General features: G+C 40.8%; 5 protein-coding genes across 5 annotated transcripts; 3 read left to right on the top strand and 2 right to left on the bottom strand.

Annotated features, from left to right (window-relative positions):
* Positions 1-8,100: 8,100 nt before the first annotated feature.
* LOC124264416 (BRCA2-interacting transcriptional repressor EMSY-like) lies at positions 8,101-36,175 on the bottom strand. The gene is made up of 25 exons (XM_046699157.1): positions 36,100-36,175; positions 35,185-35,366; positions 34,985-35,059; positions 30,861-31,036; positions 28,238-28,366; positions 27,838-28,061; positions 26,853-27,075; positions 26,210-26,431; positions 24,696-24,866; positions 22,932-23,075; positions 22,069-22,193; positions 21,452-21,610; positions 20,763-20,877; positions 19,323-19,479; positions 18,030-18,094; positions 17,557-17,714; positions 16,806-17,262; positions 15,852-15,865; positions 14,480-14,668; positions 13,425-13,665; positions 13,001-13,169; positions 11,490-11,572; positions 10,746-10,825; positions 8,787-8,951; positions 8,101-8,497 (listed from the first exon to the last, which is right to left on the bottom strand). Exons 2-25 carry the CDS (start codon positions 35,343-35,345, stop codon positions 8,435-8,437), a joined length of 3,765 nt encoding a protein of 1,254 aa, XP_046555113.1. The 5' UTR covers positions 35,346-35,366; positions 36,100-36,175; the 3' UTR covers positions 8,101-8,434.
* Positions 36,176-36,401: 226 nt separating this feature from the next.
* On the top strand, positions 36,402-39,413 carry LOC124264412 (centrosomal protein of 19 kDa-like). The gene is made up of 2 exons (XM_046699154.1): positions 36,402-36,513; positions 38,119-39,413. The coding sequence occupies exon 2, from the start codon at positions 38,129-38,131 to the stop codon at positions 38,624-38,626; it is 498 nt and encodes a 165-aa protein (XP_046555110.1). The 5' UTR covers positions 36,402-36,513; positions 38,119-38,128; the 3' UTR covers positions 38,627-39,413.
* A 4,420-nt stretch (positions 39,414-43,833) lies between these two features.
* LOC124264414 (U-scoloptoxin(16)-Er13a-like) lies at positions 43,834-50,510 on the bottom strand. Its single transcript, XM_046699155.1, has 4 exons — positions 50,392-50,510; positions 45,966-46,039; positions 44,498-44,621; positions 43,834-44,039 (listed from the first exon to the last, which is right to left on the bottom strand). Exons 2-4 carry the CDS (start codon positions 46,030-46,032, stop codon positions 43,904-43,906), a joined length of 327 nt encoding a protein of 108 aa, XP_046555111.1. The 5' UTR covers positions 46,033-46,039; positions 50,392-50,510; the 3' UTR covers positions 43,834-43,903.
* A 4,934-nt stretch (positions 50,511-55,444) lies between these two features.
* On the top strand, positions 55,445-106,656 carry LOC124264417. The gene is made up of 31 exons (XM_046699159.1): positions 55,445-55,655; positions 57,242-57,405; positions 58,120-58,198; positions 61,186-61,282; positions 62,625-62,942; positions 65,469-65,473; positions 74,800-74,950; positions 76,279-76,467; positions 77,116-77,215; positions 77,737-77,835; positions 80,030-80,133; positions 81,218-81,364; positions 81,751-81,910; positions 83,059-83,167; positions 84,042-84,181; positions 85,263-85,419; positions 86,426-86,514; positions 87,943-88,076; positions 89,644-89,677; positions 90,028-90,185; positions 91,627-91,726; positions 92,251-92,323; positions 92,884-92,957; positions 97,513-97,635; positions 98,221-98,311; positions 99,087-99,211; positions 100,420-100,546; positions 100,838-100,944; positions 101,597-101,682; positions 103,907-104,121; positions 104,936-106,656. Exons 2-30 carry the CDS (start codon positions 57,247-57,249, stop codon positions 104,070-104,072), a joined length of 3,501 nt encoding a protein of 1,166 aa, XP_046555115.1. The 5' UTR covers positions 55,445-55,655; positions 57,242-57,246; the 3' UTR covers positions 104,073-104,121; positions 104,936-106,656.
* Positions 106,657-109,606: 2,950 nt separating this feature from the next.
* On the top strand, positions 109,607-111,557 carry LOC124264411. The gene has a single exon (XM_046699153.1). The coding sequence runs from the start codon at positions 109,862-109,864 to the stop codon at positions 110,756-110,758; it is 897 nt and encodes a 298-aa protein (XP_046555109.1). The 5' UTR covers positions 109,607-109,861; the 3' UTR covers positions 110,759-111,557.
* The last annotated feature ends 2,292 nt before the right edge of the window (positions 111,558-113,849 follow it).

The raw sequence follows: 113,849 nt of genomic DNA on the forward strand, positions 1-113,849 counted from the left end.
CAAGTGCGGGAAGGACAAGGCAGCCATTTTGTTGACACTGAAAGGACGAGCAACAGCACAGAAACTGTACACAGTGCTGAGGGACATTGTGCAATCTGGCAGTGCATAGCCTCACTGTTATACTCTGTGTTCACAGTAATCATTAAAAGACGTGTAAGACAGGAGAGGGAGTATTTAAGTTGCCTTACAGAACGTATGCTTCATTGAGTGGAAAGCCCAAATTGATGCAGAACTCAGATATCAACTTCTTTTGGGAAACCCAAGATGGTGCTGGCAAACCTTGACCTAATGGAGGCGAACCAAGATTTGAACTCACAAGCATGGGTTTCTGCCAAAGGAACACAACTCTCAACGGGGAGAATTATGACTCCCTCGATGACAGGGCCACCCGTGCTCATCACAAAAGACGAAGGGTTAATCAAATTTATACAGTAGTTTGGGATTCCAGGCCCAAACAAACTTAAGTTTTTACTCAGATTTCAAACTGAGTTTGACAATTTGAAATGGCTGAATTTTTAAGTCAATTGCAATTTTAAAATAAAAAAGCCCAAACAACTTAAGTAATCTATCCACCAAACTCAAATTGTCTACAATGTTTGAGTTTAATATCGATTTCAGTTCATTCTGGGAAATGCTTTTTCCTGCGTTTTCTCAAATTTGAGTAAAAACTCAAACTTAAGTTTGTTTCGAGAAATCAGGGCCAGTGCTACAGGGGCAAATCTCACGGACACCAACACCTGGCTATTTTTTAGCACTGACTATATCACTTAGTAAACATATCTGTAAGTTGTAAGGTTGCAAGGGGATTCTTTGTTGATCAGTCTATAGCTCAGTGGCCATATATTGATCTGAGCCTAGATTTTCGAAGCTCTCTTAGCGCGCTAAGATAATCGTAAGTGCCATACGTTAACATTAACTTAGACTATCTTAGGGCTAAGGGAGCTTCGAAAATCTAGGCCCTGGTTTGTAGTAATATTTGTCAATTCCATGTAATTGTAATGCAATAATAAATGCCTGCAATTGACAGTCATTTCTTCTAGTTACCATAGTGACCAACCTTTCGTCTTAATAGATCTCACTGGAGCACATAGAAAAAACATATACTTTGTTACAGACACGTCTTATGTGAGTGAGTATGGTTTTGTGCTACTGTTAGCAATATTCCAACAATATCACAGCAGGGGGCACCAACAATGGTCTTCACACTATACCCATATTGGGAACTGAACCCAAGGCTTTGGCATGTCGAGCAACCACTGTCCCACCAAAACATTTGCCCAACAGTAGATGGTGTAGCAGTGTATAGTATGTGATGGATGAGGATGCATCTCCCTAACAACTGATAAGATTAAACGTTGGATGCCTGTACAGGCTGGTCAACATTACTGACTGCATCCTGCAGTGACAGCACATGGTTTCTCTGAATTTTCTGACATTATATTCATAAGTCTAGTTTCTAATAAAAAGGGGAAAAAACACTGGCTAATTTGTTCATATTTTATTACATAAAATTATAAACATTATGTACATTACTACAATGAAATATATACATATTAACAATGAAATAATATTAGTCATGTAGAAAGTGGTATCTTATGAGTCTCCATTAAATACTGAACATGTGACTGTGTTTCTCCACCTGTTAGGCGACATATTACAAACATTACAAAAATATTCTATTGAGTAAATTTTTGCATATCATAGATATAATTGTCATGTTTTGGAAACTACATTAAGTATTTGGCATATCAACAGGAACACATGAAGCCACTTTAAGAAATATACTGAGTGTTTATCGAAACTGCTGATAACTTTCAACAAGGTGTGAAATATACATGGTTTTGAACAATGATCGTGAGTGTGAAGTGATAAAATAACACTGAAAGTAGTGTTCATTCTCAAAGAGCCCTTTTAAACATAACCTATCAAAGAGACCATGAGACAGAAGAAGTGGTTTAGATACCAAATGTTACGTAAACATCTGCATTGAGTTGATACAGGGAAACTCTCAACAATGCTGTTTCGTTTGTTAATTTTGAACTGAACACACAAACTTTGGTGACTGGCAGATGATTGTTGCTGGAGAGGAAGTGCATTTACTCGAGAACGGTTTTACGCCACTTTTAGCAATATCATGGCCGGAACACAAGAAATGGGCTTCGCACTTCGCACTTATGTAGGGAATCAAACCCAGGTCCTACTGAGCACCATAACCACTAGGCTACCCTACCACCCTGTTTAGAGGCTTGTCAGATATATGTTTTGAAACGGGATACAATAAACAGATAAACAGGGCTCCAGATAATTTTTCAACATCAGGAGTACATACTCCTTATTTTTTTCAAAATAGGAGTACTGGAAAAACTTAAGAGTAGATTTTGAGTACTGAATGGAATTTGGCTTATCAGTAATCTTGTGTTTCATTTCATATATGCACTACAACATTGCTACTCTTGTGTAAACAGGTCAATAAACAATAAAACAATACTTAATATGTCTGTAAATGATTCTAAGACTACACAATTGCTGTGGTGCGTATCTGTCACGTTTTCTAAATTATTTCCTACTGTATCGTGCATATTTTATATCTGTACATACGCCGATACAGCCCTTATCTGGAACCCTGGATAAAGTTCATTATGACTGGTTGCTGGGATTGTAATGACTCCCACAGAATTGGTGAAATAAGTTACGACAGAAAATGAGTATGGTGGGGGCAGTATCGCTTCATAACAAAACACCCTCTAAAGAGTTCAACTATACATCTAAAACTCCTATCCTTGAACAACTTTTGTACACAGATGTCATGAGCAATATAAAACTTAATTCACCGGTGAACAAAAAGTCTCCCACCACAATTTCTTTTAACTTAATAAATAAGCATGTTAAAATATAGTCACTTCAGCAGTATTTCAGCCACATTCCAATTAAAATATTGATGAAACTGGTATTAAACTTCCTGTGATTTGTGTGCGTTGAATTACATATATTTTACCATGTAAAGAATTCAAATTGAAGGTATATCTTAGCATGACTTGAGTACTGTGAACATGATTGTCCCTAACTGATAATATTTGAACTAACAATGATTAGCTGTTCAATCCAGTCATAAGACACTAGTGGTGGTCAGATTAATTGAAATAATCGAAGATTGGTCGTAGTGACTAAACGACCAAGCAATCGATCATAATTTCTCATAATCGAACACAACCAATTTTGGAACACTTGTTTTCATTAACAATATTTGTCACATGGTTGGTTTTGTCTGTTACATTTTGTAAGCACTACAAGCTCATTTCAAGTCATGATTGAATTTATCTTAAAGGCTCTAAGAAATTTATGTTCCTAACATAGTCATCCTTTAAAGAAGTGAAATTCTGCCAAAAAGCCCCCAAAGAACTACATGTTTTTTTCCTTATTTTTTTGTGCATTAACAAATTTCATAAATGACGCTAACCAATTATTTTCGATGATTGATCGGTTGTAATGAACCAATCATCAATTATGAGATTTTAACCAATTCCCAACACTATAAGACACAGACCATGAATGAGATTCACAAAACCCTTGCCAACTATACAGCATAGGGGGTATCAGCCTCAGGAGCTGTCCAAACACAAACCAAGAACAGCTGATTCAGCCCCATTTCACACAGTGATGAGACAACTGTGACTCAACTTACTGTAACACTACCCGCTGTAATTAGGAGTTACTTTACCCCTTGTGGGACAAGGCCCTCATACACAGTACTACTATCAAGTATTCGGTAAATCAACTGTCTTAACGATAACAATACACTAATAGAAACACCAGTATCCTCCCTCCAGTGATATACTGAGGGGAAAAAATAAGGGATCACATGAAAGCACAAGTGTTCCTTTATTTTTTTCCAGGTTTCTTCATGAGCTATCCGATACCAAGCTTGTGAAGAAACCTGGAAAAAAATAAAGGAACACTTGTGCTTTCATGTGATCCCTTATTTTTTCCCCTCAGTATACTACAATCTCATAGTGAGATTCTGTAATGGGAAAATGTATTATGACATCGCAACTTAATATTTCTCCCAGGACCTATCAAATATATATTGTGGTATTCATGGTCATACAAAGTCCATGCAAAAGAATGTGTGCATTTGAAAACTGACTAAACAACCACAAACATTAACCGAACAACTGAAAACAATTTCCAAAACACTGCATGAAATTCTGAAACAGTTCTCTCGATCAAGGCACTACAGAAATGCAAGTTACTTCTATTTTTATAAGCGTGAGCAGCTGCAATATCCCTGGTTTGAAAGCAATAGTAGAAGGATATAAACAGTTCCATGGAATTATATCAAGAAAAACATCCTTCAACACCCCTTACACATCGACACACAATTGTCCATTAAAAGAGTGAGTGAGTTTAGTTTTACTCCGTTTATAGCAATATTCCAGCAATATCACGACAGGAGACACCAGAAATGGGCTTCACACATTGTACCGATCTGGGGAATCCATTAACAGAACTTACTTCACTAATAATTTAAAAGTAACGTATTACAGTTTTTGCTGCATGAAAGCTGCTGAAAAACATTTCAGGTGTGACTCTGTGCCATTCTGATTTTGTCAATGGATCCTAACATTAGGCTATATTGTACACACAGAAACGGTTTCCATGGAAATGAACACAAAACAGTTAATTACTTCACCTTGCTGATGGAGCCTCTGGACCAACTGATCTGTTTTGACTGAATTCTATTCTTGTCAGTCAGTCAAAAGGGTATCACTAAAGGGGGTGTGGCCATTTAAGTGAGTCAGAGAGTTTAGTTTTATGCCGCTTTAAGCTATACTCCAGCAATATCACAGTGGGGTGTCACCAGAAATGAGCTTCACATATTGTACCCATGTGGGGAACTGAACCTGGGTTTTTGCATGACGAGCAAACGCTTTAACCACAAAGCTACTCGACCAACCCCCATAAATTCAAGTGAGTGAGTGAGTATGGTTTTACGCCGCTTTTAGCAATATTCCAGCAATATCATGGCAGGGGACATCAGAAATGCATAAATTTAGCTAAACCTGTAGAGGTTTCCAATTCTTTGAAGAGAATTGTCCTTGGGGTACATATATGCATTTAATGCGGCTGAAAATGTCATGTGACAGTTGTATCAATGTTTTAATAAAAAAAATTGTACAATAAATAAAAATCGTTTTTATCTATTATACGGCCCCCACCACGTGTAGTTACCTCCCTGCTACGCATGCGCAGCCAACCAGGTAAGCACCTAGGCTCGTATCATCATTCCTTCTGCTGTCATTCAAGCGTTCATAGCAGGGAGGTAACTTCACGTGGTGGGGGACGTATAATAGATACAAAAGATTTTTATTGATTGTACAATATTTTTATTAAAACATTGATACAACTGTCACAGGACATTTTCAGCCGCAGAAAGTGCATATATGTACCCCAAGGACGATCTCTATGAAAAAGAATTAAGACAGCAACGTGACAGACATAAACATTCAAAGTGTAATACTCTTTTTAGAGTAAGTGAGTGAGTAAGGTTTTATGCTGCTTTTAGCAATATGCAAGCAATATCACAGCGATTGACACTAGAAACATGTGCCCATGTTGAAAATTGAACCCGGAGGCGTGTTCAGAACCACAAGCGCCCGAGCTATTGCCTCCCGTGAGCGCTCGCATCGGCCCTTAACGGACGCGAGCGCTTGGTCACATTAAACCATTCATGACAAACTCGTGTTATTCCGGGACAAACCGAATAGCTTCTTTTATTGTACTCTTAAGGGTGAAATACTGTAAATATTGGTGAAAATAAAAATGGTATTTTCACTGAGTAGAATATCACTTTTGCCTGGAACTACGAAATGCGAACTACGAAATCGATGTCTCGATCATTTATGAACAATGATCAAAATATAATAAATAGAATATTTTGTTAATGTTAGCGCCACTCGTGAACATATCAACTTTGTCAGACCACTCGATGAGATATACATGTTATTTGATAACATTAACAAAATATCCTCTATGTCTTCTTGTTGGAGGTTACGGAAAGAGGCGAGTGGAGACGAATGACATTAAACATGGTCGCAATCTTGGCTCGCTTGGCGAGGCAACTGTAAGGATGGTTCGCGTGCATGCGCGGGCGCTCGAACGGGCACAGGCGTTCAGGATCGAGCGTTCGCTAGCATTCGCAGGCACTCGCGGTTCTGAACATGCCTCAGGTCTTTGACACGCACGAATGATGTCACCACTAGGCTACCCACCAACCCTTCTTTCAGAGACTACAGGGGTGGAAATAACCCATTGCCCGACGTCCGAGTCCACTGTTTTTTTCTGTCGGGCAAGCAAATTTGTATATCACACTGTACCGGTGTCCAGTTGACTTTCCAGTGTTAATTATGTTGTTTATTTTAAAAAATCATCAAGAAAATCGGCCAGTATAGTGGAAAAATGATCGGGGCAAGTGATTTTACTTGTGCCACTGTACCGGAGTACACTAGCAATTTTAAAGTTATTTCCAGCCCTGGACTATAGAAAACTTGAAATACAACACTTTTCTAACACTGACTGTGACACGACATACATTGTAGCACAATAGATTCATACCGACTTTGTCTTCCTCGTGTTTGCCTGAAAAAAAGAGCTGCCTGCTGGCAACATGTATCAAGTATGCCACTAAAAAGTGGCATCTGCATGCATGTTCTCAAGTACCTCATTTCAGAACACTTAGGACAACATGACCGATTTTCAGGCAGTGAATTCATGTAGAAATCTGTAGGCTTTGTCTTCAACTAAAGAAATCAGATATGTGAGTTTGAGTGAGTATGGTTTTATGCTGCTTTTAGCAATATTCCAGCAATATTCCAGCAATATCATGGTGGGGGGACACCAGAAATGGGCTTCACACATTGTACCCATGTGGGGAATCGAACCTGGATCTTCGGTGTGACAAGCGAACACTTTAACCACTAGACTACCCCACCGCCCCCAATTCAGAAATGTGCTAACAGAATAAGAATTCTTGAGAATTGCCTCATCTGTTTCTGTTTTCTCTACACTCGAGTGTTTTGGCTACACTCAACTTTGATTTTGAACACGTCATTGGTTTGGTGCTTTCTGGCAGGTTCGCATTTAAAAACAAAAGTAATTGAAATGTTGAAACCTCATCATTTTCATTTTAACTCAAAACAGCAAAATAATTTATACCTGATTAGTGATTCAAGATTCAGCAACCCACTGACAAAGCTGGACTCGACCCAAGTTGTATCGACGCCATCTACCAGAATCAATTCCAGGAACAGGAATGGAGATTCCGAGTTCTCCTGTGGAATACTTTCGTATTTATCTTTAAACTCAGATGTCTTTTTCATATTAGCCATCCACTCAATATCTCCTGGGCTCTCATTTCAGTGAACATACACTTAGCCATTGATCTATTTATTACCTTGGTTTCCCTATCTGAAATTACCAACCCCTGATTTGAAGACATTCTTGCCATCAAAATTATTGTAGAGGGCTTTCAAATGGTATAGTTTTACAATTGGTAATTTCAAAATAATCATGTTGTTGATATTGCCACCCAAATATTGAGGCTGATTTGTAACCCGCAATCCCATTGGTCCATCAGAATGAGTAACCTAGCAAATCAAAAAGGCTGATGAAAATCAAGGGCAGATGATTTGAGAACCATGGGAAAATAATCCAGGAAAGGCTAGCCCTGGAGAAACTGAGGATGAACATGAGCTACCTACAGTGAGTGAGAGAATTTAGTTTTACGCCGCTTTTAGCAATAATCCAGCAATATCACGGCTGGGGACACTAGAAATGGGCTTCAAATCTTCAGTGTGACGAGCGAATGCCAGGTTACCCCCCACCCCAGATACATACAGACCAAATTTAGAAATTCCCTACCTCTTCACTGAAACTGATATTATTCTACTAAATTTCTGAATCTCCTTGCACTTTTTCGATTCATAGCCAGGGCCTACATTTTCAAAGCTCTCTTAGCACTAAGATAGTCGTAAGTGCCATACATTAACATTAAGTTACGACTATCTTAGCACTAAGAGAGCTTCGGGAAATCTAGGCCCAGGTCGTCCAGTTTACTTGCAGGCAAGTAAATCCACAGTAGCTTCATATGACAAACATTGCCACTGGGTACTCTGGGTAAAACATTATGATTTCTAGCTGTCCATTCAGGCACTGTGGCCTCATTTTAGCCAGGGCATTACAATCCTAACTGCCATTGGCACTCTTCTGTAAGTACTTTTGAGCCCTGAACTCCATAAAACATGCTCAACACAATCTTCCTTCCAGTGTCCTGGAGCTTCAACAAGGGCTCCCAGTTCAACAATCGAAATAAAAAAGTAACCATGGTAACAGAGTAAATAGATAACAACCAAACTTAACAATTAACGTGTAGTTTCTGTTATGACTTCCCAGGGCTTTTGTCTATTCTAATCTTCTTCAATGGCGGAGAGCTAACCTGTCCCTGGAACCAAAAATTCTCTCATTAAACAAGAAATTAATTTTAAAATATATATGCATTTGACACAATGTACATGTGATGAAAAATATGCTATTTTATCAAACAAAATTGTATGTTAAATAATAAAGACTCTTATTATACAAAATATTGTAAAAATTCAGAAAAAAATAGCAAATAATGAAAAATGATTATTAAACAAAATATTTTGCAATCAAGCAATAAATTCTGAAATAGGTCTATGAAGTCTGTTGTTTAACAATAAACTCTCTTGCTATTGTGATGAAGGACTTACTTTATGCCACTTGTCAGCCAGTTTCTCACTCTCCTGTGTGTAGAAGGTGAAGACCTCGGTGCAGTCCCGGAACACACGACTAGTGGGGGGGTTGTACACGGCACAGTTCTCCTTGACCAGGGTCATGTCCTGGTGGAACTCCTCATGGTCCTTGTACCCTCCAGACTGTCAGCAGCAAAACATGGGGGGAGTGAGAGTGAGTGATGGAGTGGAGAGGGTGAGTTATGGGGTAAAGAGGGTGAGTCATGGGGTGGATAGGGTGAGTGTTGCACCATGATGAGAGTGAGAGATGGTGAAAATGAATGATAGTGAAAATGAGTGATAGAGTGAGTGAGGGTTGGCCTGACTGTTGGCATGAGTGAGTGTCGTAGTCTGTTGAGTGAGTAATCTAGGGCGTGATTGAGCGAGTGAGTGAGTGTTGGAAGGAGAGTGAAATGTGTTAGGGAGACAATATGAAATGACCAAGAAAGTGAGAGTAGCAAAGGAGGTATGGAAGGAATGAGAGAATTAATCAATCAGCGAGAGATGGAATAAGTGAGGGAGCGTCTGAGTCTGGGATGGGGTTGTGTAAAGAGGCAGAGAAAGAGTGAATGAATATGTATTGTCAAATAGATGTGTGAGGGAGGATGGGACAGTGTGAATAGTGAATGACTGAGGGAATGAACATGGGACAGACTAACAAAAAGTGGGAATGCATACATAAATAAATGCCATATTCATTTACCTGTGTTCCCATTAACCTGTTGGGTAAATTCACAAGACACACCAAGTGAGTGAGTGAATGAATAGCTGAGGGGGGAGTGATTGAGTGACTGATTTGGGTTTTACACCACTTTTAGCAATATTCCAACAATATCATGGCAGGGAACATCAGAATGGGCTTCACATATTGAACCCATATGGGGGAACTGAACCCAGGTCTTCAGCGTGACTAGCGAACACTTTAACCACTGGGCTACGCCACCTCCCTCACCAAGGGGGGAAACAAGGAATGGGGACCAGTTCTGCTATTTTCACAGGGAAATACAAGCTAGGGGGAATTGGGGAACTATTGTACCCTGACTTCACTGGGCCAGAATACAAGCCAGGGGACTTGGGGACCGGTTGTACCCTGACTTCACAGGGCCAGAATACAAGCCAGGGGAATTGGGGAACTATTGTACCCTGACTTCACTGGGCCAGAATACAAGCCAGGGGACTTGGGAACCTATTGTACCCTGACTTCACAGGGCCAGAATACAAGTCAGGAGGAATTGGGGACCTATTGTACCCTGACTTCACAGGGCCAGAATACAAGCCAGGGGAATTGGGGAACTATTGTACCCTGACTTCACAGGGCCAGAATACAAGCCAGGGGGAATTGGAGACCTATTGTACCCTGACTTCACAGGGCCAGAATACAAGCCAGGGGAATTGGGGACCTATTGTACCCTGACTTCACAGGGCCAGAATACAAGCCAGGGGACTTGGGGACCTATTGTACCCTGACTTCACAGGGCCAGAATACAAGCCAGGGGAATTGGGGAACTATTGTACCCTGACTTCACAGAGCCAGAATACAAGCCTGGGGGACTTGGGGACCTATTGTACCCTGACTTCACAGGGCCAGAATACAAGTCAGGAGGAATTGGGGACCTATTGTACCCTGACTTCACAGGGCCAGAATACAAGCCAGGGGACTTGGGGTCCTATTGTACCCTGACTTCACAGGGCCAGAATACAACTTAATACAAGCCAGGGGGAATTGGAGACCTATTGTACCCTGACTTCACAGGGCCAGAATACAAGCCAGGGGACTTGGAGACCTATTGTACCCTGACTTCACAGGGACAGAATACAAGCCAGGGGACTTGGAGACCTATTGTACCCTGACTTCACTGGGCCAGAATACAAGCTGTGTAATTGGGGGCCAATTCTGTTCAGGTCACCTTCAGGGACTTAACAGATAAGTGTACTCACCTCAAGCTTTTTTCGTATCGTTCCAAAATCCATCGGTTTCTTTACAATAGAATAATAATCAGGAGCATCTGCAGGGTCGACTGTAAAGAAGGACAGACATTAGAGGGATCTTTCTAGCCTCGTAACTTGGCAATGAAGAGACGACCGAAAAAGGAATGAACAGTTATGATGCAAAAGAGGTGAGCATTCAAAAGGATTATTGATAGTCTGAACTTTGTATTTCAAAGAAGAATAACATTGTTAGGGGAACATATGTATCATGCTACAGGTGAACGAATCTTATTAACTGAAACGTCTGCATCCCCAACTCACGCGACCATACATATCTCCTATCTAAATTTCTGTGTTTTAGGATACAAGTTTTTGCAATATTATGAATCCAGTTAAAACTGAAAATGTCCTGATGCTGTAAACTCTTATATTTTTAGTTCATAATGTTTGCTGTCTTTCAGCAAAAGAATCACAACCCTGAATCACAAGATTTACATTTCAGGGATCAAAGATTGGAGATTGTAGGTCTGAAACATGATGTCAACAAGGAACTGTGCACATTATGCTATTAATCGCTGGGAAGTCGCAGAGAATTACCAAAAAACAATTGTTCGAATAGTTTGGTTCAGTATATGACATATGACTAGACATACCGGTGTCTTACAACATGACCAACATTCCACACTACAGGTTGTGGGGAATGATACAATCAGTCAAGTCACAGAGCTTGTATCAACACATGTCACCACCTACCTGGCTGTGTAAACCACGCTGACGCATTCAGTTCTCCCTTCTCTCTGTTGACACCACGATAACGAGACACTCTTTGCAGCAGTCTGTAAACAACCAACACTGTTGTTTCCAAGCATGCCATTTTTGTCAGATGATTTTTTGTCTTTTAAAATAGAGTCAAAGCTTCATTCCAATCATATCAGGATGGATATGTAAATTATCAGGTCTATTCCAGGCAAACAGATTGACAATGTGAGTTATGCTGTCAATACAATACACCTTTAGAACAATCACCTGTCCGTACACAGTATCCCTACCCAAAGACCTGCCTGGGCATACTGAACATTTTACCAAGAACCATCTGTCTATACAATACACCTACCAAACCACTACTTGTCTACATAGCAAACCTACCCAATGCAGACCCTGTCTATACAATACACCTACCAAACTGTCACCTGTCTACATACCAAACCTACCCAATGCAGACCTGTCTATACAGTACACATACCAAACTGCCACCTGTCTACATAGCAAACCTACCCAATGCAGACAATGTCTATTCAATACACCTACCAAACTGTCACCTGTCTACATAGCAAACTTACCCAATGCAGACACTGTCTATACAATACACCTACCAAACTGTCACCTGTCTACATACCAAACCTACCCAATGCAGACCTGTCTATACAGTACACATACCAAACTGCCACCTGTCTACATAGCAAACCTACCCGATGCAGACAATGTCTATTCAATACACCTACCAAACTGTCACCTGTCTACATAGCAAACTTACCCAATGCAGACACTGTCTATACAATACACCTACCAAACTGTCACCTGTCTACATACCAAACCTACCCAATGCAGACCTGTCTATACAGTACACATACCAAACTGCCACCTGTCTACATAGCAAACCTACCCAATGCAGACAATGTCTATTCAATACACCTACCAAACTGTCACCTGTCTACATAGCAAACTTACCCAATGCAGACACTGTCTATACAATACACCTACCAAACTGTCACCTGTCTACATAGCAAACCTACCCAATGCAGACCCTGTCTATTCAATACACCTACCAAACTGTCACCTGTCTACATAGCAAACTTACCCAATGCAGACCCTGTCTATTCAATACACCAACCAGTCACCTGTCTACATAGCAAACCTACCCAATGCAGACACTGTCTATACAATACACCTACAAAACTGCCACCTGTCTACATAGCAAACCTACCCAATGCAGACAATGTCTATACAATACACCTACAAAACTGTCACCTGTCTACAAAGTACATCTACCCAATGCAGATCCTGTCTATACAATACACCTCTCTATACAGTCCACCTACTAAACACCCATCCAGTCTATACAGTCCACCTGCAAAAGAGCCAACCTCTCTATACAGTCCACCTGCAAAAGAGCCAACCTCTCTATACAGTCCACCTGCAAAAGAGCCAACCTCTCTATACAGTCCACCTGCAAAAGAGCCAACCTCTCTATACAGTCCACCTACCCAAGAGCCATCCTGATCCAGCTGTTGCTAGGGGACGAAGGGGTGCTCTCATCAGCTGCGGCAGGGGGTTTCCGCTTCCTCTTGCTCCGGAACAGACTGTTAGGGTCGGAGCTGGCAGTTCCTGTATCTGGGTACACAGCGTACTCCCCCTGGCTGTCAGACCCGCTCCCTGTAACAAGAAGGATACTTAGTAGTCCCAGTCTATGACACTAGCCACTAGCCCAAGTCCAGCAAAATTCTTTTGGTAGAGTAACAGAGCATATAACAATAGATGCTGGCATGACTGTGATGCTTGAAGAGCAAACTGCAAAATGAAGAGGAATCATACATTCAACTTGTGAACAGGAACCCGTGCTGAAACAACTTAAGGATACAGCTATATTGTGATACTTGACCAGAGAAGTGAAGCTGACAACTGTCCTACCTGTCGGGGGGCTGGCTAACGTGGGTATCTCTTCTTCGATGACTCCCACGCTGTCAAACAGAAGCTCCACCCTCTCCTCCGACCCCTGGGATGATGACGCCAGTTCCTTCTCCTCCAGACGCTGTGACGTCAGCTCATCCAGTGTGCTTGGCGACGGCTCCACTGCGACGCTGACATTTGAACTGCTGGCAATAACCTCCTCAGCTCCGACCTTGTCAAGGAGACTCAACCCAGTTGATGACTGAAACAGTGAATTTAGTTCAACGATCCTGTGAAACATCAGTCTTAAAAAATCATCCTAATCCCACTGGCACAGATGGTAGGGCTCATCCATATTCTAAACCACACTCTCAGAATGAGGCACCTTTTCGCCACCACATGAAGCCAGCGATCCAATCCCCTCAGCTGCAGTTGCTTCAACAAAAATGGAAGTCGGACAAATGGTAGTCTTGATCACATATACAGGACAAAATAAGTTAGGGACATTGGTATTTTGATGATTGATATTTTATCAGGGTGTCAATGAATAAATAGATCAGTATTCAAAATTTCAAAACTTACATATATCCTTAACTATTTTTGTCCAGTATACTTTGTGTACCCCTTTGAGAAGTGAACACTGCCATGGCCTAACCAGTAGAGGGTGTAACGTGTACGCGAGACGGTCCCCCTAAAACGCGTACCAGTGACTACCTGGGAGGGGGTCATTCATTCGCGTGACTGCCTCATCACAGACAGGGAAGTTCTGCATGTCACACAAAAATGTGTCTAAAAGTGTTATTTATGAAAATAATGAAACAAAATCTGCTACAGTCATTGACAGGTGTTCAAGTTATTGATTGACATGAATGAAAACTTATAGAGACAACATTAGATAGTCAAATTCTGTCCAAAATGTGCAAAATTTAATCAAAATTTGATGATATTGAACAGCGAATTTCACCTATGTGCATATTTTTCAGAAACTAACAGAAGTACAACAGTTACAAACCTTTAACCCAGTATTTCTCATTACTAGATTCATTCTACATCACATCAATTTAATAATACCATACCTGTGCATGCTGTGTGACAATGTTCATAGTTGATGTGGCCTTCCCAACATCTTGTAATGGTATAGATGATGATCCAACCTTGACCTTGGCTGAGCTTGAAGACAGAGTGTTTGGGACCGTCACCTGTGAGATGTCATCTCCCGGCAGTGGATGCAGGGATTGTGAGTATCGTTGTGCCTTCTTCTCCTCCTGAACACACAATAACACAGAATCACTGCTTGTTTCACAAGACCAAATGAATATAATATGTGTGAGTGAGTGAGTGTAGCAGAATTACATATCTATTACAAAGACTGGTATGTTTTATTTGGGACAAGGCACATTTATTGGTTTTGTTTATTGTCTAATGCTGAAATCAGCAATATTCCAGCTATGTGGCGATCTGTAAATAATCGGTCTGGACCAGACAATCCAGCATGACCATCGATCTACTCAACTGGGATATGATAACATGTGTCAAACCAAGTCAGCGAGCCTGATCAGCCGATACTGGTAATTGCCTCTTACGACAAGCATGGGTTGCTGAAGATCAATTCTAACCCGGATCTTCACCAGTAGAGATGCTTAGGTGAGGTGAGGTGAGGTGAGGTGAGGTGAGGTGAAATTGGGTTTAACATCGTGCTTGAGAATATTTCACTCATATGACGACGTGCATGCGTGTGTATGTGTATGTGTATGTGCGGCTACTTGTACTAGCCCAGACTGAAGCTGGTTTTATAGTGCTAGCCCACTGAGATACCATACCGCAGTGAAGCATGAATACCACACTCAGACACAGTATACGGACTCCGAGCCGACCAGTCCTTGTTGTACCCATTAATGCCGAGCGCCAGGCAGTGACCAACAAGTACCATATTTTAACGTCTTTTGGTATGACGTGGTCCGGGGATCGAACCCGCGACCTTCTGCTCTCCGGGCGGACGCTCTAACCACTACACCACGGAGGTGGTCAGATGCTTAGGTACACGCTGAAAAATATTACAATATATCATAACATTGTGAGTTATGACTCACTGTTGCCTGTTGAATTTGCTGACTTGTACATTAAATGACAGAGGCAAAAAACTCTAACAGACCACTCATTCCAGTTCATTATAACTGTAGTTCCTTATAAGCATTCTTTTTGGGACAAGTTCAAATATTTCCATGGAAATCATGAAAAATATAAATGCCAAAAATCTGTATAAAGCAAAAGGCACCACTTCAAGATCTGTTTGATATGTCTGCCAAGTCTTGTAAGTTGTGCTCCACAAATGAAGCCCACCCCTCCCTCTTAAGACTAAGTCCCAAAACGTTCCATTGAAACTAAGAAAAATTTAAAATGCCAAAAATCTGCATAGAGCAAAAGGCATCAATATGGGATATGTCTCACATATCTGCTAACTTCTGTTGGAAGATATTGAATGACTTTCAAGTTGTGCTCTGGAAACGAAACCCACCCCTCCCTATTGAGACCAAGTCCAGCACGTTTCCATGGAAATCATGTTGAAAAATAAAAATGACAAAAATTTGTCAACAGCAAAAGGCACCACTTAAGGTTCTGTTTGATTTATCTACCAACGAACAGTTTTCTGGTTGTGCTCCGGAAACGAAAGCCACCTCTCCCTTTTGAGACTAAGTCCAAAGCGTTTCCATGGAAACCGAGGAAAATATAAATGACAAAAAGCTGTAAATAGCAATAGGCACCACCTTTGGTTCTGTTTGATATATATCTTGTTGAAAAATACTGAACGGTTTTTGTGTTATGCTCCGGAAACGAAACCCACCCCTTCCTTTTGAGACTAAGTCCAAAGCGTTTCCATGGAAACCAACAAAAATAAAAAAGACAAGAATTTGTAAATAGCAAAAGGCACCACTTTAGGTTTTGTTTAATATATCTATCAATTTTTGTAGAGTAATGCTCTGGAAACAAAATGATTACGGACAGACGAGGTGCCGACTATATCCCCCCGCAGTACATGCCAGGGGGATAAAAAGCGATTCATTATGACCATTAGTTTGTTGTACATGTGTTTGTTAAATACATTGACATCTTGACAGAGGCGAAATTATCACACATGATATTTATATGTCATTTACTGCTATCTAGATGTGGGTGTGCATGAGTGTGTCTTCGTGTGACACAAACTGTCACGAGTTTATGTGACATGTAACAGAGCATTGATATACTATGACATGTGTCAAACAAGTCAGCAAGTCTGACTACCCGATCCCGCTAGTTGTCTCAGGTGGTATGATTTACTGTGACTTAATCTTATTGAATTCCCTACAAGGTTTTCAATTATCCTTTAAATATTTGTAAGACAATATTTAAAGTACAACATACCTGCTCCTTCTATATGCACTACAGACTCTCCAGCAGCCAGTTCAGAGTTGTCTCCCTCTATGACCTTGCCAACCGGTTGTACAGTGACAGCACCATCATTAATGAACTGTATATCACCTAAGTCAATGTGAGCTTGAGATAGAGTACTGCTCAGTAAGTCATAGTTTTGTGACACTTCCGTGTCTTGTGGCACACTCCCAACACTCTCTGGCACACTCCCAACACTCTCCACAGTCACAGGTTTCGAGGGTTGGGTCACAACAGTCACAACCTTGTTCCTGTCCTTGTAGAACAGACCCGTCTCGGGGTCCAGTTCACCCTGGAGCACCTCAGTATTGCCACTTGTCCCGGAGGAGGAAGAGAGAGTATGTCGAACTATCATCGGGGGGATTTGATCACTTGTAATTTTGGTTATTTTGGCGGTCGAAGACCCACTGGAAGGCTTCACTATGTGAATCTGGAAAATAAAAGTGTGTCACTTGTTTGTTGTTTAATGCGGCACTTACAAATAGTCCAGCTGTAAGATGGTGGCCTGTAAGTTATCAAATCTGGACCAGACGATCCAGTGACTGACATAAAGGGAGGAATGACTGATAAAATGCAGCACAAGTCTCCATGGCAATATAGAAGTGTTTCTGTGTTAACCCCTCACTCAAGAGCTCACTAATGGACCAATTCAAAATTTCAATGTAGGATAAAAAACTAAATTCCTAAAGTTTAAGACATCCCCAATATCTGTCCATTGTACCACTACCTGAGGTTGTCCTGTAGGCTGGCGAGACACCTCGGAGGGGGGCGACACAGGCACGGACACATACGTTGTGTTGCCATCCTCTGATGTCGTCGTCGTTGTTGTAGTTGTTGTATTGCCGTCTTTGTCAACTTGGTTTAGTAACGACATTGCTTGCTCTGTAACATCATACATGGATATTTTGCCACTGTTTAGGAACACTGTGCATCATGAAGATTAATGTTTTTATCTAATGCCACTCTCAGCAATGTAATAATAATAATATAAATAATGGGCCTATAATGAGGTGAGTAGATGAGAAGGAAATCACTTATTATTAGAATACTAAACCTAAAGTCAGCCCTAAGCAGTTTATGCATCAGCTAACTTGAGTAGGGGAGATAACTCTAGTCAGTTAACAGGGATTCAGATATCCAGACACTCATTTATCCAGACATTGGGATATGAAAGTCGTTGATGAAGTCCAAGCATACCTATGGTGTAGTACTGTGTCCCTGACATCTGTTCTGTGATTTGTTCTAAGTTTGATGCTGCCGCTCTGGAAAAAAAACTTCACCATATGAGATGTTATACCCACATGACAATATTCTGCACCAAGTCTACAGTACAACCTTGAAACAGAAAGTCCCAAGCTCTAGCTACCTTAATAACACAGTTTTGTTTGTTTGTTGTTTAACACTGCACTTTGCCATATTCCAGCAATATGGCAGCAGTCTGTAAATAGTTGAATCTGGGCCAGACAATCAATGATTAACATAATGAACATCGTAATATAAAAAAATCAATTCCAAAATTCAGTAATTATAAAAAGGTATTAAAAGAGATATTTTCTGTAGAAAAATTTATTTCAAAGAGAAACAATGAAATCGAAAAAATTCAATCTTAAATGGAATTCGCTCATCCCAATATTCAACAACTAATTATTATTACATCTCTACAGCAATGTATCTTCACCTTTTCTGTGCTTGGTGCTACCATATACCTTTGTTATTGACTTTGTAACCATGGGAACAAATAAAAAACAAACAAACAAAAAAACAACAAAAAAACCCAACAAAACAATGAACATCGATCTGCACAATTGTGACATGTTTCAACCAAGTCAGCGAGCCTGACCACCCAATCCTGTTAGTCATTCCTTATGACAAACATGGATTGCTGAAGACTAATTCTGGCCAGATATTAATAACTGAGTAATGATCACTTCCAATTCAATATCTTCCCTTCTGGTTTAGGAAAAAAAATCACAGTACAAGTGAGTGAGTGAGTATGGTTTTACGCCGCTTTTAGCAATATTCCAGCAATATCACGGCGGGGGACACCAGAAATGGGCTTCACACATTGTATCCATGTGGGGAATCGAACCCGGGTCTTCGGCGTGACGAGCGAACGCTTTAACCACTGAGCTACCCCACCGCCCCTCACAGTACAATTTGAAACAGAAATATAGAACAAACTTTATGGATAACAACTTCTTTTTATTCGTGAGTGCGACGTTTCGATACAGATTCTTGTACCGTTGTCAAGCGGCTTGACAACGGTACAAGAATCTGTATCGAAGCGGCTTAACAACGGTACAAGAATCTGTATCGAAACGTCGCACTCACAAATAAAAGAAGTTGTTATCCATAAAGTTTGTTCTATATTGTACTTCCCAACTTCTAAAATGCCACTCAAAGAAGTTGAAACAGAAAGTTGGCACACTATAATTCAAAAGAACACATACAACAGGGCACAAAAACACACTTCTGTCCCGGACCCTGTACCTTTCCTCGTCATCCTTGTGTTTTCCCTCAGTGTTTCCCTGCATCTGCATCAGAGCACTAATGGCCTGGGAGTCTGGCGTCGTTTCGGTCTGCACCTGGTCATCCGCAATATCGTACTCGAACCACTCGTTCCCACCCACAGCTGCCTGGGTTGCCACTGGGAACAATATACCACCGGTATCCAATTACATCACAGTTGAATAAAGTATTGTCTCACTCCATATCAGCAGACATATCTGGAGTTGCCAGTTTAAAGAGGGGCGGAATACCCAAAGTGATGAAGGGGTTCAACCTTAGGGGTGACTATTGAGGGTTAACGACAACTGCGATAGCATTTTTTTCTCCTCAAATTGTCTCATTTGAAGTCATTTCCCAAATGAATGTATAGTTTATATGAAATAAAACAAGTTGAAGTAAATTCAGTCTCTTTTAGTAACTGACCTCTGTTTAAGAGGCAAAAGGGGCAGATAACTCTAAATCAAAGTGAATGAATCGGGAACTTCCTGTATTTTGCACAGCGCATTCATCAAAGAAAGTCAATTACTAAACTATCGATAAGTCACACATACTATCGATGCATCGATAGTATTTTTTTTCCTAACATCGATTAATTGCTATCAGAGACTCAACAATTGCAATCAATTGATAGTTCAATGCATCGTTACAGCTCTATTCAACTTTATGAAACCAGGCAGATAAGGGAGATAACATGAAGAGAGTTGGAGACCACAGGGTGCAAAGCCACCTCTGATCTTATCCACTTTTAGCAATATCCCAGCAATAACAGAAGAAATGGGCTTCACACATTGTACGCATGAGGGGCGTGACAAGCGAACGCTTTAACCACTAGACTACCCCACCGCCCCCTACACAATTGTGACATGTTTCAACCAAGTCAGCGAGCCTGACCACCCAATCCTGTTAGTCATTCCTTATGACAAACATGGGTTGCTGAAGACCAATTCTAGCCAGATATTAATAACTGAGTAATGATCACTTCCAATTCAATATCTTCACTTCTGGTTTAGGAAAACACATCACAGTACAAGTGAGTGAGTGAGTGAGTCCCTCTATATCTATTTATCTTGAAACTCAGATTTCTCTTTCATATTAGCCATCCTGGGCTCACACTTCTGTAAATCTACACTTATTCACTTTTAGCAATATTCCAGCAATATTCCAGCAATGACAAGGCAGGGAACAGAAGAAATGGGCTTCACACATTGTACGCATGTGGGGAATCGAACCTGAGTCTGTGGTGATAACCACCAGACTACCCGAACACACCCATCACTATTTTTGCTGTACGCTCTGAATACTGAGGCTAAACCTTACATCTCACTAAATTTACACAGTTTATGGTCAATTACACATTCAGTTAGTCTTGAATGCCAGATAAATCACTGATTTCCTAAGGATGTAGAAGTAAGGAAGACGTACCCCCCTCCCCACCTCCGCCATCAGGAACAATCCCAGCAGCCTGGATGAGCTCCGCCAACAGCGACGAAGTTCTCCCCTCCTGGTCTGACTTAGATCTGTGTAGTATTGGAGCGGCCTGTCAGATGAAAACGTCATCGTTAATAGTCACTGTGACAAATCTTCAGTATTTTACAGTTGCAATCATCCATGTATGAGTGAGTGAGTGAGTGAGTGAGCTGCTTTTAGCAATATTCCAGCACCATTACAACAGGAGACACCAGAGTGAGTGAGTGAGTGTGAGTGAGTGAGGTTTTACGCTGCTTTAACCATTAGGCTACTCAACTAGCTCCATGCAGAAAAGAAATGAACTACATGAAATGACTGACGTATGTAGACAGGTGACAGTTTGTTATGTGTATTGTATAGACAGGTTCTGCATTGGGTAGGTTTGCTATGTAGACAGGTGGCAGTTTGGTAGATGTATTGTATAGGCAGTGTCTGCATTGGGTAGCTTCGCTATGTCTGACTGACTGACTGAGTTTTGGTTTTACGCCGCTTTTAGCAATATTCCAGCAACATCACGGCAGGGGACACCAGAAATGGGCTTCACACATTGTACCCATGTAGGCTACATGAAATGAACTATATGAAATGAACTACAAACACTTTTTATCATGCTAAGAAATGAACTCTCATCCGGCACCACTTACCTGCCTGCCTCCCTCTCCTGTTGTTGCCGTGGTGATGATGACCTTCCTCTCCGGCAGTCGACCGAGGACGGGACCGATGCTGTGTAACGCTGATGCTGACGTCACTGACACAGACACCTGCTTCCCCAATTCCTGTTTCTGTATGAAGTTCACAAGTTCCTGGGGGTTAAAATAACTTATGTTACATATGAATTAAACACTGATGCGACACTTTTCATATTGACTGACTGACTGACTGAGTTTAGTTTTACGCCGCTTTTAGCAATATTCCAGCAATATCACGGCGGGGGACACCAGAAATGGGCTTAACACATTGTGCCCATGTGGGGAATCGAACCCGGGTCTTCGGCATGACGAGCCAACGCTTTAACCACTAGGCTACCCCACCGCCCCCTTTTCATATTGATCAATATGCAATAGATTTTCATTTTAGCCACCCTGTGCAGTGTATCTTTTCACAATCGACACTGGAAAGTTAACAAAGACATCACATCACACATACTACCGGGTACCCATTCACTGCTATATGGAACAGAGGCATATTTCAAAGACAGCCACTTGTATGCTTCATTATTGACTCACCAACTTCTAGAATGCCAATCAAACAAAGTAGTCACCTTTTCAAACATTGCTGGACTAGAGATGACTGTAGCTTGGGGGCGGCCTGCACCTCCCTGTGGCGTGGGGGTCTGGGATCTCCGAGGCTGGGTCTTCTGGACTACTATGACGTTGGGCTTGGAGACTGAAAAACACAAACAACAACACTGTGGCACATGCTGTCACTCTAACAGAGTTCATTCCCGGCCTCGGATTTCTGCTTTAAATTCTAAATGAAATTTACTTGGCATTCTTCATGAAATCTTGAAAACAACCACAGAACATCACATATCCGTCTACTTTGAAAGTGAAATAACATTCACCTGATCATGTAATACAATCCATGGTCTGACCTCATAATTCAAGAACACAGTACTCATATCTCCATTTACCATAAGCAATTACAGAACCTGTTGTCAAACAGAGCTAATTATTTTCATTTTTCTTTATTAACAATCTCTTATCTGTGACAGTTTGATCAATTCTCAACTGTACTATAAATCACATTCAAAACACAATCAAAACTATGGTATCTATGGTTGGTTGTTTAACGCCGGACTCAGCAATATTCCAGCTATATGACGGCAGTCTGTGAATAATCGAGTCTGGGCCAGACAATCCAGTGATCAACATCATGAGCACTGATCTTCATAACTGGGATACGATGACATGTGTCAACCTAGTCAGCGAGCCTGACTACCCAATCTCATTGGCCGCCTCTTACAACAAACATGGGTTACAGAAGTTCAATTCTATTTTTTTCTAACATACATACAAACCAGCAGAATTTTTATCCCAGTCACACCCACCCCTTCTTGGTGTTATAAATATAACGAGAATGAATATCTTGAAGACCTTGGAACTTCAAACATTTTTTAAATACCTGTTGTGCCAGTGGCAGTTTTGACAGCTGTGAGATGTAGAGTTTTAGGGTTGACTGTGACAACGTTCGATGCTTTTGTTGTGGTAGCGATGACACGCCCACCTGGAGTAGTGATGTTCAGCACCTTGCCTCCCGTGTGACTAGCTGCAGACAAAACATGGCATACAGCTTCATCTCAACATTATTTCACCTGATGTACTGTCTGTGCATCAATGTAGGCAGGGTTTCACCTCATCGACTACCTATGTCCCAATGTAGGCAGGGTTTCACCTCATCTACTACCTATGTCCCAATGTAGGCAGGGTTTCATCTCCTCTACTACCTATGTCTCAATGTAGGCAGGGTTTCACCTCATCGACTACCTATGTCCCAATGTAGGCAGGGTTTCACCTCATCGACTACCTATGTCCCAATGTAGGCAGGGTTTCACCTCATCTACTACCTATGTTTCAATGTAGGCAGGGTTTCATCTCCTCTACTACCTATGTCTCAATGTAGGCAGGGTTTCACCTCATCTACCTGTGTCTCAATGTAGGCAGGGTTTCATCTCCTCTACTACCTATGTCTCAATGTAGGCAGGGTTTCACCTCATCTACCTGTGTCTCAATGTAGGCAGGGTTTCATCTCCTCTACTACCTATGTCTCAATGTAGGCAGGGTTTCACCTCATCTACCTGTGTCTCAATGTAGGCAGGTTTCATCTCCTCTACTACCTATGACTCAAAGTAGGCAGGGTTTCACCTCATCTACCTATGTCTCAATGTAGGCAGGGTTTCATCTCATCTACCTATGTCTCAATGTAGGCTGGGTTTCATCTCATCTACTACCTATATCTCAATGTAGGCAGGGTTTCATCTCCTCTACTACCTGTGTCTCAATGTAAGCAGGGTTTCACCTCATCTACCTATGCCTCAATGTAAGCAGGGTTTCACCTCATCTACCTACGTCTCAATGTAGGCAGGGTTTCACCTGATCTACTACCTATGTCTCAATGTAGGCAGGATTTCACATGACATACTACCTATGTCTCAATGTTGGCAGGATTTCACATGCCATACTACCTATGTCTCAATGTAGGCAGGGTTTCACCTAATCAAGCACCTAAATTTAAATGAAGACAGGGTTTCACCAGACATACTACCTATGTCTCAATGTAGGCAGGGTTTCACCTGATCTACTACCTATGTCTCAATGTAGGCAGGATTTCACATGACATACTACCTATGTCTCAATGTTGGCAGGATTTCACATGCCATACTACCTATGTCTCAATGTAGGCAGGGTTTCACCTAATCAAGCACCTAAATTTAAATGAAGACAGGGTTTCACCAGACATACTACCTATGTTTAAATGTAGGCAGGGTTTCACCTCACATATTGCCTATGTCTCAATGTAGGCAGATTTCACCTGACATACTCCTTATGTTAAAATATAGGCAGGGTTTCACATGACATACTACCTATGTCTCTATGTAGGCAGGGTTTCACCTAATCAACTACCTATGTTTAAATGTAGGCAGGGTTTCACCTTACCTACCTATGTCTAAACGCAGACATGGTTTCACCTCATATTTTATCAATATATCAATAAAAGCAGTGCAAGCTAAAAGAATTGTATACAAGGCTATTACATGACCTGTGTAACGCAAACCTCTCCAGGCATGTTCATCCAATTCATTTTGTTTGCACTGTCCCAATATGGCGGAAATATTGCCCATGTGACATTTTAGGCTTACTCGCTGCTTTCTAGGCAAATGATAATTACCTGACAGAGTTGTCACTGGTTTTGTTACCATGGTAACAGTGGTAGTTGCAGTTCCAGAAGGCCCAGCGTTGACAACCACGACAGGTGTACCGGAGCTCCCCGACAACTGTGCCGGCTTAGGAAGGATCTTGCTGGTCCCCGGGGGAAGACTCTGGGTGATGATTTTCATACCTGCGGACAACAGGAGAAATTGACGAGACTACTGGACATTTGTCGGTTATCAGTAAACAGATCTGTACATTCCTCTTTAGTTAACCACACAACAGCAATATTTCAGCTATATTGTGACAGTCTACCATGAATCGAGTCTGGTTCAGACAATCCAGTGATTAGTATAGTGAGCAACAATCCACATCGTCAGGATGCAAGGTTTGTATTTGTTTAACGCTGCACTCAGCAATATTCCAGCCATATTGTGACAGTCCACCATGAATCGAGTCTGGTTCAGACAATCCAGTGATTAGTATAGCGAGCAACAATCCACATCGTCAGGGTGCAATGTTGGTTTCTTGTTTAACGCTGCAATATTCCAGCCATATGGTAGTGGTCTGAAAATCATTGAGTCTGGACCTGACAATCCAGTGATCAACAACATGAGCATCTATCTACTCATTTATGATACAAAGACGTTTGTTAACAAAGTCAGTGAGCCTGACCACCTGATCGGTCTTCAAATAATCAAGTCTGGAACAAACAAAGCATTGATCAACAGGATGACCACTGATCTATACAATTGGGATACGATGACATATGTCGACCAAGACGGCGAGCCTGACCACCCGACTCTGTTAATCACCTCTTACGACAAGCATGGGTTGCTGAAGACCAACTCTAACCCAGATCTTCACGGGTCTCGGGGTGCAAAGACTCGAACCATGTCACTGAGTATTCCACTCAAACCATTTGCATTCATCTTACAACCAGCAAAGATTGTTTAGAACCAACTCTATTTATGACTGACTGAGTGAGTTTGGTTTTATGCCGCTTTTAGCAATATTCCAGCAACATCACGGCGGGGGACACCAGAAATGGGCTTCACACATTGTACCCATGTGGGGATTCAAACCCGGGTCTTCAGCGTGACGAGCCAACGCTTTAACAATTAGGCTACCCCACCGTCCCCTATTTATGAACATCTACAGTGAAATGATTGTGTTATATGATTACATGAATACAGCAGCTCTTGAAACTGTTTGGCTATACTTCCCAGCAGCCCATACAGGGAATGGAAATAACTTTAAAATTGCTAGTGTACTCCGGAACAGTGGCACATGTAAAATCACTTGCCCTGATAATTTTTCCACTATACCGGCCGCTTTCTTGTTGATTTTTTAAAATAAACAACATAATTAACATTGGAAAGTCAACTGGACACCTGTACAGTGTGATATACAAATTTGCTTGCCCGACAGAAAAAATCCACTGGACTCCGACGACGGGCAATGGGCAATTTCCACCCCTGCCACACCTGTTTCTTTAGGGAACGACAATGTAAGTTCAACAACTCAACACACCTCCTTCTTGTTTAATCTGTATGGTAGGCTTAGTGACTGTCTTCACTTGGTAGTTCTGGGGTGAGGGTTGGACTGGTTGGGGACCCATGGGGATGACCACACCCGGTTTGTGCTGTGGGTTGGGGAATCGTGGCCGTGGGATGATCTTGGGTCGAGGTTTGGCAAGGGCTGGATTGGGAACAGTCACTGTTGGGTTGCCCATCACAGACGTCGGAGTTGTAGCTGAAATATATATGGTGTTAATTAATTCCTCAAATATAAACACCATTATAGAATGGTCTCACTGATAATAGGACAAATGTTTCAACTTTTAAGAGTGCAGCTTAGCTGCATCTGGAACCTATGGATTGGATTGTTGTTTAATGCTGCATCCAGCAATATTCCTGAATACGACGGCAGTCTGTAAATAATCGAGACTGGACCAGACAATCCAGTGATCAGCATCATGAGCATCGATCTACGTAAATGGGATACAATGACATGTGTCAACCAAGTCAGCCAGCCTGACCACCCAATCCCGTTAGTCGCCACTTACAGCAAGCATGGGTTGCTGCTGACTGATTCTAACTCGGATCTTCAAGGGTCCAGGCTAAAGGACAACACAGTCGGTATTTCAATACACAGCAATATGAACACCGCCTACATGTGTGAGACGAAGCTGTTGTGATGGAAGTAGTTGACACGGTGACGATGTTGCTGCCGTAGCCAGAGCTCATGGTGATGGGTGGGCTACCAGGGACAATGATGGAGGCTCGACATGCAGAAACAGTTGATGATGATGTTGATGCTCTGATGATGGGGACAGACATGGACTTCTGTAGGACACTCGATGCCACAGACTGACCGGAGCTGGTCACCAAGATCACCTGAAACACAAGTCATTGGAACTTGAGTGAAATTCGTGTAACAGTCGGACTAACACTGCACAGTATTCATCAACCAAAACTGGCCTCTACAAGATGCATCCCATGTTTGAAATCACAATATCTAGGAGATGTCGCATCATTGAAATTGAATCACTATGCCTTGCAGATTATTGTGACAAACAGTTGCCATGACAATCAAATGACATCACTTATCTTGCCGCTACCGCTTGGTTTGGTTTGGTTTGATTGTTGTTTAATGCCACACTCAGCAATATTCCAGCTATATGGCGACAGTCTGTAAATATTCAAATCTAGACCAAACAATCCTGTGATCAACAGCATGAGCATCGATCTACACAATCTCGCTGCTACTGTTAGCAGAACTGTTAACACTCAAGACGATGCTGAGCAAACTGCACACCTATGTTACGTTCTTACCTCCACAAGTATAAAACATATTAAGAGTGAGTGAGTGAGTATGGTTTTACGCTGCTTTTAGCAATAGTCAAGCAATATCACGGCCGGGGACACCAGAAATGGGCTTCACACATTGCACCCATGTGGGAAAACATATTAAGAGCTGGCAGTGGTGAAGCCTAGTGGTTAAAGCATTGGCACATCATGCCAAAGCCCTAATTTTCGATTCCATATATATGTTAAACATGTGAGACCAGAGGCCATTCTGGTGTCCTCCGTAGTGATATTACTGAAATATTGCCAAAAGCAACCTCAAACCCAACTCACTCACTCACAGACACGCACCTTCGGCGGTTGTGATCCTGGTGTGGACACCATTGTTCTTCCCTGTGGACTCTTGCTAATGGTGATCTTCACAGGAGACATGCTTGGCAGAGAGTTGGACGCTGTGGTGGTGTACGTGAGTCGAGGCGTCTGTGTAGCCACAGATGAACTCATGCCTTCACTCGACTGACTGCGCCGTCTCTTCCTGGTCTGTAGTTCATCTTCTTCTTCAGAGTTGACAACACCTACAGTAACAACAACAGCATATACTGCACTGTGACATATCTGGCCGGACAGCGCAGCTAACAACTGAATTGAAAACATGGCAAGAACCAAATAAAACAGATCTGATATCAAAAGGATGTGAAATGTCTAATAAATATCAACTTCATTCAGTAGAGAGGTGATGACTTGTACCAACCTTTGATGTGGATAGACGTCCCACTCGGCAAGACAACAACATTGGATGTTGGGCTCGACGGTCGAGACAGCTTGGTGGAGACAGGGGTATTAGTTGATGCAGTGGCACTATTGTTCAAGTTGCCATTAGCTGAAACACAGAGCACTACAGTTTGGAATCCTTGGAGGGATCAGGATACATACAGATACTTGGACCAAAAGTCAAGAAGTCAAGCATTTTATAAGGAACTTAAAGGTCACATGCAACCAAAAAATCAAACATAATTAAAACACAATTATCACTTCTTCATGACATATAATATGCATTGCTGATTATGAAAAAACAAATAAACAAAATTATAAGCGTATAATCGCAAATCAAAAGTGCAATATTTTGTACTTGGGTTTACCTCCCTCGAAACGAAGCAGCCGGGATACCAAACCCAGTCAGAGCGGGTGGGTGTGCACTCAAGTGTAACGGCTGGTTCATTAGCAGATGCCGCCTTCACGGCTCATTGTGTGTGTATATATAGAGATGTTGGGTTTTGTAAATACATGCTCATTTTTTGTGTATAACATTTTGCAATCAACAGACATCATAACATGTCATGTGTTCAACTATCACACCTGCCTGTCTGTGTAATTACATAATGTGACAGAGACGGAACTCGGGCCATAAATCAATGCATTTTGTTTATGGTGTATAGCCTGATTGGTGTTAAGTTCAAATTGCATGTGGTCAGTGATCGCAGTTGTGTATTGAATATTGTCATTAGCAGACAGGCAGGCAGACACACAGGTGTCAATAAAACAAGACATTGAGTTTTGTCTGTAACAGCAACATATCTATATCACAGTTAGAAATTGTGTCAACGCTAAATAATGACATTGCTTTTAAGTATCGAACTGAGTAAGTGACTCGGTAAGAAGAACGTGTGGTGAAATAGACAAATGAAATTATATAAACAGTTTATTTACTGTCATAACATATAAAAAGCCCGAGCCTGTGAGATATCAACAAAACATAATGAAAATAGCTCACACCAAAGCCTTCACTGAGTATTCACCAGACAGCCCGCTTCCAAGTTGCGCGAACCTATTTCACTGCGCACGTGCTATGAGCGCAGCCCAGCTGTTGAAACCCGTATTCCCCAGAAAAGTCTGGGGAAAATTAGTGAAACGTTTGAACTCTGATTTCTCGCGTTTTTTTTTCAACTTTATAAGTTGAATTTGCATTTTTGATGCTTTGTTTCGGTAAGTCCATACCGAAAGGTATCAGAATCTGCAAAGTTGTGTTTTACGTTGCATGTGACCTTTAAGGAAGGACATTTGATTTCAAGGACCACTTTTAATCTTCCTCAAGTACATCCTGTATGTGCAATAGCTCACAAGTAGGTTATGTTTCAGTACTATAAGCTGAGTTCAAGCACTACAATCTTAACACCAACACAAAATAATGAGGCTCACTATCTGCCCTGCTTCTATCATGGGTCAGTTGAAATAATATACATGACTTGCTCAAGTGTTGCTCATGATCAAGTGATAATGAAACTACATTATGTAAGACAATGCGCAAAGAGTGAGTGACTGTGGTTTTACACCGCTTTTAGCAATTTTCCAGCAATATCACGGCGTGGGACACCAGCTCAGGGCTTCACACATGGTACCAATGTGGGGAATCGAACCTGGGTCTTCGTCTGACGAGTGAACGCTTTAACCACTAAGCTACCCCACCGCCCCCAATGCACAAAGAAATCAGTGTACATAACCCATAATAGATAGAAGGCAACCCTTCTTCTAATGCTGTAAGCAATGGGTATGTAACAATGCATTGACATTTGATAACAATTTCAGCAGCTATCTTGTCACATCTATAGTCTGTTTGCAACGAAAATGTACTGATGAATTTCAATTAAAACCAAAAAGTAAAACAAATAAAGTGAAATTAAGATTGCGAATCCTCATAATTTTACCTTGCCAACTGAACATTTAAATCTCAGAATTATATTCAACTTAGGATAAAAGTTGTTTAACAAATGATCATAGTTTCACATCACTATTATTGGCTTGTATTACAAGGGGGTATGCACATCAAATGAAACACCGAAAATCACAAGGGTTGTTCTAAGTTAACGCTCTTCACGTACCGCACGTGCATTTGTTTCACTGTTCCAACTACTGCGCTTACCCCATTGTAATACAAACCAGTAATAGCGATTTCAAACTATGATCGTTTGTTAAACAACTTTTATCCTAAGTTGAATATAATTCTGAGATTTAAATGTTCAATTGGCAAGGTAAAATTATGAGGATTTGCAATCTTAATTTCACGTTATTTGATTTACTTTTTTGTTTAAAGTGAAATTCATCAGTACGTTTTCACTGAAACAGACTATAGATCATGTATATTTCCATTGAAACACATTTCAAAATTTCCTCGCTTTCATGTTACAATGGCAGAATCAAGTACTTTTCACCAGACATGGTTTAATTCAAGCACTTTTCAAACTTCTGCGAGTCGTGGAGATATAGCAGCAATGATTGCAGACATAAAACAATGTTGATTACAGTTGTTAAAACCACATTTAAAGCTGGGAGCTATCAATCAAGCATACATGTTAAACTGTGCTTTGATAATAACTTACAATCTTTACTTCCAGTTTGAGATGGGTATGGAAGAGAAGCATTCTTCTCTGATTGGGCATTCGCGACCTGATTGGCTGTGACGGTGAAGGCGGTTTGTGGGACAAGTCTTGGCATGAGTGGGATGAGACGACGCCCTTCTATCACCCACTCAGTGGTTGTGTTGGATCCAGCAATGCTGCGGATACCAAATAATATCAAGATTACGTTCACGACACAACAGAGTGCTAATGATGGAAATATTGACATAAAATGAGTACTGTGCCCAAGAAACAATTAATTATTAAAACAGAGAAGGTGAAATCCATGATTCATGTTGCACTTGCAAGTGAGAAATATTGCTGATTGTGTAATAACCTGAACACTCATTCATCTGAGATTTTGCTGGAGTGGAACCAGACTTCGGACGTTAAAGAGCACTGCAAAGAAGACTTATGTGTCCATGGTGGAATAAAGTGAATACAAACCCATGAAGTATTAATGTTGTAGAAGCAGCAGTGCATTTTGATACTTTATGCCATTTGAAGAGTTTATGCATTCATACAAAACCATATGTTCTGAACAGTATAATAGATGAGACTAATGAAGTTGTTGGTTTATTTCACTTATGTTTCTTAAAAATGTAAATTTTCAAGTAAAATTGATATTTTTATACTTACCTGACTCATGATCTTTTGCTTATCTCCCTTTCCTTTTGGAATGGTAGTGGAAAAATACACTCACCCATGAGTTACCTCCCTTTTGCCCTTTTCCCGCGCAAACAGTCATGTGACCAGCCTTGCTTGTCACTCTCTCCTGATTTTCTGCACATGCACTTGGATCTGCTGTGAAATCCAAAGTGTCTTCAGCGGGGAGGTTGGGAGGGCTTCTCGTCATGAGTCAGGATAAGTATAAAAATATCAATTTTACTTGATAAATTACATATTTTTTCTTATCTTGACTCCGTGGATTCATCAGCTGTCCTTAGATACGTCCTGTATCCCCCCCATGGGAACTGAGAAACGGCATTTCCGCGATACAGGTAAGATCTTTTCCCGTTTTACAGGATCTTTAATCACTCATACTAGCCTGTCCTAGACTGTGCGCATGGACTTTCAAACTAATACTTTTTCCTTAGTAAAAGTTATCAACAAGTCAACGTGATAAAGGGTCAGATTTTCCTACTCAGCACCTTTGAGGAACCGTTGTTGCTGTGCTACAACGAGAGGCCCAAATTGGTGAATGCCTGAGACGTCTTCAGTGGCTATGTCTCGGAGGTAGTGGTTGGCAAACACTGTGTCTGATTTCCAAAAGCAGCCTTCCATAATTGCTGATATAGAGCATTTTCCATGCAGAGCCAGTGTTGATGCCAGTGCTCTGACTTTGTGTGGGTTGGAAGCTCTAGGAGGTTCTAGTCCTGCTGCTTTATAGGCTCTCAATATAACGGCTCTCATCCAGAACGATATCGTCGTTCTTGAGACTTCTGCTGATGTCTCTGTTGATAATGGGATGAACAGGCGTTTGAATTTTCGTCTCCTTGCCTCAGTCTTTTGAAGATATATCTTCAAGGCTCTGACCGGACCGGACAAAAGTTTGGTCTTTTATATCCTCTGGGCCAAGGATTGTAGATAGAGCTGGTACGTGGAACTGTCTATCTGGCTGACCAGGTAGTTGGTTCCTGGCAATGAAGTCCCATCTAAGTCCTAGATGAACTGCAGCATGTTGCCCCGTGTCGAATCTGGTTCGACCAAAGTCCACCGCATGTATCTCTGATATTCGAGTTGCCGTGGCTAGCGCAAGCAGGAACAGAGTCTTCTGTGTCAGCAGTTCGAGTGTAGTCTGGTCTAGAGGTTCGTAGGCATCACTGGTAAGATGACGTAGAATTACATTCAGATCCCAGGCCGGAGCTCTGAACTTCTTTTGCTGGTCATCCAGTTTAAAAGATCTCAGCAGAGCAAGTAATTCTGGTACTTTCGTCAACTTGATGTCTGTTTTCATGGTAATCACATGAGGTATGTAGATAACGTCGAACCTTTCAGATGTCTGGTCTGTCTAAGATGACACAGGTATTCCGCCACTTGAGGATGAGTAGCTTTCATTGCAGTGAAGCCTTTCCGCCTTGCATAAGTCTCAAACTTCAGTCACTTGTCATCATACATGTTACGAGTAGATCTGCGTAACGCTAACGTTACTGCCTTGGCTGCCCTGGCGGAGTATCCTCTTTTCTTCAAACATGTTTTAATACAGTCCACACGTGTAGCTGGAACACTGTCGGGTTCCCGTGGACTTGCTTGGTGTGCGGATGTATGAGTAGGTTCGGCCAATCTGGTAACTTGATTGTTGGACTTCCGAGATCTCCTTTAGGTCTAGGAACCATACTCTCGCTGGCCAGTATGGCGTGACCAAAGCTAGTTATAGCGCCTGTGTCTGTTTGATCTTCAACAGTACTTCCGGTAGTAATATCGGGGGTGGAAAGACGTAAGCCTTTAGTCCTTCCCAAGATATGCTCAGTGCATCTGTTGCCCAGCCTTGAGGATCTGGAACCGGTGAGACAAACGTCTGTAGTTGTTTGTTGAACCTCGTGGCAAACAGGTCTATGCAAGGGTATCCTATTTCCCTTATGATGAGCCGGAAAGCTTCTGGATGGAGCATCCATTCCGTAGGTGACGGGTGCAGTGGTCGGGAGAGAGCGTCTGCAAGTACGTTCTTCGCTCCGGGTATGTGACAAGCCTTTATCCAGATGTTTGCTTCCTCAGTGATGTGGAACAACTGGAATGTGAGCTGTAGCAGGCTTGGAGACCTTGTGGATCCTTGCCGATTTATGGAGAATGACACTGTAGAGTTGTCCGTGTGGACCATCAGCATTTTGTTGTTCAGCGAGCTCAACCATAGTTGTAAGGCGTTGATCACAGCTTTCATCTCCAGCAGATTGATGTGAAGATGCTGCTCTATTTTGGACCACCTTCCTGATGCAACTTGATTGTTGAGATGCACACCCCAGCCTTGTATTGAAGCGTCTACGTAGAGATGTGAGTCGAAGGCCGACTCTTGTAAATAGGACCCTCCGCAAACGTTCGACCTGTGCGTCCACCATAGTAGATACCTCTTGAGGTTGTCTGGCAGCAAGATTACAGGGGAAACTCAGGGAGAGGCCGCACTCCCAGAGGATCCAGAGGAACTAGACGTTTTACAGGAACGGCTGGGGGTGGAAGACTACAGTCGTTCCGAACCTTGATATCAATGTCTAATTCCTCTGGAATCTCTGGGGATCCTCTGTAATGTCGGATGGGCTTAAGCGTGAAAAGATGTGGCTCTCTGGAGTACTTCTTCTCCTTTGCCCTGTATGCGGAATATTTGGACTTGCTGTTATACTTTTGCTAAGTATCCCGGATGGCGCGAGGAGAAAGATGGAAGACTTTGCGCCTCTGAAGCTGGAGTTCTTCTCCTTTGCCTTCTGTATGCCGGAATATTTGGACTTGCTGTTATACTTTTGCGAAGTATGACGGATTGGCCAGAGTATCTATGGATTTTAGCATCATAACTTCTCTAGACTCGAGTGTAGCTTCCTTAGCTGCATCGTCTATTTGTCATCCAAAGATAGTAGGCGCCTCCCATGGAGCTCTCAGTAGCGGTTGGGTGAATCTGTCACTCCATGAATAGGATGCAAGTAGCCCTTGTCTGCGTAGTAAAGTGAGACCTACAGATATAGATGCCAGATGGTCCGATAAAAAGTTTTGGTCCTTCTTCTGTGTTATGAGGGCCGAATATATCATTCTATCCTCTTCTGAACTTGCGTTCTGGAATTTATTGATCAATGCTTCGTTGATGGCTCTGGACCTGGCCAACCCAAAGAAGGATCTCCTAAATAAAAAGGATATAATGCCGTGTATGGGACTCAAGTGCTCGCCCAACCATCCACTTGGGCGAAAATGGAGAGAGTGACAATAAGGCTGGTCACATGACTGTTTGCCCGGGAAAAGGGCAAAGGGAGGTAAATCGTGGGTGAGTGTATTTTTACGTCCGCTTCGGGAACTTCAAGGTGTTCCACTACCATTCCAAAAGAAAAGGGAGATAAGCAAAAGATCATGAGTCAGGATAAGAAAAAAATATATAAGCATTTGGGAAAGAGTTACAATGAATTCCTTACTTATCTGCAATAGTTGCCAGTTTCTCATCGTTAACTGCCCGCCGAACTTCAGCTCTGTGCCTCTCAGTTGAAATGCTGAAAATGAGGTGAAATTTGTCTGATTCAAATACAGGACATACCCTATTATAATTTAAGCATGTTTAATGCTGAAAAGGTGGTAATGATAGATATTTGATATTGTCAAAACACAAGCACCTTACCTCAGGATATGCTGAAGTTCTTGTAACATAGATTTTTTTTCTTTATTCAGATCACCCTGTGCTCGGAAGGCTGAGATTAGAGAGGAATATGCCTCCAACTCCAGTCTACGAAGAATCCGCTTGGATTCATCCCTAGACAGATCTAACAACATGGGCCACATTGTAACTAGATTTACTCCCACCTGAAACCGAGAAAATAGCTGTGAAACTTCCAGGTATCTTGAATCACCATGCATATACAATTAGCCAAATATTTCGTGTGAATGAACATGGTTTGCTGTGACTAATGTCACTGACAATGCTAAACAGAAAGACAACAAATCATGATATGAAAGGATCTTATTTTGCTACAATGGCATCACTATTGATGAAGTTCCTGTTCATTCTTAAAATTTACATTATGTACGAAAACAACACATGCAAGCAAACCTCTCTGCATATTTCTATGAAAGAATGACGAATATTAAAGAATAATGCCACTTATCAGAGGTATCCTTTCCCAATGTATGCTCGTGTGTTTTGTTTAGGGGGTATTTTCCGACGACATTGATCGACCTGACCTAAATTATGATGGACATCCTGTGATGTACAGGGTACATCGTTCGACTAAAAAGGCACCGTTATCAGTTGCGCATATGCCACTCTGACCACAGAGTATGTTAGCCTGGTAATCGGAAAACATATTCCATGCACAGATGTGTAAAAACATTTAACATGGCTTTGGAGCTTGCGTTTATATGCGGCAACAAGAAACTTTCTTACAGTTTCTTGCAATATTTCTCACCGGTCTCAAAATATATTGCTCAAAATTCAGAAAATGCGGAGATAGATAGCTCCGATATAACTGCAATAGATCTCATTCCGTATATGTTACTCGACAGTATAGCTGTGTCTTCTATTGCATCTATATCACACCTGCTAAAGACGGAAATCCTAAAAGTAAAATGTTACGATGACAAGCACCGCTCTTTGTCCGCCATACTGTAATGGCGGGTATGCAATGCGCATGCGTGTTCATAATGAAAAACATGTTTGTTTTCCCATCTTCAGAGCAATTAGTATGTTGTAATATTAGAATTTACATGTCATATTACATTCCTGTGTATTTTAAAGCATGTTTGGAGTGAAATAATGCATTGAAAAATATATTTCAACTCCAATGATTACATTTTCGTTTTTATTCGGTTCCATGTTTTCACATAATCTCGGTCAATCATGAAAGGTCAAGGTCAGGTCAGAAATTCCGGAATGCAAGATTTGACAAGTGAAGTTTTACTTTCTTCATCGGTGTATTGGTGACATATTTCTCTGATGCTGTTTGTAGCTACGGTAATTATACGAACCAGTTATCCCAAGTTATGCTTTCTCTTAGTTTGTTATCAGACATGTTTTTCTCGGCGTTATTTGTGTACACTTTGCAAAAGTGATATTCATCGTTTCGAATATTTAACCGGCAATGTCAGTGAACTTGTATATAGGCCAATATGTACAGGACGAGTTTCAATGCTGTACTCCACTTTCAACACTAATAATAATAATTTTGGTGGCAAGATGCTTAGTTTCATTTTTTTACCCCAAGATAGAGAAAAAGTAGACACATTACCTACATATTCATGCCATCACATTGCACTGCCTACAGAAAAGTTCTTTTGAAAATGCGAATCAGTACAGGTGCGTTTATTTTGCTAAAGATTATTTTTTTCTGTCAATCTATTGTTGTCTATGTTTTGTTATTATGCATGCGACTTATTTTATCTGCACACATTTTAATTAGAAACAAGATTAATTCATTCCTGTTATAGGTTCGTCTCTATTCTCCCATATGTTTCCTATTCTCGCGGTAAACACGTTTTCTGCTGAAATCGCTGATGCGCAACACATACCGGTTGTTTACATCACCGACTGGTAACTAGGAAGTGGACCAAGTCTGTGAGTGATCAAAATCTTGCAGTGTCACGAATATTGGGGAGTTTATACCAACTTGGACATATCCTTACTTTTCCCGCCCTTTCCAGCAGGATTGCTCTTACATACACTAAATAACGTTCATTCCCGGTAATACCACGAGAATGAGAGAAACCTCGTTTCGTCAAGGGCAGATGGCATTGTTTATCACCGGGCTCCCGAGTGGTAATTCACCTGATGGATCTAGCAGCTGATAGATGTAGATGTTAGAGGAGAAGGCCCTTCATTTAAAAACAACAAGCATTCATACGATAAGAATTGTTTGTGTTATTTTTTCAGCCGATATCCGTAAGTACCGCGAGAATAGGAAACGCCATGATCTTGCAAATGTTCTGTGTTAAAAAATTCCTGTATTCCACTTTTCAAACTCACCTCCATAACGATTTTGTATAAGATGTTACAGTCCCCTGGCTGTATCACGTTATTGGTAACAGGGAGTCCGGAAATACAAAAGTTCAGTTATAACAACAACAAAAATTTATCCCAAATGATAAAACATTCTATGTCCAAATATTTCAGAAACAAAGTTCTGTATAAAATAAAGTAACGACTAAAGCTGTCGTCAGCAGTCTGGAAGCCCCCCTTTTATTAACATGCTATGAGTCACTGGCCTGCCTGAATTTATATTACTGCCAGATAGTCAGTGCACACCATATATGAAACCTCATATGTTTTTAGAGGTCACAAGTGGCCCAGATGTGTAAGGCTCTGTGATGCACTATGCTGAGTTGCATCCCTTGGGTGGCTTAGAAAAAACGATGGTTGTAGACTCGAATCCTGGTTTTGCCCAATTATGTTTCAAGGTTGTCAGTAAAGTACCCATCAAAGTGGTTTACGTCTAAGTCCTGCATAACTTTGGACTCTCCACCTACCTTAGGCAGACCTCCTGTGATGAAACAGGAATACTTGGTAAAAGTGACATTAAACTTCACACCCTCACTCTCTCACTCATGTACTTTTGCATTTCAGAAAACTAAAGATGTCTGACTGGATAGACATAAAGAAATGTGGTATTAAGATAGATCCGCCTGCCTTGGTGCTTATATATTATGACAGGAAGACAAAAAAGCAACGACGAAGAACGATGCCGCTCAGAAACTTTACCAAATTGTCATATGTGGACAGATTTGCTGCTGATTTACGGTCATGTCCAAGAAACTCAAAATATGTGAAAAACCTGCCTCAAGCCCAGCTCCTGCGAATGTTGACAATTGTCAAAGACAGGCTTAAAGGAATGAGCCTGGAGGCCAGTCTAGCCCGGAATCTTGACATGGACAGTATTGATCCCGAAGAAGATCTCAACAAAGTGGATGAAGAGACATTGAAGAGAAAAAAGTTACAAATGGACAACGAGTTTGAGAAAAATCGCAAAAAGCCTGGTGACCCTGATTTTCAGTATGAAGTCGAGGTTGACTTTGACACTGGGGCTGCAGAAACCTCAGGCTGGGACTCAGAAGGCAGTGATCCTGAGTTCTGATGATGATGATGATGATGATGGGTCCTTGACAAAAGTCAGTTGTTAAGGTGTACATTTGAGTAGATGATGTCGATATAAGGGTAATGTTGGAAATTAGATGGTGTTCTTGAGGTATCAGGTGTGTGTTACTTTGTATCTTAACCTAAGGGTCCCGGAGTGGATGTGCCTGGGCTTTCAAAGCAGCTGATACTCACCGCCATGTCTTTAGGATGGAAAAATATCCCAATACTGGACATCCCAGATTGTCTCAATATTAAGTGTCCATAATTGATATGATTGACGTTGTAGAAAAATGCTATTTGATATCAAATTTCCATTCAAGATGTTCAAATTTCATTCGATTTGTAAATGATTACACCTAGATATCTTCTCCTTCAATGTGCTTCCAAATTACAATGCAATTTATTTCTGAAACACAGGCAAAAACGTGACATATATTTCTGTAGTCATGGCAATGATCTTTTGAGCAATTAATTTGGATGAGGGCTTCTTGAATGCCTATATGTTTTTTCATGAAGACTGTTCTATAACACACTTTTAAATTCTGTTCACAACTTTTAGAAATTTGAGTGCGTTCATGATTATAAAGCCTGTGTATACTGGTATATGCAATATTGGAAATGATATTATTCGCGTAAGTAAAGTCTTGATATTTCTCATGTAATGCTCAGTTTTCATCAAAATTTAGATCACTGTCCTCATTCATTCAACTGATGATTATATATCTACATCGACTGCAAAACTAGGTCATTATGGTATATGAGTTACGTATGTTCTGTGACATCTTTTGATTAGTATACTTTCTCACAAGTAAAATGTACAAACACGTGGACACTTGTTATACACGATATGATTTGTAGGTAAACTTGGGAAGTATTGATAAGAGTATTGAACTGAACTTGGCAACTTGCAGTCTTTCTTATCGTTTCTCATATGTCTGATCAAATATTAATAACAAACACGTAAACCAACATATAAACTTTATTATATTTTTACATTTAATGGAAAATGGCAAAATAGCTGATTGAGTTGAGGTGGGTACAATTTATTTGGTTACTCAAAGGAAAATTAGAATACCCAATTGAGATGAACACAAGCGAGTATATAACTCAATGACCCAAAAAGTTATCTGTAGCTCTGGAGTATCTGATGGCATTGAGAACATGCTGTCATTGCAAAGTCATGCCATTAAATCACACTGACAACATACGAAAGCATTGTTATAGTCACATTTGTATTGAAAAGTCGGGCCATTAAATCACACCGATATATGAAGGCATTATTATGGTCACTCTTTCATTGCAAAATCATATCATTACAGTCCTAGTTCTTCCAGGTAGTCGTCACGCCGAAGACCCGGGTTCGAATCCCCACATGGGTACAATGAGTGAAGCCCATTTCTGGTGTCCCCCGCCGTGATATTGCTGGAATATTGCTAAAAGCGGCGAAAACCAAACTCAGTCAGTCAGTCTTCCAGGTAGTTCTGATGTTGTGAAGGTTTTGTGTTATATGATCCTGAAACGAATATGTTCTTAAGTCTTAACTTGTTTTGTGTGTGCATGCCTGAGAAGTGTCTGTTCAATATGAATTCCTTCTGAGAGTAGGTTTCTTTCTAATGTTAGCACTGTCTGTACTGAAGGGCTGATTTCACTGATCATCGGGGAGGGGAAGCTATTGTTGTCAAGGGTTGTATCTCTTAGTAATTGATGGGCATGAGTTTAGTTTCATATTGGTCAGCATCATCAGCCTTGCATTTTGTTTTCCTGAAGTAGTTAATGACTGTGGCATTGGTTATTTCCGGGTTTTCTTTCTAAATCATTTCTTTCAGAAATTTCTTTCATTCACTCACTACTCGTCCCCTTCATGTAAAGCTAATTCAGAGTGGTCCTCCCATTGTTGGGGATGTGTCAGAGTATTCCTCCCTTAGGGACCATTCATAATTTATGGGGTATGTGTGTGGGTGTGTGTGATGATTTTAAGGAGGGGGTCACCCATTTTGTTCTGGGGAGGTAGGGGGTCATCAATTTTGTACACACATACTGGGTGGGGGGAGTCATCAATTTGTACATAGAAGTATGTTTAAAATTATGCTTTATAATAGAAATCATGGGGAGGGGGGAGGTAATTGATTTTGTACATACCATGCAGGGGGTCACTTATATTGTACATAAATTTTTTGGGGGGGTCATTCACATTGTACATGCTTCTCCATAAAAATTATCATCAGCCCCCCTAGCCATAAATTATGAACGGTCCCTTACGTGAGACTGTGTTAGAGTTGTCCCACTTTAAGTGGAGCTGAGTTATCTCCCCTTATATGAAACAGATTCAAAGTAATCTCCCTCATATACCTTTGTATCATGAAACAGTCTGCATTTGACAATATGCAGACCAAGGATTAAATGATTTCAAACATCCGTCCGACAGATACCGTACCTGCTTTTTGAGCTGTGGTAAGATGAAATGCCCCAGATGCAAGAGGGTGGTTGATGGTAGTGCCATATTGCGAGTTCCTCTAGGTTCTATTTGTATGTTTACATCTTCCTTGTTACAATATTCATTGTTAATATTTATCACTAAGTTATGAGCAATATAAATTGCTGCCTTTTTACCAACTCCATATTATGATGTGGTGTCCTGTTAAATGTTTATTGTACAGTTGAAGAACTGGACTCATTTACACTTACTCTACTGTTGTTTACTTAGTTGCCATGGTTACTGAGGAAGGATAATCGAATCTGTGATCCCCATTTTATTTGTAGTCAAATGTTTGATGTTGAAAGTCACAGAATGTTGGATGTTTGTTTTGTTTTTTGTCGAGTGAAGAGAGGGGCCGAAGACCTGGCCCCGATTTCTCGAAACAAACTTAAGTCTGAGTTTTGACTTAAGTTCGAGTTTTTACTCAAATAGAGAAAATGCATTTAGCAGAATGAACTGAAATTGATATTAACTCAAACATACTAGACAATTTGAGTTTGGTGGATGGATTACTTAAGTTGTTTGGGCTTTTTCATTTTAAAAATGCAGTTGAGTGAAAAATTCAGCTGTTATAAATTGTCAAACTCAGTTTGAAATTTGAGTAAAAACTTAAATTTGTTTCGAGAAATCGGGGCCTGGGTTTGATTCCCCACGTGGGTATAATATGTTAAACCCATTTCTAGTGTACCCCGCGGTGATATTGCTGGAATATTGCTAAAAACTAAATTCATTCATTCATTGAGTGAGGAGGTGGTTGCAGTATGTTTGTTTTTGAAAGAATTTATTTCTGATGAAGTTAGATGTCATCAAGAACATGTTTTTAAGTTCTGTTTGTAACAGGTGTGTACGAAGGCAAAACTTAAACCCTTCTCACTGACTGACTGATATGTCTTGACTTTCCATTTACACTTTAGTATAACTTATTGTGGAGGTTACCTGACCTGTCTCTGAAACAGGAGATGTTATGATGTTACATTGTTCTTGTAGTATTAGATGTACTGAATTGTCCGTGTAGAAAAATCTGATTCTACTGTATATGTTAATTTATTGAAGATGCGCTCTGGAAGATGCGCTCTGTGCCATGGGTTGTTATTCCATATCACATGAAAAATATAAACTTTACAAACTAATAAACAGAATACATACATGATGTGTATCTTGTTTCTATTTGATTGTGATACAGTAATTTGGGACCTGTGCAGACCCGGATTAGAATGTGTCTTCAGTAACGGATGCTTGTCATAAGAGGCTAGTCTCTCCTACAGACCCTGAAGGAAATATATCCAAGAAAGGACCCGCCTCCGTGGTGTAGTGGTTAGAGCGTCCGCCCGGGGAGCGGAAGGTCGCGGGTTTGATCCCCGACCGTGTCATACCAAAAGACGTTAAAATATGGTACTTGTTGGTCCCTGCCTGGCGCACCAAGGACTGGTCGGCTCGGAGTCAGTATAATGTGTCTGAGTAGGGTATTCATGCTTCACTGCGGCATGGTATCTCAGTGGGCTAGCACTATAAAACCAGCTTAAGTCTGGGCTAGTACAAGCAGCCGCACATACACATACACACGCATGCACGTCGTCATATGAGCGAAATATTCTCAAGCACAACGTAAAACCCAGTTTCACCTCACCTCCAAGAAAGCCCACGCAAGTCTAGAAAATGTGGCAAGTCTAGATTTCAGGAAATGAAGAAAGTCTCAGGTCTATTTTTCATTATATATATATTTTTTTACTATGAACTTTTTTTTTCAGTAAAATATGTTCATTACAGAGACTAGTTGTTAGTCTAATAAGAGGCAATCAGATTCAGGTGGCCATGCTCGCTGACACGTCATCATATCCCTAGATCGATGTTCATACTGTTGATCACTGGATTGCCTGGTCCAGACTAGATTAGTTACAGACCCAGCCATATATTTGGACTATTGCTGTGTGCGGCGTTAAACTAACTCACTCACTCGGATTGCCTGGTCCAGACTAGATTAGTTACAGACCGCAGCCATATATTTGGAATATTGCTGTGTGCGGCGTAAAACTAACTCACTCACTCAAATCCCTGCTCACCCGAACCATAAAGTTTGCCAGTACAGGTGAGCTTGCATGTGTGCCAACGTGCTTGCCTACATACGTGCGTGCATTAACAGCACAAACACTACCCACCAAACAGACACTCCATCACCACACACACAACACAAACCACCACACATTACACTCACGTCACTATAACCTTGAACGCCACATCAAACCTATTTTCACCTCAACTACCGGCACAAGTCCCGAACACTACAATCATTAGGGCTGCGCAATATAACCGGTTTACCGGTATTTACCGGTTCAGACATGAAAACGATACGTATTGCGATAAGCGGATCGAAACCGGTATTTTGACTTGCATTCGGAAAACGTCGTAACACTCGGAAATCTTCGGGTATTTCCTTGTTTCATTTGTGCCAAATATTATTCACATTTTTATTTTATCCTGATTACAATTTGTTATTAAAGCTTAATCAAGCATAGTGATTTTGTTGTGTTTTTGCTCTATAAATCAATCTGTAATTCGATTGTAGTAGTGTTTTTGTTTAGAAATACTTCATGCAATATATTGCAATACATATCGCAATACATGCTTTCACATCGCAATATATCGCAATATGAATATTCTCTGCAATACCCACCCCTAACAATCAGCGACACAAGCATGCATGCGCGCACGCACGCACAAGGAAAGACCAGTTTTGTCTGTCCAGGATCTCTTCATTTTATTACTGAAGCGATGGTCAGATGTACAGAGATGACGACTACGCTACTTGCCGTGACCGTGGGCGTTCCACACGTAGCTTCCGACGGGGTTGCACTGCATGAAGGGGCAACAGTCCGGGTACTGTTTGTAGGGGTACGACATCAGGCCACAAGGGGACGTCACGTTAATCTTGGGGCACCTGCAAACACAAACAGCATCCACGTCTGGGCTGTATTTTGTTTTGTTTTTAAAGGGGTGGGGTAGGGGCAGCTCGGAGGAGGTTCAAACCCTGTTCTTTGGTTGGAAATGGACATGGTACAAAGTAGTACTCTTACATCAGTTCGAAGTATGGAATTAAGAATATTACAACCAAACCTGTTCATGATTTTCAGTGAGTGAGTTAGGTTTAATCCGCTTTAAGCATTATTCCAGCAACATCACGTTAGGGGACACCTGAAATGGGCTTCACACATTGTACCCATGTGGGGAATCAAAACCTGCGTCTTTGGCTCGCTCGCTCACTCACTCACTCATAAAATCACTCACTCAAAATCACTCATAAAATCACCACGTGTAACCATCCGATCTGTTTTGTCGTCTCCCAGGAAAGCATAGGATGCTGGGACATGTAATGCCGGACCCCAATGGAATACTTACTTTGTGACCTCCACGAACTCTTGTGTAAGTGGGTCAACGTGACACATATATCTGGCACAAGGGTCACTGGTCGTCCAAATATCACCGTCGTTGTACTTGGTACCATTGGGTCCAACACAGGCCTCTGAAAGACCACACAGAGCTAGTCAACGGTAAATCTTCCATGAAAGTGACTATGGTCTTATGCTGCTTTTAGCAATGTTCCAGCAGTATTGTCATAGAGTAAACCATTTCAATAAGTTTCTGTAAAACTTCATATATTCAAACAACATAATTGTTTCCATATATATCCAAAGTGCACCGAAATTCTATCCCCTTTGCATGTTTAATGTATTCAGCAATCATTCGGTATAGCCCTTTTATCATAAACCCCCCTCAGGGCAGGACCCTTAATTCTCAATGCCATCAGTAAATGTCAATTAACACCTCCCCACGTCGGCGGATCTTACGTATGTACATGTGCACAGGTCAGTGACCTTGCACAACGTGGCGTAATGCCCCTATATGCATAAAAGCGGACTCACATGGTCAAGCAGAGAGACCAAGCAGGGAGACCAAGCAGGGAGACCAGTCAGAGACGAGGCGAGGAAACGGGCCCAGATCATCCACCGAAGCGGACGGACTGTGCGGCTTATCGACGATGAAGAATCTCTGTCCGACTTCTGAATGTGTGTAAGTGACAGAGCGGGTCTCCACATCGGGAACATTGGTCACTCGGTCCCGATGTGCGTTCTGTCACGTGATTTCCATCTTATGTACCATTTCTACCATTATTCCCCAACCATAATAAACGTGGCTGCTGCTGTCTTCAACCTTACTGCTGACTTTTGTCTTCCGCCTCTTGAACTACCATCTGAGAGTACCACAACGAACGCTCTTGGACAGTATCATGGTTGGGGACACCATCTGGGGAATCGAGGCCGGGTCTTCCGCTTGATGAACGAACGCATTAACCTCTAAACCACCCCGCCACACCCTTACATGAAAGATCCGTAGCTAAAAACGATTGAATAAATGAGTGAGTATGATTTTACGCCGCTGCTTGCAGTATAACAATACAATACGGCAGGGGGCACCATTTGCCATCCGGGATACATACTGGCACAAGTGACTGGTGTCAAATTGTGACAGTTTTTCTTCGCATGTAGGTATGTTTCTTTCTTTGATGTTTGAAGGTTACTCGGCAATATCCAGCTATGTGACGTTGATCTGTAAATATTCGACCACAAAAACCAATGATTGATATTAAGAGCAAAGTCTCTCACATCGTTCGTGTAGGGAGTTGGGGTTTACACCCTTTTATCTATATTCCAGCAACATCACGGTGGGGGACACCAGAAATCGGCTTCGCACATAGTGGCCATATGGGGAATCAATCCCGGTCTTTGGCGTAAAGAGCAAACGCGTCTACCCCGCAGCCACCTTCCAGAGTAGACGAGAACATGTGTCTAACGTCGGATGAACTCACCGTACACGATGTCGGCAACACAGACTCCAATTAGTGCGGCGGCAATTACGGCGTACAACTTCATCATGGATAGACTGTATGAAAGAAAACGTGAATGGGTGAATCTTCTTAAACGCCCATTTGAACAGTATTCAAGTTATGTATGACCAATCAGTTTAATGTATATAGGAGGAATGCCAGAATTACAATCAAATATCTAAGCATCACGAATCGGCACCTCGATCAATGAGCGAGTGAGTGAGTTTAGCAGTATTCCAGCTATATGGCGGCGGTCTGCAAATAATCTAGTCTGCACCAGACAATCCAGTGATCAGCAGCATGAGTATCGATCTGCGCAATTGGGAACCGATGACATATGTCAACCAAGCCAGCGAGCCTGACCACCCGATCCCGTTAGTCGCCTCTTACGACAAGCATGGGTTACTGAAGGTACATTCTAACCCGGACCTTCACGGGTTCCTCGATCAATGAAATTGGTATACGTGATATAAAAATAATATTATGGTACACATAAGGCGAGTGCGTTAACTGGGAAAGAAAATTTCCAAAATTATACACAAGTATATCAAGTATTAAATTTGACTCTAAAACCTGAAGATGTCCATTTCTCTTTTATATTGGCCGTGTTACAAAGCTCCATACAAATCCGTACAAAGGGACATAATTCTATCGTGTACTGCTTGGTCCAGCAAATGTACCACCAAATACATGTGTCTAAGAGTAACCGTAATCCTTGAAATGGTCAAGGAATGGTATTCTTTATACTTTTACCTATGGCATTAAGAAAAACAGAATTAATGCTATGTAGATTTTAAAAGTCTCAATGGAATTTGCATGACGTTTTACAATAGGAGAAACGATCCACGTTCAGTTCTGTCAAAATAATGGGATTTTCAACGGTTTACACCACTTCCCCACACGAAAAACTTATGTCTTGATCCACGATCCATTGTTACTAAACCTGGTGACCACGGGGCATTGTTACTAAACCTGGTGACCACGGGGCATTGTTACTAAACCTGGTGACCACGGGGCATTGTGACTAAACCTGGTGACCACGGGGCATTGTTACTAAACCTGGTGACCACGGGGCATTGTTACTAAACCTGGTGACCACGGAGGATTGTTACTAAACCTGGTGACCACGGGGCATTGTTACTAAACCTGGTGACCACGGGGCATTGTTACTAAACCTGGTGACCACGGGGCATTGTACTGAACCTGGTGACCACGGGGCATTGTTACTAAACCTGGTGACCACGGGGCATTGTTACTAAACCTGGTGACCACGGGGCATTGTTACTAAACCTGGTGACCACGGGGCATTGTTACTAAACCTGGTGAGCACGGAGCATTGTTACTAAACCTGGTGACCACGGGGCATTGTTACTAAACCTGGTGACCACGGGGCATTGTGACTAAACTTGGTGACCACGGAGGATTGTTACTAAACCTGGTGACGACGGGCATTGTACTAAACCTGGTGACCACGGGACATTGTTACTAAAACAGCTCCACACCTTAGTCCTACATTATACAACTCATAAGACCGTATGGCAAGTTGGGTGACCACGACGTTATGACAAGTAATATCCGAACAGCTCCACACCTTAGTCCTACATTTTACAACTATAGAGGTACAATCGAGAATGTCTCCTCAACGAAGATTTCAAAGAGCGTCATACAACACTTTAAAAAGGTATTTGATCAGAGTAATGAGTCAGTAAAGCTCTTAAAAGTGGGGAAATTTTTCAAGTCGGCCTCTAGTAGGACACTAGATATCATCGGTATTTGATGGGGACTCATAGTTATATGATTTTGACAGTCAAATTCGTCTAGCTGCTTTTCGTAGAGATAGTGAGTGAGTGAGTTCAGTTTTACGCCGCTTTTAACCCTGACGAGCGAACGCTTTAACCACTAGGCTACCCCACCGCCCCTTTCGTAGAGATACGTCAAGGATATGAAATTCGGTTATTCAAGCTTTGATTTTTCTGCACGGCGTAAAAGTATGGTACTTCGTTGAAGATTTCGACACCCGAGCATCTGAACAATTAAAGCATTTGGCGAACTTTAAAAGCTTTGACCTGAAAAGTGACATCCCAGCTATGTCATCCTGTCTTTGTCGAGTCAGAATCAGACGAACCTGCAGTTTACATATATTTAAACCGAACAAGAACAAATATTTGAAGAATGGCGAAAAAATAGAAAAAGAGAGTGATGGGGAACTTGGGTCGGTACCAATGGAAGTCCTGCAGGAAGGTGCATGAATGTCACTCAGAACTCTTACTTATATTGTGTATACAATTAATTTTACAATGGACGAGGATCTAAGGGTATTCAGAAAAGTAACTGTAGGGATATCGGGTACGAATAAAACCATATGGCGTAAAACCATACTCACTCACTCTCTCATTTAAATAGCTTGAACATCACTACGTTAAACAACAAACGCATGTTCTTGATCAGTCTAACAATTAATGAGAATACAAAATTCCTTCTGACAGCTGATTGTCTGGCCCGGCTATGAAGCTATGAATACACAATGCTTCTTTTAGTGGGATAGATGGCTGACTTTGCGAAGTGGCGATTACGTGCCATATTCTTAGAGTCTAGGTTCGAGTTCGAATCCCGGCAGGACACACTCAAACAGTTAGACCCAACACCAGGAATGATGACCAAGGAAAATTTAGACTGCAAAGAGATTCGAACCCGCTTCCAGTTGATCTTGAGAGTACAGAGAGTAACACAGCCAACAGGACCATGAGGATGACAAAGGCAGTATATGAGCTGTACTGTACCAAGAATGTCAAAGAGGAAAGTGTCCATACAGATAACGGTTGTTATGATGTAACATCCATTACGGGTGAGTCCCATTTTTCCGAGGTGATAGTTTTACGCCGTTTTACTGTTTTGCTATTGCAAAAAGACAAGTGAACGCGTGGAGTGAGTGAGTGTGGGTTAACGCCGCTTTCAACAACATTTCAGTCATGTCACAGTGACGTGGGTCTAAAGCCAGGTTTCCATGTGCCGCAGTGCGTGATGCGTAATGCGTATACAACACTTTATACTATAATAGTAATAGTGGTTTCCATGCACGCGTAAAACGTGATGCGTGATACGTAGTGCGGAGTGCGTGAATTTGCTTACGCTAAAAAAGAGTCACGCATCACGCCGCTATACGGAGGCCGGAGGTAGGGATTCCCATGGTTTTTTCCCAATGTCACGTGGTTTTCATTGTGCACACAAGTTGCAAAATGCCAAGGAATTCGGTACCCAGGATACTGAACAATTATTTGAACCCTCCTTCTTTGTATCAGGAGTTCACGCACCCACCACCGGGCCTTCGTGTTTTCACATAACAGTACAATAAACCTGCACTCATCACATACTCTGTTATTTCTGTAAGTTCTCTAACGTTCTTTGAGAAACAAGCTGGCATTGTAGACATCAGTTGTGATCAATACAATCTCCAGGAAAGGAAGGACTTGATTAAACGCATCACATAGCCTTTATAAACGTACACATGGCATACCAAAAGCGTTAAAATATGGTACTTGTTGGTCCCTGCCTGGCGCTCGGCATTAATGGGTACAACAAGGACTGGTCGGCTCGGAGTCAGTATAATGTGTCTGAGTGGGGTATTCATGCTTCACTGCGGCATGGTATCTCAGTGGGCTAGTACTTAAAACCAGCTTAAGTCTGGGCTAGTACAAGCAGCCGCACATACACATACACACGCATGCACGTCGTCATATGAGCGAAATATTCTCAAGCACGACGTTAAACCCGATTTCACCTCACCTCACGTACACATGGAATTGGACACTACGCACACGTAATAAGCACTGCGCACCGCGCATTACGCAGACAATACGTACATATGGAAACCTAGCTTTAGACCTTCACCTTGGGTATGGATGTACCGTACCAAGAACCATAGTCAAGAGATTCGAACCACACTCAGTGGGTGGTATAACAAGCATAATAATGTGTAGTATACACTAGTGGTGGTCCGATTAATTGAAATAATCGAAGATTGGTCGCAGTGACTAAACAACCAAGCAATCGATCATGTTTTCTCATAATCGAACACAAACAATTCTGGAACACTTGTTTTCATTAACAATATTTTTCACATGGTTGGTTTTGTCTGTTACATTTCATAAGCACTACAAGCTCGTTCCAGTCATGATTGAATTTATCTTAAAGACTCTAAGAAATTTATGTTCCTCCATACTAGTCATCCTTTAAAGATGTGAAATATTGCCAAAAAAAACCCCCAAGAACTACATGTTTTTTTCCTTATTTTTTTGTGCATAAACACATTTCATAAATGACGCTAACCATTATTTTCGATGATTGATCGGTTGTAATGAACCAATCATCAATTATGAGATTTTAACCAATTCCCAACACTACTATTTACCTTAATACGCCACTGGGACAACGAGACGTTCTACCGAGTTCCGTATTCAGTTATATACTGGCGCTAGGCGACCTGTAGAGACCCAGCTGTCAGGTCTCACTGCAGGGTCTCGAGATCTGTAGATAAGTGGGTGTTAGATAAACTCGATGGCGCAATGTGGACCCTTGCTGATGAAATCAGATTAACCGTCCTTCAGCCAGAACTTGCAATCCTTTTCCCGGGATTGTTTCCATGTTTCGCTAAATCGTGGAGAACAGACTCTCCTTTAAAAGTAGGGTAGCCCAGTGGTTAAAGCGTTCGCTCGTCACGCCGAAAGCCCGAGTTCGATCCCCTACAATTGTACAATGTGTGAAGACTATTTCTGGTGTCCCTGTCGGAATATTGCTAACAGCGGCATAAAATGCTGTTGCGAACGCCCTCGGATGCCACCTTATCACGGTTATATAAGACTTATACAGCGCTACAGACAGACTGGGGTCACCCTAGACAGACCAAGAAGTGGACGTCAAAGATAGGTACCTCCGTAATTAAGGAAGGAGGGTAACGTTTCTTTCGGCGTTTAGTGTATGCTTCCCTGTAAAAGACCTACGATACTTTAGACAAACTTTGAACTACTGGTGGCCAAACGTATGTTTAAAGTATGTCTTACTGACGTTTAACGCGAAAGAACACGTAGATTATATATTATTAAATTAAGTCATCTGAACAAACACGTCACGACTAATGCCAAGGACAGGCGTCAACAGAAACTCATTGTGATTGTGCAGTTGAACCATTTATTTCAGAAACCATTACAACCTTCAAACGTCTTCACAAAACCCCCAGGAGTTATTCCCCGGGTACTCCGACGGCATGCTCATCTTGCATACCACTAAAGAAAATGGAGTTATCTCCCCTAGATCAATGTTCAACTAAACATATTTTGTACCTTATTTACCATATTTCACATCATAAAGAAAACCTGACTTTGGCATGGACCGGAGACCTACATTCTTAATGAACAAAGATCTACATTGTGAGTTTCAAATGAAACATTCGTGGGAGAGAGAGTGAGTATGGTTTTACGCCGCTTTTAGCAATATGCCAGCAATATCACGGCGGGTGACACCAGAAATGGGCTTCCCCTGTGGGGAAACGAACCCGGGTCTTCGGCGTACCGAGCGGACGCTTTAACCATTTGGGTACCCCACCGCCCCTCGTGAGAGAGAAGGGGACCTATGTACATGTGGTTTCTACAATGACATGTGGTATCTGATCCCAGTAGATCGATGCTCATGCTGTTGACCATTGGATTTTCTTATCCAGACTCGATTAATTACAGACCGACGCCATATAGCTGAAATATTGCTTAGTGCGGCGTAAAACTAAACTCACTCACTCACTTTTATGAACTGATAACCTTACATAAAAGACACAAGATCACTTCCAGTGCGCACGTATAATCATTGTTTTCAAGTCATCAGCCAAAGCAGTAACAGTCAAACAACATCACGTCAAAACCACACAAACTACACACCAGTTAATATACTGACCATGCAACTCTGAAGAAAAAGTTATCATAATATAACATACAATTAACAGAAAAAAAGCTGTACCGGCGCTTAGTCAGCAATCAAATAGTACTTCTATATGCTTTTGTCTTTTTGAATATACATGTAACTTGATTTATGAGGTGACCCGTGAAGGTCCGGGTTAGAATTGATCTTCAGTAACCCACGCTTGTCACGGTAAGAGGCGACTAACGGGATTGGGTGGTCGGGTTCGCTGACTGGGTTGACACATGTCATCCGTTCCCAATTGCGTAGATCGATGTTCATGATGTTGATCCCTGGATTGTCTGGTCCAGATCCGATTATTTACAGACCGCCGCCAAATAGCTGGAATATTGCTGAGTGCGGCGTAAAACTAAACTCACTCACTCATTTATGAGGTGGTTTTTTTAAGTTATAAGAACTCGTTATACAAGTGTTGAAGGGTATATCAGTTATCTTATCTTTGAAAGTTTATAAATATTTTCTCTTTTTTGGGCGCACCCAAATATTTCAAATATTGCGGGATTATATGGCTGCACATTCATTTCTTACTTAAACGCACCAGTGTATTTTAACATAAACTGTGGCAAGAATGAGTAATGGTTAAATCGATGTGAAATATAACAGAACTTTCCTTTATTTTTAAATTACATATATAACATACTTCTTTTTTATCAAATTATTAAATTGACATGTACAGGAAAGCATTTCTAGTTACATTTTTACAATGTTGCTATTTGATCGAGGAACAAGATTGTATGACTCTTTTAACGAGATATTAATTGCTCAAATTTAAATACTCCAAACACAAGTAACACTTACTGTGTTATTATGTGGCTACATTGTACAATATAACATGTTACATTATGCATTGTTAAACATATTACTTATCCAGCATCTGTTATCATGATTTTAGATTTACCTACTGGCGGAGCTGCATAATGATGAGATCATACGTGGGGCGGTCTGACAGCCTAGTTGTTAAGGCGTTCAGTGGTCAAGCCAAAAGTCTGTTTGCATTGAACACGTACCGATGAATGTCAATTTAAACAAAAAAGTAAATCGAATAAGATGAAATTAAGATTGCGAATTCTCATAATTTTACCTTGCCAACTGACCATTTAAATCTCAGAATTTTATTCAACTTAGGATAGAAGTTGTTTAACAAACGATCATAGATTGAAATCGCTATTATTGGTTTGTATTACAAGGGTGTATGCACGTTAAATGAAACACCGAGAACAAGTGGAGTTGGTCTAAGTTAACGCTCATCACGAACCGCACGTGCATTTGTTTCACTGTTCCATCTACTGCGCGCACTTCCTTGTAATACAAACCAATAATAGCGATTTGAATCTATGATCGTTTGTTAAACAACATTTGTCCTACAATGAATAAAATTCTGAGATTTAAATGTTCAGCTGGCAAGGCAAATTTATGAGGATTCGCAGTCTTAATTTCACTTTATTTGATTTACTTTTTGTTTAAAGTGAAATTCATCGGTACCTTTTCACTGCAAACAGACTATAAGACCCGGGTAGATTCCCAAATAGCGTCAGTATATGCAGTCCGCTTCTAGTGTTCCAGGCGTGATAGAACTAGAATATTGCTAAAGGTGGTGTTCATATGCACTCCGGGTTAGAGGGAAAGCTTGACGTGTTTGTGCGAGGCAACCAAATGGATCTGGTAGATAGCGCCACATTACCAAACTGACGCGGAATGTTACTCATGACATCAGTCATTAGTTTGTTCAGACATGACGATTTAGGGACCGATCATAATTTATGGCTGGGGGTGGGGGTTATGATGATTATTTATGGTGCAGCATGTACAATGTGAATGACCCCCTACTACATGTGTACAAAATTGTTGCTTCGCCCCCCGACACACACACATACACACCTCCCCCTACCTCCCCAGAACAAACCCACACCCACACCCCAACCCCCAAAGTACCCACGCGTCCCAACCCCCAACCTTACCCCACCCCTAAATTATGAACCGTCCCTTACAACTGACAATCATGACAACCACATGACAATATGGACATGATTATCCTCCTATCAAACACTGCAGGAAGCTATGCTAGTGATCAAATTGATTACTCAAGTGAGATTTTACGTGGAAATCTATTTCTGCCTCAGCTGTGTGAAGAGGAGAACCTCTGGGAAAACTTAAACGCCAACAATTTCAAGTAATGATTTTCCAGTATATTACATGACCATGTACTTCTACAGAGCATACATAAAAACATATTTATGCGAGAAATATCCCGCAATATCAGAAATGGGCTTCACCTACTGAACCGACGTGGAGAATCGACACTGGGTGACGAGCGAACGCTCTAGGCTACCCCACCGGACCTGAACCTAGAAAACTTTATAAAATAAGCAATTGACCACACTACGTTTATAGTCAATCTTCTCTTTTCTGACAGCAGCAATCAGAAGAAACGGCGATTGCTTTAAACACGTGAGACTTAATGGTACATCTGCAGTTTCATATAATATTGTGAATGTCCATATGATAATTATTTAGGCGTAAATTTCTTCACCATTATGTGTCAAACGCTTGTAACACAAACAGTACTTAGATTCTGAAAACATAATTCATACGTTTTTAAAAAAATGCACTGTCTCAAGATCAAAGTGGATGACAAAAAGTGAAATTTTCATGTTTGCATATAGAGATTATTACGTGAGCAAGTGTGAAATTTTCTAATACATAATTTTGTACGAGTTTCGTATAAGTCATATGACACACTTGGTCGAGTGTAATATACTATTCACACTTTGCTAAGGATCAAACCATTGATTCAACAGAAAACTGTGATGTGGAGTCTAATTTGGTTTAAAGATCTAAGCTTATCATAGTGTAAGCATGGATCCTAGGTTTCAGTATGTCACTGCATCTTGTGGATCCCATACCTGCTATTCACAGGTGTTGTGTACTTGTCAATGACTCGTTCCCTGATTTGCAAAATGGTTGATTGGTGCCATAAAAGCCATTTTTATGGTTACTCATGTATCAAGTGCATAAGGTTAGATTAAAGTGGCTGTTTGTCCAAAGACGGGTTACCATATCATTATTTATCTAGTTTTAAACGGATAAAATTTCAAATTATAAATCTATGTTTAAGTAAAGTTGTGAATGTTTGTGATCCTTAGCAAACTGTGAGTGATATAGTTTCTTCTTTATCCATTTTATGCATGTAGATATACATTAAAATTTTGTGCAGTAAATTACTGTAAGCAAGTGTGATGGCAATCTTCATTGACGTCACGTTCAATTGCTTAATGACGTCACAGATGACGAAATACAAAAACGATGGTTGCCAAGCAAAAGTGAGATGTGCACGTGTGCACTTATGGTATATATGACACCGGTTATGTTGCACCTTATGGGTAATAAATATTCATATTACGTGCGCATTGATCAATATGTGTGTTTTCCTCAGAGTTACTTGCCCCTTGATGATCCACCAATGATAATGCGTGATTGGAAATCTCGCTCTTGACAGCGAAAGTTGTTTGAAAATGGCGTCTTCAATAGAGTGACGGCAACCACTTCATATGATGGATTAGCTAATACACAAACCATGTAGTTGGATATCTTATCAACGTGCATTTATCAGCGGTGAATGGTTGGGACGTACCTCTTAATCACAATGGGGAAGAATTAATCGAGAAGAAAGACCCAAACCAGCTGTACAGTTTCAACTTCAACCAACAGGTGCGTGTTTAGACAACATAAATTGATCCAAAGTACTGAGATTAGACCAGTGAGGAAGTGCTGTGTTTGGCAGTCATATCTGCGCCTTTCCCAGATGTTTAGACCTTTGTTTCATGACATTTTGAATCATTTTCATTTTAGGGAATGTGTTAAGTAGCTTCGCTGCAATGTCAGAATGTGTGAAGCGCAGTTGTGATTTTATCAATTTATGAGTCATCTGGCACCGATTTCAAACAAACTTAACACACAAGACCAAAGATGTCAAACAATTTATTAAACAGCCACTGCTGCATCTGATGAAGTACATAATACTAATAAATTAAACTAATTCTTTTTTAAAACTTATAATCCAGCAAGTGTAATTCCTATTATTGATAAGCTTGTGAAAATGTCCTTATAATTTATCCTTGTGTTACAGGTTATTGGACACTTAAGAACATTAAAGTGTGTCTCGATTAGTGCACTAACAATTATAAAACATGTTGCTAAGTGATTAAAGATATTAACTTTATCCCAAACACAAGCACAGTCATTCAAGACTTTACATTGTAAGAGTGATGCTACATCCGTTGTTGAGCACTGCCATCTGAACCTGTGAAGTTCCGGGTTAGAACTGATCTTCAGTAAGCCATGCTTGTCATAAGAGGTGACACATGTCATTGTATCCCAATTGTGCAGATCGATGCTCATGCTGTTTTGACCACTGGATTGTCTGATCCAAACTCGATTATTTATCACGTTTATAGAATGCTGCCATATAGCTGGAATATTGCTTAGTGTGGCGTAAAACTAGATTCATTCACTCACTTCCATCTGAAAACTTATGACGTCCAAATCCTTATGATGATAGCGCAACTGGATGGTATTTACATTCCTGTGATATAGGATCTCCTGTTATTTATAGGATAGGCCAGATTAATTTTTTTCTTGTTTTACGAATCCGCCGGTCGTATTTTATCAAGAATAAGAAAAGAAAAAATATTAATTTTCTCCGCTCAAAAAATAAAATTCTAATGTTTTTATTGGCCAAAAATGTAAACTTACAAAAAAAATGTTTTTTTTAATTGTTTTTTGCCCCATATACATTTTATAAATTGCCAAAAGTAAAATACTTTTAGTATTTGAAAGGGATATTACTTTTATTTTTAATTTTTTCCCTTCTGCGTTTCGGTTTTCTGAGGACAAAAATCCGTAAAACAAAAAATAAAATTGTTCTGGCCATATGGACAAATATGTTAGATAAAGCAATTAGCACTGTGAAAGTTTCTGTGCAATACTGATAACCAAAAGCTAATGTTTATCTATGCAACAAGCTTGTTTATGAGAAGTATTGCTGAATGTGTAAATGAGATTGTGTGACCAAGGTTTTTTCTTTCAACCTAAATGCCTTTGCCTGACAAATTGGGAAAAAGATTGTGATTGTGAAAAAAATTGGATAATTTAAAAAGTGCATATATTCTAGAAAATAGAATTCCTTCAATTTAAGTTTGAAATGTTTACAACTTTCTGCTGAAGACTTAAGGCAGAATATCAGCCTCTGAGCAGGCCTGGATAAATCTCCATTAACCATGGTAACTGTGTTTCAGCAATCATGGATCCGGTGGACAAGGTGTTCATCCAGCAGAATAAGATCAACAAGATCCAGAGTCAGATCGAGAAAGTGGAACAGCAGATGATGGAGCAGTCGTCGATCCTGGGTCACATCGAACACCTACATGATGTGGAGGAGGAGAGGACACAGCGTATCATGGTGGGGAAAATATTTGCTGATTTTTTAATATACCCCCAATCCTTGACTGACCTGCTTCCTGGAGTAGATGTAAGAAAAATATTCTTCCCTTGAATATGAAATAATTTAACATGCTTAAACTATATTGAAGAACTGTCGCAAGCTTTCCATTAATAAAATACTAAATGCCAGCATCAAATTAAAGACAGGGTTTATGATGTGACCAAATACATTGATGAAAGAAGTGAGCAACAGTGCATCCCTCCAGTGAGTGAGTGAGTTGGGTTTTATGTATAGGAGAAAATGCCCCCGAGTTTTGGTAAAGAATGTAAAACTGAGGGAGGAGTGAAATTACAAAAAGTAAAACCTGAGAGCAAATTAAAAGCTCAAATGCGGTTATTCCGGGAAACCAAGAGATGCTTAATATATAGTGAGAAGCACACTTCAGGTTTATATGCTGTTTTAGCAATATTCCAGCGATAGCAGAGCAGGGAACACAGGAATGGGCTTCTCCCACTGTACCCGAGGGGGAATTGAACTCAACTCTTCGGCGTGACGAGCCACCAAGTTACCCCTCCACCCTCATCCCTCCAGACTTTCCTCCCACATCTAGCTGACTGGTTGTGACTTTACTGGAACACTTTACAAAGTGGTTGCAACCCTACTCTCATTCATACATCAGAAACAGTCTTTTTGCCTTTCATTCCATCATTACGAGTGTGTCTCTCTTCACAGCATCGTCTGGGCAAGAGGAACTATATCCTGAACAATGAGGTGGAGAGACTGTATGGGAAACAGAACACCAGGAGATTCAGTAAGTCCCTCCAGTGGCTTCTTGGTTGTACAGGATTCAGTGTTTACATTTCCTGTGAATGTGATACAGGATCTCCTGTTATTCATAGGATATGGACAAATAAGTGAGATCAAGCAATTAACACTGTGAAAGTTTTTCTGTGAGACCACCTCCGTGGTGTAGTGGTTAGAGCGTCCGTCAGGAGAGCGGAAGGTCGCGGGTTCGATCCCCAGTCGCGTCATACCAAAAGACGTTAAAATATGGTACTTGTTGGTCCCTGCCTGGCGTTCGGCATTAATGGGTACAACAAGGACTGGTCGGCTCGGAGTCAGTATACTGTGTCTGAGTGGGGTATTCATGCTTCACTGCGGCATGGTATCTGAGTGGGCTAGCACTATAAAACCAGCTTAAGTCTGGGCTAGTACAAGCAGCCGCACATACACATAAACATGCATGCACGTTGTCATATGAGCGAAATATTTTCAAGTACGACATTAAACCCCATTTCACCTCACCTTTTCTGTGCAATATTGATAACCATAGGCTAATATTTATCTATACAACAAGCTTGTTCATGAGAAGGTATTACTGAATGTGCAAATGAGATTTTGTGAGTATGAGAGTATGAGAAACAGTTTGTCAGGTACAGTTTCAGGAGGTTGTTGGGAAATTATCGTTCAGTGATCTTAGTGGCTTGTTCGGTATTTTTCTGAAAAAACAACAACCATAATTTAGCTTTTGTCATACCGTTATGTCTGGATGGTTACTGGAGTGGTAATTCATCCCCCATTTTTGTAAATTTGTGTCTCAATTTGTTAAAGCCCCCAAACCATACATGTTTGTGTTGTGTGGTTCCTGGCATTGTGTTATGACTCATCAACCATACATGTTTGTGTTGTGTGAGTCCTGGCATTGTGTTATGACTCATAAACCTTACATGTTTGTGTTGTGTGAGTCCTGGCATTGTGTTATGACTCATAAACCATACATGTTTGTGTTGTGTGAGTCCTGGCATTGTGTTATGACTCATAAACCATACATGTTTGTGTTGTGTGGTTCCTGGCATTGTGTTATGACTCATAAACCATACATGTTTGTGTTGTGTGGTTCCTGGCATTGTGTTATGACTCATCAACCATACATGTTTGTGTTGTGTGAGTCCTGGCATTGTGTTATGACTCATAAACCATACATGTTTGTGTTGTGTGGTTCCTGGCATTGTGTTATGACTCATAAACCATACATGTTGGTGTTGTGTGGTTCCTGGCATTGTGTTATGACTCATAAACCATACATGTTTGTGTTGTGTGGTTCCTGGCATTGTGTTATGACTCATCAACCATACATGTTTGTGTTGTGTGAGTCCTGGCATTGTGTTATGACTCATAAACCATACATGTTTGTGTTGTGTGAGTCCTGGCATTGTGTTATGACTCATCAACCATACATGTTTGTGTGGTTCCTGGCATTGTGTTATGACTCATAAACCATACATGTTTGTGTTGTGTGGTTCCTGGCATTGTGTTATGACTCATCAACCATACATGTTTGTGTGGTGTGGTTCCTAGCGTTGTGTTATGACTCATCAACCATACATGTTGGTGTTGTGTGGTTCCTAGCGTTGTGTTATGACTCATCAACCATACATGTTTGTGTTGTGTGAGTCCTGGCATTGTGTTATGACTCATAAACCATACATGTTTGTGTTGTGTGGTTCCTGGCATTGTGTTATGACTCATAAACCATACATGTTTGTGTTGTGTGGTTCCTGGCATTGTGTTATGACTCATCAACCATACATGTTTGTGTTGTGTGGTTCCTGGCATTGTGTTATGACTCATAAACCGTACATGTTTGTGTTGTGTGGTTCCTGGCATTGTGTTATGACTCATCAACCATACATGTTTGTGTTGTGTGAGTCCTGGCATTGTGTTATGACTCATAAACCGTACATGTTTGTGTTGTGTGGTTCCTGGCATTGTGTTATGACTCATAAACCATACATGTTGGTGTTGTGTGGTTCCTGGCATTGTGTTATGACTCATAAACCATACATGTTTGTGTTGTGTGGTTCCTGGCATTGTGTTATGACTCATCAACCATACATGTTTGTGTTGTGTGAGTCCTGGCATTGTGTTATGACTCATCAACCATACATGTTGGTGTTGTGTGGTTCCTAGCGTTGTGTTATGACTCATCAACCATACATGTTTGTGTTGTGTGAGTCCTGGCATTGTGTTATGACTCATAAACCGTACATGTTTGTGTTGTGTGGTTCCTAGCGTTGTGTTATGACTCATAAACCATACATGTTTGTGTTGTGTGGTTCCTGGCATTGTGTTATGACTCATCAACCATACATGTTTGTGTTGTGTGAGTCCTGGCATTGTGTTATGACTCATCAACCATACATGTTTGTGTTGTGTGGTTCCTGGCATTGTGTTATGACTCATAAACCATACATGTTTGTGTTGTGTGGTTCCTGGCATTGTGTTATGACTCATAAACCATACATGTTTGTGTTGTGTGGTTCCTGGCATTGTGTTATGACTCATAAACCATACATGTTTGTGTTGTGTGGTTCCTGGCATTGTGTTATGACTCATAAACTGTACATGTTTGTGTTGTGTGGTTCCTGGCATTGTGTTATGACTCATAAACCATACATGTTTGTGTTGTGTGGTTCCTGGCATTGTGTTATGACTCATAAACCATACATGTTGGTGTTGTGTGGTTCCTGGCATTGTGTTATGACTCATAAACCATACATGTTGGTGTTGTGTGGTTCCTGGCATTGTGTTATGACTCATAAACCATACATGTTTGTGTTGTCTTGTCTTTAGCATTGTAATGAAAACCTGTAAACGAGATATGTTTGTTTTGTCTCTCCTGAAATCACCTACGGTTATTTTTGACTGATGGAAAACTTTCCCATCTGTAACTTAAAGGTGAAAGCATTTTTGAAGACATCACTTGATCAGTGCCCTAATGTTGTGTTTGTTCTTTAGATGACACTCCTCTGGGATCAGGGACGATGAATGACATCATGTATCATCGCACGAAGGAGCACTCCCTCGCACAACAAGAAGCGTCGCTGAAAATACAGTAAGCTGAATTTACAACTTATGAAGTACATTAGAAAAAATGTTCAGACCCTTTCTGAAAGCATTTTTTTGAGCTCCTGTGAATTTGCATGTGTTACAGATATACTCTGAGGATGGCTATTAAGCCCTTGTGAATGTACGCTCTCAGAATGTCTGATTTGCTCCCTGTGAATGTCTGTATGTTATAGATGGCCTCATAGATTATCTGCTTAAAGGCACTATATCACAGGTACACTCTCAGAATGTCTGATTTGCTCCCTGTGAATGTCTGTATGTTATAGATGGCCTCATAGAATATCTGCTTAAAGGCACTATATCACGCTACACTTCTCTAAAAATAAAAATTGCATTTCTCTCAATGATACAAACTATCAGCCTTCAGGGAAGCTACCATATAATTTATTCCCCCCAAAATTATGCATTTAATTTTTAACTAATCCTGCACTACTTACTTCCTGCACTTATTGCTTACGACTCGAAACGTGGCTGTGCCAGATGATTGATGTTGAAAAGGGTAGACTGAGATCACTTCCTGGTCTCGGGTAAACATCCGTCTGCGCACGCATCACCGGAAGGTGACGTCAGCCACCTCAGATTATTGCTTTTCGCACGCCTCGCAAGACGTGTGGTTTGCCAGCTCGACTGATTTGTATCCTATGAATTTTGTTTATTGATAATAAACTGACTTTTGGTTGTTTTCCTTTGTTCTTCAGAGAGTGTAGGTATTACGCTTCTGTTTCGTCTTTGTTTGTAGTACTGTTGTAGTGATGGTGTTTGTGATGAACATGATAGTTTTCATCACTATTAACTTTGAACATCAATCGTCTGGCACAGCCACGTTTTGAGTCGTAAGCAATAAGCGCAGGAAGTAAGTAGTGCAGGAGAAGTAAACAAATATAAAAAAAATATTTAGATTTTACTAAGATTACAGCATTAGATAAAAAAGTTCGATTGAATTAATACAATGTTGCATTAAATCTACTCTCACAACCTCTACCAGCCAAACATTATTTTAAGCTAACTCCATAGAGTTATGTCCCTTGGAGCGCTCTTTACGCACAACTTGCGATTGAAACCAGTTTGGCAAACACCCAGATTGTGACAGTTTTTGATATAAGGAGCAATTGTTTACATTCCATATATGGCAAAGTGTTCTGTTTGGAAGTTGTTTGCCTCGAAGTTTCAATTATCGATTCCAGGCAAGTCGTAAGGGATATTAATCCTTTTATTTTCATCAATAGGAAGCTAAAGTGAGTGCATATGCCCCAATATATATAATATAATCCAAAATATTGTAGAAAATGTGCGACATTGTGCCTTTAAGTTCATGTCTGTGTTTCCAGATACCTGAAGAAAGAACGTCAGAGACTCCAGGATGCCAGAGAGAGGCTGCGAGAACGGCGGAATAACCTGACGTATGCCCCGTCTCCTGTTGGTAAGGAAACACTGAAGGCATGGGGGGATAAATACGATATATACACACCCCTGGAGTATGACAGTATGTTTGATATCTACTCTCCTCGCTACAGCAAACGTTCGCCATTTCTCTCTAAAACCCACTGGGCTGATGGCAGGAAATACACTTTCCATCCGAAACGATTCTACAGGCGCCGTGGGCCGGGTTTTGTAGCAGTGCCGCTCAGCTCTAGCCTTCAGCTGTGGTAGTCACTTGACTTTTATCATGTACAGGGATTGACCTTGACCTAACACTTTCCAAACTGGAATAAGAAAATGTTCACGTTATTGTAATTGTAATATCAGACTGTCAAACATTGTCAAACCGAGTGGTCACAGAACCAGTGAAGAGGTTAAGTTAATGGTATCGAGATTCAAACAGATTAAAATTTTAAATTATCCAAATTTTCAAGAAAATTATTTTTTTGTTTTACCTTCCAAGGGTACTTAATATGGAATCCTGCATGTGACAGTCATGTGACACTCTGTCACGCCCAAAGCCCGGGTTCGATTCCCCACATGGGTACACTGTGTTAAGCCCATTTCTGGTGTCCCCTGCTGTGATATTGCTGGAATATTGCTAAAAGCGACGTAAAACAACTCACTCCCTCACTCACTCATGTGACAGTCATGTGACATTGGTCATGTGACACTAGGATTCCAAACTAAGTGCCTTTGTTGGACAGTATTGATAAAATCGAATTTTGTGTGAAATTTGGAATTCCCTTAATATTCCTTGTTATCATGTGTTCAGGGTGTTGTAACATTTCATTCAGTTCATAAATGTTAAACTAGACATTTCAGCTTTGTGTTTATTGGTCCTGTTATCAGTTCAAGTCACCTTTGCAATGCAGTAACTTTACTTATTACCATGACAACATGACTTGCAGATGTTTAATTCCAGTTTGGATATCCTGTCATTTGTTCAAACATGAGGCCAAATATTCAGCTGTGAATACAGCTAGATCAATCCATGACTTGTATACAATAGTGGTGGTCCGATTAATTGAAATAATCGAAGATTGGTCGCAATGACAAAACGACCAAGCAATAGATCATGTTTTCTCATAATCAAACACAAACAATTTTGGAGCACTTGTTTGCAATAACAATATTTTTCAAAAGGTTGATTTTTTCTCGACATTGCATAAGCACTACAAGCTCGTTCCAAGTCATGATTAAGTTTATCTTAACAACTCCAGGAAATGTATGTTCCTAACACATTAGTCATCCTTTAAAGATGTGAAATTTGCAAATATATTTTGTGCAATTTGCGAAAAAACCCGAGAGAACTACATGTTTTTTCTTTATTTTTTGTGCATTAACAAACATAACCAGGAAAATTTGATAAATGACGCTAACCAATTATTTTCGATGATTGATCGGTTGTAATGAACCAATCATCAATTATGAGATTTACACCAATTACCAACACTAGTATACAAATACTGAAACGATTGTGTTTAATGTGTAGCCAGGCTCTGCTGAACAGATGAGGTGAACTGATTACTAATAATGTTATAAATTGGTCTGTGTTTAAAATTATGTTCATTTGGTTATATAGAATGATTCCATGTCATTTGATTAAGTAGTACTGATTAAATATTTTTGCAAATATACATAAGTCTGAGAAAACAATTAGGCCACACACACTAGCACGTTACTGTTTCCTGATTGGCTGTGATAAGTGGGTGAGGTCCTGATTGGCTGTGATAAGTGGGTGAGGTCCTGATTGGCTGTGATAAGTGGGTGAGGTCCTGATTGGCTGTGATAAGTGGGTGAGGTTTGTGTTGCATCATTGTACTGAATGACTTCACTGGTTTCATGTTGTTTACAGGTTGCTTTGTTTACGATTCAATATGAAGTCTGTGAAGTTCTTATGACTATTGCTGACTTATTTTATTTATGAGAATTGACATTTATATTTAATATTGACGTGAATTGTAGTGACAAACTTTCATGTTTGATACTGTACATATGAAATAACAATTGTAGTTAGAAGCAATGACCTGTTTCTTTTCTTAGACTTGTGATTCTCGTATAGAAAATTGATTTGAAACTAGTCTTGTCACGGGATTCTCGTGGGCCACCAGATAGGCTTTTAGTTAACACAACAAGATAGCTAATAAGTTTTCAGTTATATATTTTTAAGGGGGTCGCAACGATGATTTTAAGGAGGGGTTACCCATTTTGTTCTGGGGATCTCCGGATGGGGTGGGGGGTAAGCAATTTTGCACTCACGTACTAGCGTGTCAGCAATTTTGTACTTAACAATATGTTTAAAATTATGTTTAAAAATTATGGGAAAGGGAGGAGGGGTCATTGATTTTGTACATGACATGCACGGGGGGTCACTTATTTTGTACTTAAATTTTAGGAGGGGTCATTCACATTGTACATGCTTCTCCATAAAAATCATCATCACCCCACTAGCTATAAATTATGAACGGTCCCTTATATGACCTTTCTGTTTATTTCCTCACAAGGTCATATGAAGCTTGATATACTCGTGATATATATGTTGGCTGTGATTATTTCGTTTAGTGCTGGTATATATGTTTATATCATACTTATATCCAGTGCTATATTTCTCATATCACACCACAGATCTCAGTGTATTTTACTGTGCTTTATATAGCAGCAATATTCCATGGTTATATTCTCACTCTGGTCCCAAATACTTAATGACTTATTGTTTATGAATCTGTTGATGATCTTGTCTTACTAACTAGTGGAGGTCAGGGAAAACACTCGATGATTCTTTATTTGGCCTCAGACCGTGCCATGATGGCAATACACACATTTTTGTGCAAATGTTGAGCAGGTATTCACAACTGGAGTAAGTTATATAAATTCAGGGGTGGAAATAACCCATTGCCCGACATCCGAGTCCAGTGTTTTTTTCTGTCGGGCAAGCAAATTTGTATATCACGCTGTACCGGTGTCCAGTTAACTTTCCAATGTTAATAATGTTGTTTATTTAAAAAATCAACAAGAAAACGGACGGTATAGTGGAAAACTTATCAGGGCAAGTGATTTTACATGTGCCACTGTACCGGAGTACACTAGCTATTTTAAAGTTATTTCCACCCCTGAAATTCAGGATTTGTTAATGAAATGAAATATTTGTCAATATATTACAATCTCAATATCACGTGTAGTTTACATGTTAGGGGAATGTTAGATCCATGTGATATACAACTAATACAAGTACTAGTACACTTGTCCTGACAACTAGTTCCAATCCTACCAAGACTTGATTCTGAATGCTTGATTGTGATTGGCATATTCAGTTTCCTGTATAATAATTTGATGTCCAACAATATAATACTCTGTAGTTCTACAGCATACATATCTAGTTGTCTGTGAAACAGCATAATAGTTGACCAATGGAATCTCACTGTTAAGGGTACTCTTTATAAACAATGGTGTCTTACCTAACATGTAACTTTTACGTCACATGTTTGTCAACGTTATGTCAGGGTTTCCAATTAACTTTACAAGATTTTTTGAGACAAGAAAAATCCTCAACTGACCAACAGTTTCACAGTTAGCAAGATGGCAACTCTGTAGCCAACTCTATTTTTGAAAACTGGTGAAAAAACAATTTGACTGATTTTTAACCCTGTGTGTGTTACATGTGTTTCGAATGTAGGCTGTGTATTGTAAATTCTGTTAGATGTACCATCTTCGTCACTTCAGCTCAGTGCAATGTTAGCTCATCTGTCATCTGTTTTATTCTATTTAATGATCCTCTATATTTGTTCGTGTGTTCAAATGATACCTTGTTAGTTATATGCATATAGTTTATATTTTGTAAAAATATTTAGAAGATTTTTTTATAATATTATTTATAATTGTTATGAAATAAAAAGATAGATCTACTATGTTGTCAGTTGTGTTATTTTTTTCTCTTCCTTTGGAAACAAACACCATCGTGATGAAGATGATAGATAGCTACATTGCACTGGGAGGTTCATACTGTCAGGAGATGGACAGGGATCATGATATACCCGAGTTTAAGAGGCAGAAATTGCTTTAAGGAGTTGTGTCCCTTAGTAGTGTCAGAATCAGCTGTTACTGTTTCAATCTGTTCTTCTAATGATACTTTGTTTGTCAGCCACATTCGTTTTCGCCAGAGTCAGGGTTTTACACCACTCGCAAATGTGCGTCCAGTACGCACAGATGTAGAGAATGGACACAGAAATCCATTCACTGCGTCCAGAGCGAGGCACAATATTAATCACTGTACCCACAACACATCTGTGACTTTGCTGAGTGTTTGGCTGTTTCTTTCAGAGCAGTTACATGCATTATTTCATCCATCAGTCCACATTATCAATGATTCATGAAGGCTCTGAAGAAATTAGCAAAGCATACAGTTCTGTACACTGTTACTTCAGAGGAACCTTGCATAGCCCACAAGGACCCTTAAAACTAATGATTAGGGGTCCCTGTGTTTGTGAGTCGAGGTGAAACTAAGTGTCTGCTAAGGCATCACTTTGGGCTTTCCTTCCAAATGAAGCTTATGCACCATGATATAACTGTTAAAGGCAACGTTACTCCCGATCCATTTACTCATACTGCTTATTTAGGCCAGACAAATTTTATTTCTTGTTTTACGGATCCGCCAGTCGTATTTTATCAAGAATAAGCAAAAATATATACATGTATATATATTCCCCGCTCAAAAAATAAAATCCTAAAGTATTATTGGCCAAAAATGTGAAGTTACAGGAAATCTTTTAGATTGTTTTTTGCCCCATATGCACTTCATAAATTGCCAAAACTAAAATACTTTTAGTATTTAAGAGGAATATTACTTTGACAAGTGATTTTTTAGATTTTTAAATATTTTTTTTCCCTCCTGCCTTTAGGTTTTCTAAGGATTAATATCCGTAAAACAAGAAATAAAATTTGTCTGGCCTCAACGACCAACAAAAAAACTGTTGACAACAATACAAAATCTGTGACATTATTCGGCACATTATGCAGCACAAGTCCATCCCTTCTGTTGTCAGCCGGGGCGGTGGGGTAGCCTAGTGGTTAAGGCGTTCACTCGTCATGCTGAAGACCCGGGTTCGATTTCCCACATGGTTACAATGTGTTAAGCCCATTTCTGGTGTCCCCTGCCGTGATATTGCTGGAATATTGCTAAAAGCGGCGTAAAACTAAACTCACTCACTCACTGTTGTCAGCCAATCAAGAAACAGTCTGTCAGTTGATGCGGCTTATTTCTTTTTCGGTTTATGGATGCCTAATCACAACAAATATTGTTTAGTTAGCCAATCAGTTGCCAAGGAATGACATATTTCACTTTATTCAGATCCAGCTAATTCAATTACAAAACACTCACTAGGTTTCAAAACTCAAGTTGCCCTGTAGGCAAGGGTTGTGTTTTGGAGGGGACAGTAGGTCTGTGTAAACTGTTTACCTGGTGGCGCGTGGTCTTGTGCTCAAAGCTCAGGTCACAAATCGGTGAAGTTAAGCAGCGTCGAGCTCGGAGAGTCCTTGGATGGGTGACCATGTTTGGCAGCTTGACTCCTGAGAGTTTCTAGGACTTGAGTCCTGCCCCACAACGAAGCACATGTGATACATGTGGTCTCACCTTAGGCAAGTGAGTTTGTTCAAAATTGTCGCTGTTCACCCAGCAGGAAAATGGGTACCCGGTGGAAAAAGTCATATGACTATAACCTTCTAGCACCTAACAGGCAGCTTGGGTTATCCTGGGTAATAATGTGCTGTGCCTTGATTGTTAGCGCTATAAGCATACCTAGTGTGGAGTTTGGCGCTATATAAATGGGCACATTATTATTATTATTAAGCTAGTAGTATTCTGGCTAAGTTCTGAAATCCTTTAACTGCTGCTCACCTGGTATGACATCATAATATTCATTTATTTACCCACCTGCAAGCGCCAGCAGACCCCCAGTTTTGGCCAGCTGAAGAAGTAATTTGTTTTAAGACCAGGCGACTATTTGCTTTCGAGGTCTTAAGATCTGTAACCCCCCAGACACACTGTCTAATACACCTATATGATTAACTGAAGTTGATTGGTCTTTTGAAAAGTCAACACAAATATTCTGTATGATTAAATGAAGTTGACTGCCATTCAAACTGAGAGTCGGTCCAGTTGTTAATATACAGCTATTGACTAAACCAATATGCTTCTGTCAAGTCATATTGACAGTTCATTGTGGTATAAAAGGCTTATTGACTTAAGCTGTCTGATCTGTGATTGTGCATTGTGTTGTATAGAGGACTATACTGAGTAGCCAGGGTGGTGAATACTGGGCTCACTGGGTTCATTTTGGAGAATATTAACTTTTATCAGAGACCATATAATAGAGGGACGGCCCTCCCCAACAGTTTATCACTAACCATCAGCGCTACGGCCTGGCATGTAACTGACACACATCGACACCCTGCTGCTAACTTCCCTCTACTGGTACACATGCGCAACAAATGCGCAGACATTCGCAAATGAGCACTCTGGTAACCACGTAAACAATATTGCGTAATATCCGGGCCGAGAGTTAATTCCCTTAGCGGGATTTCACCGGTTGCGTTTGTCTTGTTTTATTGACACCTGTGTGTCTGCCTGCCTGTCTGCTAATGACAATATTCAATACACAGCTGCTATCACTGACCACATGCAATTTGAACTTAACACCAATCAGGCTATACACCATAAACAAAATGCATTGATTTATGGCCCGAGTTCGGTCTCTGTCACATTATGTAATTACACAGACAGGCAGGTGTGATAGTTGAACACATGACATGTTATGATGTCTGTTGATTGCAAAATGTTATACACAAAAAATGAGCATGTATTTACAAAACCCAACATCTCTATATATACACACACAAAGAGACGTGAAGGCGGCATCTGCTAATGAACCAGCCGTTACACTTGAGTGCACACCCACCCGCTCTGACTGGGTTCGGTATCCCGGCTGCTTCGTTTCGAGGGAGGCAGACCCAAGTACAAAATATTGCACTTTTGATTTGCGATTATACGCTTATAATTATAATTTTGTTTATTTGTTTTTTCATAATCAGCAATGCATATTATATGTCATGAAGAAGTGATAATTGTTTTTTAATTATGTTTGATTTTTTGGTTGCATGTGACCTTTAAGCATTACATCAGAGACCATATAATAGACTATTATATGGTCTCTGCTTTTATTGATTGGGACCTTACTTTGTTATTGTATAGCTATACTATTATAGAAGCTTCTGATATTCAGTGCCCCTCTGTGAATTTCAGATTATTGTTTGTCCCTAGCAACCTAATGTCCAAGGTGGCTTAATGCATTGGGTGGTTGATATTTGGGACTTTGTTGGTTTTGTTTCCAATCTTTCATGATAATTGATATATCAATCAATGGATTGTCTGGTCCAGGCTTGATTGATATATAGCTGAAATATTGCTGCCTCCAAAATATACCCACAAATTATTCTCTACATGCATTTCCTTAAGGGTAAGTTGTTAAAAAATCATAGAGTAGGTCTTGCTTTCTTGATCCAAATGTGTGAAGCCAATTTCTGGTGTCCACCGCCGTGATATTGCTGGAATAATGCTAAAAGCTGCGTAAAATCAAACTCACTCACTCACTCACTCACTTGATCCAAAAATATCATGTCACATGATGTAAAAATGTATGAAGTGGAATCTTTTCTCCGTCCTGCCAAGTCTCTTTTTCAAACAAGAGATGTTGTTAAATTTTTCTTTTTATTTGAATTCTTTTAGTTTCCACTTTCAACAATGCCTTAAAACATATTGCCTCTGAAATGTTTAACTTTTGGAAAACAATGTTAGTGGAATTGACAAAACAAAGAAACTCAACTGACCAATGCCGACAATTCTCTGAAAGACATTTATTTTCATGTAGGAGTGAGTGAGTTTAGTTTTACGCCACACTCAGCAATATTCCAGCTATATGGCGGCGTTTTCATGTAGGTGTTCAAGAAAAGCCCTTTTATAAAGTTAGAACTTACAAATCAGGCTTCTATTTTGATATTGTTGTATGTCAGAAAGCCAAAAATGTCATATACTAGTTGCATTTTGGTTTGACCAAAACAGATTCCACAAAGATTCTTTCAAGGAACAGTTAGATGACTGAGTATGAGATGTGAGACTGGACATGTAACACAAAACATTACTTTCAAAGTTTAACATTCCAATACAAAACGTCAAATGTGCAGAATTCACAAATCCCCAAAATGTAATATTTAACTATTTTTACCGTAGATGAAGTCAATATTATTGTACAAACTTGACAGTACGAGTGTCCTCAAGCTGTGTTTGTTTGTACGGGTATATTGTGGCTGTGAACATTATCGTAGTTGTTGTTGAGAGTTCTGTTGTCAGTCATGTCACGCTGTTGTGAGTGACAAGGCAGTTAGTGGTTTATGAGATTCTTATGTTAATGTGTCTCTTGCCATGACGATATTATTGCTGTCATACTATAGACACTGACACAATTGGCTTAATCCTTTATCACATACTAGACTGGCAACTGTGTTGATGTTACTCTGTTGGTCATTGACACATGGGACTTAACCCTTTATCTTCTTCCAGACAAACAGCTGTATTGCTGTTACACATTGACACATGGGACTTAACCCTTTATCTCCTACCAGACAAGCAGCTGTATTGCTGTTACATTCTTACACATTGACACATGGGACTTAACCCTTTACCTCCTACCAGAATGCCAGCTGTATTGCTGTTACACATTGACACATGGGACTTAACCCTTAACCTCCTACCAGAATGATATCTGTATTGCTGTTACACATTGACACATGGGACTTAACCCTTTACCTCCTACCAGAATGCCAGCTGTATTGCTGTTACACATTGACACATGGGACTTAACCCTTTATCTCCTACCAGACAAACAACTGTATTGCTGTTACATTGTAACACATTGACACATAGGACTTAACCCTTTATCTCCTACCAGACAAACAGCTGTATTGCTGTTACACATTGACACATGGGAATTAACCCTTTATCTCCTACGAGACAAACAGCTGTATTGCTGTTACACATTGACACATGGGACTTAAGCCTTTATCTCCTACCAGACAAACAACTGTATTGCTGTTGCATTGTTACGAATTGACAGATGGGACTTAACCCTTTACCTCCTACCAGAATGCCAGCTGTATTGCTGTTACACATTGACACATGGGACTTAACCCTTTATATTCTACCAGACAAACAACTGTATTGCTGTTACATTGTTACACATTGACACATAGGACTTAACCCTTTATCTCCTACCAGACAAACAGCTGTATTGCTGTTACACATTGACACATGGGAATTAACCCTTTATCTCCTACGAGACAAACAGCTGTATTGCTGTTACATTGTTACACATTGACACATGGGACTTAAGCCTTTATCTCCTACCAGACAAACAACTGTATTGCTGTTACATTGTTACACATTGACACATAGGACTTAACCCTTTACCTCCTACCAGACAAACAGCTGTATTGCTGTTACACATTGACACATGGGACTTAAGCCTTTATCTCCTACCAGACAAACAACTGTATTGCTGTTGCATTGTTACGAATTGACAGATGGGACTTAACCCTTTACCTCCTACCAGAATGCCAGCTGTATTGCTGTTACACATTGACACATGGGACTTAACCCTTTATATTCTACCAGACAAACAACTGTATTGCTGTTACATTGTTACACATTGACACATAGGACTTAACCCTTTATCTCCTACCAGACAAACAGCTGTATTGCTGTTACACATTGACACATGGGAATTAACCCTTTATCTCCTACGAGACAAACAGCTGTATTGCTGTTACATTGTTACACATTGACACATGGGACTTAAGCCTTTATCTCCTACCAGACAAACAACTGTATTGCTGTTACATTGTTACACATTGACACATAGGACTTAACCCTTTACCTCCTACCAGACAAACAGCTGTATTGCTGTTACACATTGACACATGGGACTTAAGCCTTTATCTCCTACCAGACAAACAACTGTATTGCTGTTGCATTGTTACGAATTGACAGATGGGACTTAACCCTTTACCTCCTACCAGACAAACAGCTGTATTGCTGTTACACATTGACACATGGGACTTAACCCTTTATCTCCTATCAGACAAACAGCTGTATTGCTGTTACACATTGACACATGGGACTTAACCCTTTATTTCCTACCAGACAAACAACTGTATTGCTGTTACACATTGACACATGGGAATTAACCTTTTATCTCCTTCCAGACAAACAGCTGTATTGCTGTTACACATTGACACATGGAACTTAACCCTTTACCTCCTACCAGACAAACAACTGTATTGCTGTTACACATTGACACATGGGAATTAACCCTTTATCTCCTACCAGAATGCCAACTGTATTGCTGTTACACATTGACAGACGGGACTTAACCCTTTATCTCCTTCCAGACAAACAGCTGTATTGCTGTTACACATTGACACATGGAACTTAACCCTTTATCTCCTACCAGACAAACAGCTGTATTGCTGTTACACATTGACACATGGGAATTAACCCTTTATCTCCTCCGAGACAAACAGCTGTATTGCTGTTACATTGTTACACATTGACACATGGGACTTAAGCCTTTATCTCCTACCAGACAAATAACTGTATTGCTGTTACATTGTTACACATTGACACATAGGACTTAACCCTTTACCTCCTACCAGACAAACAGCTGTATTGCTGTTACACATTGACACATGGGACTTAAGCCTTTATCTCCTACCAGACAAACAACTGTATTGCTGTTGCATTGTTACGAATTGACAGATGGGACTTAACCCTTTACCTCCTACCAGACAAACAGCTGTATTGCTGTTACACATTGACACATGGGACTTAACCCTTTATCTCCTATCAGACAAACAGCTGTATTGCTGTTACACATTGACACATGGGACTTAACCCTTTATTTCCTACTAGACAAACAACTGTATTGCTGTTACACATTGACACATGGGAATTAACCCTTTATCTCCTTCCAGACAAACAGCTGTATTGCTGTTACACATTGACACATGGGAATTAACCTTTTATCTCCTTCCAGACAAACAGCTGTATTGCTGTTACACATTGACACATGGGACTTAACCCTTTACCTCCTACCGGACAAACAACTGTATTGCTGTTACACATTGACACATGGGAATTAACCCTTTATCTCCTTCCAGACAAACAGCTGTATTGCTGTTACACATTGACACATGGGACTTAACCCTTTATTTCCTACCAGACAAACAACTGTATTGCTGTTACACATTGACAGACGGGACTTAACCCTTTATTTCCTACCAGACAAACAACTGTATTGCTGTTACACATTGACACATGGGACTTAACCCGTTACCTCCTATCAGACAAACAACTGTATTGCTGTTACACATTGACACATGGGACTTAACCCTTTACATCCTACCAGAATGCCAACTGTATTGCTGTTACATTGTTACACATTGACACATGGGACTTAACCCTTTACCTCCTACCAGACAAACAACTGTATTGCTGTTACACATTGACACATGGAACTTAACCCTTTACCTCCTACCAGAATGCCAACTGTATTGCTGTTACATTGTTACACATTGACACATGGGACTTAACCCTTTATCTCCTACCAGACAAGCAGCTGTATTGCTGTTACACATTGACACATGGAACTTAGCCCTTTATCTCCTACCAGACACACAGCTGTATTGCTGTTACACATTGACACATTTGGTTTAACCCTTAACTGTTGAACACTCACTCACTCACTCACTCACTCACTCACTCACTCACTCACTCACTCACTCACTCACTCACTCACTCACTCACTCACTCCACTCACTCACTCACTCACTCACTCACTCACTCACTCACTCACTCACTCACTCACTCACTCACTCACTCACTCACTCACTCACTCACTCACTCACTCACTCACTCACTCACTCACTCACTCACTACTGTTGTATTGCAAGTACACAAAGTAAAGCCTTGTGTTTCAGGAAGCGAAGTATTGGCAGCCAATCCTAATGTCAGCCCTAACATGCTTGGTGTGGGGACACCGAGCGAACACAGTGCTCACTCCGCTGGGTCGCATGTCCGACGCGCAGTGGACGATCTCCCCTATGCCATGGACCGTATTTACAGACTTAGGTAGGATACTGCAATATGCACTCAACTGAAGAGCTCTGGTTACCAACCAGTGTCACCACAAGACATTGCTCATGATACTGAGGGGCGGTCAGGTGGCGCTGTGGTTAAAGCGTTCGTTCGTCACGCTGAAGACCCGGGTTCGAGTCCGCACATGGGTACAATGTGTGAACCCATTTTTGGTGCTCCCACGGTGATATTGCTGGAATATTGCTAAAAGCAACGTAAAACCATACTCACTCACTCACTAATTCATAATATTGATCACTGGTTTGTCATCCTGTGGGTACCTGGTGAGGTGAAACGTTTAATGTCATGATCAGGATTATTGTGTGATGTATGTGCGTTCCTGCGTTCTTGCGTGTGTTTGTGCTAGTGGATTAGAAGTGGCCCCTAGCAACCTACGCTGGTCAACCTATGCTTGTGCATTACTTCACCGTATTGGCAACTAAGGGTCGACTAAATGGATCGGGTGGTCAGACTCTGTGACATAGTTGATAAATATTCAACATACCATGATGACATGGAACTCTGCTCATGATATCAATCACTGTGTTGTCTGGTCCAGACTCGATTGTTTACAGGGTGGTGCCATATAGCTGGAATAGTGCAACTTTACGAAAAGAACAAACTCACCACAAATAAGACCTGTTCAATCCTTTAAGGACTTTTAATTAAACGTCAAAACAAAACCTTGAAGAAATATTTTTCTAGCAAAGTTTAGTTATATTTTCATTTTACTTAATGCTTGTTTGTAACAAAAGCACAAATGTTCAGGCCTCATATACTCAACCAAATAAAAAACGTGCCACCTGGAAAATTGAATCCCTCAATGGAAGTAGCATGTGCGTTATTATGAAAATAGATGTGTGTCATACTGCTATCATCCTGGTAACAATACACACAATCAAAGTCCATTGCAGAATACTTTTATTGGGAAGATAATGCACTACTTTCCATGACCTGCCCAATACGAACTTCACAATGATAAAACTGTTGTAACAGAAGAAATCACTAACGAATGTGACCTCGGGTAGCCATGATGGCAGCACAACATCTCCTCATGGACAGAAGAACTTGTTTGACAACTCTAACCAGAAGTCAGGCTTAGTGTTTAACTCCTGTGGGGCGGTGGGGTAGCCTAGTGGTTAAAGCGTTGGCTCGTCACGCCGAAGACCCGGGTTCGAATCCCCACATGGGTACAATTTGTGAAGCCCATTTCTGGTGTCCCCCGCCTTGATGTTGCTGGAATATTGCTTAAAGTGGCGTAAAACCAAATTCAGTCAGTCAGTTTAACTCCTGTATGTCTAATGGTTGTCCATATCACACAGGGAGGAGATACGAGCTGAATACGAGACAAAGAAGAGGCCATACAATGGGGAACTTGGCCTGGAGACGTATGATAACTGGCAGCTTGCAGACTACGTCCTCGTACGCAAACTGGTGGAGGACATCGTTGACGACTTCCTCATCACCTACATCAAGCCTGACGTCCACATGTTTGAGGCTGAGATGAGACAGTGAGTATTGCTGCTCCGGCCATCGCTGCTGGAACAGTTTGTATGTTTGGTTGATGTGATGGAATATGGGTGACAAACAAACGAAAAAAGAAACAAACAAACAGCTTGTTTCCGTTGTCACATATTGTTACAAAAGCTGATTAGGTAGCAATAAGTATAGCATTAGAATGATAAAACAAACACAATTATCATATATCTTTCAGTTTTGTATTGAAACTATTTTACATTTTTCTTCATCACATCACAAATAATTTTTGTTCTTTTTATTTGTTTCATATGTGGGTAATCTTCATGGGAGCAGTGTTGAAGGACATTTCTCTTACTGAGTTAATTCCCTTAGTTGCTCGAGGATCCACTGGTCATGGATTCAAATACAAGATTTACTCAGAATATGTCCCCAGCTGTAATTTTGCATCAACATTCATGACAGTGAATAAGAATCTATTTGCATAATTATGTGAAGCAGTCTACTTTTATCAATACAGAGTTACATCCCTTAGATATGTCAGGATCTGGTGATGACATAGCAAGTGTAAGGATAGGTTCTACTCCATATACACTGTTTATGGTCTTCTAGTAACCATGACACAATCTGAAAAATGGACATTACTTACTGTCACTTGATAAAAAAACTTGCTCGTCTTCAAGTGCGATGGTACGAGCCGAGAATGAAGAGTGGGAGAAGACAGCAGAGGCGTTGGCGGAGCGACGAGCCGTCACGCTGGTTGCCGAGGAGCTCATGCTGCTGGTGAGGGAAGGGAATACACAAGATAAACACCAACAGATGTCATTAGATTTAATGTATCCTTTTTATCACTTGTAGACCGATCTACAAAATATGTTTTGTAAATTCTATTCACTTTCCATTTTAGTCATATAGATAAGATTATGACAGCTGAAAGGGAAGTAACTCTGCAGAATGTCTCCTTATGTCAGCCTTTCAACAGAATGAGATCACTTATAAACTAAGTTTTATTTACATCTTTAGCTCATCACTTCTTCTGGGTGTAGAAAATGAATGTGCAATCTAAGCATATTTACCTGGTAATCAAAAAGACATGTTTTAAAAATATTTAACTAGATGGATATCCTCAAATGATGAGCAGTGTCCCAGTTGATTTTGTCATATGTTTCATTTTCGTTTGAAAATATCTCATTGACATTATTTAGACAAAAAACTATTTGTGCTACTGTTAATTCAGCACTCAAAGGATACTGACTGGTATCTAAAACAAGTTATTTAAGGTTTTCTTTATGCTGTGTTTGCAGGCAACGAGAGAACTGGCTCGAGAGGTTGCCCTGGAAACAGTTCACATTTTCGGCACATTTCACAATTCTACAACACGCATGTTTCTCAATACAGTGGAGGTTAGTGAGATGTTGACATAAACTGAAGGGCTTGGTGGTGTCCCAACATCAGTGGTTAGAGAGTATCAGTACATGTGTTGGTTAGAAACTGTCAGTGCATGTGTGGTGTTGGTTAGAGAGTATCAGTGCATGTGTGGTGTTGGTTAAAGAGTATTAGTGCATGTGTGGTGTTGGTTAGAGAGTTTCAGTGCATGTGTCGTGCATTCGTCACCACTTGCCTCTTTCCATAACGTCCAAGATGACTCGTCCCCCTATCGATGCTTGTTATGTGCAAAAATACGACAAACCAATCAGAACGCTAGCGTAAATGATCTGCGGTGCTTTGATAAAAATAATCCTGAGTTCTTAAATTGTTTATTGCATTATGTCATTGTTTAAAAAATCATGAAAAATATATATCGTCATATTTAAACTACAGAGAACTTAGCTAACAGGATTTTGCTGCCTAATATGAAGTTTTTGGTAAGAATCATGCGATTGACGGTGAGAGATTTAAATACACGCACGTGCGTTTGTTGACATAACGGCTCTCATGGGTCGAACTGAGGGTATTTCTGACGATCTTGCGGGCTTGCTATGGAGATTGTACATGCGCTTCCAACAATTAAAGGAAATGAAATCGCTACGAGTTTCAAAACAATAATATTAGACATATATCTGCATGTAACTAATCATCTTGAATCTTTAACGTTGGGCATATATTTCACATCTCTGGGAATATTTTAGTCTGACTTTTTAGTTTGGGTCATTCACATGAATTTCAGCAAATTCATTTAAAATCCCACTTGGGGCATGAGAGCAAGGTTACACGAATGTTCAGTTCGAGAAATATTTTAAAGTCTTTTTTGAGTTTCTGCTTTGGGGTGTAATGTAGCTTTTATAACTTTTATTTCCATATTTAATAAAAAAAAATCCCATTTGTGATTATCAAACCCTATTTAGAAATATAACTGGAAATATAAGGTGAATAATTAAGTCAGAATAAGTCTGTAACAAATAAGTTTTTCTCCTTCTTTTAGTTGTATCAAAAAGGTTTAATTCTTTAAAACCATAAACAGCAATACAATGTATGATTACTTCGGTGATATTAAGTACCATTGGAATCAAACAAGAATGGAGTTATCGTTCCTGTTTAAAGTAGTTCTGATGCTCCTACGCCAATATGAAATCCTTCCAGAGGGGCACGAGTCGCTATTCGGCTTGTCCCGGAATAACACGAGTTGGTCACGAATGTATGTTGTGTTGGTTAGAGATTATCAGTGCATGTGTGGTGTTGGTTAGAGATTATCAGTGCATCTGTAGTGTTGGTTAGAGAGTATCACTGCATGTGTGGTGTTGGTTAGAAAGTATCAGTGCATCTGTGGTGTTGGTTAGCAGGGCTACAGATAAGGCATGTGTGGTGTTGGTTAGAGAGTATCAGTACATCTGTTGTGTTGGTTAGAGAGTATCCGTACATTTGTGGTGTTGGTTACAGAGTATCAGTGCATCTGTTAGTTACAAAGTATCAGTATGTGTATTCTGTTGGTTACATAATATCAATGCATGTATTGGTTACAGAGTACCAGTGCATGTTTTAGGATATCAGTGCATGTTACAGGACATCAGTGCATGTTACAGAGTATCAGTGCATGTTACAGAGTATCAGTGCATGTTACAGGATATCAGTGCATGTTACAGAGTATCAGTGCATGTACAGGGTATCAGTGCATGTTACAGGATATCAGTGCATGTTACAGATTGCCAGTGCATGTTACAGAGTATCAGTGCATGTGTTGCTTACCTAGTATCAGTGCATGTTACAGGATATCAGTGCATGTTACAGAGTATCAGTGCATGTGTTGCTTACCTAGTATCAGTGCATGTTACAGGATATCAATGCATGTATTTGTTACAGAGTGTCTGCATGTTAAAGAGTTTCGGTGCATGTTACAGGATATCAGGGCATTTTACAGGATATCAGAACATTTACAGAGTATAGTGCATGTGTTGCTTACCTAGTATCAGGGCATTTTACAGGGTATCAGGGCATTTTACAGAGTATCAGTGCATGTGTTGCTTACCTAGTATCAGGGCATTTTACAGGATATCAGGGCATTTTACAGAGTATCAGTGCATGTTACAGGATATCCATGTATGTATTTGTTACAGAGTATCAGTGCATGTTACAGAGTATCAGTGCATGTGTTTGTTACAGAGTATCACTACAGGGCAGGAGAATGGTCGCAACCCAGAGGATCCAGCCTTCAACGTGGTGACCCGTGGCTATTTCTCCATGCAGACCAACAGGAACCAGCACAGGTGAAGCACAGGCATCACAGGCTCTCTAGCATTGAGTGCATTATGTAGAAAACGTCAGTAAAGAGTAGTTGAAAGGATTTGAGACTACTGGTCTGAACATGGGTTTGAGTACTATGTTCAGTGGTTTTAGTCTACAAAATATTGATTTGTAGAGGCAAATTGTACAAGGAGAAATCATACAAGACTACACCAGTCACTGACTTAAGTCCCACACTGAATTATTGCCCAAGTGACAAAAAATAACATATATGACTATGGTTTAACTCATATTTATACAACGCCTCAGTTTAATTGAATTGAGCTGCTTGGCTTCGTTAGGAATTTACTAACTTGCATTGAGCATCTGTGTTTGGTAGACTGCAGACGAAATGTTTGTATACTTTCAAAAATCTACACTTGCTCCCTACACAAATTCTGAAATACTTGACATGTAGGAGCTTAGGGCTATGAATGAATGGGTGAATATCATGACGTTTTCTCAAGAAAACCTGGGAAACTGCTTTATTTATGGGGTGGTAGGGTAGACCTGTGGTTAGAGTGTTTGCTCATCATGTTAAAGGCCTTGATTCAATTCCTAATGTAGGTACAATGTCTGAAGACCATCTCTGGTGTTCCCCGCTGTGATATTGCTAGATCACTGCTAAAACTGTACTCACTCAGTCCTTTTTAATGGTCACTTCACACCTCATCAAAGATATTACAGTTATAATATTTCTGTACAATTGATGTCAGCTAAGTCTTACTTGAGTCATCTAATGAAGGGGTAAGAAGTTGTCCCGAAAGGTCATAATAAACAATATGGCTGCAGTCTGTAAATAATCGAGCCTGGACCAGACAATCCAGTGATCAACAGCATGACCATCGATCTACACGATTGGGATACGATGACATGTGTCAACCAAGTTAGCGAGTCTGACCACCCGATCTCGTTAGTCGCCTCTTACGACAAGCATGGGTTACTGAAGTCCAATTCTATCCCAGATATTCACAGGTTTATTGATTAAACAATATCAATAATGTGGGTGTTTGTATACCCAGAGGTACGTTGCCTCACTGGTGAAACAGGAAGTGTTTCGTGTTTCAGGAAGGATATATGGGCACACACACAGCACCTCCATCACAGCAAACCTGAGAGGAAGACTCCGCAACCAAGACCACTGCAACCTCAGAAGCAAAAACAACAAAAACCAAAACAACAACCTCAGCCTCAACCAGAAGAACCGGAAGAAGAGTGAGTGAATGAGTGAGTGTGTGCATGCGTGCGTGTGTGCATGAGTGAGTGAGTGAGTGAGTGTGTGCATGCCTGCGTTCGTGCATGTGTGCATGTGTGAGTGAGTGAGTTGAGGCCTTTTCAGTAGTACTTGTTTGGTCAGGTTGTGTGATTTAAGGGTACATTCTTGTGAGTGAGTGTGCGTGCATCAGTGAGTGAGTGAGTGAGTTGAGGCCTTTTCAGTAGTACTTGTTTGGTGAAGTTGTGTGATTTAAGGGTACGTTCTTGTAAGTGAGTGAGTGAGTCTGCTGACTTACTGATTGAATGAGTGTGAGTGAGTCTACTTACTTACTGATTGAATGGGTGAGATAGATCACAGGAGGGTGACAGTTATATTTGTATTGCAGAGAGGAGGATGTTGATATTGATGTGGAGGTGATTACGTACGACCACATCAAGCCGATGTCGCTACGGAAGTATGAGTCGTCACGGTCGGACTCGAAGGAGAAGAATCGTAGGAAGGAATTCACCAAGATCTACCACAAGAAGGAACAACAGTACTGGAAAGTGAGTCAAGTTCAAGATACCACGTGTCTGCCTGGTCATTCCTGTGTCCTGTAACCATAGAGATGGAATCATGGAGTTTCCTTCCATGTCGCCAGTACCATCCTTCTTTATTCAGTAATCATATCTCTGTTCTTTTTATCATATATTTTTTTTTTTTCGGAAAAACAAGGCTCCATTTTGGCAGTCATGTCACCCTCCCCATCACCCGTATCACCGGTGTATAACAGCATTTCTCATCCTCATTAACTTGGCATCAGTGACCAATCAAAATGTACAGCATGGATCAATATCATTGTGAATTGTCACCGTCACCACCAGTTTTCTGTTTGTTTTCTGTCTAAATTAATCGTTGATAAGTATTGAATTTGGCATCTTAGAAAAGAAGTACAGTTTGCTCTACCCCCATGTATAGTGTAATAAAGTATGGTTTGGTCCTGAACTGTTACATCAAGTGTCCTTGTGCTTTTACTCATAGTTCAGGGCAAAACTAGTTTATTACACAATATTTGGGGATAGACATTCTCTTCCCACAGAGGTTGCTCCAGTCATATCTTCCTACATAACCTCTGTTCAAATACGGCCCTTTCATGGTGCGAGCGTTCTGGATTTGTGATTGGTTGCAATCAGATTTAGTTGTGCAATCAGCGACGTTGTTTCAAAAGTTATCATTCACAAAGCCTCGGTAATTCTGTATGCTTCGGGAAAGCTAGAACCTCTTCCCCAGCACAAAAGAACCCAGTCATGTAATGGCGGATCAAAGGCGTCTTCATCGCCCTTGTTGACTAAACGGACATGTTGGCCATTAAATGTATGTATGTTACATCAACAATAACAGCTTGTCGATTTATTCCTGCACTCTCAGTTGAACATGAAATACCGAATCTATCCTTCGCACATTGATCAACTAACTCCATATTGGATCTAAGTCGATGTAGCACGTGATCGGATTGGATAGAAAGAAGGGAGATAATTTGTGTTGCGATTTATTGCCGCTAGGGGATTTTACGAGAACCGGGAAATATGGCCATATTAGAACAGAGGTTACGTAGGAAGATATGACAGGAGTAACCTGTGTGGGAAGAATATTGGGGTAGACAGAACTGTATTTCTAAATCACTAACTTTCCAAATATGTTTTGTCATCTCCAGGGGTTGAAAACTGCCGTGAAGAAGCTGGTTGTTGGTAGGAAGTGCAAGGGCGTGGAGATGGCAAGAGTGTCACATGACCAGCGATTCCTGGCTGTTGGTACAGCACACGGTGAGTGAATGGGAGGACATTCGTGATTAGTCGCACTGTGTATTTCATGTTAACAAGCAAGCATTTATCGGCAACATAGAAACTTGACATTGTGGTGATGAAAATCATCGTCATCATCATCATCATCAAGAACAATACCATTCTAATGTTGTATTCAGTAATCATAACAACCAATATCAACAGTTTCTACCACATACCAAATCTCTGTTTTACAATTCCTGAATATGAAATAGAAAAGACTTTTATTACTTCTGCTGAATGCAGTGTTAACCACGCTTATACAAACAATAGGGGGCGGTGGGGTAGCCTAGTGGTCAGTCAGTCAGTCAGTTATACAAACAATAGACCACAGTAGGCTGAAGGACAGGACAAGCTTTGCTATCTCTGCAGATTTAAATTTTGATCAACTCAAGAAGAAGCACGTTCACAGACAAAGTTATTTATTCATTAACCTGTGCTGTGCCGTCTCCATCCGTTCTCGAACACCTGGCTGTCCCTTTCTCTGCACTCCTCCCTCGTAAGAAATAGTGAACAGTGTCAATATTTTAATGATAGTTTGTTAAACAACTTTTTTATTTTTAGGACATAAATTCTGCAAAAACCTCACAGAGTGGGTATGATGTTTTGATTATGATCAGCGTTTCATTGAGTATGTTATGTTTATTAGTTTTCGAGTTCGATTGCAATTCATCGGTCCGCTTTTCAGCCAAACGGACTATAGTTCAGAAGTCAGGTGCTATATGGGTTATTTATTTGTCATGGTTATTATAAACAACATCAAGAAGAATCTGGTCGTAATTGTTGTAGTAAGCTCATACTGACAACAATGAACTTTTCTAGAAAATTACCTAGACCTGTATTCTCTGTGTTGAAGGTGATCTGATTGTGTACGATACATGGATGGAGCCATGGCGGCCTGTCAGAGCGATCCACAACATCGACCGCGCAGACGACAGCGTTATAGATATAGCATGGAGCATGGACAGCTCCAGACTGTCCACCATCAACACAGGAGTAGGTGGTCTCACTCATTGTGTTGGGTTGTAGTTGGTTGTGTTAAAGCTTGTGTTATGCATGTGTATTGATGAGTGTGTTTGTGGTGTGGATGTTCGAGAGAATGGTTCTGTGTGTACATGCTGTACATGCTGCAACCAGGTGAGCTACAGTCCGTTTGATTTCATTTGAGACCGATTAATTACTCACTAACACAAAATCTAATAATTGCAACAAAACCAAATTTTGCACAGTCACATGAAATCGACAGACCAACTCTGATGATTTGTCTCATAATTTTGGACACCCCGAAAAAAAAGTTGTTTAGCAAACAATCGTTATTTTGTTGTCACTTTTCGCTATTTCTTTTAGGAGGGGGGACCAGTTACTGGTAGAACAGCCAGGTGATCAACAAGCATGTGCAGTGAAATTTCAATTTCACACGTACAACTCGCACACCTGGCTACCAGCAAGTGTACGTTTAGTGCAGTTTTAGAATTCATGTGTTCATTTAATAACATAATGTGAAATTGAGGGACAAGACATTGGTGTTTCGGTTACTGTGCATTTTACACTCTCATTTTTCTTTTCTCTGTTCTTTACATCAGTGTGGGGCGGTGGGGTAGCCTAGTGGTTAAAGCGTTGGCTCGTCACGCCGAAGACCCGGGTTTGAATCTCCACATGGGTACAATTTGTGAAGCCCATTTCTGGTGTCCCCCGCCGTGATGTTGCTGGAATATTGCTTAAAGCAGCGTAAAACCAAATTCAGTAAGTCAGTCTTTACATCAGTGACCCTGTAGTAAAATATTCCTCTTCTTCTGCTTCTTCTTCTGGTGTAAATTGAAAGACTGACTGACTGTGTTTAGTCTTAAACCGCTTTTAGCAATATTCCAGCAATATCACGGCAGGGGACACCAGAAATGGGCTTCACACATTATGCCCATGTGGGGAATCGAACCCGGGCCTTCGGCGTGAGGAACCAACCCTTTAACCACTAGGCTACCCCACCGCCCCTAAATTGAAAGAAGAAACAGTGCAGGAATAACTCAATCCCTACCTCGTAGACTGTGTTTCACTGTTTAACTGTTGACTGGTTTTTCAGGGGATGCTGATCGTGTGGTCGTTTGATGGCGGAGGGACCCAGAGGTCAGACATACGTGGGCTGGAGATTCAAGCTGACTCAGCTGGTTACGTTCCCCAGCAGCTGGCCCGTATCGCACTCCTTGATGTCGACCAGAAGGATTTCATCTTCCAACAAGGTTAGCCATCGTTTTATTCTACCTTCTATTCTACACTTCCATATTACAGGAACTACCGACACCAGGTTGGCTTTGATGTTTGAATTTTGAGTGAGTGAGTGAGTAAGTTTAGTTTTACGCCGCACCTGGCAATATTCCAGCTATATGGTGGCGGTCTGTAAATAATCGAGTGGACCAGACAATCCAGTGATCAACAGTATGAGCATCGATCTCTGCAATTGGGAACCGATGACATGTTTGTCAACCAAGTCAGCGAGTCTGACCACCCGATCCCATTAGTCGCCTCTTACGACAGGCATGGGGTACTGAAGATCTTCACGTGTTTCAATTTTGAAATGGTATGATGAGTTATAGCACATTACCAGTCTACAGTTCATTCAGTGATTTGTTTTGGTGGGTTAGCTAGATTATGGAAACAGGCAATTACTAATGAAATCTAAGACAAGCTATATGCAATGTGTTGTTCATAACACTATTCATATTTAGGATGTTGTTAATGAAACAAAACTAATGTATATTTAATATATTACGAAAATGTAATTCTGTTCACATTTACGATGTTCTCAAAGGAACAAATCTACTTACCCTATATTCAAGGTGTTGTAAATAATGCATAATTCGATTCACATACTGTTGCTGAAATTGTTGCACACAAGACCACTTTCTATTAAGGATTTAGCAAGTTGAGTGCCTATGACGAGTATACTTGTAGTATCAATGTCTGGCCGAATTTGCCACTATGAGTTATCTCATAGCTACATCAGTGGTATTTTGAAAAAAGTTTCACATGTTGGCAAAATAGGCACAAGAAACAAATGTCTCCTGGCATTCTTTGTTACCGCCAAGAGATGATTGCTTCTTGTGCCTGTTCTGCCAACATGTGAAACTTGTTTTAAAATACCACAATGTAGCTACGAGATAACTCATAGTGGCAAATTCGGTGTCTGTCAACGTGTTAAGGATCAGGAGATGAAAATGTGCAATATTACTTCCACTTTGCCTTCAGGTCCGTTCTCTGAGCAGGATGTGTTATCTAGTCCCCAGAGCCCCATCAAGGCGGCGTTCTTCCCCAGCTTCACGCTGCTCGGAACGCAGGTAAGGGAGCGGCTCGTGGCCACATCTTCATCATTGGCACATCTTGTTGATTTCTGGTTTAATAGCGTTATTCCCAGCAGCCTGTGTTAGTCTGCCTGTGGGGATTCTAGGTTAGAATGTGTTAAGGAAACAAAACAACTTCAACAGCGGTAGGAAGGAACCAAAACAACTTCAACAGCGGTAGGAAGGAAACAAAACAACTTCAACAGCGGTAGGAAGGAAACAAAACAACTTCAACAGCGGTAGAAAGGAAACAAAACAACTTCAACAGCGATAGGAAGGAAACAAAACAACTTCAACAGGGGTAGGAAGGAAACAAAACAACTTCAACAGCGGTAGGAAGGAAACAAAACAACTTCAACAGTGGTAGGAAGGAAACAAAACAACTTCAACAGCGGTAGAAAGGAAGCAACAACTTCAACAGCGGTAGGAAGGAACCAAAACAACTTCAACAGCGGTAGGAAGGAAACGAAAGAACTTCAACAGCAGAAGGAAGGAAACAAAACAACTTCAACAGCGGTAGGAAGGAAACAAAACAACTTCGAGAGCGGTAGGAAGGAAACAAAACAACTTCGACAGCGGTAGGAAGAAAACAAAACAACTTCGACAGCGGTAGGAAGGAAACAAAACAACTTCAACAGTGGTAGGAAGGAAACAAAACAACTTCAACAGCGGAAGGAAGGAAACAAAACAACTTCAACAGCGGTAGAAAGGAAACAAAACAACTTCAACGGTGGTAGGAAGGAAACAAAACAACTTCAACAGCGGTAGGAAGGAAACGAAAGAACTTCAACACTGGTAGGAAGGAAACAAAACAGCTTCAACAGCGGAAGGAAGGAAACAAAACAACTTCAACAGTGGTAGGAAGGAAACAAAACAACTTCAACAGCGGTAGGAAGGAAACAAAACAACTTCAACAGTGGTAGGAAGTAAATACAACATTGAAGGAAATACAACAGCGGTAGGAAGGAAATACAACAGCAGTAGAAAGGAAATAGAACAGCTGTCATAACATGAAAACAAGTTGATAACAGACATGTGCTTGATAATCTATGTCTGTATTCTGGGTTCGAACTGGTCCCCAGCAACCCTTACTGGTAATAAGAAAACAAAACAACTTCAACAATGCTCTCAGAAGGAGGAAGGAAATTAAACAGCAGTCATTTCACACAAAAAAGCTTATGTAAAAACAAAATGAATTAAAACTGACTTAACAAAGAACTGGAAAGAAGTATCAGTAGCGTTAGGATAGATCTTAACATTACGAAAGCTTTGTTGATTGTTACCGTGGTTGTTACTGATTAATCTAACCATGCAGTGTCTCCCATGGAAGCCATTTTGAATGTTAAATATTGCTTGAACAAGCTAATGACAAGCTGTAAATTTGTTGAAGACACTACTCCTCTAGTTCCGTGTTTGTAACTTCAGCACTGTGTGTGTGCTTGTCTGGAAAATGGAGACATGCTGAAGTGCAATCTGGAGCCGCTGTCCGTGACGGCCGACGCAGACCAGACAGTGGAGTACTCTGAGGCGCGCCAACAATCTTCAACTCCAACATCCATGTGAGTCAGACCAAAGCTCTCTACTTGTGTTATATGCTATTTAAGATGTGGAAGTATTGAATTGATTGAAGTTCACATATGTCCAAATAGTATGCCCTCTATATGGCATTTGGTTTCATTTTAGACAAATTAAGGCCACAATGAGAACTTTTCTCTGAACAATTCTCTTCCCTTTCTTCAGCTAGTGCTGACCTACATTCACGTGTATTGTTAATTAGAGTTATCTGGACCGCCTCCGTGGTGTAGTGGTTAGAGCGTCCGCCTGGAGAGCGGAAGGTCACGAGTGCAATCCCCGACCGCGTCATACCAAAAGACGTTAAAATATGGTACTTGTTGGTCCCTGCCTGGCGTTCGGCATTAATGGGTACAACAAGGACTGGTCGGCTCGGAGTCAGTATAATGTGTCTGAGTGGGGTATTCATGCTTCACTGCGGCATGGTATCTCAGTGGGCTAGCACTATAAAACCAGCTTAAGTCTGGGCTAGTACAAGCAGCCGTACATACACATACACACGCATGCACGTCGTCATATGAGCGAAATATTCTCAAGCATGACGTTAAACCCAATTTCACCTCCCCTCGCCTAGAGTAATCTGTCCTTGGCAGCAAGTTCTGGTTTGAGTTATCTCCCTTCCTTTTCAACTTGAGTCTTTGATCGGGGAATGGGAACTCAAGTCCAGCTGTACCTAGCCCGGGAACTCCATTACATGTTACAGGCCCAGCTGGTATTCAATCAGATCAACCCGTGAAGGTCCGGGTTAGAATGAACCTTCAGTAACCCATGCTTGTCGTACGAGGCGACAAACGGGATCGGGTGGTCAGACTCAATGGCTTGGTTGACACGTCATCGGTTCCCAATTGCATAGATTGATGCTCATACTGTTGATCACTGGATTGTCTGGTCCAGACTCAATTATGTACAGACTGCGGCCATATAGCTGGGATACTGCTAAGTGTGGCATAAAACTAAGCTCACTCACTCACTCAATCAGATCAGACAGCAGATTACAGCATCACAATAGTTTTCGTCAAGGTGGCTGAGACCGGGGTGTATTGAAAACACTAGCAAGTTTCATGAAGTTGTTCTGACTCACATTTGCGTGTTTCATGCATAAATATTTTATGATGGTCATGGAACTTAAAATGTTATATGACTTTAAAGACTCTCAGTGTCTCAGTTTCACATGTTGCACTAATTACAGTCTGTTTGAGACAAAATGATACCGATGAATTGCAATCTAACACAAAAACAAATAGACATAAAAGAATCAAACCAACGCGGACTGCAACAAAAAAAACAGACCAACTCTAGAAAAAAATTGCATAATTTGTGTCACAGAAATAAAAAAGTTGTTTAAGAAACTGCCATAATTTATTTGTGCGTTTTCCCAAGTTGTTACAAGGGCGCATTGACGTCACTAATGCACGTGCATCTTGCTTTTCGTGCTGTTCCTTTTGTTGCCACTGCGCCCTTGTAACAAGCTTGGAAAACGCACAAATAAATGATGACAGTTTCTTAAACAACTTTTTTATTTTTGTGATAAAACTTATGCAATATTTTTTCTAGAGTCGGTCTGTTGTTATTATTGCAGTCCTCGTTGGTTTGATTCTTTTATGGCTATTTGTTTTTGTGTTAGATTTCAATTCATTGATATCATTTTGTCTCAAACGGACTGTATAGGATATGGACCTGGATCCTAATCCAAAAGAATGTTTGTAGCGCTTTGACATTCGCTACCCTATGATAAACTATAAGTTATAACATGTCATAACATTACGAATGCTTTGTAGATCAGAACCCTGGTGTGGACATAGGCATCAGAATTCATCCATCTTTATTTCTGAGCATGTCTTGCTTAATACACGAAATATTGATTTGACTCAACTGACACTGTTGTTATTTTTCATATTTACTTAATTCTATTTCCTTTGATTTCTGAATTTGGTTTAGGATACAAATCATGGCGTCAATCTGATTGGACAGAGCTTGGAGGCAGAACTGTTCCGTCAACACAAACATCCCATAATATACATTGGCTTCGTCGACAAGCTGGGAAACATTGTCACCGTAGATATAAAGGGCTTCATCAATTTGTGGAAATATGATAAGTAAGATTTTAACTGTGACATGATGTTTGTATTCACTATTCTGTGACAACAACAACAATAAGAGTAATAATATCGATAATGATATACAGTCAAATCCCAGTCAAGTAATAAATTCGACTTATCGATGTATTCAAGACATAGGTATGTCTATGAGGGTAGAAAAAAAGATGATCCAGTCCTAATTCCTCCGCCTAAGCATTTGTTTATCTAATGATTTCCATATCACTAATAGGGGCACCTTATCAGTTCCAGTCTGATTAGCACAGACTGTGATTTCCGTTAAATCACTAATCTGCCTTTTGAACTCACGCGGCTGGTTTGTTAATTGGATCAGTTTGCTACACCAATGAACTTCTCATTGACTGACTTCGGCTTATGTATACAAGATTGCTGTTGTTTGAATCTCATGGGACCAAATTTCCTTCTCGAGTCATCGTGTGTATTTATGAGACGAATTCATGTAACCGGTATTCAAATGATGACAACTATAACAGGGAATGGTCGGGACCGACAGGTACTTCGAGTTATGCATAATATTCGAGACACCGGCATTCGACTCATCGGGATTTGACTGTAAATATTAAATATGATAAAAGACATAATGCTCCTGGGTATACCCTGAAACATAGAGCTCCTCATAATACAGAAGGTGTCATCTATAATGTTCCCCTTTTAAGTGTATCACTTCTAAATGCTATTGAAAGATCTTATTGAATATATTGTTTTGTTACTCTCTTCATACTCTGTTATCTGGAATTGGTCTTCAGCAGCCCATGTTTGTCCTAAGAGGAAACTAACATGATTTGGGGTTTCGGCTTGCTGACCTGGATGATTGCATCCCAACTGCATAGATCGATGCTCATGATGTCTATCACGAGATTGTCTGGTCTTAACTTGATTAATTACAGACACGTTGGGTAGGGGAGGGAAGGTTTTGAAAGAGTGAGTGAGTGAGTAAGTGAGTCAGTTTAGGTTTACACTGCACACAGCAATATTCCAGCTATATGGCAACGATGTGCAAATAATCGAGTATGGACCAGACAATCCAGTGATCAACAGTATGAGCATTGATCTACTCAATTGGGATACAATGATGTGTCAACCAAGTCAGCGAGGTGGACCACCCAATCCCGCTAGTCACCTAATCCTGTCAGGTGTTGAAAGAAGAGTTTTACTTTAACAATAAAGTCATCATGTAATCGTACTAATCATTGTTCTCAAATGTCATCAAGTCAACATAACCCACCAAAACGTCAACGTAAACTTGTTGTGAAGATCAGAATTTCATAATCTTGATCAAACAGCCATGGCATTGATGTATGGAGAATTGAATCAGTTCCTGCACGGTGACCTTATTTGCATATTTATCAGATAATGCACTATATGATAAAACTGGTTTTCAACTGATGATGATGATGATGATGATGATGATTGTCCCCAGGCAGCTTATGTCTGGGTTCGGCTGGTTTCTGCCACGGAAGAAGTACCGAATCCAGATGTCCAAGGTCATGTTCTCGCCATCCACTACCGAAAAACCAAACGTAAGGGACCAGTCATTGTGCTAGATTGTAGAAGCACAGTATATTTTGTTTAAACATAGCATCAGGTCATTCAAACTGGAAACAAAGTCAAGCTATGAAAGTAGTTGGGTCCAGGGAAAAGAAAATATATGCACCACTCATGTGTGATATATTGTCAATACGTAAAGGGTAATGTCTGAGTAACTCTCCATTCCTTAAAAAATAACGGAGCTGAGTCCCTGGAGGGAATATTTCTGTTATCAAAATAAAATGTCAAAATGACAAAATGAAGGCTTTAATTTGAAACTGATACACATCACTCCATTCCTGAAAAGTAATGGAGCAAGCAGACAATGGACTGACATCACAAATGTAATTTAATATATGTGACACTTTGTACCATCAAGATATAAGTGACATGAATAAACATCCTGGCGCTTTGGTTGAGCTGCCATACTTGTTATCTTACATGGTGTCAAAAGTGAAATACGAACCCACTCCAGCATTTGTTTTGTGTTTTAGCTTGAGGCTGTTTTATGTTTCAGGTGATATTTACAGACAGAGTAAAACAATCAAAGAAGAAAACAAGACAAGAAATAGCTCGGGAAAGGAAGAAGGGTATGACCTTGACCTCCATGTTTATTTGTTCATCTGGAGGAACACTCAGCTTCACGAGACAAGGGAGATAACTCACTATACCTTTTCAGTCAGTTAACTCCCTTTCCTCAAGAGGATGAAGAATACTATGTTGTATTGTCTGGTGCTCATCTTTAGTCTCTTTAGTAGTACACCAGGTCAAGCTTTTTCTTTAATCAGAGATTTAACCGGGATGGAATGTTCAATAGCTGATGAACGAAGGAGGCTAAACCAGTTTAATGACATTATTCACAGATATATGTCCTAAAACACCTAGGATCACAAGAGTAAAAAATAATCACATTTCAAAATTGAATACAGTATTTTTTGTATTGTTTCTATTTATTTGGTTGAAAGAAGTCATTAAGCAGGAAATAAAGAAATCTGACCCAAAACCATACATTGATGAAAAGAATCCTGATCCTTGTCATGTAAATGTATGGGTGAGCAAGGAAAGTGCATGATTGCATTCCTTGCAGCACATATTTCTCAGAGGTTGTGTCTGTTGTTGATGTCATCATTGATGATGTTGTGTGTTGTAGTGGAGTCGACGTTGCAGAAGATGCAGCTGGGGGACCCCTGGCATGAGACCTATATGGACGAGCAGGGTCTGCTGGTAGGTCTCCGTTATACTCTTGGACTTTGCTTAAGTCGTAGTGAAAGGGGCGATGGTGTAGCCTAGTGGTTTAAGTATTAGCCCATCATGCTGTAGACCCGTGTTTGATGTGGTGGTGGAATTGGGTTTAACATCGTGCTTGAAAATATTTCGCTCATATGACGACGTGCATGCGTGTATATGTGTATGTGCGGCTGCTTGTACTAGCCAAGACTGAAGCTGGTTTTATAGTGCCAGCCCACTGAGATACCATGCCACAGTGAAGCATGAATACCCCACTCAGACACATTATACCTACTCCGAGACGACCAGTCCTTGTTGTACCCATTTATGCATTAATGACAGGGACCAACAAGTACCATATTTTAACGTCTTTTGGTATGAAGAGGTCGGGGATCGTACCCGTGACCTTCCGCACTCCGGGCGGACGCTCTAACCACTACACCACGGAGGCGGTCCCCGTGTTTGATTCGCCTCATGGTTACAATGTATGAAAACAAGTCCAAAACCATGTCAAAGGTGTGATGAGCTTAACTTAACCACTAGGATACTCCCCCAACCCTGATATAGAGCTGAACTGTAAAGATTCCCAGATTGGAATTTAAACATTTCCCAATTGATTATGTTGGTATTGAAGCTTTCTATGAATCCAGATCCAAATGTATCTCAAATAAATATACACAGTTCCCTAATATACATTCTCTTCCCGCAGATGTTACTCCTGTCATATCTTCCTACGTTACGTAGGAAGATATGACAGGAGGAAAGTCTGTGGGAAGAGAATGCCTCATATAATGAAATACAAAAAAATTGTTGACTACCAGAAATGTAAAAGAAATCAAGAACGTTGCACAATTCATACCGGTATGTATAATAGATAAGTGCTTTAAAGGTCACCTGCAATGCAAAACACAACGTTGCAGATTCTGATACCTTTCGGTATGGACTTACAGATACAAATCATCAAAAATTGCAAATTCAACTTATAAAGTTGAAAAATAACGCGATGAAACAACCCCTGCGAAATTGGAGTTGAAACGATTCACTTACTTCACCCCAGCACATACGCAGTGATTAGGTTCGTGCGGCTTGAACCGGGAAGGCGACTCGTAAAAACACAGCAAGTGATGTGCAAGGGTTATCGCTGTGGTCAAACTTGAAGAACAAAAGATGTTTCTTGTGATTACAAGCATCTTTGGTCTGCACTGGTCCTATACTTTGTCTTACTCTGTTTTCACATCTTGTTTTTGTGGGGTTGGCAGATTTGCAAACCAAGCTTTCAAGAAAGTGTAGCATTAGAAATACTAATTTCTTTGTTAAATATTGCTCAGCTTGAAAACTGAAATGTTTTAATACATGTCTTTGGAAACATAGAAATATATGTTGGTTGTGGTAAGTAGTCTCTGTCACAGACAAAACTCAGTGTCTGTTTTATTAACACCTATGTGTCTGCCTGCCTGTCTGCTAATGACAATATGCAATACACAACTTCAATCATTGACCACATGCAATTTGAACTTGAAACGTATCAGGCTAAACACCATAAACAAAATACATTGATTTATGGCTCGTGCACCTGATTTCTATCTCTGTCACAGTATGTAATTATACAGACAGGCAAGTGATACTTGTACACATGACATGTTATTATGTCTTTGTACTTGAACGAACGACAGTTTCCAGCCACGCAGTAGTTCACCATCTCAGTTTTTGTTGATTGGATTGAGCCAAATGCAGAAGAAATATGTGAAACCAAACATCTCCATGAGCCTTCAGCGTATCAGTATTTGAAAACCTTTCTCCTGATATAGAGATTTATAGCGCCAATATCCAGAAGTCCTGCTCAAAGAAAATGAGTCTGACAAGGAAAGAGCGGAACTGTAACATGATTTGAAAAAGAATGTTTTCAACATTCTCTTAAATGTACATCTGCACTTTTAATGCCCAATGGGATATTGTTCCAAAGCATAGGACCTGCTTTTGAGAAACACCTGTCTCCAAACACACGTGGCACAATAGTAGCTGGGCACTACTCAGCGGTAGGGTTGATGGCACTGGATCAGTTCATTGATGTATGATGGGCCAATACCGTGAAAAGCTTTGTATACAAGCACAAGAATCTTAAATTCTATCCGTTTGACTATTGGGAGCCAATGCAGATGCATCAAAACTGGAGTTATGTGCTCATATTTGCCGGTTCGACCCAACTCTAGCAGCTAAATTTTTGTACCTGCTGTAACTTTGTTAGATTGTTTTGGTAGCCCAACCAAGAGAGCATTGCAATAATCGGGATAACACGATGCCTGGATGAGTGAAAGCCACCGTGTGTTTATATACTCCTTATTAGAGCAATGTTTTGGTGGAAGTATGCCTGTTTGATTTGGCTGATATGGTCTTCAATGAAAAACAGAGTCCTGAATTACTCCCAGATTACGAGCCTTTTTACTTGGTTCTATGATACTGAATATGAAAGCGGCAGTGAGAGATGTCTTAAAGAGGTGTCATCGATTTCACGGATGTCAGAAACACATTTAGATATGACAGCAAAGGTCAACTGATGGTTTACTTTGTGGTCTGATATGTACAATTGGGTGTCATCTGCATACAGATGGAATTGCAGATTATGTTTTCAATGACATCCCCAAGTGGTGAAGTGTACATTGTGAACAGGATCGGACCAAGGACTGATCCACTCGAAGAGCAGTTCTTCTTTTCTTTGATGTTGTGCCATATCAGAGATATAGGACTCAATCCAAGATATAGCTTTGTCGGTGATACCCAAGTCTCTTTTCCAATGTATGAAGAAGCACACGATGGTATCAAAAGCGGAGGAAAGATCTAATAACACAAGAATGGCAGCTCCATCATTCTCTAATGTCGTTTTGAACCGGACCAAAGCAGTCTCGGTGTTATGGCCTTGTTTAATCTGTTGAGGGTCATGTGGCGATTAGTTTTGAAATGAAGGGCAAGTTTGATACTGGCCGATAGTTCTTCATCACTTCAGGGTCGAGTTGAGATTTCTTTAGCAAAGGAGTTACCAGTGCATCTTTTAACAATGGTGGTACAAAACACTCATCAAAAGATTGATTTATGACATGAGTGAGAATTGGAATGACAGATTCTTGGCATTCCTTGAGAATGTGAGTTGACATTGGATCGAGAGCACATGACTTGGATGGACTCTTCATTATTAGTTGTCTGACTTCTTCTGCTGATGTGGGGCAAAAAGCATGTGAGGTATGAAGAACCATTGAATAGCACTTCTGTTGATGTAAAGTTGCTGCTGCTTGCATCAATGTTCAGCAGACATGAAGCGTATTGTCCTAATCTTCTCAGTGAAGAAATCTGAGAATTGATTCACCATTGTATCCAGTGACTTAGTGCTTGGCAGAGATCTTGTCTTTTGCTTGAAGAGAAGTTGATTAGAAATGTGAAATATCTCTCTCTGACACCCTGCGTTTTCCAAAGCAGCATTGTAATGGCTGGACTTAGCCTGGTGAATAAGCTCATTCACTTGGTTCTCTGGGCAGCATGCATCTGCTTGTGGACAGTGAGTCCAGTCTAATGGCATCTGCTTCTCAAGCTTCCGGCGCTTTTGCTTTGCATGAGCATGTGAATCTAGGGTTCTGGCCACTGATTGATTAAACAAGTCAACAGATTCACTGACTGTCATGTCCTGATATCCAGTGAAAGAGGCTTCAAGGTCAGACTTAAAGTCAGTCCTGTCTATCCCTTTTAATTTTCTGAAGGATAGTTCCCTTCTCTTCCTCATGGGGGCAAACACACTGGCAGTAAAAAGAACTGCGAAGTGGTCAGATTTGACGGAAAAGTCTGTTTTTATATTCCTTACATGAAGGTCATCACCTTGAAATAACCAAGTCTAGAGTATGACCTCGAATGTGGGTAGGCTCCACTACGTGCTGGATCAGGTCACATTGACTCAGCACCTTCAGGAACTTTTGCGATTCTCTGTCAGATGCATCATTCATGGTAGTTAAAGTCTCCACAAATGATCAACTTTCCTGGATCTAATAGCGATGTCAAACTCACTGAGGAAACATGACTGTACAGTTCCTTGTGGCAGCCTAGGGGTCTATACGACTATCGTGAGTATTGTACATTGTCGATCAGAACTCAATTTCACAGAAAGTGTTTCATCACTCGTTACAGACACTGACTGTAGAGCACTTTATGACATCACTACAAAATAACAGCTACACCTCCACCTCGATCTCTTATTTCTAGCGTACGTGAAAAATGGTGTAGCCTTCTGGCAACATCTTGGTCATTTGATCCTATCATTACACTGTAATTGTGAAAGAAAATTTGTCTGCGGATTGATGGTTCTATTTGAGAATATATGCCTGTTATTGTATGTCAGAGATATCTAATACACAAAAGAAAAGGCTATATCCGTTGTTCAGTAATCTGTGGAAATACCTAAAAATTAAGGACCTTGAAAATAACCATATCTTGGATATAACAATTGGCATCCAAGGATACTGATGTACAAATCATTGCTAAACCCCTGATAGTCAGAACCGTTTTGTTTCAGTCGACAGTGTACACCCCCAAGGGAGATATTAAGGACTCTGGAGCCATGTTTCATGTTGTCCTGCGATACCAGGGGACCAATCAGATTTCAACCTACCTCACACGTCTGTACAAGCCAAAAAAGGTAATGCTCCCCTGACAACCATTTACAAGCTTGTGCAGAAATTCTGCAAGATAGCCATTTTTCCAACTTAATGTTTCTTATTTTTTACAAGAGTTTTCAAACACGGTGATAATCAGCTAAACAACAAATTAGACAGATCCGGATGTTTGGAGAATCTCACATGAGTGTTGTTTAACATCAGTAATACACAGGGCTTTGTACTAAGCCCTTTTAAGTTTGTTTTCTGCATATCTTAGGCCACTGTTAGTAGCTGGATTGGCGCAGAGGGTCAGATCTGCTTGTTTCCATGACAACACTGCGTTGAAGAATGACATGCCCATCAAAGAAGAAAACAATATAGAACAAACTTTATGGATAACAACTTCTTTTTATTCGTAAGTGCGACGTTTCGATACAGATTCTTTTACTTTTGTCGAGCAGGAGACAACGGTACAAGAATCTGTATCGAAACATTGCACTAACGAATAATAAGAAGTTGTTATCCATAAAGTTTGTTCTATATCGTACTTCCCAACTTCTAAAAAGCAACTTAAAGATGTTAAGAAGAAAACACTGTTGTTATGTGAGTTATCTCCCTTGCACCAGGTGAAGTGTTCTGGCATCCTGGAGGTGTGTCAGACGTCCAGCGGGAGGGAGATGGTGTTCCTGCTTCTGTACCCACAGTTCCCGCCAAAAGGTCAGTCACGTGTCCTGCATGAAAGGCAGATGTTCACAGAATTATTTGATGTTCTTAGGTATATTTAGTAGCTTGAATTAGGATATCTCACATTTTGTCTACCTTTTTTTAAAAAGGATAATTCGGAAACTGGAGTTTTGAATTGATTTTCTGGAATAGCCTGTAGAGGAAAGTTTGAATTAGTTGTTTGCAATTCTTGAATTTATGTCTTCATTCACTCACTCACTCACCATATCTTTCACTTTCTCTTTTGACTTCCTCCGTGGTGTAGTGGTTAGAGCGTCCGCCCAGAGAGCGGAAGGTCGCGGGTTCGATCCCCGACCGCGTCATACCAAAAGACGTTAACATATGGAACTTGTTGGTCCCTGCCTGGCACTCAGCATTAATGGGTACAACAAGGACTGGTCGGCTCGAAGTCGGTATAATGTGTCTGAGTAGGGTATTCATGCTTCACTGCGGCATGGTATCTCAGTGGGCTAGCACTATAAAACCAGCTTAAGTCTGGGCTAGTACAAGCAGGCGCACATACACATACACACGCATGCACGTCGTCATATGAGCGAAATATTCTCAAGCACGACGTTAAACCCTATTTCAGCAGCTCACTCTCTCTATTGAGCTCTTGCTGTCAATCACTCACCACAATCACTCACTCACTCTATGTAAGGAATGATAAGTATGTTAAAGGCAGGTACAATCAATACTGATGTGACCAAGTGTGTATGACTGAAATCTCTAAAGACTAGGTACTGACGAACATGTCCCTACCTTGCAGATGCACACATGACAGTCCTCGTCCTTGACCTTCGAACTATGAAGCTGAAAGACATAAGACGAGACATCCCTCTCACCGACGCCGAGTATAAGGAAGTCCAACAGAGGGATGTTGTATCTTGTGATGTAAGTTGATACAATATAGAACAATACTGTCTTCCTCACAACACCTCGGCATTAATAATGCGGATGAAAAGTTAAATTTGAGCTCACTCACTCAAGCAGCCCAAATGTTTACTTGATATTGAACCGCCTCCGTGGTGTAGTGGTTAGAGCGTCCGCCCGGAGAGCGGAAGGTCACGGGTTCGATCCCCGACCGCGTCATACCAAAAGACGTTAACATATGGTACTTGTTGGTCTCTGCCTGGCATTTATGGGTACAACAAGGACTGGTCGGCTCGGAGTCAGTATAATGTGTCTGAGTGGGGTATTCATGCTTCACTGCGGCATGGTATCTCAGTGGGCTAGTACTATAAAACCAGCTTCAGTCTGGGCTAGTACAAGCAGCCGCACATACACATACACACGCATGTACGTCGTCATATGAGCGAAATATTCTCAAGCACGACGTTTAACCCAGTTCCACCACCACCACCACCCAACACCCATTGCTGCAAATGCTGTCAATTCTGTACTCACTGAAACTCGAAGTATTGTAACTAGTGTTGGGAATTGGTTAAAATCTGATAATTGATGATTGGTCCATTACAACCGATCAATCATCGAAAATAATTGGTTAGCGTCATTTATCAAATGTTCCTGTTATTTGTGTTAATGCACACAAAAATAAAGAAAAAAAAACATGTAGTAATTTGTTTTTTTTGCAAATTGCATAAATTCCATTTGCAAATATTTAAATGATGATTAGTATGTTATGAACACATATTTCCTGGATTCTTTAAGATAAATTCAATCATGACTTGGAACGAGCTTGTACATGTAGTGCTTATGAAATGTAAATTTAATGACACAGACAAAGCCAGCCTTGTTGAAAATATTGTTAATGCAAACAAGTGTTCAAAGATTGGTTGTGTTCGATTATGAGAAAACATGTTCGATTGCTTGGTCGTTTAGTCACTGCGACCAGTCTTCGATTATTACAATTAACCGGACCACCACTAATTGTAACCTATAATTGTACATACAGTGATTTCCAAGTGCCTACCGTCTGTGAAAGTATGACTATATTCATTAGTCTCAGCTCTCCAAAACTGCACTCCTCAAATAGGCTGTTTCAGTCGAAGGTGTTGTTTTGTGATTTGAACCCTCTAACTGATCAGAAGAGACTATTTTTCAAATTCGTAGGATAACTCCAATAACTGTTTTTACTTCAGGTTTCTCGTGTGTTTGGACCTACTGGCTCTGATTATCTCTTCTTGACCTTCAATGGCCGTCTGCGTGTCGTGTCCCTCAACACAGGCAAACTGGTCATGAGGGCAGAAAATCTGTCCCGGCCTTCATGTGAGTAGTCTCCCTTTGTGTAGTACTTCGTAAAACTTTGCATAAAATGTTTGTTTGGAATTGGAGGTTGACAGATTAGACACACGAACATGTATATAGCTGGCTATATTCCATGAATTAATATGCAGTCTATTTGTGCAGTTGTCTCCCTTTATGTTGTCTGCAGGGTAACTTTTCTAATGGCCTAGGTTTATTAAAGAATCCTTTACAATTTGACTTTTACAGTTGAGGCATTTGGAATGAAATATCAATCAGTTTGCAGTTCACAACAGATGTGACCTCTTTTTTCAGACTTTGGTGGTAATGCCATCGACGAGAGGCAGCTCCCCCTGCAGACCAATGCTGTAGTTACGACAGTGTGTAGTCGCGGCAGGATCTACGCTGTCATGTACAGTACGGTACGGGAACTGACTCTGATTACATTTAACCAATGAAGATCCACGTCAGAATTAGTCTTCAGCAAACTTGCTTGTCATAAGAGGTGACTAACAGAATCGGGTGGTTAGGCGTGCTGACTTATTTACCGCATGTCTGGATTGTCTGGTCCTGGCTCAATTATATACATAATCGCTGTCATATAGCTGGAATATTGTGTGGCCTTAAACAACAAACAAACAATCAAAACACTTATCTGGAATATAAATTCATTCTTAATTTCTCTTTGAAGTTTTGAGCTATATTATCACCCAGGATCACCCAGGTGGACAAAGCTTATGTCAGGATTTGCATCATGGGTTTTTGGATGGGTTAAAAATCAAGACAAATTGGGAACCAACGATTTAGTTCAGGTTAACGCCAACTCCAGAGAATAATCAGTTTTGATTAACAGGAAAGAAATTATTTTCGGCACTAGACAAAATTGTTGAAAAGTGGATACAAGTGGATCACTGAAACACTGACATGACTCCAGCTACTCACAGAATTTGCATTTGTGATTGTTACTTGACATCACACTTTATGAAGTACATTGATGTGTGCTCAAACAAATTTTCAGAAAGAATATGTTTTTCAATATATTTGTGGAATTAAGTGTTGTTTTCTCTACATCAGACATCAACTGTTCTTCACATCCTGGAGGTGAGAGACGAGCATGACCATGACACCCGCAGGATGATGATCAAAGCATATCAAACAGGGTAGGTGGTAGTGGTGGTCCGATTAATTGAAATATTCGAAGATTGGTCGTAGTGACTACACGACCAAGCAATCGATCATAATTTCTCATAATCGAACACAAACAATTCTGGAACACTTGTTTTCATTAACAATATTTTTCACATGGTTGGTTTTGTCTGTTACATTTCGTAAGCACTACAAGCTCGTTTCAAGTCATGATTGAATTTATCTTAAAGATTCCAAGACATTTATGTTCCTAACATACTAGTCTTCCTTTAAAGATGTGAAATTTTGCCTAATAAAAACAGAAGAACTACATTTTTTCCCCTTATTTTAATGTGCATTAACAAATTTCATAAATTACCTTAACCAATTATTTTCAATGATTGATCGGTTGTAATGAATCAATCATCAATTATGAGATGTTAACCAATTCCCAACACTAGTAGGTGGTGTACCTGGGTCATATCAAGACAAACAGGGTAGGTGGTGTACCTGGGTCAGGTCAAGACAAACTGGGTAGGTGGTGTACCTGGGTCAGGTCAAGACAAACAGGGTAGGTGGTGTACCTGGGTCAGGTCAAGACAAACAGGGTAGGTGGTGTACCTGGGTCAGGTCAAGACAAACTGGGTAGGTGGTGTACCTGGGTCAGGTCAAGACAAACAGGGTAGGTGGTGTACCTGGGCCAGGTCAAGACAAACTGGGTAGGTGGTGTACCTGGGGGTCAAGACAAACTGGGTAGGTGGTGTACCTGGGTCAGGTCAAGACAAACTGGGGTAGGTGGTGTACCTGGGTCAGGGTCAAGACACACTGGATGGGTGTACCTGGGTCAGGTCAAGACAAACTGGGTAGGTGGTGTACCTGGTCAGGTCAAGACAAACTGGGTAGGTGGTGTACATGGGTCAGGTCAAGACAAACTGGGTAGGTGGTGTACCTGGGTCAGGTCAAGACAAACTGGGTAGGTGGTGTACCTGGGTCAGGTCAAGACAAACTGGGTAGGTGGTGTACCTGGGTCAGGTCAAGACAAACAGGGTAGGTGGTGTACCTGGGTCAGGTCAAAACGAACTGGGTAGGTGATGTACATGGGTCAGGTCAAGACAAACAGGGTAGGTGGTGTACCTGGGTCAGGTCAAGACAAACAGGGTAGGTGGTGTACCTGGGTCAGGTCAAGACAAACAGGGTAGGTGGTGTACCTGGGTCAGGTCAAGACAAACTGGGTAGGTGGTGTACCTGGGTCAGGTCAAGACAAACTGGGTAGGTGGTGTACCTGGGTCAGGGTCAAGACAAACTGGTAGGTGGTGTACCTGGGTGGGTCAAGACAAACTGGGTAGGTGGTGTACCTGGGTCAGGTCAAAACGAACTGGGTAGGTGATGTACATGGGTCAGAGTCAAGACAAACTGGGTAGGTGGTGTGTCAAGACCTGGTGTCCCTGGGTTGGGTCAAGACAAACTGGGTAGGTGGTGTACCTGGGTCAGGTCAAGACAAACAGGGTAGGTGGTGTACCTGGGTCAGGTCAAGACAAACTGTGATGTACATGGGTCAGGTCAAGACAAACAGGGTAGGTGGTGTACCTGGGTCAGGTCAAGACAAACTGGGTAGGTGGTGTACCTGGGTCAGGTCAAGACAAACAGGGTAGGTGATGTACCTGGATCAGGTCAAGACAAACTGGGTAGGTGGTGTACCTGGGTCAGGTCAAGACAAACAGGGTAGGTGGTGTACCTGGGTCAGGTCAAGACAAACAGGGTAGGTGGTGTACCTGGGTCAGGTCAAGACAAACAGGGTAGGTGGTGTACCTGGGTCAGGTCAAGACAAACTGGGTAGGTGGTGTACCTGGGTCAGGTCAAGACAAACTGGGTAGGTGGTGTACCTGGGTCAGGTCAAGACAAACTGGGTAGGTGGTGTACCTGGGTCAGGTCAAGACAAACAGGGTAGGTGGTGTACCTGGGTCAGGTCAAGACAAACAGGGTAGGTGGTGTACCTGGGTCAGGTCAAGACAAACAGGGTAGGTGGTGTACCTGGGTCAGGTCAAGACAAACTGGGTAGGTGGTGTACCTGGGTCAGGTCAAGATAAACTGGGTAGGTGGTGTACCTGGGTCAGGTCAAGACAAACTGGGTAGGTGGTGTACCTGGAGCAGATTGATGAGTTTTATGTTGTCATCTTAGTATTGCATTTGGAAGAAAATACATAGGGGAAGAGTTCAGTTTTTCACTCACTCAGTTTTTCACTTTGCTAACATTCTCAGGTACAATACAGAAATGATAGACAGTGAAATTCGTCTGGACCCTGTTGCCATGCAACAACATGACCTTCAGCACAAGTCAGTGGAGATGCGTAAGCTGGTGATGGAGGCGGTCGACAACGCTGTAGGGTCCCAGAGCCAACAGTCTGGCACTGGGAAAGGAAGGTAATGCTCACATCAAGGACAAGACCAAGATGTACCTGGCACTGGAAAGGAAGGTAATGCTCGCCTCTTGTTTCAACAGGGGCGGTGGGGTAGCTTAGTGGTTAAAGCGTTTGCTCATTAACTGAAGACCCAGGTTCAATTCCCCACTTGGGCACAATGTGTGAAGCCCATTTCTGGTGTCCCCTGCCATGATATTGCTGGAATATTCCTAAAAGCAGCATAAAACTAATCTCGCTCACTAACATGTTTCAACAACATATCATGTACCTGTATAAGGACATTTTAATGGCATAATTGTTGCAGGCACATTGTGCTGTTGGGGAAATATTGGATCGTCAACGGAGGGGAAATGAAAAGATAATCTAAAGCATCTTCATAATGGTGTCAGCGTTAACTGTATCCTTAACACACACACTCACCTTGTACACACATTTCGTTGGTGTTTTCGTTGTATATACCTCCATAAACACAAACATTTTTAGGTCAGTTCTTAGATGAACCTTCCACGCCGAAGACCCGGGTTCGAATCCCCACAATGGGTACAATGAGTGAAGCGCATTTCTGGTGTCCCCCGCCGTGATATTGCTGGAATATTGCTAAAAGCGGCGTAAAACCATATTCTGTCAGTCAGTCAGTGAGATGAACCTTCATACCAATTTTTGAGTTTGTATATTTTAGTCTGGGGCTGCTTCATTTGTGTAACTTGTGTTGATAAATAACCAGTCAACAAAACACCTGTTGATTGCATGTCTGTGTGAGGTACCAGTATATACATTTGGAGAAACCTCTTCTGTGTGAAGATTTTCACTCAAGGTGAGCTTCTGTACCTATTCCATTTTAACATTACTTACAATCCATGCATTGCAGGTCAAATCTGACACACTCCTGGATTGAGTGTCACCTTGGTGAGCGGAACGCTGAGGAACCTCGGATCCACATGCTGTGACGAATTCCTGATAAGGGTCTATATAGTACTCAAGTTTTGATTGGGATTTTCCATGTGGGACTGAGCAAGAGTGATTGTGTGGAGATGTTGTCAGAGCTGTTGTCCTTAGTTTGGTAATGGAATAAAATATTTCACTAGTCTTATCAACAGCTGAGTAGTATGTGACAGACAGATGATATAAGAGGAGATGAAATATGAATGAGGTATTTGAATGAATGAGTTATGCCCTCATCAAAGTCTCTTGCTTTGGAATCCAGATTTCCATATTTAACCAAATCATGTTTTATCACCTCAAATCCTTAAATTAAACAGGGGACAGATGGCTTAGTCATCTGAGAGACTACAGTTCACTGTGCAGAGTTGCTTCCCTTGGGATTCCAATCCCCTTCAATCTGGTTTGAAGCCCTGGGTGAAAAGGTTATGGTTTTACGCTAAGCAGCACCATACCTATGTTTGTGAGTTTCACTGAACTGGTAACACTTGCATCCCTTCTGGCTTACCGCCATCCTTCAGCTGATACACCATGATTTAGCTGGAATACTGTTCAAATAGGCTTTGAATCCAAACTCACTCACTCACCCATTATGAGCAAATCATTGACATATGTTTATACGTATTTCATTGTTTTAAGCAGGGTTAATGACTCATTGTTTTTGAAAAAAAGGGTTTCTGTTATCTGTGTGACCAGTTTGAGAACATGGCAATGAAGAAGTGAGATAGCCTTGTGGTAGGAGGGCTGTGTTTTTCATGCTGTACACAGGGTTCAAATCCCAACATGTGTGAAATGATAACCAACCTAATCTTGGACTGTTAGATATTATCATACCAGTAAATCCATCTTATGTCATATTTGATCCATCCATCCATTTGTTCATCCATCCATGCATCCTTCCATGTAATAAAGAAGTTCATGAATTTTTTGTCAATATTTCTGAACTCAAAAGATATAGTTTGTGAGTTACCATCGTCATTGTCAGGTATGATAAAAGTAGATATATAAAAACTTATTTTCTAATAATTATTTTTTTCTAATACATGTATATGTACATTTGTATGTTTATTTTGATGCCAAAACTGTTCATATAAAGATATTTGCAACTTGAGAATGTTTCTAGCTTTGATTCATGATACAATTTTATAGAGCTTGTTAGTATAGTTCAAAACTGCGACATCTTTGTTCTGAGGCACCTTCATATACATGGCATTTGTACTACCAACCTAGTTTCACAGCTGAGGCCTTTGTTCAAGAAAAATGTGAAACCTATGTTTCCATAGGAATATTGAGAACAACCGATCACTCCATACTCATTCGCTCTATGCTTACAGGAAATAATATTTAAAAAAATCTTTGAAGAATGTTAAGATTCTTTAAAACCAATATCATGTTAAAAAATAAATCGCCAACATTGTATATTTTAGTTTGGACTCACAATTGTGTAAAATTGTGGAGTTTTTGCAAACCTCTGTTCACTCCTACCTGTACCTGGCTCCGGCTCCACAAAGTGATTGTAGGGATACAGCAATATGATAGTCGTAAGCCAGTGTATGGGAGTAACGACCACCTTAGCGCTATGATAGTCGTAAACCAGTGTATGGGAGTAACGACCACCTTAGCGCTATGATAGTCGTAAGCCAGTGTATGGGAGTAACGACCACCTTAGCGTTATGATAGTCGTAAGCCAGTGTATGGGAGTAACGACCACCTTAGCGCTATGATAGTCGTAAGCCAGTGTATGGGAGTAACGACCACCTTAGCGCTATGATAGTCGTAAGCCAGTGTATGGGAGTAACGACCACCTTAGCGCTATGATAGTCGTAAGCCAGTAAGCCAGTGTATGGGAGTAACGACCACCTTAGCGCTATGATAGTCGCCAGTGATAGTCGTAAGTCAGTGTAGTGTATGGGAGTAACGACCACCTTAGCGACCACCTTAGCGATATGATAGTCGTAAGCCAGTGTATGGGAGTAACCACCACCTTAGCACTATGACAGTTGTAAGTCAATGTATGGGAGTAACGACCACCTTAGCGCTACGACAGTCGTAAGCCAGTGTATGGGAGTAACGACCACCTTAGCGCTATGATATCGTAAGTCAATGTATGGGAGTAACGACCACCTTAGCGCTATGATATCGTAAGTCAATGTATGGGAGTAACGACCACCTTAACGCTATGACAGTCGTAAGTCAATATATGGGAGTAACCACCACCTTAGCGCTATGACAGTCATAAGTCAATGTATGGGAGTAACGACCACCTTTGCTCTATGATAGTCATAAGTCGATGTATGGGAGTAACGACCACCTTAGCGCAATGATAGTCTAAAGCCAGTGTATGGGAGTAACGACCTCCTTAGCGCTATGACAGTCGTAAGTCAATGTATGGGAGTAACGACCACCTTAGCGCTATGATAGTCATAAGTCGATGTATTGGAGTAACCACCAGCATGCTTGATGGTTACATGAAACCAGGGCGCTGTTTAACACAGCAACCTTAGCTGCGCTACGGTGATTGGTGATCGTAGGCCAATGGTATGGGAGTTACGATAACCTGGGCGACTGTCGCAGCGCTAAGGTCGCTTTCTTCTCCAAGGGCTGTTTATATTTGCGATATTTGTTTGGAAACCATATCTGAACAGGTATGTCAAACATGTCTCAAGTACACATGTCCCGTATGTAGTTGAATAGACGTCACGATTTTGATAACCTTGAAATTTTCCAGTTAATTTTGAAATCTGGGACATTTTTGTCCTATCACTCGTTGAATAACGACACCTGTTGCATTTCTTCCCTCCTCCTGATAGTGCTGTTATAGTTGTTGCCAGTGCGTTCGTCATATTCCTCCAAACATCTTGTTATGAGCTTCCATTTTGAAGCAAGTGTTTTTTGATTATGTTTAAATTAACAATGAATAAACATTTATCAAATACTAGTTTGTCGTGTCATTTTGCTAAACGGATTTGACTGTGGAATGTGTTCGTTTTAAACACAAGACGATGTAATCAGTATTGAGGTCTGGCCCCAAAAGACCCGTGAAGATCCGGGTTAGAATTGGTTTTCGGCAACCCATGCTTGTCGAAAGGGGCGACTAACGGGATCGGGTGGTCAGGCTCACTGACTTGGTTGACAATATCAGTGCTCGTGTTGTAAATCACTGGATTGTCTGGTCCAGGCTCGAGTATTTACAAACTGTCGCCATATACCTAGAATATTACAGAGAGAGCGTTGAACAATAAACAAAACAAACATTGGCCCAAAATATTGACATGTGCCCTGTGCTAATCGCTACGGATCTTCACGCGTCTGTCAAGGTGGTTGGAATGGGGATGTTTGTTTGTTCATACAGCAGTGAATAATATGGATATGCCAACTATATAACAGAAGCGATAGGTACTATGGTCAGAAAAAAATGGTATTTGAACGGATTTCACAAAAAAGGTCCTTGCTTTGGTAAAATAAAATGATTTATATAGCACCCATTAAAATCCCTTTGATAAGCTTCATTCATGATACTGACTGACTGAGTTTGGTTTTACGCCGCTTTTAGCAATATTCCAGCAACATCACGGCAGGGGACACCAGAAATGGGCTTCACACATTGTACCCATGGGGGGGGATTCGAACCCGGGTCTTCGGCGTGACGAACCAACACTTTAACCACTAGACTACCCCCACCGTCCTCATTCACGATACGCTTCTACACAATGCAGTGTGTAAAATAGCTGGATCAACGACCATAACTGTAAAATTATCATTTACGGCACCAGTTTTCAAACTCAGTCCTTAACGTGTCTATTCCAACAGTGTAATACCACCTGCATCCGCAATTGTAATCACAATAATGTTTCCCTTTCCGATCGACAAATGAACAAAGTATTTTGAAATTATTGCTGAAAACTCATTTGTTCAGCAAAGCCTACAAGGACTAATCCATACCCACGACACTTGCTGATAAAAGTTAAAATATCCTCGGCAAGCCTCGGATATTTGTAACGTTATCAACTCGTGTTGATATAATTGATATCAGTAGACACTTGGGTGAGATTCTCTATATGTCCTCTCATATCAAATATATCAACACGCGTCCATAAAAGTGCTCGCAAAGGTGTTTTGTTATTATTTTAACAAAAACAACTTTTTGTCACCTCGAATTTATGCTACTTTTGATATCAAAAAGACACTTGAGTGAAATTCTATAGACCTGGGTATTGTAAACATTTTTTTGTCTACCATTTTTCTATAATGTGAAACCGATGACGTTCTCCTGTGGTATATACACTTGGTAAATGGGCAGTAAATCTTATGGGACAAAAGCAAACACTACTGGCACTTGGCCAATATTGAACACCACCACGCAAGCATTATAACACCCATTGAATATAACTTGCTTTGAAAAGTAGGGTTTTGTTACCACTTATCGCACACCGTCAAAAGCTATTCTGTAAAGTATAATCGTAGCCTACTTTTAGATGGACCGATTGCCCTCATGTGTGGTTACAACGGTGGATTGTATGTTTAGCGTTGAAGTGTGCACGAATAACAAGAATTATAACAAGAGTTTCTTATCAGCGGTTGCTAAGACGGTCCAGTCAAATATCAGTGAGTGTTATCAGCTAACTTGAGAGTCAAGAGGAGACTTAACCGGTTCTACATGTATTGCTACTGTTCCGTCGGCTTCTACGGATCAAACAGTAACTCCGGGGATAGATGAACGACGTTGATATGGCGTCGCAGGACACGAAGTGATCGGAGGGCACATACTTCGATGGGTACATGTTCTGTATATTTTCTCAGTTGAGTGTTTACTGGTTGGTACTGAACACAAATTATCACTTTTGATCACCGTACGATGTCTGTTGAGACCATGTTGTCTGAGAGTGTTCGAGATGAGGAGTCCTTCACTGCACGGGTGTCTCGACACAGACGACTAGCTGACGTCAGACGTGGAGCTGGTTACACGCGGACCGTGGACAGTTTGGCGGACAGGCAATGGAACGCTCATGCAGGCCGCCCAATGGCTGAGAACCCCAAAGTTAAAAATGTTCTACAACTTCACAGTCGAACTGTACATAAAGATCCCCTAAATGTTGCTTTGTCACGAGCGAAGTTACAAGGTTCTCCGGACAATTCTTCACAGCCCTTCAACCCTTGGGGCGCAAGCAGCCTCGAATTTGACAAAAAGCTAACGCCGGACACCAAGGTGAACGTGGGACTTCCTAAACGTGGTGTTATGATGAGTAGGGTTGCCGGAAGTCAACGAGATAGACCTTTCAGGACCAATACGAACTTCAGATCTCGCAACGGAACGATTAGAATCATCGAACCTTTACACCCGCTACCACCAAGGGACCAACGGCTGAAGCAGGTTTCCGAGTTCGATCCTGAAGCAGTTGAACGTGAGAAAACGTACCTGATGTTGAGGCGGATTGACCAAATTTTGCACCCTGCCAAGATGTTTTTCAGGAGTGAGGCCAGCACCTCGGAAATTGAAATAGTTTCTCAGGACGGTGATAGTATGGGAGGCAGGGTGAGTAGAACCGACCGGGTTTCTTTCCCAAAACCAAAACGTGGACACCTTGGTGAGAGACTAGTCGATAGGAAAGCAGGACGGAGGGCACAGAAGCAGGGTGATAGGCGGTACAGCTTCTCTCTGTCTTCTGTCATTGACAAGTTAGAGAAGAGTGAGTTGGATGCTTATAGGAAGTGCCAGATCTGGGTTGACAGGTGCTCGACATACCCTCGTTAAACTGTCTGTGTGTAACGTTTATTTACGGAAGTCAACATGCACATGTGATCGTGTCGGAGTCCCGTCTGTTGTGAGACTGATGACGTTGGTAATGAAGATGACAATGACTACGACGACGACAACAGCACCAACGATGACGATGATGATGATGATGATGACGATGATGATGCACTAGATTCCATCCCCCAAGCGAAACCGTTATGGCCCCGGTCAATGGATCTGTGTTCATTATGATCCCGATCAATGGATCAGTGTTTATTAATATCCCGGTCAATGGATCAGTGTTTATTAATATCCCGGTCAATGGATCAGTGTTTATTAATATCCCGGTCAATGGATCAGTGTTTATTAATATCCCGGTCAATGGATCAGTGTTTATTATTATCCCGGTCAATGGATCAGTGTTTAATAATATCCCGGTCAATGGATCAGTGTTTAATAATATCCCGGTCAATGGATCAGTAATCATTATGATTCCGGTCAATGGATCAGGGTTTTCATTCTCAGCTCCCGGAGGAGTATACAACCCAAGCTGCCTGTCAGGTGCTACAAGGTTAAATGTCACATTACCATGTCATTCTACCGGGTACCCATTTACTGCTGGTGAAGAGAGGCGTATTTCGAATTTTGCCTGCACATTGCATATTATGCATTATACAGTATACCAAGTGCAATATACTGTATATCACAGGTGATACCTGCCTATATAAGGACACACCAAATGTAACAGGTGGCAAGTTAATCTTGCAATGCAGCTTTTCACACTGAACGTGTAATGTAGAAATGTTTTGTGCTTATCAAATACAAACACTGGCCAAGATAAGCGAAGTGTAACGTGTTGTTTTAAGTCTAGACTGCAGTTCTATTTGTGTCACTTACAAACATGTATGTATGTGGGACAAATGGTCTGGTGTTTCTGATGATTATTAGGGATCGTCACCTCACCTTGTGGTTAAGTGTTCGCAGGTCACACCAACGGCGTGGGTTCGAACCCCGGGTTAATCTTTCCCTCGGGTATAATGCAGTGCTTGTTCTCAATTTATGACACGGAAGACAAATTGTAATTCTGTTCATCTCGTTAGTTATTCCCTTGATAATAGTCAGTGAGAATTACAATTTCACATACCCGTAAAGACCCGGGTTAGAATTGGCCCCCAGTAACCCATGCTTGTCGTAAGAGGCGACTGACAGGATCGGGTGGTCAGGCTTGCTGACTTGGTTGACACATGTCATCGTATCCCAGCTGTATATATTGATGCTCACGATGTTGATCACTGGTCCAAGACTCGAATATTTACAGACCGCCGTTATATAGCTGTGATAATACTGGGTGCGGCATTAAAACATCAAGAAACAAGACCATTTCACAATTTCTTATCAAACCAAATATCTTAGTCCCTTGCCGTTTTCGTTTCTGACGTTGTTTATGTAAGTTCCAAACGATGGACCGTGTGCAAGAATTGCAGTCAGCGGACATTGGGTCAAACCTCGAAGAGGTTTAATATTATATTTCTGAAAAGATTATAAGTGGAAATATGTAACTGGTTTCTAAAACATTTTTGTCCGATATTTTGCTTAATGTGAAACAAACACAGCAAATATCGTCACAGTTTGTCATTTTCCGACAAATGTCCTCCTGTGCTGAGAACATTTGAGATTTGCACAAACTGTAAGCGAAAGGAATGCTGCCTTTTATCTGAACGACATAATGATATATCAAATATAGTTTTGTGCTTATGTATTACGTTCAATTCTCGATACGAAAATTTGTTGCAACAAATATCGAAAACTGGGTTGTCTCTATGACAGAGGCAGAAAGGGGGCATAACTCCGTTGAGATTAGAAACGGATACCCAGGTATCTTGGTGAGAATGAATTTGATCGCCAGCACGAGTTAACCTCACCCCCGACAATAAGGAGAAATAGACATCAATATTTCTATATATATTTCTAATAATTAATTATTATATTTCCTGATATATATTCAGATGTCGAATATAAGTTAAAAACATCTATCCCTCACATAAAAGTTGGACAGGTTTAAAGTTTAAGAACAAAATACATGTAGCGGATTCTGAAGCACTTCTGATTTGTTCAGAAAAATATATTTTCAAGTTCTCGATAATCCAGACCCTTCAAACACGAACTGGGTCTTTAAAACCGCATACTTGTACCTATAATAACGGGGGCACTTTACTACATAAATACCGGTAAAATACCGATTAGGAAGGACCTATCTAACATGCCAACGATTCCTGGGATTGTCGCATTCATCTGATTTTATAAATTTACTGTAGTTTTCGTCTTGATTGGCTAATATCAAACGCATTCTTGTCCTATGTCAGTTAGTCTTGAACGAGGATTGTTAAATTAGTTCACCGACAACATGCCTTAGATTAATCGTCAGTAAGTGTTAAATCAGAAGGCATATTAGAAAAGACATACAGTTCACTCTACCCCATATATAGTGCAATAAAGTACAGTTTGGCTGTGCACTGTTGTAACGTTGCAGCACTTATACGCCACGAGAACGCTTGCGTCGGAGTGTTTTAACGTTATAATAGTTCAAGTCTAAACTGTACTTATGAGGGTAGAACGAACCGTGCGTCTTAAATAAAAAGAGACTAGGCCCAGACGGACGACAAAGTTTACAAACACGTCACAATACCCTGTGACGTGTTTTGTTGCAAGACCCACATTTAATAACAATGTCGTGTGACGTCATCAAAGCAACAGGGTTGAATGAGCATATTAAAGCTCCTCTCAGTGATCTATTATCTCTAAAAGGGAGTGTCTGAATAAGCCAAGCGGTCTTTAGAGTTTCCGTTGCCTGTTTATAAATACCGCCTACGCGGCGCATGTTATAGCGTTACGTTAATTTAAATTCAAACGATTAATATTTTCGCCTTCTACTGGCTTCATGTGGCTAAGTAGATTATAAAATGAAACTAATATACATACATATTATTTTTTACGATTCAGCAGTTTTTTACTATCATGGACAGGAATGCAGTTTACCAGGTATTTTTTGCAGACGCTGCACAAATTAAAAACGTCGCCGAACACTCGTGGGTGTCCGCGCTCCATCAAA

Source organism: Haliotis rubra, unplaced genomic scaffold (assembly GCF_003918875.1).
Source record: "Haliotis rubra isolate DU_JTF1 unplaced genomic scaffold, ASM391887v1 Scf922, whole genome shotgun sequence".
Classification (NCBI taxonomy): Eukaryota; Metazoa; Mollusca; class Gastropoda; order Lepetellida; family Haliotidae; genus Haliotis; species Haliotis rubra.

Coding starts and splice junctions, on each gene's coding strand:
- LOC124264416 (XM_046699157.1), bottom strand. CDS start 35,345: ATGTGGCCCATGTTGTTAGATCTGTCTAGGGATGAATCCAAGCGGATT. Junction 17,715..18,029: donor GACACAGTACTACACCATAG/GTATGCTTGGAC, acceptor ATGATGTTACAG/AGCAAGCAATGTCGTTACTA. Junction 13,170..13,424: donor GTTAGCCAGCCCCCCGACAG/GTAGGACAGTTG, acceptor TTCTTGTTACAG/GGAGCGGGTCTGACAGCCAG.
- LOC124264412 (XM_046699154.1), top strand. CDS start 38,129: ATGTCTGACTGGATAGACATAAAGAAATGTGGTATTAAGATAGATCCG.
- LOC124264414 (XM_046699155.1), bottom strand. CDS start 46,032: ATGATGAAGTTGTACGCCGTAATTGCCGCCGCACTAATTGGAGTCTGT. Junction 44,622..45,965: donor TGTTGCCGACATCGTGTACG/GTGAGTTCATCC, acceptor GTGGTCTTTCAG/AGGCCTGTGTTGGACCCAAT. Junction 44,040..44,497: donor GAGTTCGTGGAGGTCACAAA/GTAAGTATTCCA, acceptor TTGTGTTTGCAG/GTGCCCCAAGATTAACGTGA.
- LOC124264417 (XM_046699159.1), top strand. CDS start 57,247: ATGGATCCGGTGGACAAGGTGTTCATCCAGCAGAATAAGATCAACAAG. Junction 86,515..87,942: donor TCACGCTGCTCGGAACGCAG/GTAAGGGAGCGG, acceptor TTGTAACTTCAG/CACTGTGTGTGTGCTTGTCT. Junction 98,312..99,086: donor CCCACAGTTCCCGCCAAAAG/GTCAGTCACGTG, acceptor CCTACCTTGCAG/ATGCACACATGACAGTCCTC.
- LOC124264411 (XM_046699153.1), top strand. CDS start 109,862: ATGTCTGTTGAGACCATGTTGTCTGAGAGTGTTCGAGATGAGGAGTCC.